The sequence below is a fragment of the Rousettus aegyptiacus genome, unplaced genomic scaffold, assembly GCF_014176215.1.
Source record: "Rousettus aegyptiacus isolate mRouAeg1 unplaced genomic scaffold, mRouAeg1.p scaffold_m13_p_17, whole genome shotgun sequence".
Lineage (NCBI taxonomy): Eukaryota > Metazoa > Chordata > Mammalia > Chiroptera > Pteropodidae > Rousettus > Rousettus aegyptiacus.
This window is the reverse complement of record NW_023416292.1, coordinates 20,046,645-20,190,823: the sequence shown is the minus strand read 5'-3', so window position 1 is coordinate 20,190,823 and position 144,179 is coordinate 20,046,645. Positions and strand designations below refer to the sequence as shown.

General features: G+C 42.5%; 3 protein-coding genes across 4 annotated transcripts; all 3 read left to right on the top strand.

The window, feature by feature from the left end:
* Positions 1–67,283: 67,283 nt before the first annotated feature.
* On the top strand, positions 67,284–96,725 carry MROH9 (maestro heat like repeat family member 9). The gene is made up of 20 exons (XM_036235282.1): positions 67,284–67,295; positions 67,659–67,738; positions 70,503–70,635; positions 71,219–71,305; positions 73,165–73,269; positions 74,633–74,768; positions 76,624–76,748; positions 77,894–78,043; positions 80,395–80,549; positions 82,661–82,826; positions 83,915–84,057; positions 85,067–85,204; positions 86,715–86,835; positions 87,546–87,683; positions 88,300–88,476; positions 90,896–91,048; positions 91,151–91,267; positions 91,846–91,948; positions 95,696–95,758; positions 96,151–96,725. Exons 1-20 carry the CDS (start codon positions 67,284–67,286, stop codon positions 96,495–96,497), a joined length of 2,649 nt encoding a protein of 882 aa, XP_036091175.1. The 3' UTR covers positions 96,498–96,725.
* A 10,128-nt stretch (positions 96,726–106,853) lies between these two features.
* Positions 106,854–120,571, top strand: FMO3 (flavin containing dimethylaniline monoxygenase 3). Of its 2 annotated transcripts, none has more exons than XM_016147141.2 (9): positions 106,854–106,963; positions 107,275–107,494; positions 112,008–112,196; positions 113,325–113,487; positions 114,788–114,930; positions 116,330–116,529; positions 118,515–118,870; positions 119,217–119,289; positions 120,044–120,571. In XM_016147141.2, exons 2-9 carry the CDS (start codon positions 107,363–107,365, stop codon positions 120,384–120,386), a joined length of 1,599 nt encoding a protein of 532 aa, XP_016002627.1. In that variant the 5' UTR covers positions 106,854–106,963; positions 107,275–107,362; the 3' UTR covers positions 120,387–120,571. The 2 variants fall into 2 exon arrangements, with proteins under 2 accessions (XP_016002627.1, XP_016002628.1); XM_016147142.2 differs by having other exon boundaries at positions 106,897–106,973.
* Positions 120,572–124,593: 4,022 nt separating this feature from the next.
* On the top strand, positions 124,594–139,998 carry FMO2 (flavin containing dimethylaniline monoxygenase 2). The gene is made up of 9 exons (XM_016147143.2): positions 124,594–124,715; positions 124,973–125,205; positions 129,359–129,547; positions 131,636–131,798; positions 132,352–132,494; positions 134,528–134,727; positions 135,983–136,338; positions 138,316–138,388; positions 139,389–139,998. The coding sequence occupies exons 2-9, from the start codon at positions 125,074–125,076 to the stop codon at positions 139,738–139,740; spliced, it is 1,608 nt and encodes a 535-aa protein (XP_016002629.2). The 5' UTR covers positions 124,594–124,715; positions 124,973–125,073; the 3' UTR covers positions 139,741–139,998.
* Positions 139,999–144,179: the final 4,181 nt, after the last annotated feature.

Sequence of the window (144,179 nt, the reverse complement as noted above, 5' to 3'; positions counted from 1 at the left end):
GACTAGAACGTAGGCTGTGAGACAGCAAGTAGTAAAATAACACGCTGGATTGGGGGTTGGGGGCGTGGCTAATCTATTGACTTTGTAAGTCACGTTGAGGAGTTTAGACCTTTTCCTGAGGACACGTTGAGTCATTAAAATTTTTAGCAGTTGAGGGACATGACTGAGTCACAGTTTAGGAAATGTACTCTGACTGCAGTGCGAGTAATGGATTGGGAGGTGGAAATCGTCGTGGGCAGGGAGATAAAAGGCTGTGATATAATCCAGGTGAGAGATGATGAAGACATGAACTAAGGTAACTAATCATAGTTTAAGTAAGCAGTGGACACAGTCAACAGATAGCAGAAGTAGAATGATCAGGACATTGAGGAAGAGAAACGGGGAAGAGGCAGGAAGGATCACCATGTTGGGGCCTGGATAACTATGGCTGGTGATAAATCATTGATAGCAGTGCTTAAGAGGATGACAGGACTTGGAAGGGTGACAGCTTAGATGGTAATAAATTTATTTTGGGACGTGATGCTTTTGAGGTATCTTTAGACTATAAAATAGAAATGTTCAATCAGCAGTTAAATATATAACTTAAGATATGGGTAAAAGATCTTGGTTTAGAAAACGATTTGAGAATCATCAGCATAGATGTGGAAAGTCAAACTATGAAAGGAAGAAGAACATATTTAGAGTGAGGAGAGATTAAAACTCCTAGCAGAAAACATAGGAAGCAATGTCCTCACCATTCATCTTGGCAATGATTTTTTTCAGATTTGACACCAACATCAAAGGCGACAAAAGCAAAACAGACAAGTGGGACTACTTTGGACTTACACATTTCTGCACGGCAAAATAAACTATCAACAAAATGAAAAGGCAAGCTAGAGAATGGAAGAAATTATTTGCAAACCACACATCCAATAAGGGGTTGATATTTAATATATACATGGAACTCATATAACTCAATAGAATAAACCTAATAATTCAATTTAAAAGTGGGCAAAGAACCTATCTTTCTAAAGAAGACATTCAATATGGCCAATGAGTGCATGTCAATGTGCTTAACGTCATTAATCATCAGAGAAATACAAAGCGAAACCACAGTGAGATATGACTTCACACCTATTAGAATGTCTATCTCCAGAGGGCAAGAGATAACAAATGCTGGAGAGGATGTGGAGAAAAGGCAGCCCTCGGGCACTGCTGGTTGGCATGTAAATTGTTACAGACACTATAGAAACCAGTATGGCAGTTCCTCAAGAAATTAAAAATAGAACTACCATGTGACTCAGTAATGTCACTTCAGGGTATAAATCCAAAGGAAAAAAAATCACTACGTGGGAGAGGTACCTGTGCTCCCAGCTTATTGCAGCATTATTCATAAAAGCCAAGGTACAGAAACAATCTAAGTGTCTGTGGACAGATGAATGAATAAAGAAAATGCGGTGTAAATAAATGCAATGGACTATTGTTCGGCCTTAAAAAAGGAAAGAAAATCTGAGGTTCGTGACAGGATAGATGAACCCGAAGGGCATTATGCTAAGTAAAATGAGCCAGAGAGAGAGAAAAAAAGTCTAACCCAGAGAAACAGTGAATAGAATGGTTATTGCTAGGGGCTGGATGGTGGGAGAAATAAGGAAAGGATATAAATCTTTAGTTATAAAATGAATAAGGAGTGAAAATGTAATATATACCATGGTGACTATAATTGATAATAGTGTCTTGTTTAATTGAAATTTGCTAAGAGAGTAGAACTTGTGTTTTCATTAAATAAAAAGTAAACATGTAAGTGACTTGACAGTGAGAATCCTTTCACAGTATATATGTGTATCAAATCATCACATTGTACCCTTTAAAAATCTTACAATTTTTTTTTTGTCAATTATACATCAATAAAGCTGAAAAAGAAATGCTCTATTCATGTGGGGACAAACTATCTCCCACGTTTAGCTTTTTAATTGTAATTATTAAAAAAATTAACTTTACAGTAGAAAGATCTATCATCCTAATCAAGTTCGGCATCATCAGCAGTAAGCCGATCCGACTTTCTGTGCTACCCGATGTAAGATAATATGAAGTGCACAGCATCCCCTGTAAAATGCTCTTATTGAGCATGTTTAACCTGAAGATAATTACTTCTTCGAATACAACTTCCAGTTTCTAGGAATACAGGAGATAAAAGAAGTAAGAGAATTATCATCCAGATGGAAGAAATCAGTCGGACAAATTCATATGGTAGGAGGTTTACAAGACAACGGGCCCAGTCACTTCAAAATTCAATGTTATTAAAAAGAAAACAAGTATTGGGACTGTTCTCAATTAATGGAGACTAAAAATATATACAACCAAAAGATGGGTAAACTTCAGTTGGATTTCTGTTCATGAAAAACCTTCAGCAAATTAAAATATTTTGTAGACAACTAGGAAATGTTTAAACATGGACTGGTTTTAAGTTATATTAGGAATTTATGATTAATTTATCTAGAGCAATAATAGTGTTATGCTATAAAGGAAATTTTTCTTATTTTTAAGAGCCATATGTATATCTTAATTTTTAGGAGTGTCACAATGTCTGCATCTTACTTTGAAATGGCAAAATGTTAACAGTTGTTCTGTCTAGTTGTATGATGCATGAAATGTATTTTATTATTCTTTTGACCTATTTTACACACTTAAATTTTTTCATAACACAATGTGGGGTGTGGGAGAGAACATTTTTCCATTTAACGGTTTGTTGTCTAGAAAACTGTCCTAAGAAATTAGTGATGAATAGTGATGAAAATTTTATCAAAATGTTCCAGATGAAATAACTTAAGTGTATAACAGTTACAAGTAGAGACAAATAAGTTCTGTATTCTCAAAGGAAAAAATCAATCTCGACAAGATTTTTTGGCAGGTTGGTTCTAAAATTTATGTAAAACAGCAAAGGGCGATGAATGGCCAATTTGTTTTCGAAAAGAAAGGAAAGGCAGAAAATACTTGTAAGTCTAAATATAAAGATCAAAAAGTTAAAGTTAAAAAAGTTTGAACAGACTAATTGATAGAACAAATTAGACAACTCACAAAATAGGATATGTTTATATGGACTTTGAATACATGACAGAGGGGACATGATAAATAACATGGGAAAGGAGAAACTATTGAATAAATGGAGCTGGGACAGTTATAATTCATATTAGAGAAGAATAAAATTGTAGTCCTACCTCAAGCCATACACAAGATCAATTCCAAATAGAGTTAAGAACCCAAACATTGAAAAATGTGAAAGGGAAGAATGAGAAGGGTTCCTAGCCAGAGGAGGATATTAGGTTGAGGGATCTGCTTTTGGTTTTAAAAATAGGAGAAACTTGAACTTTAGAAAAGCATCCAGTAGAGAGGGAGATAGAGGAAAGAGAAGGAGTATTTCTAAGAAATGGCATGTGAGGCACGAGCTAGCGGAAGCCAGAGGCCAGAGCTGACGTCTGGCTGTCTGGTTACAAGCTGGGTAAGCCTCGTACATGTTAATGTAGCTTCTGACACTTCAGCTTCCGCTTCTGCCAAGTGAGGATTCTATCCGTTCAGGTTCTTTGTTGCAGGGTGTAGACACTGACCCTGGCTGACTCGAACGCGTCGGGAGCATGTGGGGACACTCGTGAATCAGAGGGGATGCTGCAGAACAGGACTCAGGAAGAGCAGAAACCCGGGCAGTCAGAACAGATGGACGGTTCCAGCATCCTGGCCTCTCCAAGCGTAATAGTCAGTTTACGGCCTTTGCTAATGTGCTCAAGATGTAAATTCTAGAGAGTTTAGATCCAAATGATCTAATTTAGATTCCTTGCTTATCTTCCAGCTAGAGATGGAGAGAGCATCTTTATTCACGGTTCCATCAAACTATGGAAGAGTGTTATTAGGGAAAGGATGGATGGAGGGCAGATACAGATACCACATGAAAACAACCCCTGACAAACATGCATATACGCCATGCCTTTGGCGATCTAAGGATCTACACTTTTTATTCTCATACACGCACTTTCAATAATACTTTGGTCTAACGCCATGTAAATATTCCACAAGGAAAACACATTCGCCTTCCCTTCAAAGATGCACGACCCCAACTGCATGTCCCCCCAGCTCCAGGATCTCTGAGTAGTCTGTGCTTATTCTCTACCTCTGCTGTCATCCCAGCTCAGGAGTCTGCAGCCTATGGGTCAAGCAAACTCATGCAACAGAAAATAAGCATGGCCTCCAGTCACAGAGACGTGTGTTCACATAGTGCTACTACGCTCCTTAGGTCTCAGAGATCCCTGACAGAGCTGTGGTAAGTGAGGTCCCGGGTGGCTGTGTGACTTGCCAGAGCCACCGGATGATGAAGTAAACAAGCCAGGGTCTGAATCGGGTTTGTCCAACTCCAAAGCCACTTCTTTCCTTCCCATCATAGATGGGTTAAAACCACGTGAAGTAAAGCGCCTCCTTGAAGAATTTTAACAGGAAACTAAGCTTTGGAGAATGAAAGTGGAGGTCTGGGGAGGGTTTCAGGCTGTGGACAGTTCACAGTTGTAGATATATGAGTAATGGGTGAGAAGTATTTATTTAATGGAGAGAGGAGGGTCAATAGGGATTTCTTATTTTTAAAACAATTTCACAATAATATAACACTATATACACTTTATAAGGAGCTTTAGTGACTACTTCTTCAATCATCCTTGTGCCAACAGGTATTTGTGTAGATTATTTTATTAGTAAAGGCTTTGATTGGCATAAGTTAGTAGGTCACTTAGATACCTGATTACCCAACTATTGATTTTTTTTTTAAATCTCTATATCTAAAGTAAAAATACTATTTAATTAGAGATAGGATGGTGTTGAAATTGACTATTGAGGGAAAAATTAGATTCTCACCTTATATCATCCAGCAAAACAAAAGCTAGATACATTGAAAAGTTATTTTTAAAAAACATAAGGAAAAAACCTTAGGAGAAAATATAGAAAATATCTAGAAATGGAAAAGACTTTTAAAGCAAGAAGGCAATGAAATGTTCCAACTGGGGTACGGGGGTGCTCGGGCGTTGCTCAAACTACAGATTTGCAGCTCGCGATGATGGCGGCAGGTATTCAGGGGGTGGTGGGGCGGTCAGCGCCCAAAACTCTGAATTCCCTTCAAAACCTTCTAAGAGCACATGCCCCACCCTCACTTCCTTATGCCTAGCGAAGAACAGCACTAGGCATTTCATCCTGCTAAGAGTTTCTCCCAACTTAAATCTTGAAAACTGCACACAGACGTAATTATTTTGGTCAATCAGGAGAAAGCTTATTGTGTTTCAAAACAAGTCATGCAAGGAAAGATTTAAGGAATTTCATTTTAGCCCGAAGATGTGAAATTTAAACTTCCACTAAAGGATGCTTGGAGGGAATGTTTAGAGAAAGTCATGGTGTTGGCTAGACTCTGAGTGACTTATTCTGATGTCAGGTATGTGGTAAGGGTTAGTAAGAATCTCGCATTTGGCACAATCTTGGTTCTCACCGTCTCAAATAACAAGCTGGTAACACTTGGCTTTTATCTTCCTTGAGTGTTTAGATTGCATTCCACTGTTGGCTTGGTTGCTATTTTTCAACTTACACTTTTAAAATGAACATTTATCTGTTGGTAAGCAAAGAATACCACAGAGAATATTTTGCTCTTTGTTTTTAAGTTTCGGGTCAGAATATTTAGAACTAGACGAATTCCAAGAGAAACAAAGATCTAAGCTAATGACTGCAGTTGCTGCTGCAGGATTCAAATCCTCATGTGTTATCTCTGACTGTAATTTTTAAATTAGTGATTATATGGTGTCAAGTACTGTGAGAGCTTCTGCCAAGCAAAGCAAACCTAAGGGATAATGTCACAGTAGGGAGTACTGCCAATCAAACAAAGGAGCTCTGAGCAATCAGGGATATGGTTTAAGTGGGAGAAGTCGCAGCTGGTAGAATTCCAGGAGTACTGCTCACTGATGAACTGTCAAGTGTCGGTCCCAGTCAGTAAGGCTTCATCTTCAAGATGAAGTTCAGCTTGGCTGTGTCGACTGATACAGACTGAAGTTGGATTAAAGAACCAAACCAGTGCAGCAACTGCATTGCTCAGGGAAGAGTCTTAGGAAAATCTCAACACTACAGAGAAAAGACGTGAACCTCACTGAACAAATGAACAAAGCAGGACTGGGAAGGAGCTAGAGAGGTGCAGCAGAAGCTCCTCCTCTCAAGCAGTATGGTAGAGCAAACCGCCCTCCAGCCCGTTATCCAGCAAGAAATGTAAGCCACGGGAACCAGCCAGGGCTTAAATTAGACAGAAACTTAAGTCAACATTTGAACATCATTAAGGCATTGCCGAGTTTTAGGAAAGAAGTAGGGGCCTTGCAATGAGGCCCTGCGATGAGGGGTTTAAGCGCCGGGGCCCTCAATGCGACAGAGATGCTGGTGATTGGTGGAGAATGTAGGCACACAGGAATGATTTGAAGGATTGGGTGTGGGTTGAGGAAATTCTGAGAGCTCCAACTCCGCCTGGTCAAGCCATGATCCAAGAGGTTGTGGGTACCGATGTGTGAACGTCTTGACGTTCCCACTGCCCGTGAAGGAGAAAGGTCTAGGGCTTTCAGAGTAATAAATTCAAGCTTATTATTAGGATAAACTCTCTGACAGTGTTATTTGTTTTCTTTGAGAGATAAACTACTCCTGGAGTGGAGAAATGGGAAAGGCTAAGCCAAATATCGGCTGGGAGAAACCTGTTTTAAAATGGGATAGGAGCGTGGTGTCCAATACTCCATGTAATGGCGGGCACGTGATGCTGAAACCCGCAGTGACCGTTGGCCTGATTTTGACTCAAACCCCCGGGCCTTCTCGGGTTTAGGAGGAAGTGGGTAACTGTTCAGCGTCCTCTCTCTCGGAGGCCACGTCTGCAAGAGGGAGGAGGAGGTTCTTCTCTGACTCATCATGGGAAGGTTCCCCAGGGAGGCATCAGCTAGGACTAAATGTGGCTGAATGTAGAAGGAATCCAAGAGGCAAGAACAGCTTCTTTGGAGGCCTATGGATTTGGGTTGCTTGTGCTTAGGGGTGACATTTTGGGGACCAGTTCCATTGGCACCCAAATCTCTGAATTTCATGGCAGGTATTGAATGTCTCTTGCAAATACCTTAATTTTAGATCTTCTTATCAGGTGGTACCTCTAATAGCCATGGACAGACTTCTGAACATGTCTTGGATTTATGTGTTCCTGGTAGCAGTCGCAAGCACAAGTCACAAGCCCGAGTCTTTAGAGTCACTCAGATTTTGCATCCACTGTTATGTTTGCAGCATCTTTGACTTTTTCTTGACTCTATGCGTAAGAATCTTGAGTTACCAGTATTGCCTGGTTTAGTGTGAGTTTCCTGACTTTCTCCTGGGTCTTTCTTTAGGAAACCAGGTCTTTAATTCCTCTTCTGTATTGTCCGGGCCTACGTGTGCTCAGGATCCCCATCACAATCACATATTGCCCTCACAAGGTTCCCTTTAGCCATGTAAGTCAGGTCACAAAATAGCCTAGGTTTGCAGCCCAGAGGGAGAACTATCCACACAAAGAGTGGCTGGTGTTTTGGGGGAGTACGGACGTAGGAGGCCTCTGGTCTTATACTGTAACAAGGAGAAAGATGGGTGCTAGCCATGTAAAGACAAGTAAACACGTTGGAAACGGTCTGTGTCCGTTTAAGTCAACACATATTTTTGTTTGCTAATACATGCGAGTCTCTAGGTGAGAAAATTCAGAGTATGTAAAGATGAATGAAAAATACATCTAGACATTAAAGAATTCGACATCTCATGGAAGTGGACTGGACACCTGACATCTTTGATGTAAACTGGGGGGTGATGTGATTGATGTATTGTCTCCTAGACTGGGGTAGAGGCGACAAACAACAGGTAACCTTTCCGAGGTTAGCTCAGCCTCCTCGGCTTACATAGGTGCAGCCCTCACCTGCTAGAGAAACGAGACTGTAGATTTAACTGAAATACAACATTCTTTATTAAATGGTCCAAAAATATCCTTAAGGAGATCTCATTGTCTCCTCTTGTCTCTTAATACTTTTTCACTCTTCCGATTTTACCATCATTAGAGTGATTTATAAACAACCAGTTCCGTTTTTTCTTAGTTTTTCTTAGTTTCAGTCTCGTATCACCCACAGACTCCTGGGAATGTATATTTCATCACCATTTCTGCCTTAATATATCCCAAACACGACTGAATTCCCACCCTGATAAAACCCATTCTTCCACCTTTTGTTCCTCCAGCCTTCACAGAACCTTTCCAGCGCCTGCCACCCAGGTTCCGCATCTTTTCATTAGCTTTGATTCTTTTTGTATCTGGGTACCAATACGTGTTAACTGCTCATTCATCCAACACTCCGCCATCCTGGTCCAAGTTACTCTAAGCTTCCCCTTTGAACACGGCTTCGCTTGTGTCCATCTCTAATTCATTCTCCACATGTCCGCCAGAGTAATCGTTTAAAAATGTCAATTACATCAGGGCATCGCCCAATGCCCAAGGCCTTATCGTACTTAAAATGATTTATTTCACCTGACAAAGGCTTAGGTGACACACAGTTCCTGCTCTGCCTTCGGCTGCTCTGTCTTCAGCTCCTCGCTCTCTGTGTTAAGCCCACACCGGCTTGCTTTCGGTTCCACCACCACCCCAGGCTCATGAGCCGGTCACCCTGCTGTAGTACTTGTCCAGATCCTTGCTGGGCTGGCTTCTTCCATCATTCGGTTCTCAGCAGAAACATCTGCCACCTGCTCAAAGAAGGCACCCTGATCATCTTCCTCCCCTCAATTTTTTTTTTTTTTGTAAATAACATGGCCCTTCATAGCTCTCATCACTTTCTGATGCACTCTTTATATAAGCTGCATGAGAGTTTGGGACCCATCTCTCCTGCTCAGCCTTGTATCCTTACTGCCTTCTAAAGTTCCTGGAAGGGACATCTACACAGACCAAGCACAGCACTGTGCACCGGGGACGCTGAAATGAATGCAATAAGATGTCGTTGGTGGAGACGTATCTGTCATCCACTTGGCATTGTCACCTGATCCCTACGTGATGCAACCATGTCCCTTTGGGTTACATCTTCCCCCTTGGGAAACACAGCATCATGAGTGTGTTTCGTTGCACTTGGTCAGGGAATGGTTCTGTCGCTTCAAGGAGATCTGACGTCGTCATTTCATTTACTTGGATGTTTCACCTTTAGTACTTAATTGGGAAACTGCTTTTCTTATGGACTTGTGTGTTTCGGTCCTGTCTTAACTAGACAATTAATGCTTCACATTATATCTATCTAAATTCACCATATTGCTCAATGTAGAAAAAGTGTGCCTGATAAATTCTTTTCAGGTTGATTTTCAACATTATCATTCTATAATGACTATAGTCACTGAGTATGAATATTGAGAAAAGGCATATTTTGTTTCTTAATCTGTTGTTTCCTTCCCCCAAAAAATAGAAGAAGAAAAAAAAGAAAGAAAGAAAATGTGCCTTGGGGGAAATCTTCACTTAGAGCATTTACCGAAAGAGAACAAGCAGCTGATTCTGAGGGGCAAGGCTGATGGTTTTATTTTACTTCCCAGCAGCAGAGTGAGAACACTAATAATGAAATTTTTTAAATAACCCCTTGAAATGAAAATGTATCTCAAATTAACTTTTGCTTCATATATTTCTTTGCAGTAAAGATGGCTGAAATTTAATTCTCTATCATTTTCAATCTACTCTGAATAGCATGAATCCTAACCAGATTTTAATTCATTTCTTTGTGGAAACTTTCTTCTTTATGTCTCATTTCCTGAACCATGCCCTGCAGTCCAGTTTGGAGCTATCCTGAGTGCTGTTTGCAAAACTGATTTAATTGCAAATGTTGGAGACCACTTCGACTGCGGAAACGCATTATCCAAGATAATGTGTTCTTGCTCATAAAAGAAAAAATATATGGAATACAATTTGCCAAATATGCTCAAAAATATACTTAATATGTTCAAAATAGAATAATAACTATTTAATAAATCAACAGTAATTGCCACTTATTGAGGAAGAGTTACGTTTTAGAGATAAAATTAAAAACTGTATGCTCTTAACAATTCGAAGGGAGTAGTTATGACCCCAATTTTGTACATAGGAAAGTGATGCTTAAGAGTTTAAGAAATCTACCTAAGGAAGTTAACAAGGTAGAATTCAGATAGGGTTCTCTGTGGCTGTAATGTCTCTGGCCTTGATTTCTTAGCTATAAAAAATGCATTGATTCAAGCCGGCTTGTACTCAGAAGCTGCTCTGCCTTTGCCACAAGTCACATGCAAGGGGGGCTCCGACGATTGGAATGCACTTGCGTTGGTAGACAGGCTGGCAGATGAGCACTGAGGATGACTTCTAAGCCTTCGTTTACAGTTTGATGGGAGCAGTAATAGTATTTGGAGTCACATGAGCTGCATTTAAATCTTAAATCCAGGAATCCCTCGGGCAAATTACTTAATGAGTTACAGCCTCAGCCCTCTTGCCTATAGAGTTGATGGTACTAATATTTTTCTCCCAGAGATGCCTTAGGCATTATGTCACATGAAATCGCTTTGAGAGGTGGGGATATCTCAGCTCAGGTCTATGTAGAAGTCCAAAATAATTTGCAAGCTGATGGGAGGGATTTGCCAGAAGCCTGCTTGCATGGGTACTTTGGACTCTTCTGGTACATGTCTGGGGAAATGGAAGGATGACGTAGACATATGCTGGTTTGCAGGGAAATGAGGAGACTTCGGGAAGAAAACCCATCTTCGGGGAGGAAGGATCCAAGTTTTTATTGTTGACCAAATAATAAAAACTCAATTATTGTAAAGGGAGAAAGATTCTACATAGAGTTTGGCATCCATCAGTAAAAACTGTCTCCCAGCCCAGTCCCCCATGACTTCAGCCCAAAAACTAAGTAGAGCATGAAAACTGGAAAAGCTGTTCACTAAACTCTTTACAGAACTCTGCGGCACAAGAAGAAGCTGCTTCTGGGTCTGTCTGACAGAGGAAAACAAGGAAAGCATCTGCCTCACTTTGGTGACCATCTCAGAACTTGGAAAACTTTGAGCTTTTAAGAAATTGTGTCAAAAGCCTAGGAAGCACTGGTGGCACCGGAAGAAAATGCAGAGTGATGGCCAATTTTATGTGTCGACTTGATGGGGCTAAGGAACGCCCAGATAGCTGGTGAAGACATTCGTGGATGTTTCTGGGAGACGTTCCCAGAAGAGATTAGAATTCGAATTGAGGAACAGAGCAGGTGACACTCTCCGGGTGGGCAGCAGCACCCAATCTTTTGAGGGCCCGAACAAAACAAAAAGGCAGAGGAAGGGTGCAGTTGCATTCTCTGCTTGAGCTGAGCTGTCCAACCTCTCATGCCCTCAGGCGCTGGCATTCCTGGCTCTTGGGCTTTTGGACTCAAGTCCAATGGCAAGTCAATGAAGAAATGGATAGCCTTTTAGATAATTAAACATCCACATGGGAGAAGTAATAAACTTCAACTTTAGCCTCACGCCTTTTACAAAAATCAACTCAAATTGGTTTATAGATTGAAAGGTAGAAGGTAACTTAATGAAATGTAGAAGCAAATCTTTGTGACCTGGGATTAGGCAATGAATTCTTAGATATTATCTTAAATTCATGATCCATTAAAAAACCTGATAAAATGACTTCATCAAAATTTGAACCGCTTACCCTACAAAAGGCTCGTTAAGAGAATATAAAGACTGGAAGGAACTATCTGCACATCACATATTTGACAACGGACGTGTATCCAGAATATATAAAGAACTCTCAAAACTCAACAGTCAAAACACAAACAACCCAATTTAAAAGTGGACAAATGGCTTGGACAGACACTTCACCGAAGAGGATAAGTTGATGTCCAATGGGCACATGAAGAAAGCGTTTTACACCGTTTGCCGCTGGGTCAATATGAGTTAGAACCGTGATGAGATGACACCAGATGCGCAGCAAGGATGCAGAAGAACCGGAGGCGGATCACTGCCGCCAGCGGTGCAGAGTGGCGCGGCCGCTCTGGGAAACGGGCTCACGGCTATTACGGAGTTAAACAGACACTTCACGTCTGACCCAATAATTCTACTCCCAGGGCTTTCCTTTGCATGAATGTTCATAGTGACTCCATTCATAACCACCCCAAACTGGGAACAGCTCAATTGTCCTTTAACCGCTGAGTGGATCAACAAATGGAGGCCTAGCCCGACGATGGGATACTACTCGGCGATGAAAAAAGGAATAAATTATTGATACATTAGTTGGCTGAATCTCAAAGACATTAGGCTGATTGGAAAAGGCCAGTCTCGAAACGTTGCATGCTATGTGATTCTACTATTATATTCTTGAAAAGACAAAGCCATAGTGACGAACGGGCCGGTGGTTGCCAGGACAGGCGTACCTTGCAAGGAGTTCTTTGGGGTGAAGGAGTGGTTCTGTGTCCTGACTGTGGTGGAGGTTACACGAACTGTGTTAAAATTCATAAAACTATACATGAAATGGGGCAATTTTTTGTTAATAATAAAAATGCACGTTAATAATTTTTAAAAACATGTTAGGACCGGCACCCTCCCAGGCTCTCCGTGTCACCAAATGGCATCCTTGTCCTTGCATTCTACCGCCACCTTGTCATCCGTTGCAAACGTGACGCACACCCACCTTTGTTTGCCTACTCCGGAACACTCAGCGGCATGCCGTTCTGAGTCTCACTGGTGCCGCTGCCCAAAGTCTCCCACCCAGGGGGACTTCCCCAATAACTCCGGCTCGTCCTGCCCTGCCATGTCTTGACTCCTGTAACTTTTTCCTATATCCTTCTTCCTGGCACATATTCTAACACTTAGATTATTCAAAAAACATTTCAGGTGCGTATATTGGTCTGTCATGACCAAAAAGCTTTTTCCTCAAAAAGCATGCAGATAGACGACAAACCCCAGACTTGCTGGAGCCAGAGTAATCAAAACGTTATGTCAAAAAAAGAGCCAATATTATTTCTATGAGCGTGAGACTTTCGGGAGAATAGCTTAGGACAAAATACCAGTGCGTATGGAATTTCAATTGTCTACAAAATGATTAATCACAAAAGTTCATTGAAGAATATACAGACATAATCACTCGTATACATGCACGTGCGCGCGCACGCACGCACGCGCGCGCACACACACACACACATCTGCACCGAGCTTATAATTCCCACTATCCATTTGAAATGACTGATTGTGACCACAGTGAGCTGAGGTGGTAGGTTCCTTTTTTGAGATTAAACATACTTATAACATTTTATTTTCATATCTCTTTTATACACCCCACACCAAGTTTGCTTTGGCCTGTTTTCTAATTTAAATATCTTGATCATCTATATTTTTGTAATCAAATTCTGGAAGGGCCTGGGATATTTTGACATTAGTGAAGTTGCAAAATATTTTTACTCTGAACATTCCATCTCCAGCCAGATTTGTCTCCATGTGGTTTTCTCTGCTGGGGATGTTCATTCCACACTCAGTCAATAAACACTGATTGACAATTTACCACGTGCCAGGTACTATGGGAGATGTTGTGAGCAGAGAGATGAATTAAGATGGCCACGGTCCACAGACTAGTGACTGAGCAGACAAATGGGCCAAAATTACAGGACACGTGTGTAGGGATATATAAGTTATGGAAAAACCTAGAAGAGATGCCTGACCCAGTCAGTGAAAAGTCCGACGTTTTCTGGAGGGAGTGATACTTGGCTGAGTTCTCAGAGTAAATAAGAGTTAGATGGTCCAAGGAAGATGGGAAGGGACTGGCAGAATAAGAAACGTGGTCGGATGTTACTTTTCCTTTCAGACATGAAAGCTGAGGCTCCAATGTGTTAACTTCATTGTCCAAGGTTGTCACCAAGTAATGGGAGAAGTTGATCTCGTGTTCCTCTGCCATTTCCATGACATAGTGAAATAGGAGGGGTAAAATGTGTCATTCTGTGCCTTTCAGTTGCAAACAAAAGAAACAGGGATCAGTTAACTCAACCCAAAAGGACCTGACTGGAAGGGTCCCTGGAAGTTCTCAGATTGAGGGGATGACCAGAGGGCAGGGTCTGAGAAGGGAGGCTGCGAGTCCAGAAGACGCTGCCATGGCCCCCAGGCTGGGCCACCGCCTTCTGCCAGTAAGGCCCCCAAAGCAGATTCTAAACAGTCCCTGCTTCCTCACGGCAATGCCACAGTTTTATGCTGTGAGGATGGCTGTCCCTCTAATAGGCAGCAACCAGGAAAACCAGGTATCTGGCCTTTGAGGGTCTTGCCACACCAAACCTCTGCAATGCCAGATTCCCCAACACAGGGATAACTAAATTCAATAAGTAAATAAATGACAGATGTCCACAAGCCACCCTATAAAGTTCTTCTGGAAACCATGCTGACTTTCCTTGTGATCCAAAGCAACAAATATACTTTAAACCTAGGACGTGGCGAGGCCGGCTTTATCCGTCCTGCCTGGCTGCGCCCAGCTGCTGAGCCACACTGGCAGTGGGCAGAAGTGCCCACAGGAAAGGCTCAGGCTCCAGGTTGGGGGGCGGGCCCGTGTGGACTTGTGGGAAACCGAGATGATGGAGAATATGCACAAAGGGGAGGAGGGAGGTGGGATTCCGGTTCTGAGAGAGTCGAGGGAACGTTCCGCCAAAGTGAGGAAGACACTAAAGGCTAAGAAAGGATCCTAATGAGGGTTAAGGAAACAAGGTTAGTTTTATGTAATGTTTGGGAGTAAGAAAAAAGCAGAGTCAACATCCAATAACGTGGGAGATCCTGATCTCATGTTAATAACTGGAACGATGGGGCTAATTACAGGGAGAGCTCAGAGGAAGGGAGTTTGGGGGCACATGGTCAGAAGGAGCTATTCTAAAAGGAAATGAAGCATTCCAGTTTCCCCGGACCACCGCCCCCCCCCCCATATTAAAAAGCCACTGGGCCCCCGAGTTTTCCAGTGAGACCACAGAGTCCTAACCGGGTCGCGTGGACACTCGGCCCTTTCATTCTCCCTTTGATGCGTGAGTGTGTATAACGAGATATTCGACCTCTGTCTGGGCCCGTGGCTTCAGGGACAGATGCACGGAGGATGGGAGGGACGGGCAGAGCGGCCGTCTAGCTGCCCAGAGGAGCCAGAGCTCACATTAGAGATCAGAGCTGGTTTCGTCTGAACCCTCTGCCGGGGCCTCGGCTGCCTCGGGAGGCGAGTCGGGGTTCTCCCTCTGCGCGGAGGAGCCAGGGAACCTGTTGAGTCGTTGCCACTCTCATTGACCGGGGACTTCATATCAAGCATTTGTCTATGTGCGCTTACTGAATCCTCCGATCAATCCAGGAGGCAGGTAGAATCACTGTCCCCACGACACAGAAAAGGAAACTGAGGCTTGCGGGTTTGGAGGACTTGTCCAGGCTCACACACAGAGGAAGCCGGCGCTTTCCCTCGGTTTTGTAGAAGGCTTTAGCAACGGGCTGATTTCTGCCATGAATACAGGATGGTGGCCCAAAGTCCCACGAATCCTGAGGCCCATGTTGGTCGACGGAGCGGGGCACCTGGAGGGGTCTGTGCAGGGCACAGTGACGCCATCTGTGACTGGGGTGTCCACCTTTCTACTCCGCCCTAGGGTCGGTGATAGGTCATGTTCAAGAGCAGAGTGGGAAAGAACCGCCCCACCCCCCTCAACCCAATGTCCCCGCGGTTTTCTCCGCATGTACGATTGACTGGTCCTGAGCCACAGGCTTACGCCTAAATCCAGTCACCTTCCAAGTTTATGGGTTCACTAGGACTGGTCACTGCTGTCATGATCCGCTGCCCGAGGCCGTCAGAGGGGCCACCTCCTTATCAAGCAAAAGAAGAGGGTTGGCAGGGAGACGGGTGGTGGCGGGGGCAGCTGGGAAGGCAAGCAAATGTGTCCGCTACAGAAACTACAACACTTACTGCTCTAGAAACGAATTGAGTTCGAACACGACTGATGGAAATGGGGAAGGGAAGAGGACGGGAAAGCAAAGGGCAGGCGCAGGGGAGGGAGGGCTATTGGGCGTTCACCGTGTCGGTCACGTCGGCCCCTTTCACGCGCTGCGCCGCATGCTCCCCGTGTGGCGCCTGCTTACTGGTGCCCACTTTCTAGAAGCTCTGGAAAGGCCTTCAAGTATCACAGCCCCAACGTGGTAGAGTGAGGATCTGAATTCAGATCGATTAATGAGAAAGTCCATGCTCTTCTGCTCTTAAGGGAGAATGATCGGAGTCGATTCATTTCAGATATAAGTATAAAAGAGACCGATATCAAAGAAAAACTACCGTCTTCTAGAAAACTAGTCCAATGCCCCTTCTCACTTCCAAGCCTCTCAGTACCCCAAATTAAGCTAAGTCATTAATCCATTAATTGTATGCATAGCCTACCGAGCGCTTGTCTATGCTTTATATTTCTTGGTATTGGATAATAGAGTAGGAGGCCGCCTTTCTGACCCTGGAAATTTCCGAAGGCTTACTTCCATATATCAGAGGCGACAGCGATCGGAGCGAGCACTGGTGGGAACCGGGTGGGGGGCGGGCGGCGGGGGGAGGGGGGCGCGGAAGAAACACAGGCAGGAATGGAGCGAGGAGCTCCAGGAGGGGTTTCTAATATTTCATTGTTATTGAAAATTACACTTCATAAAAAGTCTTGTTCATTTAAAGTTCCAAGAGTGACAGAAAAATGGCTTTCATACTTAGGCCTGCTAAATGTATGATAAATCAAAAAAGATGGAACAAGGAGAAACCTTAAGCAAAACAAAACAGAAAATCAGTGTGTAGTATAAATAACACTTCATTAGTGCTGCAGTGCCTTACAGAGCAGCCTAGAAAATTCCACAGAGTAATCGTAGTATACGGCACAGGAGAGAATAATTTACTGTCATTAGGGGTTTGTAATCCCTATGCTGGAAACGAGAATGTATGCACATAACTCTTTAACGACAGTGGACCTGCAGGCACAAACCCCTACACGTAACCCCTACACGTCGAGATGTGAAGACGTTTTATAAATTCGAGTTTCTGCCGGCTTCCACGGGCTTGCTGACCTGAGTTGTTTGCTGACTGACGCGCGGAGGAGTGACCTTGGGAATGTAGTGCAAGGGGCCACGCTTGGGACAGAGCAGCCGCGGCCTGCCGCTCATCGGTCACAAGCCAACACCGTAAACATACAACTTTTGTTAGGGGCAGTCAATGCCAAAGGCAGCGCGCCACGCCGCCGCAAACACTCTCTGCAGTAACCCCAGTGTTTTCTGTCCAGAGAGCTCTTTCCATACTAAACTTCACATGTCCGCTTCATGTGTGTGGATCCAGAGCACAAATGAGAAATGGGAAAAATTAATAATTTTACACTCCGCCCTCCGAAGTCGCCTTTTCTCTCTTAGCAGAGTTTCTTCTCTCAATGCTATTTAATTCTCAAGCTCTTTTCAACAAAGTCTTCTCTGAAGCGAAGATCTGAAACTTATTAACGTGGAAATGCAAATGAAAGACAAGAGTTTACATGCTATTTCTTGCACAGGCATTTATATATATATATACACACACACATACATATATATGTTGGATCCAATCTTTTAACTAAGCAAGATTTAGAAGAATCTTCAGAGGGATGGTCTCTGGTCAAAGATGACTAGACGTTGGGCGGGAAGTACAGGGTTCCCAGAGGCTGGGATTGGACATCAGGAGGTGGATTACTAGCATATGACCAGGGAAGCCAGAGAATTAGAGCCACAGAGGGGAAAAAGCAGTTGACCGACTCTAAAAGGGAGACAACAGAAACATACGTGACCTTCCTGGTCAGGCACCAGGAAGAGGGGTCCAGGCTGGGAAGCGGGAGCTGAGACGATTGCTCCAGGAGCCGTGGGTCAGGGGAGGCTGCGACCACACCCAAGAGCATCGCAAGGCTGCTGTTACAGGGTGTGGGCTACAGGAAGCGAGCCCCGTTAAATCCGGGGTTCTTCCCCCGGTGGGACTGGCAGCAGAGGGCAAATGGTGGCCCACACACAGCCTTTGAGTTGTGCGAGACTGGAAGCTTTGATTAAATTCCCAAAGCAGCATGCCACCCTAAACCGGCTAAATACAGCAAGCCAACGAAAGGGGTGCTGGGTCCCCCAGGGCCCCCTCTGCTCTCGGTTGTGTGGCTCGGACTGGTTCCCACCATCCGATTCCATCTTCCCTCGGAACCTCTGGAAGATGGACAATAGTCCATCGCCTTGTGCCCACCCCCTTTGCTGGCGGCGCGGTGGTCAGCTGCAGGCTCACAGCATCGAGATTTCTCAGGCGTGGCCCAGATGCCTCCCTGCACCCTGGGCACCCGGGGCACGCACCCTCCTGCCCCGACACCCCTCTCCCGAGGAGTGCAGTCGGGGGTGGGTGAGAATGGAATACACAGGACACTGACAGCTCTTCTCAAATATCCTTGGGTTTTACACTCCCTAGGCACTTTAACCTCAAACACGCTACGCTCTCAAGCGGGTGCCAGGCTGAGGTATCGAAGCCTGTAGTTAGGCGCCTTCTTCAAAGCCTGTCTGGGCGGTCTTACTTTGGGACGTGGGCTGAGTTGGAGGCTACTTTCTTGGGGTCAGGGGTAAAACGAAGACTGATGTCATTTCATTTTGACGGCCTGATACTTATGGTGGTCTCGAGGGTGGGAGGGGTCTCATGACTCCCAGCGGTGTCCACTGGAGACAAGCCCAGCCCGCGGACACACGAAGGGGCCCGAGGCAATCCGGCCTGGGGGAGCCGGAGCTTCCGCTGGTTCTTTGAGAGTAGGCAGACATTTCGTTTACACCTCAAGGGGAGGCTTTCCTCGTCTGAGTTTCCTGCTTCGTGCTGGTAATCTGGCTGTTTTGGGGCATAGCTGCTTCCTCTGTAGGGTGCTTAAAGGGACACATGCCTATTGATGAGGGGGACAGGGCAGCAAGGAGAGGGTGAAGCATCGGAGGGTGAAGGACCGTTCTCTAACCCTCTTGGAAACCACAGTTGTCCCCCGCTCACACGAGAGCTGCTGCCAGTCGCCTGCCTGCCTGGTCACTGAAGACCACGGTAATACCTGCCTGTTCCAGCCGTGACGAACCACCTCCCCTAGCCCTGACACTGGCATGCCACCATCTGTCCACCACCAGCCTCGGGCCCTTCTTTCGGCTCTTGTCTGACTCGGTTACTTATGGATCTTGACGGGAAATAGCCTTTATGGGTTATTAAAATCCTCCCTCGAGTATCTTCTTAAAAACGTATAAAGACTTTCGGGAAGACATGAAATCGTGTTACTTTAATATTAATTGGCATATCGGGTTATGTTCCAGTGGAAAAATACAGGCAGCGTTGAAGTGTAGTAAGAAACTCTGGTCTTTGGGGTTTGGATCAGGGGTGGAAGGAAATCTGAAAAGATGAAAAATCGCAAGTACAGAACACTAACTTTTCTCAATTTTGTCAACACTGGCATGAGGCAGTTAAATTTCTGCCTAGTAAATGTATGGAACCATAAAAATATTTTTCTTGTCAATTCTGGAAATTCTAAAGGGAGACTTTCAAATAAAGCATAATTACTCACTACAAATTTAGCCATTCTGAAACGCTTTTTTAAAAGTGCTTTTGGAATAATGGAATGGTCACGTAATAGCTTTTATGCAAGCTTTTTGCTTTTTATATACATTTCTGTACCCAAGATTGTGAACTACTTTAGAAGAGAGACAATTACATGAACTTTTGCATTTCGAGAACTCAGGAGCTGACTAAAATAATTTCTATGTTGAGGAATGGGAGCTGTTCGGTTTGACGTTCCGTTCTACCCTTCATATTTCAGTTTTTCCCTTCTCTTCCTTCTATCCACTTCTAAACTCTATGCTCATTTTTTACTCCTCATATAGCACCTAGTTCTCTGATTTGAACATGGTAGGTGCTGATTAGTGTTTGTTAAATAGAATTTAAGTCCACACGACAACACATGGGCCCATTTTACCTATAATTCTAGGGCAAGAGGGACTTTTTGTTTTTCTGTTGAGCGATGAAAGCAAGTTGGCAGGGAGCTAGCAACTTTTCATTCCCTGGAATCACTTTTATTATTTATTTACTATTTGTAGTACAAATATGTTTCCAAGAACTTAAGCAACTAGAATGTAGTTTTCTACTTAAATTCAATCCCTCTGTTTGGGAACCTTCTATCTATCAGGGGGAGTTTGGCACAATCCAGAAACTAGTAAAAAAAAAAAAAAAATGACTGCAACTATTTTGGGGATGGAAGAGAAAAGAGAGGAGAAATATTTATTATATCTATTTATGCTCAACAGACCCATAAATGTTTCCAGAATCGGTTCGAGCTAATTCTGTGTCTTGCACTATTTCATTTCAGGTTTTAACGAACTTTAGAACCACAGAAGTGGGAACTGGTTTGGCAAAGCCTTCCAGACTATTCTTTTCCCTTCTCTCTCATCCCTTCTTTTCTTAAACAGTTTGGGACTTGGCAAAACCAAAAAGTGTTTTCTCTACTACTTTTTATTTTTTGTCTTTAATTTTTTAACTAAAAGAAACATTTCAAAGAAAATGTAGCCCAGCTGTTTCTTATTCTTTTGCAGTCAACAAAATGGTACTTTGTAAAAGCCATTCCATATCCAAGAAGCCTTGAGCCTCTTACAAAAAGAAAAAAGAAAAAAAAAAAAGTAAACCTTTCTTTTCTGTGAACCAAGAATGCAAGTTTCGCCAAAAGGGAAGACTTGGAACCGAGAGAGACTGTGATTTGGTTGAATTTAAGCTTAGAATGTATAAGTGGGAGAATGATGGCGGCCTTACGGGATGGAGGTATTTCTAGGTACCTGAACCAAAACTCTTTTATTTGTGAGTCCCGCCCCCATCCAGTGGTGGAACCTCTACATTCTGCTCCTCAGGCACTTCTTAAAATGGAAAATAATGCCTGTGTGCGTGTGTGGATTTGGGGTGGGGCGGGAGGAAGGTGACAGGCAGGAGGGTGTAGCAGAAAGGACAGCAATCCTACACATGCGGCTGCATCGAAAAAAAAAAGGAGAATGAACTCTGGTTATTCAGGACTTGAGCGTTTGAGACAATGATCATTTTCACAGAAGTGAAGACAAAATTTACTTCGGAGTCATTTATAAGCAGTTTACGAAATGAATGTAACTCTCGATAAAAATACAAAAAGAGATGTTTAATTTACTTATGAGAGAGGAATTTTCCCAATTTCGGAACGACCTATTTGCAATACCACAGGAACTTGTATTTTCGTTACAAACTTTTTATATATTCACGAAAATAGATTGCTACGGTTCTTCCACTTGGCTATACTTTTGTTTCATCTTAATTAGAATTTCCTGAGTAACTGAAAGTAAAAAAAAAAGTATTTCTCTAAAGATGTTTCAAAATTCCAACTTTCCCCATTTTCCCATTACTCTGAATTAAATTATATTGGCAGATAAAAAAAGACGTACAACAAGTATTATTACAGATTTTGCTAGGGAAAAATCATGTGATAAAGCTGAATTTAGTAAGAATTATGTTGATGCTGCTGCAAACTTTGCCAAGACACCCAATTTCCTGCTGGCGCATCACAGGGGCACTTGATGATCACACCGCTCCCCACTGTGAGACAACCTGGAGTTTGTTGTCTCCGATATTCTTGTGGCATTGTCCAGTAACGTGTTAGATTTGTAAACGTTACTTGTGACTCAGTTCAGTTCACATGGACTGAGAGAGCAGAGAAGCAGAAGGGCCTCTAACTCATCAGAGCTTTCGCGGGAAAAGCTTCCCGTTCAGGTAAGAAGTAGCCGTGGGGCATGGTTAACAAAGGAACTGGTGCCCCTGTGCCCTTCCCTCAGGTGGGTCCAGCCCATGTCTGGGCTCTGGGCTTGGTGAGGGCAGCCCGGGCTGGATTCAGATGGCCGCACTGACACCACCTGCTGACGGCTCACACCTAAGAGCTCCGAGGACTGTCTGGGGAGACGAAAGGAATCTAGAGAAAATGTGGTGAAGAACTTCAAGATCTGCTGTGGGCTTTAAGGTTTAAACTGCATCTCGATCTCTCCTGAAAACACTTCAGGGCCATCTCCGTTGCTCAATAAGCTGTGGGTGCGGGGGATCCCTACTCTCCGGGGAGTAGCACTGAAATCTGTATCAAAGTGAATCTAAAGTGTCAACTGAGGACAGAAGACATCTGAATCGCTAGTCTAACCGAGCCGCCTTGCTGTCTTGGAAGTAGCCCACTGTCTAGTAGAGGGAGGTGGTCAACCAAAATGAGTCATCAGAATCCACCCGGGGAAATCTGAGACTCCGTGAGCCGGGGGTGTGCCTTCCCAGAGTGTGGAACCCCGATCGAAGCCGTGTCCTGGACGATGAGCTGCGTTCCGGGGCGTAGCGACCCCCTGGGGAACTGCACGGACGAGACAGTGCTGCTCTCGACCTCCGTGCTAATCCATTTTTTTCCTCGCTTTTGAAAATCTTACTTAAAATAAATAAATTTTAGTTACTCTCTCTCGAATATTGGAAAGGACGTATTTTCCAAAAAAATTGGTTGGGCAACTCTGAGGCATTTTTGAAAACCGGGTGCAATTTTACTTCCTATTTCCTTATTATTTAGGAAACAAATCACATTTAAGTTCAATAAGTTGTGTAGATTCCTCTTAACTTAGAAATAGAAAGCAGTATGGAAGCTTTGCTCATGAGAGATATGGGTTAAGTTGGGCATCTATTTTCACGGTAATAAGTGTGTGGCAGAGAGAAAAGATAAAAAGCTATGTCAACACGGACTTGTCACCTCTCCAGTGCAGTTCGTGAGTTTCCAGGATAGATGAATGACAAATGTACCAAGGGGACCGGTGCTTGTGGGGCCACATGAGGACAGAGCAGGTTGGTGACAGCTGCCTTGAGCAAAAATCAGAAAATCTGGAAAACTCAGAGCCCTCAGGCTCTCTGGCTAGATTATATTGTAGGCACTGAATCCAGAAAGTCTTTCCAAAATGTCACCATTATGATTACGGTGCCCGTGAGTCTTTAAGGTTTTCCTTTTCTCCTTTGGGTTTCGTGTGAAAATTCCAGGACCCCTGGTTTTCATAACCTTTCAGCCATTATTAGCCGACGACTTAACTAAGTACTGCTTTCGACCTGCGGCGATGCAGGAAGGCCGCTCTGCGCGGCGACTGAAGCAGGCCTGCCTGCCTGGAGAGAGGCCGCCAGGAGCGGGAGGACGCCGAGCCTGCGTCGCACGCTGTGCGGACAGCCGCGCCCTGCAAAGCTGACACGAGCCGTACGCCTTACACACTTTGATAATCGAGACCTGAACGCACCTACTTTTTTCTGTTTGCTTGCAAAAAAGGAAGAAAATGCACGTATCTGTCAAGCATTAGGTGTTTTTATAGACGGTTTCTTATGTATTTCTCATAACGGCCACGTGGCGTGCCTACGGTCATGTTCCTTAGTTAGCAAAAGCCGGTACTTCTCTCTGTCCAATTCTTTTTGCTATTTCAAGGTGTTTCAGTGCTCAAAATTAAGCTCGTTCACTTCTGTCTCTGCTTTTGATGACCTCGCTACTGGCGTTTTAGATTTTTTTAAAGTCAGATTTTCTCAGGACGCTCCCCGGAGTCAGGTGTTATCGTCTTAGTTTACAGGTGAGGCACAAACAGGTGAAGCACACGGGCCGGAGCCCACAGACCTGGCCAACGGCGCAGCCGGGCCGCGGCCTCAGGCACGCCCAGCTCTGGTCGCTGGAGACGTTCTCCTCGCACTGGTGTCTCCAGGGGCCACCCACCGTCGTCTGTGACCTCTGCAGCCTGGGGATGCACTAGCTGATGGGTCGTGGGTATCGACGCAGCCTGAGAAAAGCCATGCACGGCCTTCGCCCTGTGGCGACCTGCACCTACAGGCACACAGCCAGCCATGGCCCAGTTGGCTCTGGGAAGACGGGGTGGGGGGGAGGGGGAGGTTCCTGCTTGGTGTGCAGTGGCTGTGTCTAAGACCTGGCTGGCGCTGAACGGGAGCCAGAGTGATCGGAAACATTTTGCAGAGAAAAAGGGAACTAGTTCAGACTTCTGGCTTTTTTTCTAATGAAAAAACTGTCCAGGAAAAATGTCAGGGAGTGAACGCTGCCATTTCCCCCCGCCCCCCGTGGGACGCGGTCCAGCAGCCGGACACAAGGTGTCTTAGCAGAGTCTCCCACAACCCTGCCCCTCGCTTGGGCGTAAGTCATTCTCCAGTTGCGGGTCAGGCATAAATCGTTCTGAACCCACGGCGCTCACTAAATGTTATTGTGTTATTGAGACATAAATCCTACGTCAGCTCGATGACACGTCTGTGGCCATCGGGTTAAACAAGTCAAGGCAGCTACTTAACGATTTCCAAACGTTCGATTGTTAAAGCTCAGACAGAGGTTTGGGCGGTGCGCCACGTTCCAATGGACTTTCAAAAGCCGTTTCTCACCCCGGTCGTAAGCGATAGTCACGATGGCTCTCCCGGCTCTGAGCCCCACCGGGGAGAAGGCCTGGCATGCGCCGTGCAGCCCCCGATGCAGAGGAGGCCCCGAACTGTGGCAGCCTCCTTTGACCTTCAGAAACTGTCCTTAGATGAAGCACAGGCTTGCCACCACTCCGACACTGCTCTTTGAACCTGGCCGTGGGAATCTCCAGGATGCGGAGGAGGACTCATTGGATCCCAGTCAGCTGATCACAGCCGCACCGCATGTTCCGGAACAGTACCTTGTATGTGGACAGCTCCTCACAGCTTTGGAGAACTTCCCCCAGGTCTTTTACCTACATCTTCTTCCTGTCTCTCTCTGTCACTTCATAGAGACATCGAATGACCAAAAAGGGACTTCCCTAACATCTCGCCTCACGCTACAGACATACCTGCATCTCCTGTCCCAGCCCTGACGTCGGGACGGGAGTCTTTGTATGTGGTGTCCTGCTATTTGTCACAGCATGGCCAAGAACCATGGTAAGTTTTTAACAAAAATCACTCAGCCAAGAAAAAGGAGTGTGATGATCTCGACCTAAGCGGGACGAGGCACAGGAAAAGGCAGCAATAGCACACAATCATCACGGCAACTTGGCCCAGTCTCACCCTTGGCTAGAGGAGCTAGCACGGTCTCCTCCCGTGCTTCCTACCCCGGCCCCAAGCAGCAGCACTAGGGGGAGACAGAAATCGGGCCTGGCCCCAGCTCTGCAGCTTTTGACGAAGACTTGAAATTTGAATAAATTGCCCCGACATGAAAGAAAAGGGTCACTGTCTCTGAACAGTGAAGTCTAGAACTAGCTCAGGCTTCAGAGCTATGGCAGGGAGCTCTCCCCAGCAATGACCTGTCAGAGGAGAGGAAACAGGAACCTTATCACTCAAGGCGCTTAAACTTGAGCAAAGGAAAAAAACACAAGGAGCATTTTTGTTGCTCAAAGGCGTGTAGTTGACATGCCCAAAGGAGCATGAAGAGGTCAAGTGGCTCGTCAGAGGTCATGAACTAATCAGATGCAGAACTGGCCCTCCAGCCTCTAGGTCCAGGCTCCATCCGCTGTTCAGCTCGGTGGCTTAGAATCCCACTTATAAATTGTGGGTCGAAGTGTATTTTTTATTCTTGCTTCCTCCCTCAAATCACACTAAAAACAATGAAAAAGTCTCTTTTATCTTATGTCAAGGAAGAGCCACGGACCCAAGTCACAATCCTAAACCTCCAATTCGATATGATTTAAAGCAAAATGAGACAGCATCTTAGCCTTTTGGGGGTGGGAGAAAGAGATTCTTCTAAAAGAGTGGTTCTCAAACTTTAGTGTGCATCGGAACCCAATTAGTGAGTTTCCTAGGGCACAGGGTAGAGTTCCACCCCCACAGTTTCTCATTTAACGGGTGAGAGGCTTGACAATCTGCTCTTCTAATGAGCTCACTGGTCATGCCTGTGTTACTGGTTTGAGACCACCATTTGGAAACCTGAAAGCCCTATATAGTATTTTAATCAGAGCAAGGAACTCTAGATAGTTGGCATTGGCCCTTGGAAAAGCAAGGGTTGTCTCTTTAGATGACTGTTTAAATATCGGAATGACACAAGGGAAGTAGATACTGTCTGCATTCTGATCTTCTGGCCAAGATTGGCTGCCAGAGGTAAAAAAAAAAAAAAAGAGGCGAAAAAGGAGGGGAAATAGAAACCATGAGAGCACAACGCAGATGATGATATAAATGGCTTTGCTGTGAGCTGCATAATCCACTTGAATGTTGAAACTGAGCTAAGACGGTCCCCCAAGGAAAAAGAAAGAACAGATCTCCTAGAATACAGACCGCATCCCACACGCACACCGCCCTCCTCCCCACTCTTGTCCAGCAAATTATGGGCCCATTAAAAATTGTATCTATGAAAAAGAAACTAGCAGGACAGCTATGTGTGGAGAAAACAATGTTTTTTGTTTTTTTAAGAAACAAAGGAACATAGGCAAAAAGCATGTGAAGTACATATATCATGAAATGAATTACCCTTCTATACATTGTGACCCTTGAAAGTTAAAAAATATACATACAAAAAGGAGAAACAAGAATTCAAAGAAGAAAAGACAAGCTACCCAAAGTGATATGGGCCATCATTTATTTATAAAATGTACTTCCAGAACTTCAAAATTTTTTTTTTTTTAAGTATACACAGTTAAGTCTTTTTCCTTTCTTTCTTTGGGAAAAGGCCATCTCCCTCAAATCCAGATAATTGCCCTGTGACTCAGGTCCTCTGGCTATTGAGGAGGATCAACGGTCCATTGTAAGCAGAAATGGCTTTAGGCCAGGCAAGGCCCTTAGAGCCCAGGGGACTTTTAACTCAAAAGCTTTTTTTTTCTCTTAAGAAATGTATTAACCAAGCCTGTTTTCCTTTACTCGCTTAATAGGCAAATCAATAATGGAAACATAACTAGATATATGATTTAAATAACAAATTTGCATCTTCATTTTTTCCTTATCTAGGGACAGGGGCGGCATTTTGGTGGGATACCCAAGACCCCGTCCTGACTAAGCAGAGAGGGAAGGAGCTCCATGAAACCCCAATAAGGCAGGAACGACGACCCTCCTCAGCGGGAAGCAGATAGAGAAGAGACCTCCCGTCCCTGTACACCCATACTAATGAAGTGGTTCACAGCTCTTAGAAAAGGGTTAGGCAGGAAAGTTAGATAAGGGGTTTCAGGTCCACCTGCAAAATGATGAGGTCATCCTATTCTAGAAAGGTCCATCCCAGTCCTCCCACAATTAAGAAAGCCAAAGGCATTTTTGGGCTACAAGTACTCATACAAGGAAACAAGGAAGCAGAAAACTGGATACTAGTTTAAGCCAGTAACTGGCACCTCCGCAATGAATGCTGCACCCAACGACCTTCAATTCACCTGAGCCTCATTATATTATCATTATAATATGATGCATATTCCAGGAAGTTCATTAATATCATTACGACAGACTGAATTCTGGGAACGAACATGCACAGAAAGCCAATGTTGAGTCACTGAGTCCTGTCCACCTTAGCTATCCCTCCAGGAAGCCCACAGCAAACAGGGATATAAACCCCAAAGGCTTTGTTCCTGAGCCCTGGAGCCCTTGGGCCCTTGAGAACTTGAGCCTTTGAGCCGCCCTTCTCTTGCTCCAGCCCACTTCCACATCCGGAAGTGTCCCAGTGGCTCAACTTTCCCTTCCAATAAAGCTATTCTTTTCTGCTGCACTCCGGCGGCGTCTTATTTGATTCTTTGTTCGAGACATCAAGAGCCTGGACAATGTGTCGAGAGAAGAACCCCGCTCTCCAGTACCAAAAGGAGTGGAGCTCCAGAAAGAAAGAAAAAAGAGGAAAATTAAATTATTGCAAAAAAACAAAAAAAAAACAAAAAAAAAAGTTTATTTTGGACTGAGAAAATCTATTTGAAAATATTTACAAGGAAGAAAAACTGAAAAAAAGACATGAATAAACAAAAAGTTGCAACCTATAATTAGCTTCACCTAACAGCTTGAGGCTGCACCGAAGCTTCATGTGAACACTTACTCACCACCTAGCTCTATGGTTATCTAATAGAGACCGTCCTTTGCCTTTCACCAGTCTTACCAACCCTTTTTTCATTTGAAATGTTATTTAATTTCTGACAGTGTCTGAGTTTGAATTTATAGCATTGAACTGAGTACTTTAATAAAAGTCTCTTTTTTTGTTCTCTTGGATGATTTAGAGGCTTAGTACCCTGTGTGGACATTCTGAATAATTGCAGTGGTTATAAAAACATAAAATCTTCAAAAATGAAAATTAAAAGTCCTTTAGCTTAATGGGTGTTGAGCTTGACACATTCTTGCTTTGCTACTTAAGTTGAAGGCTAATTTGAGAAATGGCCTAACTTTGAGACACACATGTACAGCGAAGTATAAGGAGCTTCAGAGCCTAAGGTCTGGGAGGTGAGGGGGCTGCGTAGTCAGAGCAGGCGGGGAACACTCTCCAATCTCGGCTCGATGAATCCCCTGTGCCCAAGAAAACAGCTGACAGTCCCAAAAACCTGAGCTATATATGCGGCCACCTGGCCTCAGCCCGTGGAAAGGCAAGGTGGTGGAGTACAGTGAAAAAGGGACTAGGCCCCCAGAGGCCAAAATTCTGGCCCTAGGAGGTACAACCAGCTGCGGGACCTTTGACAAGTCACGTGATCTCTCTGTGCCTCACTTTAATTGTACAATAAGGAATTTCGGCTGGACAACTTCAAGGGTTCCTTGTAGCCCTGAAGCTCTGCGATATTATTTTGTGACTTTTAATGGGATATCTTTCATTTCCTGTATAAACCGAATTCCATGAGGATTAAAAATAGAATTTGCTACCAATTAAGTTAAAGTGAAAATGTTTACAGAGAAGAGAAAATGAACTTTTTCCATGGGAAATTCTCATACTCTTGTTCAAAACATAGGCCAAAAAAATGAAAGAAAGTAGAAATTGGCCATAGAACATTGATTTTCTTAGATCCTTTACATGTTTTTAAGAGAAATGGATTATGGACAGTGACAATTTTGAGTGATACTCCCGTGTCCTAAACAGGTCCAACCTCCGGGTGCCCTGCAGTTACACCTTCCTGCAAGTATCTTTCTTCTGACTCTTGGGACAGGTGACCCAAAACCCTCATTGCATGTTATCAATCTATTTGTGCACCACTGACTTCCAAAGACCTGGGGCAAATGTACACAAGTTCCTTTCTCATATGAATCATAATTTGTAAAAATTTTTAAATGTCATCTCAGGTCCTCCATTAACAAGAGCATTAACAAACAGAGTTGTGGTTTATCTACACAATGAAATATTACTCAGCAAGAAAAAGGAACAAACTCTTTCAACATGTACAACTGGATGCCTCTCTATAGCACGTTGAGCAAAAGAGGACAGATGCAGGAGGGTATATCGTGTCATTGTAAGAAACTCAGAAGACAAAGCCAATCTTTGTAGGATGAAATCCGCAGAGTGGTTGCCTGACATGGGGTGGGCAGAGATCAGCTGGTGAGGAGCAGAGCGAATTCTCTGGGGTGATGCGGAGCTCTGTATCTCGTTAGGGGCGCTGGTTACATTCATACAAACTCACTGAGCTGTGCATTTCACTGGACATAAATTAGAACTCATTAAAGTTTTTCATAATTTAAAAAAAAATGCGATCTTGGCAGTCGCAGATATTCTACTACTGGTGAGTGTATGATTTGGAATAAATGTTTGGAGAAGTATTTTCATATAAGTATTAAAAACCTTGAATTATAGGTATTTTGGACTCAGGAATTCCAATTTAAAAAGAATTCATCCAAAAAAAGGAAGGGTTAGGGGCAAATATTTTTCTATAATTACAGTCACAACAATAATGTCTTCTCTAATATTTTGTTATAAAATTTATTAACATATAGAAAAGTTGAAAGAATTTTACAGTGAATAAATTCATCCCTTTGATTCTACCACTAACATTTAACTTTTTTTTTTTTTTTTTGCTTTGTCATATATCTATCTATCCCACTACTTTTTAAATTTACAAATAAACTTGTGGAAATTTGATGTATTTTACAATATTGAGTCCAACTATCCAGGACTAGGAAAAACAAAAACTCAAAACACTAAGATTTTTTTTTCTTTTGTGTTTATAAATCCTATCACAGGTGACCAAAATATTGTAAGCGTATTCTTGAAAGTAGAGTTAAATTTACCCAGAGACAGATCAAGTGACTAAGGGGATGAGAAAGATACCTTCCGCCCTCAGGCACCCTTTCTAATCTTCCCTGGTTCCTCAGAGTTCCACTAGTAGTCATTGTTTTAAGTTAATGCATTGATTCCAGAGTTACAAATACGACTACTTCTAGGAGAAAGAACCCTTACAGCCACTCTTGCTGTCTACACATCCAATGAACAGAGCTGGCAAGCATAAGGTACCAGAGGGTTTGAATTGGGAGGACACAGGGAAGAAGGCTGAGGCTAGTGCTGGTGGTTCAGAGAGAGAACTGAGCAGTGGCATCGAACCTGGCATTGGGGGCATCAGGAAACAGGGCATCAATATGCACTCGAGAGCTGGGGACATTGCAGAGTGGAGCCGGCCCCGTGCTGTGGAAGGGCCATCTGCAAGGATGAAAGCATGACACTTAAACCTGTAGCAAAGGGTTCGTGGACAGTCAAACAAAGCTTTTGTTTCCTGTAATTATTTAAAATGCTGGGCTCCCCCCAAATGTTAAATTATGGTTTGTGTTAGACATGCGGGGTGCCCAGGGGTTGCAGTCCATTTGGCTGAGTATTTCCTGGCCTGTTATGTTGTTGTGTCATTTTGATTTTCTGTCGAAGGGCTGTGGGGACCTGGAAAGGGTGTCCTCGGGGGGTTCCAAGGGACTTTCTGCCAATCCGATCAACTACAGCTCTGGCTTAGCTAGGTTGTTTTCAAACTCTTAGGCACAGTTGTTCCAAAATTAATATTTTTGAATACTTAACACACCCTCGAGGGAGAGCTGAGGGCCTCTCCACCTTTGTTCCCTCTGCAAAACAAGTCAAGATGAAGTCTTTGCTGATGAAACCCTTGGCTTCCTCTTGTTCAGCTGTGCCTCATCGCAGTGGCTTAGCCTCTCGAAAAGCCCAAAATAGTCACAGAGGTTGGCCTCTAAGGCTAGACCGACCTGGCCTGTCTGGCTTCCAAAAGAGATTTTTATGAAAATATTACTTTTTTTCTTCTCAACAGAAATCTCTACTTTTATTGTAAGAATCCATGAAACGCTATGTCCTTCCTCCCTTATGAAACAGTAACCTATCTCACTGGCTTATATCGCATAGCTAGTAAGTAGTAAGGATGAGACTTGAATACAGGATAAAGCCAAGGCACAGGTTCGTAACCATGAGTAAAACCATCCAATGTCAGGCAAATATTGATGATGAATGTGGAGTGGAGGTATAGAGAGTAATAGTATTATGTTAAAAAAATACAAACCTTTTTTCTATGCTATAGCTATAGCTACGTGAAATTATGTACGCATATGGGGAAAGACTAGAAGAAAATACAAAATTAAGTCTTCATAAGAGACTATTGGGATATCCAGTTAGGAGTTTATTAGTGGTTTTGCCAGATGAATTTCCTTTGACAGGTAAAGGCAAAATCCAGTTAGGAGAAGATCGATGAGTGCGTGGAACTGAAAAGGAAGCAGGAAGAAACGCACGTGTAAGGGTACACTGACCTTGCAGGGGTCGGGGGTGTGCAGAAGAGAGTTTCGTTTGAAGAGAGGCAGAATCAAGGGATTTGAAATGAGCTAAGGGGAAGAAACCAGAGGAGAAGAAGGAAGGGAAGATGGATATATAAAGGGGATGAGAGAAAAGGAAAGAGAGGAGAGGGAGGGGAAGAGAGGAGAAGGAGGCAGAATGGTGAAGCCGGAATTAGGTGTTTGGGTCTTGTACATACCAGTTACTCAAAAATGTGAATTAAATTAAGAATTAATGCTATTAGTTTGACAGTTAGGTAAGCAGGGCGTGGCTATTATCTCCAGGAGCTCGGTTTGTTTCATTTTGTTTTGCTGTGTGTATGTATAAAATGAAAATAGCCTTATTTTACCATTCTGAGTATATTTAAACACACACACATATACATTTACTTATGTATATTCTGTAAGCACAATAACAAAATAATAATAATCTATAATCCTATTTAAACTATCAAATTTTAGTAGGTAGCCTTCTTGATAATTTATTTAGACATGCACACACACGAAATTCATATTTCGTTCTAACAAAGGCTTCAACGTTTGTGATCTTTCTGTCACTTAATATGCCACGAACATTCACCATGTTAATAAATATCTTCCTTTTTAACCGTTATACAGTATACTGTTTTATGGACGAATACGACTTATTGAATTGATCCCCTATTGATGGACACTGGGTTATTCGGAATTGCTAGTTGCCATTGGCAGCTTTGTGTTGAACATCCTCGTACAAGAGTCCGTGACAGTATGAGAACACCCGCCTGCAGCCCCCACACCTTGCCACCTTGGGGGTTCAGCCATCTTTCTACTTTTTCAGAAGGCCACTGTTGACGTGCGCACTCAAAATCTCCCCTTTCTCCTGATGCATTGCCTCATAAATACATAAATTTTATCTTAGGAAATATCTAGAAACTCTCCTGGAGGATACTCCTAGTGGTAGGAAATAACACTTGATTTGGTTTTAGAGTTTTCCAGACAACAGAGAAAGTTGAACACCAGCAAGGCACTGTTTGTATGTTTCATGCCCTGATAACTAGTCCCCTCTGATTGGAAAATAAAATAATTAAGCTTATGAAGATTCTTAACGAATGTGCAAAAATAGATCTTAAACAACCTAGGCAGCTACAAAATTTCCCCCGTGTGAGTCTAAAATTATATCCAAGCTTTTTCTTTTTTACTTTTTTTAAAAAGAATAAGTATAAAAGCACTGTCGCTCAACCCTTGAAAATAACCATGGAATCACAAGGAAAGTTTCACTCTTTGAACTTTGATTTGAAATTTGGGCAAACATTTAGGTATTAATTTAATTTCAGAATAATAAACTACAGAATTCTAGCAATTTATTATTGGTCTAATTTCCAAGAAGGGATACCAATGATATTTCTACCAGTATTTTAGTAGGAATTTAAAGTGTATATTTATAACACTTAGTCACTTCCCTTTAAAAATAATATCTTTTCAGCCTGCATGTAAAGGGGCCAGATGCCTAATTAGTAACCCTGAAACTCAGCTGCAGTGAGTTAATAAGCATCCGTGGCAGGTATTAACCAGAATAGTAGGTTAACTAGAATATCCCATTTCCTCAACAATGAGAAAAAAAATACAAGTTCAGAAAACGAGCTAAGTGGTTTGGTAAATTTCTAAATGAGATCATTATATTTACTCATTCTTGCTAACTAACCTACCCGTGATTAGACATCAAACCATGTGCAAAGTTATTTTCTTTTGGACTGAAAGAAAGGTTATTGATTACTGAAGTTTATGTGGGTTTTTGTTGTTGTTTCCTGAAGGATAGGAAAACATTAGCTATTTTTGAGATATATATCTAAAGGTTTTGTAGTATATCAGCGAGTGAAAATGGACAAAATTTCGCTAATTCTCATTAGTCATTTGGCCACTCTTCCTACAGCTAAAAGCAGTTTTGTTTTATTTTGTTTTGTTTTTCTGAAGAAAGAAGCAATGAAGACTTACAAATATATATATATATTTTCATTCCTACTACAATGCTGAATAAAATGTAACTGATGTACCTTATGAGAAGAGATGCAAACTGTCATGGTATTTAGTAAATTACTAGCATTCTGGAGCTCAGTCACGTTTGCAGTTAAATTAGTAAATCCACGTTTGTAGAAATCTCTGTGCTTATTTTCAAGGAGTTAAGAGGTAAATGCATTTATATTTTGTTAAGAAAGGCAATGGAAATTAAACCCCCGTAGGAAATAAAAGTGACATAAGATAATGGTTAATACTGAGCTCAAACTGTTAGCGCGACTCTGCGAAGGGCACACACACTGCGGGCACATGGCACGTGCTCGGCGTCGGCTGTTCTTGGAGGGGAGTCGGGCGACTGCCATGCCCTGGCTACTTAAGTCCTCCCCGTCTCAGTTTCCTTAGCAGTAAAATGGGGGGTAATGATAGTCCCTATTCCCTACGATTGCTGTGAGGACCAAATAAATGCCTACGACAATGTCTAGCATGCGGTAAATTCTAGCCAAATATTAGTTTTCCATTTTAACCGTTAGTACCTAATATAAATCATCTTGCCTGGATTATTACCAGTGGTATTTGTATCTTTTCTATTCTACTAATTAGATTGCAAAAATCTTGGACACTAAACACAGGGTCTCATTTTGCTATTTTGCAGCCTCCTTTTCTAGCTTTGTATAATGAGTGCGAAACCCACACTCCGTAAATGCCACAGTTTCAGTGCGTGTTTTAGAGAATTAATGTGTAAATTGGAGTGGTAGAGGTGACAGTTCGATTGGTCACTAACAGAAATAGAGAGGGAAAACAAAGAACTCCTTCTCAGCCCATCCAGAGAAAGCAAAGGGAAAAAGTTCGGTATTTCTTATCTTTCAGTGATTTCTGTAACTGACAAGACTCCTCAGCCGTCTGTCTTCTCAAACGCAAAGTGCTTCTGGAAAGGACCACTGGTGCCTCTCAGGCCTGACTGCCCTGTTCTCTGAACAGTGGGATTAAAACAAAAAGCAAAACAGCCCCAGCAGATGGTGGTGGTTGTTTGGCCCCTGGGCCGCTTGTCGCGCCATTTGTAAGACAACAGTGCCACCTGTTGGCTAAAAGAAGCAAGCCAGAGTTAATTTTTGCTTCATTGAACGAGTGTTCATTTCTGCCTCCTCCCAGGCAAGGAACACTGTGTGCGCAAGGAAGAAAAATGAAAAACAACAGACCATGGACGAACCTCTAGTTTAAAACCTGACGTTTTCCCTCCCACATCCTCCTAAGGATTGCGTGCTACTGCTCTTCACTCACACCTTGCGTGGTCACGCTCCTTTTATGGGACCGCCGCAAGAAAAAACAGCACTCCCTGACACCTGTCACTTGACCGAGGGGAGGCACCACTTTTTGTAAACCAGAGCGTTGTTTAACCAGGCAACGAAGATGGTTCCGTTTGTGGGGCTTCAGTCACAAACTTCTGAGATGTCAAGAAAGGAGAGTCAGAGTTTGACTCTCAGTGAGATGACAATGGAGCTTAGTCCCTGACCTGGAAAATCAAAACAGTTTCTTTGCTGGGGACAATTTTAGGCTCTTCAGAGTTGGCAGTCTGTCACTATTGCTGGTACGGTGCTGTGCCCCTCACTGATGCATTAGCCTAACGATGACACACATGGCACTACTGCGTTTCCATTGCGAGTGGGCACGTGATGAAGATCACTTTTGTTTGGGCTTCAGGCAGCACGGAAAGTCTGGGATGGCTTGCCGCCGTTGCCACATCTTTTGAAAACCCGAGTGGGCACAGCAGGTGGGAAATAGGTCATATTATCAAAACCCAGACGGAGCCTAAAGGAAACGAGCATCTCTGTTTTCTATCTCCGGGTGAGATATTTTCCCTGGCATCTCTCTGCATCGGTTTCCTGCCTACAAAGACCAAACCAGTAGGGTCAAGAAAGAGATCGGTGTACATACACACAGCTGATATCTGCTGTGTGTATGTACAGGAATAAACTATAATAAAAGACAATGTGCAATGTCATCTGAGTGACTTGGGAGTTCGTAGATCATAAATATTCCAATTAAGATAAACGGGGAAGATCCACAAGAGAACGTTTAAATTAGAGAGGTGAAAGCAAGAAAAATCCGGGATTCAATCAGAATTAGAGAGCCAGGCTGTGGGAATCATTAGAATTACTCATCTCTTTTCCCAGATCGTATTCTTCCTGGTATATGGTGTGACTACATTTTCCTGCCTCTCTGGAGTTAGGCAGGGCTCTGTAACTCACACCTGTGAAATGTGAGGGAAGACAGCATTTGTTACTCGTGGGCTTTAAAAGCCAGTACAGAATATTCCATGCATCCTTTTCCTGCCTCAGTCATTGTGGATCCAAATATTGAGATGAAGTCCCTGTCTGGCTGGTCCCTGGAAAACCAAGAGCATCAGGGTCTGCCTGAAAATCCACGTTGACTCTATATTTTCATGGTATTTAATCATCAAGATTTAGAGGTTGGCTTGTTACTGCAGAATGACCTAGTCTACCTTGACAAATACACGGGGTTCCAACAGAATACATGAACTAATTAGCCAACAAAAGTGAAAATAAGAAGAAAAGTCTTAAAGAACCTAAAATTGGAAAGCATTTGTTTGGGGGGAACTAAAGTACTACTGAGAAATGTTTCAAATGTAATACAGAAAGTAAGTCAACATATATTATATATTATATAATCTGTATAATACATATCACGTCCTATAGATGGATAATTTGGAAACACATATCTAAACCATATGTGCTGGTTTAGATATACATTTCCAAATCTTAGCCTTCCTCCCACTGAATGACACGTCGTCTCCTTATTTCTTCATTCCCCAAAAAGCCACAGCAGCAACAAAAACAACATGGGGGACTTCTTCTGTTATCTCCTTTCTCCATCACAAACTTTCATTTTCATTCCCCAGACTGGAAATTACAGCATTGACTGAATTCTCTGCTTCTACCTTTGTCCACATAGAGTCTCTTTGTCCACAGTAGCAGAGCAGTTTTATTAGAACATGGGCAGACTAAGTCGCTCCTTTGCACAATGCCCTCTAAGAGTTCACCATGCACCCAAGGAAAAGTCAGTCCTTGCTTGCCAGGGGGTGTGTGTTCCGGTTCTCCACCACCTCCGACTTCCTCTTCCTCCCTCTCCCTGCTTCTGTGGACACCTGTTCCTCACCTAGACCAAGCACGCTCGTAGCTGCTATTCCATGGAGCCAAAATGTTCTTTTTTTAGGTGTCTACCTGGCTCACCCCCCCTTTCCTTCTAGATTGCCCAGGGAGTCCCCCGATCACTGTTCACATCGGGGTGACTCTCCCTCCTCTACTGGCCATGCTTCATTTTTCTCGATAATATTTAAGACCATGTGATCTACTCAGTATTTGCGGGTCTTTGTCAGTCACCTGGCTACCTGGTACAACATCATCTCCAGGGAGGCAGCACTTCCGTCTGCTTTGTTCCCTGTGGAATTGCATCACCCAGGAGAGTACTGGGCATGGAGGAGTTGCTCAGTAATGATTATTTTCTTAGCCTTGAACGCCTCTGCTCTACAGTGTGGCTTCTACTTCCCCTTTGGAATGTGAATTTGACATGTGGTGTCTGTCATGTTGCCTGGGGTCGTCGGGCTCAGGGTCACAGCATGCCGGCGTCAGCACCAGGAAGAGATGGAAGAGGGCTTGCTGCCGAGGGTCCCGAACGCGGTCCTCGGCAAAATTGCCACTTGCCCACGGAGGAGAGAGACAAACAAGGGCGAATTTTAAGAGTTTTTACATCGCGCTAACGATTTAAAAGTGAGATTGCCTCCTCACACTTCCGGTAGTGGCACAACCTTTCCTCTGCAAAATGATGATGGAGTTTTGTGACAGTTTCTTGTTTTGCTGTTTGCTTGCTTGCTTTTTCCTTTCCGTTGTCCTCACCCGGCAAGGTTAAAAAGTTGGCAATCCTCAATAATTCTCCATTTTTAAATAGTCTAGAATTCGCTATTTTATAAGATAGGAAACCGAAGCCAAGAGACACGCCGCGATGCCCGCAGGCAAGGTCAAGGGTTTGGTGTTAGAGGAAGTGGAACCGAAGCCCCTGCCTCCTGACCCCTGGCCAGGTCTGCCTTCTCCGCACAAAACCCCTTCCCGCAATGCGTCCTTGGACTGGGAGTGTCCTTTATTCCCACTCCCGCCCCCATATTTGCTCTTTAGATCATTAAGCACCTCGGGCTCTAGTAGAAACTTAAGGCCCCTCTTAATGGTCTTTCTTTCCTTAGTCCTCCCTGGGGAAGAAAGGTTAGGCTCAAGATGGAATACTTTCATTTCTTGCCATGCCCCCGGGGAAGAAAACGACCGCTGTGAGTCAGACAGAAAGAGCAAGTACTTTTTACTGGAAACCACACAGGGAGCAGAGACTTTATTTTCTTCTTTTAGAAATTTTACTAATTTACCTAAATACTTCTTTGTTGTTTTAAATGACAACAGACAACAAGGGAGAAGTACACAGAATAAAAGTTCCAATGCCCTTCTCCAGAGAAAACCACAGTTAACGATTTTGCATATATATCCTCCCAGCTCTTTGTCTGCATATTTACATACATAAGTAAGTAGTGTTCTAGGAAGAGCATATGAAAACCCTGTAGATTTGCGAAAGGAAACAACACAAATAGAAAAAAGAGAGAGTGAGAACATACACCATCATGCTAACAGTGGTTATATCTGAGTGGTAGGATTAAGAATGATAGGTAAATTTTATACTGATAAAAATGGCGTTAAAAATATGACTTAGACAGCAAGCCAAGGTCACAATCCAATATTTAGGAGAGTCCAAGGATTTAAGAAAGTCAGTCCTGGGGCGGAGAGAGCATAAGTGCCGGAGCTCAGGCGGAAGGGTGTGCGTGTGGAGCAGGCGACTCCAGGATGGGCGGCTGTCTGGTCCCCTCCCAACCCCTGGCTGTCTCAGATGTTGTTTTGTACATTTTTCAAGTAGAGTGTGTGTGTGTTTTGCAAACATCCAGCTAAACTCAACTCTACCGTGGGCCAGAAACCGTCCCCCGCAGCCCGAGGGCCTGCACTGCCCCCTGCAGCAGGCGACGCGGGGTGCCCGAGGGCCCGCACTGCCCCCTGCAGCAGGCGACGTGGGGCGCCCGCCATGGCGCCTGCTGCTGTTGTTTTCTCTCTCTCAAAAATCATTCGAGCTACAGCTCACTCGAGTTTTTAAGAAAACCCCGTCCATCCCGGGTATGAGACGGGTTCATGAGTTCGCTTCGGTCATGTTTCTTGCTGTCTCGGCATCTGGCCACACGCAGGCAGAGAATATCGAGTCTGCCGACTGCAACCATCACGGCCTGGTCCGCGCAGCTGGCGTGGAGAACGACTGTGCTCCCTTTACGGAGATCACAGACGGCCCTGGGAGGAAGGTTCCAGCGTTCACAAGCCGAACAGTTGACTCTAGCTCCTTGCCACCACCTGGAACGTCCTGACTTCTATACGGAAGCCATTTGGGCCACCAGCATGGAGCATACACTGTGACCGCCAACAGTAAACTCAGAAAATCACTGAACTCCAGGATCGAAGGGACCTTAAAGGTATCGTCATCTCATATGTTCTTTATAGTTAACTTACTGATGACTGCCACTTATGTAGCACATTTATTGTTAGAAAGCTTTCTTGTCACACATTTGAGGATTTCAAATCTCCCTCCCTAAAACTCCTATCCACTGTTCACTCATTAACTAACATTTGAAAATCGAGCTCCTTGTTACATGCCAGGTTCTGTGCTATCTTTTGAGGCTGGAAAGATGGGCGAGGCACAGCTAGCTCCTGCTTTCAACAGCCTCACGGTTGGGTTGGAAGATGATTCTACAAACAATTAATAGGCTGTATGTGTGTGAAATGAGGCACATTTTTGTATAAAAGCAGGGTGGAGGAGCACCTACCCCAGTCTGGGCTGGCCAGGTAAATGGAGGGAAGATTTGGGGACCATGTGATATGCCACCTCCCTCTCTAGTTTGTTAACCACGCAACTATTTAAGCAGCTCTAATCAACCCAGCTACGTCCTCTAGACCACATTTGTACATAATAATCTTTGCCGGAGACACGGTAACTGAATCCCCGTCACGCTTCCCCCGCTCACTCCCACCCCCACGCAGAAGCGATGAGGCTCGAGGAGCTGTGACCCGAACTCCAGTCACGAGACCACAGCTCTCGCCAGGACCCCTCAGCTCAGGCTATCAGTGCGCCGCATTCCATCGCTGACGACGACTATTTAAGGAGTGGAAACATTATAAAGAAAAGATCATGCTCGGTGCTTGGGAATGGCATGCTTTTTTCATTTTTCCTCTTCCTACAAGTTAAGAGGATCATGCCGTGTGTTTTCTACTAGTGGACAACTGACATCCATGATGAGGCCAATACTGTCATCGGAACACAATGACAGAAAGAACCGGGGCCCTTGATCACCTTATTGAACTGCTGGATTGACGAATTCTGAAACGCACTTTTAGGCGTGAAAGCCAACACTACATGTCCTTATTCTTAAAGTCAATTCGATTTGGGTTTTCTGTTACTTGCATCTTAAGCGTTGAACTTGCCTAAAGCCTTATTAAAATGAAGAGATATGATGTCTCTGGGTGTTTTTTTTGTTTGTTTGTTTGTTTTTTTTCCCAAAACGACCAGTCTAATAATATTAAGAAAGGAGAGAGAATTTCTTTGGTGTTCCTTGTTTGGGGGAATTAATTATGGTTCTTTGTGTCCAAAGACACATTTTCCCAGAGAACCGTTCTTGATTCGTTTAGAGTACAGTTAACAGTTGGCAGCGATCCGGCTCCACACGTACTGATTGCACACACTCTCTGCCCCACGTAGGCCAGGCACCAACGTACATGCAAACCAGTTCTCAGTAAGCCATGGCTCCTTTCTTCAAGGAGCTTAAAATCCTTTGGAAATCAAACGTAATATAAGGAGTCTGAGCTTCGGCGTCATATACTCAGTTTCGAATCTTACCCTGCCTATTATATGTCTGGCACTCTATATATGCTGTCTCATTTAATCTTCACATCAACTATGAAGGTCATTATTTATGAATGAGGAAATTAAGTTCAAAGAGGTAACTAACTTCCCTAAAGTGACTTGTCAGACATGATGGCGCTGGGAAATGGATACAGGACCGAATCCAAAACCAGAGGTGTAACCGCTGTTGAGGTGAGGTTGGAATGCGCCCTCAGTCGCAAGCTCCCGACAGCCAGTTTATGTCCAGTGTAGTTTCTCTGTCTTCGCGATGTGCTCTGAAGTCAAAGGTGGCGCTTGGTTGGTTTTTTAGGAGGGGAAAATCCTCTCAAATCAGGCAAAATCTCCATCTGATGGCAATTAGTGCAAAAGGCAAGAGCACTGAACAAGCTCTTTTGGTTATCCATCCATTCGATGAAGATTTATTACACCTAGTATGGGGCAAGCATTGTGTGAAATACAATGAAGAATACAGAGATGAGCCTCGGATTCTGCTCTGAAGGAGCTGTGGCCTTTTAAGTGACAATAGCTGTCGCATGACATGTGTCTACTAACTGTTAGGCCTTTGTTCATACATCGTCTATAACCCTTAAATGCCATTGCATGCAAGTATTTTTGTTCCCATTCTATGGAAGGGGAACCTGAGGCTTAGATTCAAGCAAAGTCAAGATTGGAAAGGAAGTCTGACCCCAAAGCTCGTATTCTGTTCATGGTGTCACTCAGCTACATACGTCCGATTCCCAAACTTGATCGAGAAAAGTATTGTCCGATAGGCGTCCTTTTGAATTCTCTGCTCCTCCCACTTCATTCCCGTTCCCCTGGGCAAGAAGTGCCTGCCAGCGTTCTATGTTTACTTAGGCACTCAGTGAATCTGCTTCACGTGTTTTTGGCTCTGTGACAGACCTCTTTCTTCTTTTCCTGACGCTTGCCAAGTGATGGATCTTGAAGAATCAAAGCCCCGAGCATCATGTTTCGAGTTCTCTTAGCCATGATAGATGCTCTTGCCTCTAGCGAAGAACTGGTTATGTGATGTAGATTCGGCACATGCATTTTCAACACTCACTCTGTATGCTAGGCCCTTCCACGTGTGCTGCTTTGTGACTTTCATTTTGCAAAATAATGGATTTGAAGCTGTAGTAAATTGCTCAAGTCATCACATTTAGTGTCAGCCCAAGATTCAAATTCCAGTTCTCTTTGTCTTGCATAGTCATAAGTCTATGTCCTAGTTCTCAGTGTATTTTCAAGGGTAGGTCCAAGTCTGGTGTATTTTCTGCTACAGCAGATATAATGCTGTTGAGTTTTGTATGGTGGGAACTACTTTTATCTGAAGCATTTGCCTGCTTTCTTCCTCTCGTTCCACTTCTGCGATGGCTTTTGGAATATTTTACGTCTATGCAACCTCTGCTTTTTTCCTTGGTGTCTCATAATTACTGGTCCTGGCTCCAAGCTCTCTCCCATGACTATTCCCAGAGGCCATCTCTCACCATGTGACGGCCTCTCAGTTAAGTTTTCATGAGAAACGTCTCCTTTGTGGCATTTACCAAAGGAGGAAAAATAAAAAACTCCCAAACTTCTCTAAATAGAATAAAATAATGCTTTTCTCATAGTCTTAAAAAGGTTTTTTTTCTTTTTCTTTTTCTTTTCTTTTTTTAACTTGCATGATTCTTCCCATTAGTAGGACTTAGTTTGCCACATGAAAACTATTCGGGTAACTTTTCTTCAAACCTTTGGTATGACTAAGACTGATTTACCCTCCTTAGCCCTGGGTAATCTCTTGAGAATACATTATTATTTTCAGAAAGAAGAAAATACAAAGTTAGACATGTGAGATGTATTTTTAAAATGAATGTTTCTGGTAAAACTCAGTAGCGGTAAAGACCTCATTTGGGTAAGGACACAATAGTTATGCCTGTCACCTGATGAAGTGCTCAGCAACAAATAAGATTTTTGGGGGGCGGATTTCTTGCGTTAGCCCATGCTGCTTGAAGCCTTCGGTATGGTGACCCTCGAACTGAAAAAAGAGCGTGTAAGTAGGCAGAGAGCAGGGGCCACCCACTGCTACAATCAGAAGCTGTTAGGCGGTTTTGGAGTTCTATCAACGGGAAGTTGGAATAAAGTAAGACTAAGAGTACCTCTACTTGTGAAAAAAGACAGATAAATAGAAAAGATGCCCTCACCTTTAGAGAGCATATCCACAACAACGCTTTCAACCAACACTTCTGTGCAAAGCAGTGAAACACCAGGAGCGAGGCGGCTGGAAGAACAGAGTTCAAATCCCACGTCAGCTACTTAACGGCAAGTGTCTTAACCTCTCTGGGTTAATAACTGTTACTGCCTCATGGGATTGTGTGCTTTCCATGAGCTCAGGCCCGCAAAGCACTCAGCGTGGTGCCTGCAGATGCTAAGTTCCACAAATATTCTACCGTTGTTATTATTAATTATTATTACTTGATTTGCTAGATGTAAATCTCCAGTGAAGTCCAAGTTGTGTAGCAGGACATTCCCACGTGGGTACCACATGGGTCATGACCTCGAGCTTAGAATCCTATAGAACAGAAGTGGGTTTTTCTGAGGTCAAGGTGAGAGGACAGATGGGTCAGATGATATTGACCTAGGTAAGAGATTTAAACGGCTCACTGACACCGATCAATCAAATATTTTCAATGCATGCATGCTGACGCAATTAGCCTCCAGTCCCTATGATAGGTCGCTAGATTTCCCAAGTGAGGTACCAACGCAGAGACTACATCAGCCAAAATCCCAGCATTCACTCCCTCGGCATCTATCTTTAGAAAGCATGTGACATAAATCCAATATTTTGAGAGGAAGAACATTTGGTGACAAGAAATTTAGGGGCTACTAGGTGATACTGGGATTGCTTGCTACAAAATGTACATTTGGCTAATTATCTAGATTCAGAAACCACGTCCTTGCAGCCCAGGGACCGTTAACATTTAGTCCCTGAGTAGAACCTATTAAAGTCCTGTATTTGCCTAGCACTAAACTAGGCAAAAGGATAATTGAAATTGCCCTTCGCAATCCAGCAGCTTGGCTGATATTTTAGAATATAAGAAGCACAGACAACCCTAAATTAATCTATGACCCCAGACCATCATTAGCTTAGTTAGTATCAGGTTTTAAAGACTTATGAACCAAAAATAAAACTGTGTGAACTTGCTCTGAATTTTGAAAAGCAGAGCTTCTGGTCGAGCGAGCAGGAAATGAGTTTCACCAAGTCAAGGGAGCCAGCCAGCCGCTGGGCAGAGCCACCATTTGCCTGACAGCTGCCACCACAGAGCTGACAGGGGACAGGGAAGGACAGCCGGAAGGAAGGCTGTCTCCAGCGCCACTCTTCCACTCTCAAGACACTGCCGTTTTGTTCACAATGTATTAATTAGTTTTGACACCATATTTCTGAAGAACGAGTGGCCCCAAAACTCAGGGGCTTAAAGGCACAATCGTGACTTTCAAGGGCCCGTGGGTTGGCTGAGCTGGGACTGGGGCTGGGCTCAACCGGGTAGACCCGCCGCAGGACGACCGGGCCCGGTCCCCGCAGGCTTCACTCCACGTGTCGCTCACCGCGCTGGGACAGAGAGCTGGCCACGACGTGCACCGCGCACCTCTCACGGAGCAGAGGCAAAGGGAGCATGGGGAGTCTGTGAGACCCTCTTCAAACGCAGGCATGGAACCGGCTCCGGCCACTCCTGCCCACTTAGTCAAAGCAAGTCACACAGCCAAGCCCAAAGTCTAAGAAGCAGAGACATTCTCGCCACCAAGCATGAGGCTGTGGCAAAGGAGTGGATGCAGAGAGGGGTCATGCTGTCTGCCGGTCCGAATCGCCCCGACCCTAAAAGTCCCCCACTTGAAGAGTTTGAAATTTCTCTATTAAAAGGATTTTTCCTCCTTCACTTTTTGTATCATCAGCTAAGGTTCTAAACCCTTTCCCTTCTCCCTTAGCCAGATTCCAGAATTCTCTCGTTTGTCCAATCTCTGCCTCAAATCAGAAAAGTTCTCCTCACCCTTTTGCCTCTGCCCTCTCTGTGGGTCACTTTTGGGGCCATATATAATTTTTTGATCTTTGAGAATCAATCTGTGAAGTGTTCACTTGACCAAATGGTGTTGACGTTTGCGGCACCATCTAACTTCACTCCCCATAAATAACAAAGGATCCAGGCGCACACACACACACACGCATGAGAATATCCGAAATGAGGGAGAGGTCATTATTAGGTAGGCTTAATCTGAACATCTTCGCAGAGAAATTTGAATATTGAGGATAAACTTGAAGAAAATTATTAAGTTTTTTAAAGGCTTAATTACTCCAAAATTAAAAAACAAAAAAACAAAAATCAAAACAAACAAACAAAACATAGTCCAGAAGTCCAGTTGCAACATCCCACTCACTACGCATAAATGAGGCAACGGGCGTGTGGACTGATGAGTGTTTCGCTGTTTTCCCTGTTATTCGCCACAGCCCTCTGCCTGGTCGTCTTAGGGGTGCAGAGCGTTAGTGTGCAGGCAGGTGAGTGGGCACAGGCATAGCTCACGACTAACCCCACACCGCAACTGGACACAGCTCACAGTGCACGCAACTGCTGTGGTTCTGAAGTAGGATGGCTCAGGTGTGTTTCCTGACTCTCTCCCCCCATGTGCACACACATGTGTGTGCATATAGACAAAATTTATGCTGTGCTTAATGACCATCAGTGATCAATAAATCGTACTATAGCATTGATTGCGACTGCCATCATCAGGAGCTATTAGCCCATCAAAAAGCAATATGTGTGTTTGAGCTACTAAGGTGGCATACCGTGCAGTCACTTTACTCTTGTTTCTAAACCAAGCCGAAGGGAATAAGGGAGAAGCCACTTCCTGGGCCACGTACCCCTATTCAGTGTTCTCCACCACCTGACTACCACTCACCATAGCATTTGCCGTCCTATGCGTAATTGTTTACTTGTCTCTCTCGACCATTCCGCCATGAACTCTAGGGGGCAAGTTAGCAGCTGTATTTGTTCGTCATTTCACCTCTTGGCACAGTGTCTGCCATGTGTTAGATGCTCAATAAATAAACCAGCACTCACGGAGAGAAATAAACAGCACTGCAACACATTGCATAAGACAACACAAGTGAAGCATTTTGTAACTTGTCAGTGTTAAGCAACTACCTTTAATCATTAAAATCTCCATTAAAATTATCTAATGAGAAAAAGTACAACAAGCCAACCGCCGATGACAGACGCGCCAGCCCAGGCCATCTGCCGACTGTGCACGCTTTCTGACTTGGGGGGTTTACGTGCGGATCCCCGCCTGAGTGCGGATGGTGTGTGGCTGGCATCGCGGGCTGCGGGGCATCCGGGCATGCCTCACAGTGGGGGGCGGGCGGAGCCCACCGCCTACGCACACGCAGATGGCCTCGCTGGCTGACGACCTTGGACTTAACACTGAAATGGTTTCGCTGTGAAAGCTCCTCAAGGTTGTGAAATCTAACTGAAATTTAAGTGTGAAATAAAAGTCTTACTAGAAGGAAAATGCATTTTTTTCTCTCTGCATTAAAAATTATATATATGGGACGACTGCCCCTCCACCCCCCGACCAACAGGACCGTAATGATCTGATTTCTCTTGCACCAGTCGGCACTGGCCTGTGAGATCCAGACATGGCACATGGAAATTTCAGCCTTAAGTCAAATATTATTTCAAAGTTAATGACAAAATCTATTTTTGCAGTGGTCTTGTTTAAAATATTTCCCCTTAATACTCTTGAAATGCTGTAATTGAAAGCAGTTATTTGAGATGCCAGTGCATACTTCTTTAATTATGTCTGTACATCTGTTTCCAATGAAAGGGCAGTATCTGTTTGCAGTTACCAATCTTATGAAAAACAGGCTTGTCCCGAAATAGATTGGAACGAAAACCAGAAAGCATTTCTTTCAGAGGCATCCTTTCAAGCCAATTAACTTTAATCATTATAGAAATGTTTATTTCCCATCTTAGTCTCTCTTCACATGTAAATTCCTTCAGGGGAAAAGATCTCTTTTTGTGACTGTTTGAATAGTTCCAATTTGGATTAATCAGAACCTGCTGGCCTGTTTGTGTTCCAATTGCGAATGCTGGCAGCTTTCTGGATGGAGGAGGCACACGGTCCCCCGGGAGGGCAGATCTAGAAACTCAGCACATACACACCTACCAGTCGGAGCAAGTCGGCTTAACCTCCGGGATCCCACGCCCGCTCCCGTGCTGCCTTCTGGGGTGGGGACTGGTGGGAGGAGACCGGGGACCCTAAGCGGCGTCACTATGAAACCCCTCTCCTCCAAGGGGCCAGACATTCTCTTGGACCACGTGCTTACATGTCACTCTTAGAAAAGCTGTACGAAGGCTTGGTGGCCTAGCAAAATGCAGCATCTGTGCTGGTGGCTTATGAGTGACGTCACACTACCTAGGGGAGAGCTGTTTCTGAATTCCCTCTGTTCTTCAGTGAAATTTTCTATTACACGGGTCAAAAAAAAAAAAAGCTTGTGGCAAAATTTTAGCTATTGTTATTAAGTAGCTTCATTCCTCCAAAATATACCTTTTTTAAGGACAGAGAAAGTTCTGGGTGATTTGTACAGTGACATATGCCAAGTTCCTGGAACAGTGTGTGGCGCAAATAGGCCCTCAGTGAATATTCGTAGACTTTACTCACTCTTAGACCAGAAAACGTACAAAGTCTCTGCTCTTATGGTATCTTCGAGATGAGAGTAAAATGATCAAAAGACAAGACATGCTAACCATAAGCATCTTGGGGACAGAAAAACAAGTTTATCTCTGTGCCTAGATGGTATCTTAAGCACAGCATCTGGGGCAGAGTTGGTGTTTCATAAATATTTGATGAATTTAGCTCAGCAAGCACATGTGTCTTGGCCAGCACCTAAGAAAGCTACCATTTACTGAGTCTTTAATAAGTTCCATTTGTTGTGATCGACGTTTTTCACACGCAAGCTCCTCTAATCCTCAAAACAAACAAACAAACAAACAAACAGACAGACAGACATCCTGTGAAGTGGATATTGGACACCTCTAATGTTTAAATGAGGAGCTGGAACTTGCGGATGGAAAAATAACGCACTGGGGAGAATCAGGTAGTAAAGGCCAGTGGGGATGCGGGGTTCAGGTCCCTCTTAGCTGGAAATCGGTATTCACGTGCCCTGTCTCCCATCTCTTGCATGCTGCTCCTTCAGGAAGCCTTGCCTCTAATACATGGAAGCCCGGGGTTTCATGGTCACGTATGTTAAAAATCTGAAGCCACATGATCGTCATTCAGGAAATAACAGCTTTATTTCCAAAACTCCCTTGAAGTTCCTGGGTTTTACACTGACTGGGGCTCCTAAGAACGACACCACCATCCACGGTAGCTTCTGGAAGCTGGAGCATCTGTGGCTTTGGGACCGTCCAAGCAGATAGTCTCCTCGCGTCCCTAGAATCATGAGGGTAAGTGATATATTTGTTCCTTTTGGAGCTGAAATGTGATCTTGTCCGGTTGGATGGACTTGTAGGCTTGAATTCAAGGAAACGACCCATCACTCCCATGCTCTCTTCTCTGATGTTTTACATGGAAGTGTAACAAAATCCCTTGAACCTTCATAATTTTGTCCCATCCCCAACTTTCCAGAAATCAGTCAGGAATTCTGCGGGAACGTCAAGCGAGAGGCAGCCCGGGCGACACAGCGATGGGACGCGGGGAGGGGAGCGATGGAAAGTTGGGAAAGAGGACCGAGACACACGGATTACCCAGTGGCCGAGCACCCTAACACACGCGCACTGATGAGCGGCTTCTGAAATTATGTGGTCCAGGGGGAAGCTGATCTCCACATCCTGGAGCCTGGCACTCAGGGCGCGTGACTCATATGCTGGGTCTAGAGCAAACAAATGAGTTATGAAGAAACTACAAGCACTAATTCCGCATTAGGGTGGCTATGATCTGTGTGTCAACTGTTCATTTATCACTTCATAATATCAATCACCACTTCTCAGTCTGGTCCCGAAATAGACCAGGCCAGTCTTCACGCACACTGTACTAAGTGCTACCCTAGTAGCAAGTGAGATGGATCTCCACTCAGGGAAAGTTCCTAAATTCTTAAGTACACACATATGTGAATCTGAGATAAAGATAAGAGCTCCCTCAAAGAAAACAGGAAAGTCAGGGTAGGTAAAAGTCAGCGTGTTAAAGAAAAAACGCCAGTTAACAGTAACGACAGCAAAAAATTATAATAGCATTTATTTAGTTTCTACTATGGGCCAGACACAGTGCTAGGAGCTTCACAGTGACTTTATAAGGGCCCTTTGAAATGAATGTTCTTATCCCTATGTTACAGATGAGAAAATTGAAGCTGGGAGAGAGAAGCATGTTTATGTTCCAGAGCTAGTAAATGAGGGAAGCAGAATTCAAACCCAGCTCTTTCTGACCCCAAAACCTCTGCTCTTTCTATCTTAATGCTGTGTGTCTTAAGGACCATATTAGTAGAAAATGCAGTACAGAGAATTATGTTCTTTCAAGGAAGCACATTAAAAAAACAGAGAAGTTAAAAACTTTAAATAGAGGATCTTGGGAATATTCCTCAATATTCCTACATCATGAATAAATCTAGAAATTAGATTTATATTCTATCTTCTGCTACTTCACTAATTCACTTTATAACTTGAGGAAGTCGCTTTACCTCTCTGGGCTTTAGCCATGTCATCTGTTCTATTAAATTAAGAAGATTGATTTAACGCTGTTCAGGGTTGCAGTGGGAGGATTTGGTGCCCAAACTCCACCCTACGCTTACACCTCAGGGTCCTACGTTGAAGGAGATACTTAAGTAAAGATATATAGCCCAGTGGGAAATGACATGCCAGCCTCTGAGATATAGGGCTCCTTGGGTAGGGCACATTAGAGCACCTTGGACTCCGAGGCTGGACTGGACCTTCCTTTCCCTGCTCCATCTAGCATGATTGTCTCTGTTTGGCATCTGCCAAATGTACTTACATATCTAGCCTCCTGGACCAGAACAGTCTACCTGCCTCGGCCACCCAAGTGCAAAGAAACACAGGGTCAAAAGTATAGGTGAACTTTTCCGTCTGCACAGACAAGATGGAAATAGGGGGTGGAGAACAAGCGGGGGCAAAGAGTCATTTCTCTCCTCCACAAAGGACTTCTAAGGTCATTCCTGGTGGTAAGACTTCATGATGAAGCCCCTGCCCATAAACAACCAGGGCTAACATTTAATGACTATCGTTCAAACAGAGATGTGTAGTGAATTGTGAGCTACCTATAACGAAATGACAATGAGATTAAAAGTAGACTTTGAATCAGAATAGAAAGCAGAAGCAATGACATCATGTATTCCAAGTGCTCAGGGAAAACCATCATCAACCTAGAATTTTTTACACTACACTAAACTACCATATAAGAGGAAGGGAAAAACACACAATGTGTATGTTCCTAAAAACCCGTAATAAGTATGACCTTCATCAAACCAGATCAAAAATTGGCAAGGATACAGAAGATTTGAACCAAACATTACCAAGCTCGATCTACTGTGCATATTTCTTTCTTTATACCTATAGAGATCATCCTTCTCCTTTTAGTTAGCAAATGTACCTTGTTTTCAAGAATATAAATGTATTTAATCACATAGTAGCATAAAATTAAATAAAAAATCAATAACAAAAATATGCCATAGATATGACATTTTTAAAAGTTTGAGAAAACTCATGGCTAATAGGAGAAATCATAAGGAAAATAGAACTATATTCACAACTAAATAATGATAAAAATACTAAATTTTGTAATTTGTTGGGATACAGCTACTGTGACACTTATGGGAAAGCAAGTAAAAGAAAAATTAACCCTAGAAAAAGAATAGAAATTAATAACAATTTTAATATGACAAGACAATAGAGAATATTAGATAGGAGGATAGGTAAAATTAATTTTATAAGAATGGGATGAGAATCTCAATGCAATTTTAAGTAAAATATTAAACATTTAACTTTACTTTAAGAAGAAACAGAAATACATTGTTAAATGAGAAAATAAAATTTTTTGTTTCAGAGTTGCATTTTTTAAATCTCTCTAACTTTAAAAGAAATATATGAAGAAAATTATTGGTGCCATTGTCATTTAAAGAAAACACATTTCCAATGAAGCAACTGGCATTGCTATACTTCCTTCAGTCCTCCCACCTTCCTCGTTTTGTTCCTTATGTTATTTTTACTTCTTTTAGGGTTACAACACTTATATTTTACAACTATAATTCCTGCAATTGTTAAATTTTGTTTTATTTTTAAATGGATTCGATTCCCACCAGTGTTCGTTTTTGTTTTGTTTTAGCACAATTTTCCAATCTGATGGTTCCTAATTTCTTTTGAAATCACTTAATTGGCTAATTTTTTATTATTGCTTTGGTCTAGAAATCTTTATTAAGTCCTCTACTTTTTTATTTATTTATTTTTTCATATGTGCTACCTAACTTTTCCCTTATTTTTTCTGAATGGTAATTTGGCTACATTAAATATTCTTGGGTTGACATTTATTACTGCAGGACTTTGTAGATATTGCTTCATTACCTTCTGGAATGTTCCCCTCCTTTGGTGACTCATTTTTATTGTCTAAATATCTACAGCAATTCCTTTAGAAAAAAAACGTTTTTTTAGTCCAGCAATTTAACCAGGCTACTAGATAGCACTAATTGTGTACCATTAGTTCTCATGTATGCAAAGTGGTCTCTCAAGCTGCAAATTCAATTACACCCTGTGAAGATGGGAGAGAGAAGCAGAGATTCAGGTTTCCCTCCTATGACACCTAAAAATGAACGAAAATTATTTTTAAAAGGTGAAAACTCTGCCTAACGCATAGGTCGTGTGTGTGTTTAATGAAGATGAATCGCTACATCGTTGAGATGGTTTAACTGTGGTAAAAACTTTTAATGTCCCTCCCAAGCCTATGTACTTAAAAATGAATTTAGACAAAGCACTGTATTATCAGAATTTTATAGTTGCATGCATGTATGTCTATATATAAAATCATCTGTTTCTAAAGGGCAATTCTGCAATCCAAAACAATGTCTTTTAATCCAGTTGAATCAGTTCATATAGATTCAGTTCAGGCTACATCGGTTCAGCGCCAACCTTGGCCCTCTGTCATATGAGTATGCGACAGTAAAAATCCAGCCCCAGGTGATGGCTCTCTGTTGCCAGTGTTTGCTCCCACTTCCCCACTTCCTCACTTGACAGGATTTTTTCCTAGCACTCTCTCCTGGACCTCTGATCTTTTGGCTTTGTGGCCCACCTCCTACTATGTGCTTCAGATCTCTCTCTGTTTGGGCAACTTATTTGGACCAGTTTCTATGCCCTACCAATTTTAGTTGATTTTACAAATCTGTTGACTTCTTACAATCTATTCAATTTTGATGACTCTGAAACTCAAAATAAAAGACACTTCAGCTAAAGACTAGTTCTAAAAAAAATTCATGAGACGATGAGACTATACTTGACCTCCCTACCAGTGTATGTGATGCACTAAGTTGCAGCAACGCACAAAATGGCAAAAAAAGACCATGTACACTGTGGACTAAAATGACAGTGAGACCTCAATGTATTTACCGCTGTGCTTCTTTGTCCTTGATTATTTAGGCCCATAACTTCCCCTAACTGGATAGAGCTTGATAGGCTAGCCCAATGTAGAATTCCTTTTATGTGTGCCAATGTAATTCCTGAAGAATGCATTGCAAAAGGCAAGCATATAACTGAGCATCAGTCCCAAGTTCTCAAAATAAATTACTTTCCAAATAGTTCAAAGAGATAAAGGAGGCAGACAGACTCTATGTGGCTGGTAAAGAGTTGGCATCAAAGGCAGATGATGGATTTAAACTGCACTTTGCTGTATTTTTATGCTTTGAGTGACAGCATAAGTGTCTTCCTATTATTCTTGGCAAGGCAAGCAACTCAAATTTTCCCTTTGGTGTTTTTTTCTTCGTTTTTTTTTTTTTTTTTTTTTAAATTGTGGTAATGCAGAATTCTCCAAAACTGAGAAAAAGCATTAAGTCGCCTTCTCTATGGTGCTGGCCAAGGAATTATTCTCTATGATGTGTATTCTAAGACTTCTATGAATGAAGTTAACCTTGAATTACGGTAATGTTCTCACTGCTCTCCCTGGGACATAGCTCTCACATCTAGTGATTGTTATTAGGTATTTATTTCTATTCTGGCTTTCCTTTCTTAATTTACAAAATCTCCACTCCTATTTCTCTGTGCTGTATCAGTCTACATCATGTTATAATCCTGATGTGGGGTTATGACCTTCATATTTCTCTCGGTTACAGTACTCAGGTATGTATAAGGATGTGGGATGTTATAGAATCTGAGTGAAGACTTCCCAACCCCCAAGATGCGACATCTGTTTAATCATTAGATGGCATCTTGAAAGGAAAATAAAACATCAAAAGGCAGCGGAGTAGATGAATATATTAGGATAGTTCCAACTCTTCATTATGGTGGGGAGAGTAGGTTACCATCTAATTAGCTCAGCATTTATTGGAATCTCAGGCTGTTCTGGAAGGTCTTCCCATGCATTCTGTCAACCTTTGAATGTTTTGCACCCCTGTGTAAGCTCTGATAATTATTTAGCTCACAACTTCTTCGTAATTGCTCTGCCCCCCAAAGCTGTTCATTGCCTGACCTTGTGGAATCTTGCCCTGAGCATGTGCAGCTTATGAACTGGCCAAAATTTCAATACAGATTTCTGGTGCTGACAAAGAAAGATATCCACTCCACCACTCCTATTCAACATTTTACTGAAGATCCCAGCCAATTGAATAAAGCAAGGAAAATAAATGAAAGATACACACATTAGAAAGGAAGATATAAAACAGTCATGTTCAGAGATTAAAAGATTAAACACTGGTATGGTGTCAATCCTCTTGAAATGAATCTATGAATTCAAACCAATATCAACCAAAATCACTAGGCTTCTTAAACAAAATGGGCAAGCTATTTATAAAATCATTTCGGAACCTCGAATTGGCAGCTTTCACTCGGACAGCCAGTGAACTTACACAGTTCAATGTGTAAGACCAGTGTTGTTCAATTGCTTCTCATTTCCTTCCATAAAATGCTGAAAAGACCTATCAATCCCTGTGATTTCATTATCTTTGCATTTTTCACTGTTACCTATAATATTTCAATCAAAATCAAGTGACACTTCAGTGAAGGAACCTACTGAAAGGCAACCTAATGAATGGGAGAAGCTATTCATCATTGATACATTTGATACGGGGTGAACATCCAAAATATATAAGGAACTCATATAACTTAATAGCAAAAAAATACCCCAGACAATCCATTTAAAAAACGGGCAGAGGACCTGAGTAGACATTTCCCTAAAGAAGACATACAAATAGCCAACAGATATATGAAAAGATGCTCAACATCACTAATTATCACAGAAATGCAAATTAAAACCACAATGAGATCTCACCTCACACCTGTCAGAATGGCCATCATCAATAAATCAACAAACGAGTGTTGGTAAGGATGTGGAGAAAAGAGAACGAACACTCATGGGCTCTTGGTGGGATTGTACAACTGGAGCGGCCACTATGGAAAACAGCATGGAGCTTCCTCAAAAAACCTAAAAATAGAACTATCATATAACTCAGCAATTCCACTTCTGGATAGTTATACAAAAATGTCCAGTGAACGCCTACGTTCATTGCAGCATTGTTTACAATGACCAAGATATGGAAGCAACCCAAATGTCCATCAATAGATGAACAGATAAAGAAGAAAGGATATATATATATATATATATATGTATGTATATATATATATATATATGTATATATCCCTGGATATATATATCCCTGGAATATTACTCGACCATAAAAAAGAGTGAAGTCTTGTCATTTGTAACAACATGGGTAGATCTAGAGGGTATTAGGCTAAGTGAAATAAATCAGAGAGAGGAAGACAAATACCTTATGATTTCATTTATATGTAGAATCTAAAAACAAAACAAAACAAAATAAATGTACAAATAAAGAAAAAAGAAAAACAGAAACAAACTCACAGAAAAAATTGATGATTGCCAGAGAGGAGGGGGTTTGGGAGATGAGTAAAAAAATTAAAGGCATTAAAAAGTGTAAATTGCCAGTAATAAAAACAGTCATAGAAATGTAAAGTACAGTGAAGGGAATATAGTCAATAATCTTGTGAATAACTTATTATCTATTATCACCAAATGTGAGCACAGCAAAAGATAACTGGGCTTAGGTCTGCAAAGGTAGGAAAGCAGGTATATGTGGAGATAATTATAAACTTTCTTCTGTAGAGCCCAAGAACCAAAGATAGGGCAGTTTTTGTAAAATGACAGAACTTTGGAACTGAAATCATCTACTTTACTGCTTTCCTTTACTGAGAAAACTGGGCCAAGTAATTTGCTAAGAATCACACAGCAATTGAACAGTCCCTAGAATACAGAACTCAGGATTTCCGTAATATGATGTACGTGTGTCTTATATCTCAGCATTATATCTGTGGGGAAAGACCATTCACCCATCAAACCAATTCTGACCAGAGCTGTAAGGCATCTTGAGATTTCCCTGAAAATGAGGAAATGGAGCAAGGACTTGGTGCAGCGGGGCTGAGAAAGGCTGAGCGGACAGCTAAAGCATCACTCACTCCTTGCTTAGCCGGAAACTCAATCATTCCCCAGCGTTCATCTCTTTGTTCTGCAGGGTCACATTTCCAAAAGATTTTGTAGGTGAAACTCTGGGTGGTAGTGCCTGTAAACTTTCAGTTCTTTGGTTTCCTTCCTTATTTGAAACCTCATGGCTAACGATCCTCTGAATAGTCACTCCAAGAACTCAATAACAGTGGCATGGGGTCTGTTTGGGACCATCTGAAAATATCATTTATTTGCTTTTAAGTAAAGAAAACGTTTTATTTGAGAGCGTCCTAACTGTTCACAGGGAACATCCAAAGTAAGCATTTTCTTTCCCCAAAACAGTTTTCAAAAAGGGTTTATGGGCACTGCCAAGAACAAAGCTTTAACCTGTGAGGCACTTGAGAGCTGAAATGGATTTCAAAGGCATATTAAATGTATCTTTTAATAGGTCAGCTGTTCTTGGGAAACTTTGTGGCTGAGTGAGAAAAATGTCCATAAGGAAATTAAGGATTAAAGCATTATTCAAAACATTTTTTAAAAAACATACTGTTAATCAAAACGGGCCTTTACAAAAGCGAATCGGCCCTTTTATGTGTCCTCAGCACGTAAATCGTTGATTGGAAAGAAAACGAGGAAGCGGTTACTACTCAGAGAGAAGCACGTAAAACAAGCGGTAATTTCCACAGAGTCGTTTAGTGTCTTAAAAACATTTCTCAATAACAAACACGCCTGCAGAAGAATCGTTGTTCTGGTAGTTGCTGAACTACTTGTAGACCCCTTGTCATCGTGCCTTTCCACAGGCCTTTTCACATTCTGGTGGCTCTTTGCTACCACGCTAAAATCTGATAAGCGGCAATGTTTTAAAGGTTGGTCGCAGTGTGGAATCTGAACCCACATCAGCAAACTTTTCAGACTCCACGGCATTGAAATCCGCTTGTCGGTCTTGCCCAGAGAGGAGCTCTTTCATCGTGCCTGATTTTGTGACATCATACATTGGTAATTTGGAATACATCAATTTACTGACTTGAGTGGGTCTTCCAAATGTTGACACAAAAGCACATTGATTAGTATCACCACCACATTTCATCGGAAAAGTCTTTTAAGTATTGGGAAGCTGTCTAAGTCGTGGTGTTTAAAACTTTCCAAGATTCTTATTTTCTCTTTAAAACTGATTTTATCATTAGCAACAGAGAAGTGACAAACTTACTTCATTCATTTTTGAGAAAATGTCCACCAGTAACCCAAGTCTGAATAACCATAGTGTGTCATTCCCTCTTGCAAGTAAAAAAATATGTTTCATGAATAAAGTGCTGAGTTTCTAACTAATGGAAATGCACAACTAAACGAATGGGTAAAGAGGATGTTATATCTATATGTATGTAATACCACACCACATATATTACATGCAACGGAATATTATGCAGCAATAAAAATGAAAGAAATCTTGCCATTTGCAAAAACATGGATGGACCTAGAGACTATTAAGTTAAGTGAAATCAGTCAGACAGAGAATGACAAATACCATGCGTCATTTCCTCTGTGTGTGTGTGTGTTCTCTGGGATAGGCAAGATTCAGACAAAACTCATTCTCCCAGTAAATGAAATCATGTTTTAAAGGCCCACTGGGAATTGTTCTTGAAAAATAATGTGATGAGTTAAGTATAAATGAATCAGAAGTGGAAGGATTGGGTTTCGCTGGAAATATACATGGGCTAAATAATGAAAGGGGGAAATTTTTCCACCCAATGTCCTTAAGAAAGAATTGGAATGCGTTGCCAAGAAATGACAACCTGTTTTTCCACCACTCAGTTGAATTCCCTGCTTTTCCTTTTCAGGCACCTGACAAAAAGTATTTGATACTCAGATGCTTTCCTCCACCCTGAAGTATGACTTCATTAGTTCAGCTAAGCAAGGTCCAGGCTTTCATCCCGTCACACTAACTGAAGGGGCATCTACGCTCTGGTAGGAACGGCTCATGAAGCAGTGGGAGGCAGGCAGCACTCAGGAGGCCCTGAGGCTCTAGTGAGCGTTGACGACCGGCTTCTCACAGGGGCCCTGTGAGGTTACACTACCACTCAGAATTAACAGGAAGAACTTTCCACCCACGACGAAGTCTGCCCTTCTGGAGATCAACGTGTGGGTGACAAGGGGTGGGAGTAGGGACACCGGATGTGCCCTCTGCCCGCTGGTTCACTTGCACCATTTCTCCTATTGAAAGTCTGACTCTTCCTTCCCAAAATATTATAAGAATGGAGAGAAGAGTTGCTCCCTGGGTTTCAGTAACTGTTATCAATTAGCTTCTGTGATGCAACAAATCACAACAACATTTAGTAGCTTAAAACATGGTCGCTTATTATTTCTCAGTATCTTTGGGTTCTTTGGGTCTCGGCTGACTCCGCTGGGGCTTGATGGTCCAGGGTGGCCTCATGTCTCTGAGGTTGTGGCTTATATCTGTTGTCTTACGGTTCCATTCCTGTATGTTCCAAAATGTATATTAAGTAACCATTAATATTTTTGTGTATATTCCTGTATATATTTTTGTCTCATATATTTTTTCTTTAATCTAATGTGACGAGATTCATGATGTACGTAGTTTCGCACTCTGATTTTATCTAGTAAAAATTACGCTGTTCAAGTTTCTCCATCTTTGAAGATTCTCTATCATAGTTTTAATAGCTGTGTAATATTCTTTAATTTGGGGTATGCCTCACGAATGAGGTAAATATTTTTCTTTTGCTGATCCTTGCATTATTTCTGTGATTCACAGTGTAAGTAATTCTGTGCCGAATGTCTTCGTAAACAGAATTTTGAATGAACCTCTCTTTTCCAGGCCTCTTGCAGTGTGTTGCTGTGTTGCAGGACATGAACTCTTGCAAAGCCCTGGCCGGGCCGGAATCAGGTGGCAGACAGGCCAGGCCCGCGCACACGTTCCCAGCGGTGCCGAGGACCCAGAGAGGACAGCCCACGTGTGTGCTCCTGCAGCACACATTCTGATAAGCAAAGAGGACAGAAGGGGTGCCGCCTCGGAGGACAGAGAGGCGCAGCATGCAATGTCGCAATGTCGATGTCGAGAAGAAATCAGCCCCGGGCACAGGAAGGAGGGGAAGGGGACCAGAGCGCTCTCTTGTGTGCATCGCCTCCCTTCTGTCGCCTTGTACCCTCCGCTCCCTCCCAAACCTCACACAGTGTCACAGACGCAAGGTGATAAAAATCACTTTGCAAGAATGAAGGCTCTTTTTCCAATCTTGGCTTTGTTTATCGGCAAAAGCTTTCCTAAAATTAAAGCACATTTAGTTCTGAATTTTTATCCTGCTAGGATTTGGTTTGTCTGCAAATTATAAAACCTTAAAACAGTATGTTACAAATTCATTGATCATCATTTCTGAATAAAGCCTGGAAGTACCTGCACAAGGCTGTCCAGTCAGTGCCGCCGTCATCGACGCCCTTGGACCGGCCTTCTGCCTCATTGTCTGCTCTGCAATGATCATGTTCTTGTTGCAGCCAATAGAAGAGAGAAAAGGGAAAACAAAGCAAACCTCTCTCTCTCCATTTAAGGATGCTTCCAAGGATCTACACATGGATCATGATAAGGAATTCTGGGAAATGTAGTCCTTTTTCCAAGCAGCTATGTAAATTGGGAGTTCTATTCTTATAGAAGAAAACCCCACGTTATTTAATAAATTAAAGCATATGAAAAAAATTATAAGCTACATTAAAGAAAATAAAAGTATATAAAAATTTTGAGGGAGCGTGGGCAGCCAGAGGAAAATGTTTAGCTTCCATCTTGGGAAGTACAATCAAAGGCTTCTAGTAGAGACTCCTGGATATCTCAAAGGCACTATTCAAAGAAACCAACCTGACTTTCCACCTCATCTCGTCTTCTTTTCTACCTTCCCTAACCCACGTTAGAGAGTAAGGGATGAGTTGAGTAAGAAAAAGGAAAGAAACATACTTGACCCCCTTCTGGAGGCTGCCAAATCGCCAACAGCCCTAGCTTAGGGGGAAGAAGAAACTGTGATTTTGAGTGAAAGAGGTTGTGTTATTGCATGAAATTTAGTAACTTTTAATTACTTAATTGTGATAGTTCTACTTAAAGTGATAATAGGACTATTTAGTCACCACAAGAGCTCAGAAATGTTATAGGTGTGTTTGAGGGATTGACCCAGGAGCAGATTTCCTACTGAACAAAGTTAAAAGAGATAATAAGAAATGAAAGCAAAGATCACTTGTGATTATATCCCATGAGTACTGCTTGTACCAAACAATGGGGACAATAACTACTTTGCAGGGTTTTTTGCTGAAGATTATGTTTTAAAAAAAGAATGCGAGAAAGCGGTGGAGAACAAGACGTAAAGGTAAATTTTGGCGTCCTCTTCTTGAGCCACACAATTCATCCAACAAATATGTATTGAATTCACACTATTTTCCAGGTATGGTTTTCAGAATGGAGATACAGAAGGGAAAAGAAATCAAAGCAAACAGTGGAAATGGATTGGAAAACAAAAATCTCATTGATTCTCCTTGTCTAAAGAGAATTCAGTTTATCTGACTCACTCCCACCTGGAGACAGCTGTTGAAATTTGAGACACAATTCCTGGGACTTTAGTGCTTGAGGCTTAGAATCTTAACCCCATTTTACAAATGGAACTATCCTGTAACATATGTCTTGAGTTTTGTGAGCTCGTTTAATTATTTTTCTGCTAAAAGATGATGCCAACCCAATGGGTCCACACACGGATATGACTGACAGGGTCTGAAACCACTTCCTGGAGAGGAGCCACTTTCCATCACATCACCGAGAGCTGGAAATTTCTGTTTTCTCCATTAATATGGTGAATTTCACTTGCCTTTTCTGCTTTCCTAGTTATAACCTCTAATGGCTACAAGTTTTATCTTCAGTGACACCTAGCGGCTCCATGTTGTAATGAGAACACAGTGTGGCTTTGAAGCTTTCTTGGGCTGAGTACCCGGCCAAGAGGGGCTCGGCGTGGGTTTCTTTTTCATTTCTATCCTTGTCGCTTTGTATCGTGGCAATTCAGAGTCTCCTGCTTCTTCCTTGTGGAACAGAACTGATATTTGTGCTCCCTCGTCACTGATGGGATGCCAGAAATCTCTGGAAAAGAGACGCTATGTCCTTTCAAGTGGTTATAATTGTAAAGCAGCCCCTTCCCCGCCTTTGAAAGCTATGGAGGTGTTACCAACCAACACTGTGGGGACGAGAAGAGAAACGATGTCCAAGGCTTCCTTTCTTTAGCTGGAGCAGAGACATACGATGCAGATTTTTAGATTGGAAGAAACCAATGGTTCACATTTTTCTGTCTGGTTTGAACTTGTGATTGTTTAAAAGCAAAATTAAAGCCAGAATTTGACATTCCAGATTTGAAAGCCATTTCAAGATCATGTTATAACAGACCCATTGTGGTTCAGCAGTTATTTATCATATTCTTGTCTTTCGTTTTCTCTCCAGCCATAGATTATAAAAAATTGGATAGAGTTAAGTAGATTCCCAGAGAATAGAAGAATTCAATCCAGTATGACCTCTTTCTCTCTCTTAGGTTTTAAGGAGAGAAAAGCACAAAAATAATATAGCACTCATGTACCTATATTTTCTTTAATAAAATAAAAAGGTATTATAGAAAAAGTCGGTCATTTTTCCTCTTTGTTCCAATTCTATTCTTCTATCACTATGATGCATGTGATATTTATCCACTCAGGCCATGTTTTATAAAAATAACTAGCTATATATATGCACTAATCAAAAATATCATTCGGTGTGTGTTTTAATTATATAAATATTATTGTACTATCGGTATCATTCTATAATTTGTTTTATTGCTATTCATGTGAAGATATATAATCTTAGTCATTTATTTTAACTCCTGAGTTCCATTATATGAAAAGATCATAATTTATTTGTCCACTTTCTTAATGTCAGAATTGTTTTCTAACATTTTTCTTATTAAAACAATGCTGTGCAAGTACTTTTGTAATGGTGGGGTAAGAACCTCTGAAAACGTATTCCTCCATAAAAGCAATTAGAACATAGGCAAAATTGTCAAGATCAGCTTTTTCAGAACTTTGGGAATTAATCAAAGACTTGTAATCATCCATGGAGTGTTTGTTTTTAAAAATAAATAAATAAATAAATAAATAAATAAATAAATAAATAAATAAATAAATAAATAACTAGCTGAAAACCAATGGTAGCTGTGAAAATCAGCAGCCTAGCCACTACTAGAGAGAGCCGAACAGATTTCGAGCTCCCCTCAAATTCTCCAGGAAACTCACTTATTTGACTTATTATCTCCCTGAAAAAAGTGCCATTCGCAGGACTCGTTTTTATTTCACCTGACTCAAATCTCTTCCAGTGCAATCAGCCCTATTCACAGAGCATCTGTCAAAACCAACCAGTGGCAACTGTTTAACGCTGCAGCTGCCTGAGGTGGCAATACCAGTTGGGGCAAACAAGCCACCAACCAAAAAACTTAAAACGAAAAGTTGGGGAATGAGATACCCATAGCAGGCTTTGAAAACTCTGACAAATTTCTAGACATCTAGAAGTCATGTCCATGTGCAGGGATCTCCACATGCCAAGACCTGAGAAGGTTGGAATCTCTCACCTCTAGGCAAGCTGAGATACTTTGCAATTATGAAGGAAAGGCCCGAGGCAGTGTTGTAAATTGCTGGATGAGTGGGAAGCATTCCACAACACACGCACAGATCCCCTTAGTGAAGGCTTGAAGGTTTCCTGGTTCAAAGCCTTTAAGGAAATCCTTGCCTTATCAATAGCTAACTGAACAAAGAATTCAGTGGCCACATGTGACAAAGAATACAGACTTTACAGAATTAGTCCAGTAAAATCACTATGTTCACAAAAGAAAACCATCAACAACAATAACAAGCATAGCAATGAATTCTGAAGAGGGGGACAATATGATTTCAGAAGTGTCATGTTATATTATTTTACATAACTAGATTTTAATGACTATTATGACATATGCAAAGAAAAACTAGAGTATAGTCCATATACAAGAAGAAAAAGCAATCAATAGAAACTGTCCATGAGGAAACCAGATGTTCTCCTTACGAGAAAAGACTTTTAGTAAACTATTATAAATATGGGAAAAGAAATTAAGGAAATCATGTCTCCAAAAAACTAAAGTATAAGAACAATGTCTCTCTTACCAAATAGAGAATATCGAAAAGATATAGGAATTCTAGAACACAACCAAATGGAAATCCTGGAATGAAAAGTACAACAGAAATAAAAAAAATCACTGGAAGGGCTCACAGAAGATTTAAGTAGCAGAAGGAAAAATCAACAAACTTGACAATAGGTCAGTTGATGTCATCCAATCTAAAGAATAGGAGTAAAAAAGAATAAGGAAAAATAAACACAGCCTCAGGGATTCATGGGATATCATCAAGTATACCAAAACATGCCTAGTTAATCACAGAAGGAGAGAAGAGAAAAAAGTAGAAAGACTATTTGTAAAAATAATGGCCGAAATCTTTTTGATCTAAAAAAATATATACAATAATATACAAAAATAAATTCAAAGTGGATTAAACACTTAAATTTAAGACCTGAAACCATAAAACTCCTAGAATAAAACACAGGTTGCAAACGCTTTAGTCTTTGTAACTCCTTTCTGGATATTTCTCTATGGGCAAAGGCAACAAAAGAAACCAAAGAAACAAATGGGACTCCATCAAACTAAAAAGCTCTACACAGTGAAGAAACCATCAACAAAATGAAAGACAACCTGTCACTTGGGAGAAGATAGTCACAAATGACACATCTAATAAGGGGTTAATACCCAAAATATATAAAGAACACATACCATTTAACAGCAGAGAAACAAACAAGTTTAAAAAGGGGCGGAGGACCTAACAGACATTTCTCCAAAGAGGATATACAGATGGCCAACAGACATATGAAAAGATGTTCCACGTCACCAATGAGACAAATGCAAATTAAAACCACAATGAGATATCATCTCACACCTGTCAGAATGGCTATCATCTATAAATTTTCACTTATTTTTAGTTATTACACTGTTTTTACTTATTTGTTGTAAAATGGTACTTCACTGGTCTGCATTTCCATGACTCCAAGGGAAATTAAGCAACTTTTAATGTTTATTGACCATTCGGTTTCCCTCTTCGGTGAATTTTCTATTCACATCCCATGCCCACTTTCTATCTGGCTGTTGGTTTGCAGAACTTCCTTTCAGTGCTGATAAAATACAAACCAGAAGCTTCTCCCCTCAGTAGTAACAGGTGAGTATGAGCAGCCTCCTGGGCATGTCAGTATAATCTAGGCAGGAACCACACCCATTCTAGAATGGAATCTTTGAAATGTATAGTTGCCATGACAACTGACAACATCTCAAAGGATTCCTTTGGTTGACAGAATATTTTACCTTTGACTAAGAGGTAAAACTACTTGAGATCCTCCTCACTACCCAGCACCAACAATTACAGAATAGCTAGTCAAGTAAGTGACTTTTCTCCTATTAACTCTTCAGTCCGTCAAAAGCCTGTCTTCTTTTTAGCCTTGACTACTTTTCTTAGTTTTTTTTTTCTGTTCTATTAAACGAGAAGTATAGATATATAGAATTTACCTCACCATGGCCCTCTTCTACAGTTCTTACCAAATTTGCTAACTGGAAGAGTTTAATTTTGTTAATTAATCTCCTAAGTGCATGGCTATTTTTCTTTTCCACCACTTTACTACATCCCTCCTGCCTCGCAGGCATCTTGAGCTCTCGTGTTAACTTCTGGCAGTCTAAACCGCTCATAAGTCGATACGCACGTGCGTTGGGTCTCACACCAAGCACTCAAGCTCTAAAACGGAACTCCCCACCTGAAAACATTTCATTTTCCTCAGTGAAGCTGGATTTCAAGGAGTCAGGGAAAAGAAAAATTCATCGGGGGTGAAATGTTCACGAGACTAAAGAGTTTAAACATCAACTGAAATGTTGGTCATGATTTATTTATTAAAATAAATCATATGTATGTAAGGACACAGAATAGCAAAAACTGTATCAAGGGGAAAATTCTAGATGTGTCCTAAAATGTCTTCATTTATGTATTTACTCCTGTGAGATTTTTAACTGAAATCTGCCAACAATCTAAATGACCTAAATGAAAGACGATGCTGAGCCTTGAGTAAGAGAGCATTTCCTGCCAACAAGTTGATTCCAGCCAAGTGAACGAATACTGAATCTTATTTATTTAAAATCCTAAACAGAGCCTGACCTTCTGACTTACAGAAACTGTCAAATAATAAATGGTTTTCTGATCATTAAGTTTGTAGTAATCTGTCACAGCAATGGAAAATTAATACAACCTACATGCCATGTAACATAATAGCATCAAAACTGATAAAGCAAAGCAAAAATATAGGAAAGCTACTGGTTTATGTACCAATACAAAAAAACTCTTTTGTAGCATTAGTAGTAGAAGACTTTAACTCACCTCTGTCAGTATAAAATCAGGGAGTCAAAAAAGGGAGATTTCAGGAAACAGAAGTAAGTATATGTGTGTGCGTGTGTGCGTTGGGGTGGGGAGACCCATATATCGATCTCTATCCATGGAAACAAAGAACATATCTTTTTTTCTAATGCCCACAAAAAGGTATATTCATAAAGGATAACCATATGTTAGGCTAGAAATTTCTGTATAAATCTCAAAATGTAGAAATAGAGGTATTCTTTGATCGCAATGCAAAAGAAAATTAGAAAGTAATAATGAGCATATGAAACAAACACACAAAAACGCCCTACTATTTTCCATCTAAACTGTTCTATTTTAAAGAATTCTTGGGTCAAAGAGGAAATTAATATAGAAATAACACAATATTGACAACATTACACATTAGAACCTATAGTATACAGCCAAAACAGGGCACAGAGAAAAATGCATAACCTTAAATACTCAGAATAATAAACCAGAAAGAATGACAATAATTGAATCAAATATCCCAAATAAGAAGTGAAGAAAAAGAACAAAATAAATCCAAGGAAGGCTGAAAGAAAGAATGCATACCCTAAAGACAAAACTGAATTCTTGAATTCGATAAGAGAAAAATAGTAGGACTAACAAATAAATTCAAAATCTGGTACTTTCTCATGATGAAATGGACACTTTGTTTCTGTGATGTTCTTTTTAAAAGCAGGATAACGATACCAGATAAATATAAACTGAGAGCTTCTCTAGAAAATCCCTGGCCAGTAACTCTTCGAAAATAAGGAGAGATTGTAAAACAGCTCCAGATCAGAGGAAATTGAGGAGATGTGATGAGCACATGCAACGTGGGATTCTGGATTGGTTCCCAGAACAGGAAAAGGATATCAGTGGAAAAATGAATGAAATCCAAATAAAGCCTAGAGTTAAGTTAATGAAATTGCACCAACAGTCATTTCCTAGCCTTGACAACTGCACCATGGTTTTATAAGATGCGAACACCAGGAGAAACTGGGGTGGGGTGTATGAGAACTCCATTCTCTCTGCGACTTTTCTGTAAATCGAAAATTATTCCCAAAAATTATTTTTGAATAAAGGATTAGACAGAAGACCTAGAAAATCTAAACAGAGTAATTAAAACAGAAGAAATAAAAATAATCATCAAAGGGCTAGTCAAACAAACGAACAAACAAAAACATAGCAGATCCTAAAGATTTTTAAAGGGAATTTCACTAAACATATCATCAATAACTGATGACTCCAATTCTAATGAAATCACTTTGATAACAGAGAAATTTAAAAGATGTTCATATTCTTTTTGAAGTAAATGATTTGAATTATTGAAGTAAACAATTCACAATTAATGTAGCCTTTTCCTTTCTGATCTTAATATATTTTATTTCTTTCCATTTTCTAATGATGGTGGATGCGCTGCCCAGAAACGGTAAATGACAGCAGCAGCAGTGGCCACCTTGGTCTGGTTCTTTCATGAGAATGTTTCTACGTCTTTCTTTACTACATCTGGTCCTGGCTTTTGTGTTTCTACATCACATTAAGAAATTAACCACGTATCTATTCTATTAAGAAGAATTATTAAGAAAATAGATTCAAAACTATCAGATCTTTTTGCCTCAATAAAAATTATATGAATTTTCTTTTAGCAATTGATGCTAAGAATTTTATTATTATAAGTTTCCTTTCATTGAACTACCCTTGTGTGTTTGGAGTAAATACCTTTTGGTTATAGTTCATTACTCTTTTAGGGTGGTTCTGTATCCTGTTTACTAATCTTTTTGTTAAGTGCTGTTCAGTAATATTCACGACGAATTTGTTTGAAGTTTTAGTGTGTGTGTGTGTGTGTGTGTGTGGCTTTGCCATGAAGGTCATATTCGCTTCAGATTTCAGCATATGTCCCATTTGGTGATAAGACAGATTAAGTGTCTTCTCTTTTAACTAGTTTCCTCCTTCTCCCTGACTAGCTAAGAGTCTCCACAACCTGCAGTCCAGTGTCCAATAAATGATACCACATGGTAAGTCATATTCTTCAAGGACATTAATGTAACTGGGGGCGGGAGCGGGAGACCCAATTTGTTCATTCTCTCCATTAAGAGGCTATCATAAGTAATGTTTAAATACATATGTGTGGGTGAAAGTAAAAAAAAAAAAAAATGGCAGTTTGGTTGAAAACTGCTTTTAGCTTTCCCCCTGTCTCACCCTCACGTGCCCCGGAAACTGAACTGCAGCGCGACCTGAAAAGCGTGAAGGTTTTGATACATCCGGCTGTTGGCCCTCCCAGCCCCTGACTGGCTGCTACGCAGCCGCATACCCTTCCCACCGAACTGTGTCAGGCGTGACAGCCTGCGGGAAGACGACACGTCATGCTGTGGGCAGACCAAAAACTACGTGTGTGTGTGTGTGTATATATATATTCCCAGTTCACAGCCATAACCCCAGAGAAATAAAGATGGGGGGCACTGTGAGAGGGGAAACTCCTTTCCCGTTCCGATAATACTACAAGTAGCTCTCGCTTGTTGAGCATTAATAACGTGTTAGGCGTGCTCCGAGCAATTCTGATGGATAACTCATTTAATCCTCACAGCAGCCCTATAGGGTAAGGACTACTATTATCCCCACTTGACAAAAGAGGAAACTGAGACAGGAGGAGACCTTCCCCAGGTCACACAGAACTTCCAAGTGGCAGAGACGGGATACAAACGTCTAAAGTCTGGTTCCAGAGTCACCAATATATGCACTCTTGGGCTTATGTTCCAGCCCAGTACGGAGTATGATGTGATGAGTCTGTTATTACTGATTTTCCTCTTTTTCTTGGTGCTTACAGGAGCCTGTGGCCACCAGCCTTTGGGATGCATACTCGAGCCTCTTAAGTAATCAAGCCATGATCCTGGCCATGAACTCCAGGTATAGTAAACTGCAATTCTCTCTTATTTCACTGATTGAACATCTTTAAAATGTAACAGAGGAAAATCGCAACTGTGAAAAATAAAAAATTACTCCAACTTCCACCATCCTAACTCAGCAACTGTTAATTCTTTCTTTCTCATGTTCTTTCCCAATCTTTCTGTGTTGAATGGATGGACAGATAATTATTGCAGAATCATAAGCAGACTGCGCACTCAATTTTCTGTAATACTTTTCATTTTGGCATTTTGTTGTAGGTTTTTAATTCTTCTGTATAGTCATATTTCCATTTCAATGGTAGTATAATATTCCCACATTAAAATTTTTCTGCATTATATGTGCCAACATTATGATAATAATCTTTGTACGTAAAAGACTGTATCTTCTCTACAATACGTCTTTGAAATATCTGAGAGTGAGGCTACCGACTTAGATAATGGGCGACCGTGATGGGCCTGCTCCTGTGAATTCTGATTGGTAGACAGTATGCGTCCACCAGGACTGTCGCTGAGGCCCTGCTTTGCCAGGCTGCCCCCACCGATGACCCAGCATGGCGGGAGGGACGAGCAGCTCCAGTGGGCAACTGGGCTTAAGGAGCCCCCATCAGCCTGGCGAAACCCTTCCTGGGACTTCCGGCCATCCCAGGCCCTCCCTCCACTCCTTCTCTTGCTTCTCTGCATCCTGTTCTGATAGCTGCTCCCCCTGAATGGAATTAATAAAAATGGGATGAACCTTCTTAGAGCTTTTAACATATACTGTCAGTTTGTTGTCCAGAAGACCTGCACCGATAAGTGATAAGTTTAGTTCATTATTTTTGTCATTTTAAGTGAGAAAAACTCTTGACAGCATTCAAGTATTTTTGAGACCTTTGAATCTTATAAATTTAAAAATAGATTTCTCATTGTGATGATAGAATGAAACGTACATCCTTTCATATTTAGAACTTTCTATGGTGAAGTATATGATAAATATGTGTCAGCATTCCACGATTATCTGAAAATATAAGCCTTGTTATCTTGTTTAATATAATTTCTTATATGTAAGTATACTTCCTCATTAGTTATATTAAATAATTTTTATTTTTACCTACCATATGCTGAAAATCAAATGCTTAATCTTTCTGTTGTTTCTATTCCCTGTATCTTTAATAATTTCCATTTTCCTCATATCTTTAATAATTTAATAACATATATTTTAAAAATTATATCTAACAATTTATAAATTTTATTTCTATGTGATTCTGGATATTTCACATTATAAATTATATCTTTTATTATTTTATAAGAATTGTATACATCTCTCTTAATACTCTTTGATTTGAATTAAACATAGTATCATATTAATATGGCCCCCTGATTTGTTTCTGATCATATTTAATATAGTTTCCCATGCTTTCATTAGGAGGCATCTACTTTATTTTATTCAATTGTGATTCTTGAAATTATGCTTGTAAAAATATATATTGCCTTTTTTTTATTGATCTTATCTAAAACTAGCTGCTTCATAAAAAATAAAAATTCCCAAGTAATATTTTTAGTATATCTATTCTACTTCTCACTTCAATCTTTGAAGCAAACATTTAACTCGAAAATTTAACAAAAGCAAAATCGAACAGTAATTTAATGAGGAATGTTTTTCTTCTCAAACTCCTTTCTATACCACCTGGTTGCACATTCTAGAATAAAAGAAAATGCTTACACTAAAGTATCACTTGTGGTAACACACGTTAGTAACTTAACAACTTCTCTTTTGAAAACAAATTACATGTAGACCAAAAAAAATGTGTACTTGCCGACAGCTGCCCATGCTGACACACAGATGTGCGTGTGGCTTTCTTCCTTAGTGTTCTCGACATCTGACTCTCAGCCTTCTTCCCATTTAAATTTTGAGACACTATTTTCTATTTCATCAAAATCTAAATTTTGCATTTTCCTAAACCAGATCATATACCCCTAGAAGTTAAACACCTTCCTCTAAAAAACTCTACTAGAAACTTTTGATAGATAGCTGTTCAGAGTCTGATAATCTATAAGAGCCCATGAATAAGTCTGATAATCTATAAGAGCCCATGAATAAGTCAAACTCATCTTTCCAAGAGAATCTCTTGGATCACATTACCTAATGTGATCCAAGAGGTTCTCTTTTAAACAGTGGATCCTCAGACATTTAGAGTGTCTCATTCAGGAAAGAAAAGAGATTCTGAGTCCAGCAGGGGATTTCCTACCTTACCATCTATATTACCATCTTTTCAAAAAGTAAAGAATTATTTTCACCTCAAAAACAAAGAAAAAACAACCATGTCACAACTTACTTTTCTAGCTGTTCACTGATGGGCACATTTTTCTTGCCATCAGTTAGAAGATGCATTCCAATTCCGATATATTAAAATGTGAGAAGCATCATATCATGGATTAGAGAAAACTGTGGCAGTAATATATTTCAACCACCTGAAGCTCAGCATAGCTTCATGGGCTTGGCTGAGAACATAACCACTCTACATTATTATGTCTATGGAAGAAAAAAAGTCCAATTTCCAAATAACTAATTACAAAGGATTTTTTTTTTTTTGCCAATAAAAAAAATCATTCCTTTATATTGAAAGCTTCATTGTCAGTTTTATGAGATCATTTAAAACATGTTATATAAAGTCAAAAGCTGGGCCTCATTTTCTAGTACAATCTGTCTTAGCACTCAGAAAAAGCCACTAAAGTTAGGTTAGGTTTGTTCTCTCCTCAATTTAATAATTGCACATTTTTCTTGCCAGCTTTGTGGATCCCTTGCTGCAGTTTGAAACTCAGTTGACAATGATAGAGTCGTCCTTTAAAAAGACATTTTCTATACCAAGTTTTGACAAAGTGAGAGAAATATGCAGCCGCAACAACGACAAGGACCTGGAGGTGAGATCTTGCTTCCCGCCGTCACGGTGGGACATCAGGGTGCACCACAGTCGTCCTCAGAAATGTCTCTCCAGGCAGGCGATCTTTGTGGTGGTCTCTCTCTCGGGAGTTAGGGTAGACGCACAGTACTTCCCAGCGCTAATCTCTACCCTTGGGCTCCGTGTGAACGCAACGGCCCATGGGATTTAATGGACTGAACTGGTTTTATAGGAACAAATAAAGGGGCGAATGGATTTTTGCTTAATTGGTTTCATGAGGATGGGGAGTTTCCTGGCAGGGGCTGCAAGGAGGGAATGTGAGCAGGGAGAGGTGGAGGGAGGGAGAGTCCCAGGGTGACACTGGCAGCACGTGTGGTCCCTGACTCCTCTGCACAGCTCCGCAGAGCACAGGCCCCGTATGGGGCAGGAGTGAGGCATGGCCGGTGGCACCAGGCGAGGTCTCACCACCACTGCTCCAGCGCGTCCTTCCTGCCTTCGGTTTACGGGTGAGAACTTAAGACACCGGGATGCAAAACTATAGACGTTGGATAAAATTTTATGTGAGGCTGGCTGGCTGATTGGTTATGTGGCTTCTTGTTTTTCAGAATTTACACCAAAATATTTTAAACGTGTATGAGGACACTCTTCTGATATTAGTGTCTAAAGACCTGTACAAACTGCAAATCTTAAAGGTAAAGGAAAAATGAGAAATGTTGTTTTCTTGTCATAACTCTAAAAAGTAGACTGTGTCTCACTTATTATTTCCTCTTTGCCATGCTTATATCTCCTTCAAACATTTCAGGGCTAAAGAAAATGTTTTCTTTCCAAGGAGTGTAATTATCCCTCAAATGAAATCACTTCCCTTTATTTGAATTACAGAGATAGCCTTTTAAGAATTTAATTTTGGGAGGATGACATCAATGGACATTTGAGAAGCCAAGTATTAGGAGGCAATGGAACCCAGCATGGGCAGCAGAGAAGAGGGGGAGTGGGCTAGACAGCCTTCGGGCCCACATAAAATGAACCACACTGCAATGGTGTCTATATGCATGTCCTTCCCTGACAACTCCGGGGCTAGGAAACCCTATGAGCATCCCATCTCCATGGATATCCCGGGTTCAGAGGAAGACCAAACAGCCATCTCAAACCTCAGTTTCTCATCCAAGCCCTCAGTGTGTTTTCAATGGCCCAGCCAGGGACAGAAGACTGCTCTGGACGTCTTGAGATCTTTAATTTTGCATTCATAGTGTGATGGCATCAAGGGGCAGCTGTCTGGAAATTCTGGAAAACCAGACTGACTTACTCTACCAGGAGCATCCATGTGGGTTGTCCAAATCATAAAATACATCCAAGCAAAGAAGCCAAATCGAGGAGAAGGAGGAAAGTGAAGGAAAATGAAACATCGTGAGCTAATCTGTGCCTAATTCGAGCCAAGTGTTTTCTGTGCACTTAAAATATTTTAATTTCACAACCTTTTAAAGTAGTTAACGTCGCCCCACGGATGCAAGCCGCTCCCCACGCATGCTCTGTCAACCGCCCCACGGTTATTGAGCGGTTGTCTACATCAGGCACTTAATACCTGGGTTATCTCACTTAACCCGTAAGATAATCCTATGAGGATGCAACTATCATCGCTCCCATTTTGCAGATGAGGAAACAGAGGCAGAGAGAGCGACAGTCTTGTGTTTCATGCTAGTGAGTGAAGAAGCTGCTACGATTCGGGGTCTGTTGCTTAACCGTCTTGACAGTCAAGAGTGATTCTCAAAATGAGCTGAACCTCCCTCCTGGATAAGGAAGAGGCTGACCACCCTGAGATTTACGGACTCCTCAGCTCAAGGATATGGGCTTCAGAACAGTTTCACACAATGGGTAGAAAAAGGGGTTTGGCCGACCACTGGCCTAAGTACTGTGCCTGAAGAAGTCAGTTAACAGTGGTTGGCACATGAGAATCACACAGTTTTCTTCCCTTCTCAAGGTCATAACTAGGGGCCTGTATCTGAGAATCTAGGACAGACAGACATTAAAGCAAGGCAGACCGGAACCAAAAGCAGCAAGCATTTTCTAACCAACTCGCCTACAGGAATGCACTCTGCAACCACAAGCCAGAACACATCTGTGAGGTGAATCTGGAAAGAAAATTCTGGGATAAGATGACATTTCAGGATCAGATAACATTTTAACTTTTTTTTGTTTTTAGCTGAAAATCAGATCCTGTGATTTTTAAAAGGAGAAAGAATATGTATTTTGAAAGACAAAATGGAGAAGCAGCAGCAGCCTGTGACGCCCTCCTAGCCACGTGTTAAACTCTCGTACACTGCCTGGCAACATGACTGTCACAATGGATACTAGTAAATGCCTGTTGGATAAATGAAAGAAAACCCAGCAAAAGGAGTATACTAGTAGACAGGAGTATACTAGCTGGTTATTGTGTGTTTTTAAAATAAATATAAGTTGGGTGTGAAATAATTGGAAGACGGTCGTGGCCCTTGACTTGGGGACATTTCCACTGTCTGTGGAAATGAAAACACTATGACTCTTGTGTTTCCAACAGGAAATGGCTGTGTGGATGAGTGAAGATACTTTCTATCTGCAGGAGAGAGCCCTGGTGATCATCGCCAGGGTACTGAGCTTTGCATCCAGGAGAGCCAAAGGATTCGTAAGTCACAGGGGGCTTTGTGGCCACTCGCTTCCAAAAACTGCATTTCTGTATTTCTTTACGAAAGCTACATCCTATTGACATATGGTCCTGCAAGTCACTTTTTTCACTGAACGGTATGTCCTAAAGATATTTTCCTAGATTTATTTCATTCTTTTAACCACAGTAAATACTCCATAATTTTAATATAATCTACTTAACTGTTCTTCAGCTGATGGACATTTCAACTGAATATTTTGGCATGTTTTTTTTTCTACTTCCAGCAATACAAAAATGATCACGTTTGTACAAGTATGTGAATATGTACTTAGAAATGTTCAGAAAGATAATAGATGGAAACGTATGAATGATGAAAGTTTAGTAATGTCTTCCAGTTTGCCTTCCTGCAATTATTAGCATGGCCATTTCCTTAAACCTTCACAAACACTGAGATATTATTAGATCTTTTCATTATTGCCCTTCAGATAGAGGAGAAACAGGTATTTAATAATTGCCTATATTTACGGAGGTTTTCTATATTTTGAATAACATCGTTGCTCGCCTTTTAGATAGGTATCTATGCGCACGCCTCACTCTATGAACCCAGTTACAAGGTTCATTGACCCCTGCACACAGCGCACACCTCGACTGTGAAAAAATTAATGTGTAAATTCACATGTACAGCAGAAGGCTCTCAATCTTTGTTGAGGGTTCCTGGCCATCACTTAGGTGTTTTTTTTTTTTTTTTTTTTTTTTTTTTTGACAACCCGTGCTGAGTATGATCCATCACTCTGTTCTGCAATGTTCGCTAATGGCCAGCAGGGGGAAGCAACCAGCATTTTCCAGACTAGGGAAACCAAGAGCTTATCAGTCATGGAAGAATAAAATGATGCTAAGTTAACTTTCTCTTTCAATTTTGTCTTCTAAAGATGGTCAAGTCAGTGAAATCAATGGGGGTGGGGAGATGTATACATTTTAAAAACCAAAAGTATTATTAATAAATTAAAAGCTAAGCTTCCCACAGGCCAGGTCTTTAAATCTCTACGACCCATAATTAATGAAGATGTGTCCTGCCCTTCTCTAACTAAACGTGACTCCATTCTCACTGGATAAAGGCTTTTCTTCATTAATCTCCCTCGCCTAGGTCTTTCAGTCTCTGGGGCTCTGTCCTGTTGAACAATCTTGACTATCATTCATATCACATCGGAAAAAAATTTTTTGAAGTGCTATTTCTCTCACATGACCCACACGCCCATCAGGCAGAAGAAACTGCTTCACTCGAGGACTGTCTGTCCCTTCCGTTAAACGATTTTAGAGGTTCTGAAGCAGACGTTTAATGTCGACTCCGCGCAGCGACACACTTCTCTCTTTTGTTTTCCATTAGACCAGAGTGGACACTCCGTGTCTGGGGGCCCTGGCCGCAGAACTGTCTCTTCTGTGTTCCCACACTGACCCGTCAATCACACAACAAGCATCCTTTGGAATGTATCACCTCCTCTGCATTGCAAAGTGTCAGCATGGTAAGAGTCTCCTTTTCTAAAATGTTACTAAGGGTCTCTAACGAAGACCAGAACAAACCCTAGTAAAAACGGAAAGCAGAAAAACAATAAGAGAATAGCAAGGAAGCCAAAAGCAGGTTCTTAGAGAAAATTACTGTGGGTGGGATTAGAGAGAAGATACCAATTATCAATATCAGGAATGCGAGAGATGATATCACTAGGAATGTTATGGGTTCTAGAAGAATAATAAGGTATATATGCAGATGATGTGTTACAGAACGGTACACTTGAAACTTATAGAATGTTATTAATCAATATCACCTCAATAATTTAAAAATTAAAAATTAATTTTAATTAATAATTTAAAAACATTGATTATCTATATGCAAAAAAGAACTTTGATCTGTATCTCATACATTAGGAAAAGAGTTCTCAAATACAACACCAAAAGCATGACTAGTAAATGAAAAAAAATGATACATTAAGTATTTCTACTCTTTGAAAGACACTGTTAAAAGAATAAACAACTGACAGACTGGGAGGAAATATTTGTAAGCTACATATCTGGTAAAGAGACTTGTACCCAGAATTTAAAAAGAACACTCAAAACCCAACAAGAAAATAGACATCCATGTTAAAACATGATAGTAGTTTTGAATAGTCACTTCACCAAAGAGGCACAGACGGCAAAGAAGCACATCAAAAGATGATCAACAGAGAGTCGTAAAAGAAATGTAAATTACAACTGCAATGAGATATCACCACTTACCCATCGTAATGTCTAAAATGGAAAAGACTGACCATCCACATGCTACAAGAGATCTGAAGGAACTAGAAGTCCCACATATTGCTAGAGGAACAGAGAAATGGTTTGAAGACTTTGGAAAATCATCTGGCAGTACCCTAAAAACTTCAACTCACATCTACCATGTGACCCAGTCATTCCACAATTTAGTATTTGCCTAAGAGAAATGAAGACAAATATTGATCAAAAGACTTGCATGTGCATGTTGAGAGCACCTTAATTTATAACAACCCCGAACCAGAAGCAACCCGAATGTCCCTCAGCAGGAGAAGGGATAGACAGATGATGGTATATGCATACAACGGAATAGCACCCATCCGTAAAGAGGAGAGGACTACTGACACATGCAACGGCATGGATGAGTCACAGATAATTTCGCAGAGCGAAATATGCCAAACGACAAAAGAGTACATACTACAAACTTCACTTATATAAAATCAGAAAATACAAGTTTAACAGAAAGCAGGTCAGCAGCTGCCTGAGATCAGGGAGAGGGGACACGGAGCAGGTGTGAGGGGTTACAAAGGGACATGAGGACACTTTTGGAGAAGATGAAGACGTTTTGTTTTACTGTGGTGATGTTTTCACGAATGTGTGCATTTATGAAAACTTAGCAAATTTAGACTTTCAATATGTCATTTGTCATTTACACCTCTCTAAGGCTGTCAACAAACAAACAACTCGTTTAAAACCCACCTTCTCTGGAGCTAAAGATACCTGCCCCTGAAGCAGGGGTACCTGGCCCACCTGTCACACTGCAACCCCGGCCCTCGGCAACACGGTCCCACTCAGCAGCAGCTTTTCTAGTGCCCTGACCAATGCATTTGATGCCTGAATGTGTTTGACATCTGGTCAACCTGTTAAAATACTTCAAGGAGGCCTCTTAGCCACTTACTGAACTCAGGGTCAGTGCAGTCATAATAGTTTACGTCACTGAACTACCACAGAGCGTTAAATATTTAGAAAACTTCAGCTCTCCAGAATTGTGCAGGAAGAGGAAATTAGAAATAGTAATGTCATAGAAGGAACTGGTGATCACATAAAAAATTTTAACTCTTTTCTTTAATACAGTGGAATTTATAAAAAATAAAACTGCAAAGTATGATGAGTCTGGTGATTCCTACCTCCTGCATTCTTTCTGCAAAATCGAATTCCTACCCAACCTCTTGAAACAAGACAAAGTTAACATTGCTCAGGTAACTTAGCCTCTGCTTTACCGTGTGGCTTTTGTTTCATGTGTATTATTACTCTGAGTGACAACTTCTTTCAACAAAATTTATATTTTAATAATTTTTCCATTTTTTTAAATTCAATGAACAAAGAGCAAATGATACATAGAGCATTGGCTTTCTGCTTTTTATCTCTAATAATAAGAATTGTGCCTATTCTTCCTGAATATAGCGATTTATATTATTTTATTTAATTCTTACAGAATACAAACAAGGGGGGTGTTTATTAGTTAAGCTTTTTGTTTGGCTACTGAGTCATTAAAGATGAGGAACTACTGGGTTTTTTAGCAAAACTCATGGAGTCACCAATTAACGAGCTTTCAGTACTAACGTGATTTAAGTTTTGTTTTTATAAAAAAAAAAAAAACTATTTTTTAAGTTTTAGTGATAAACCTTGGTTGGTATTGAGTAGTTTTTACTTTGACCCAACTCACTCTCTCTATAGCTCTTCTCTCTCATCTTCTTCAAAGCACACGGGCTTATCCAGATGCTTGAGAGGTCACCAAGCACGGAAACCCAGGTCGGGGTGTCCCACAGACGGCCTTCTAGCTACACCCACTGAAAAGACTGCTCAGCAAACACCTTCAGGCCAGCTCATTTCTCGAGCGAAGAGGGTCTTATGGTTCCTCCTAAAACTACAACTGTAAAGCAGGGCCCTTCTCTCCAATGGCTGAGGTAGACAGAACTGTGGGAGGCAAAATCATTTTCAAAGCTGAAGACGCTTATGATACTCTCTAATATTTGAAGGGCAGAGTTGGGGTAAAGCCCATATTTGACAGTTCTTCTTACTTTTAGTAGCATGGTTTTCCACTTTGCCCCCAGAGCTGACTTACTCAGGTGGAAAAGTTTTAATTGCTTCAAAAATCAAATGAAAAACACACACAGGATTTAGTTGGAATTACAGTCATCTTAATACCAACGCATTTGTAAATTATAATGTTCAACGTTTTTTAACAGAGGAGGAGGCCCATAACAGCAAAAGTGCCTAGAGCCCATGACGATCACATGGTCCTGCCTGGCCCTGGAGTGTCCTCGAGATGTCTCAAATTAGCGGTCTTTCCTAGGCTGATGTGGGTGAGGCCCAAGGTCATGGCTCTCTCTTCTGATTTCAGAGTGTAGGACAAATCTTTCTGCCGTTCTTGCTGACTGACTTTGTGTGGAGTCTCCTGATGAAACTCTCTGCACCCGACAGTGCGATCGCATTAGAGGCGGCCATCCTACTGAAACTGACTCTGGAATACCACGCCCACAAGGTCACCATGGTAAGAGGCGTGACAATGAGTGGGGGTGCTCGGAGCTGCTTTTCTCAAGTGCTCTTTTTGCCTTTGCTCTATGCCTACTTCTTTTCATATGTATTCCTTGACATTGCATCATTAGGTCGCTTTAATCAAATGAGGGGTTTTTTTGGTGAAATATTTCAAGTGTACAGAAAAGTTCAGAAAATGATATAGTGAACATTACCCACCAATCATGCCAAATCCTATTTTGCCATATTTCCTTCAAATTTGTAAAAGAAATACAGCAACAAGAGAACAGTTCAGCAATAATTGAAATCACCTGCGTGGTAGGTAAGACAGTTTGCCAGGCCTCTCAGCTGGCTGCCTAATTCATGGGGTTCATGCTAAATGAAGTGGAGGGCTTCTTCTTCAAAACATAAGGGAAAAGTTCCATTAAAGGTACAAAAAAATTTTTTTTTTATTTTAGTTCCTCTCTCTCTCTCTCTCTCTCTCTCTCTCTCTCTCTCTCTCTCATGATGTTTTTATTTCTTATTCAATGCCTAAGTAAAAAAAAAAAATTAAAATTTTAAATTAGCATGAATTTTACCGTCCATCTTTATATTGTGTAATATCAGTTATAGATATAAATATAGAAGCATTTAACTTAATAAAATAATGCAATTCACAGCTCGTCCATGGACATGCTTTTCATTCCTATCTGGAGAGCAGAAACACTACAGAAAACTGACTCCACGGTTCTTATTTCACTTCTCGTCATTCACACATTCTATTGACACACTCTACCTTTAGCTTATTAATGAGTAAACAAAGACTGAAAGGAAAAGGGTTATGGGTTCTCCACCTTTCTCTGTGTTAGCCTTTTCAGCTTAGGTGGTTATCCTATACTTGCTGTGATTTCCCACTAAATCCCTTCCTACACATCACGGTCCTCTAGAATTCTGTGGCCTAAGGGTGTCGCACGCATGCTCCCCTGTGCCACAGGACTTTGCAGTAGAGGGTGTGCACGGATACCTGGACACTATATGACTCAATAATAATGGAATATAAATATACATCAACCAACTTTTCAGCGAATGGTTTCCGAGGAGTATTTTCAACATAAGAAGTTAGGTAATCTGGGTAGATTAAATCTGATGTTTGAATTCCTCAAAAAAATTAAACATGGATATACCTTTTGACCCAGCAATTGCACTTTTGGGTATTTTTCCAAAGAAAACCAAAACAATAATTCATAAAGATCTATGCACTCCGATATTCATGGCAGCACAATTTACAATTTACAATAACCAAGATAGGGAAGCAACCTAAATGCCCATCAATGGATGATTGGATAAAAAAAATTACGGTTCATTATACAATGGAATATTACTCAGTCATTAAAAAAAAATGGAATCCTACCATTTGCAATGACATGGATGGACCTAAAGGTTATCATGCTGAATGAAATAAGACAGAGAAAGATAAACACCATATGATTTCACTTATATGTGGTATCTAAGAAACAAAAAGAATAAACTAATCAAAAACAGACTCACAAATATAGTGAACAATTTGGTGATGGACAGAGGAGAGGGAAGTTGGGAGGCTGAGAGAATGGGGTGAAGGGTTAAAGAAGTACAAATTAGTAGTTGATAACTAGGGACAGGGAGCATGGCAGAGGGAATACAGTTAGCATTAATATGATGGCCAAGTGGAGGGCCAGGGGAGGAAGGGAGCAACTGGGGGGATCGTTTTGAACATTAAGATGTCTAACCAATGTACTGTATACAAGAAACTAATTTAAATAAATAAATTTATTTTTTTTAAATCTGATGTTGAATATACAACCATCTAAAAGTCTCTTTGTTCAAAAATGAACAAACAAAAAGGGGGGGAATAAAACTAACATGGGGCCTATAAATATGAATTTATAAGATCACGATTCAGTGTTCACCATCCTGGGCCATTCCTCACCTCACCATGCAGAGCCGAGTCTTCTTTAACTGTCCAATTGTTCACATATATAGCTCCATTGTTATTTTGCTCCATTATTTTGACTTTCTTCTAAAAGCATTTGAATTATACATATGATTTCTATACTGAGCTTGTATATCTTATCTTATAAAGTCTATCTGCCCAAAATAAAAGTTTTTTTAAAAAGGGGCCATTTCCCACTATCAACAAATGTACAGGTATATTCCTCATCCAAATAAATATTCTGCATTGTGCAGATTATTCACACACATAAATAATCTTTCTGTTAGCACTTATTTGTGTGTTAACCACTGCCTTGGTCATTTCAATAAGAACTGAATTCTTAAGTCCAAGAAAGGCTTTGGTGTAGAGGTGACCATGGAACAAGAGACTCTCGTGAACCTGTGAATTTACTTTTCCAGGTGTCTAAGATTGTGGATGCCATTTATAAGCAGTTGTGCCAAAATTCTTCTCACATCATGAAGCATGCCATGTTGCATGTCATCACCCTGTTGACACACGCATCACCGAAGAAGGTCATCTTTCAGCTAATGGACTACCCAGTCCCAGCCGACGAGTAAGACCCAGTCCCCACCCCTTCTGCAAGGGTTTGCTCACAGAGTCCAGAGTCAGGCAGGCCTGGATATGTCAGGTCTGATTTCTTTTTTTCTGAAAAATATCTATTTCTGGATGTAGGATGACGGCAAGGCTTAAATAAGATAGTATGTGTTGCTCGCATCCTGGTACAGTACCTGGCACACAGTAGACCGTCAAGAAATGTCACTATCATTTATCTGAGACTTTAAATTGTGTTCTGCATATATATCCCATAGAAACAAACCTCAAAATGAAAATGGGTTTTTTTCCCCCACAAGTGATACATTCATAGTGGTTTCTTTTTCTCGTTTATGAAAGATAGATGTAAGATAGTCCCACCTGCCAATAAAATAATGAAACATTAAAAATTCCCAGATATAATTAGGAGTCTTCTATCCCTTGACTGTTCAGGCAAAATTCATGACCCAGGATTACCAGAAGTATTTAAGAAGAAAAGAACGCCAACGTGAGCCTATGAGACAGCATGACTCTGACAGACAGGCATGTTAGAAGAGATAAGTAAATGACATCCACCCCTCACTATAGTTTGTACATTGGAAAAGAAGGTGTGACTTCTCTACCATTACTAGAGTAGAAGGCAGGAAGTGACATGGAATGGATCCAGGCTTTGGAAACAAATGACCATGAACTCTATCCCAGTTAGGCTAGTTTCATAAACTCCTTGGTCTTCAGTCTCCTCTTCTGTGAAATTAGAGACATTCTTTTTGGCTGTAAAGCTGTTACATGGATCGAATGAGTGAACGTCTATGAAAGGGCATCAAAGTCAACAAAATGCTAAGCCAAACTCTGGTGGACTGCCTTTTTCCAACTGAAAGATCATATTTATTTAGGAGGCTTAAATTCATGATGTGTTTTATGACTCAGAAAGTCCCTGGAAACTAAAAAATTTTCATAAGACTCAGTGTTTTCTCATTCAGAAACTAAATGAGAAAACCATGTGTAAAATATTAACAGACTTCAAACATTCTGTTGAGGAGAGTATACCCACGTGGACATAAGATGATAGTTGCCAACAAATCTAGTACAAACGATATATACCCAGGAGGTACACAAAGCAAGATAATTAGAGTTGGGTGAATGTAATTAAAATAGTCCCTGGCAGGTCTTGTGCAATAGTAGTAGATAAAGAATGAAGTAGAAAAGAGGACTTGGAGTTAAGCTAAATCAGAAAAACAGAAAAGAGGATGTGATCGGCTGGAGGTAATAAGGGAAGGAGGTGGGCACGTGACGTTGGATGTGCGTGTGGTCTTAAGCCTGGTGCTAAGGGGCAGGAGCAGCTGAGTAATGAGTTCTAGAGAGCTGGGTATGTCCACATTTGGGGGGACCAGGCCCCCATATCAGGAATGTAAATGCAGAGAGACTGAGTGATAGGGTTTAGAACCCAGCATGGATCAACAAGGTATCAGGGATACACCTGCACAGAGGTGCATAGCAGTTGATAAGATGAGCAACGGCAAGAATAATCTCGAAGAGTGGCCAGGTGTGCACGGAAAGGGGCTGGAGGCTTGGACATCCTATCACATCTGGGTCACTCATTAAACGTGTGCCATTTGGCAAATGGCTCACTCCTCTGAGCCACGAATTTTTAATTTTTTAACTTTAAATTTAATTTTCTAGTTTTTAAATTTGTGTAATTTGTTTTTTATCTACCCTTTTTTTTTCAGTCTGTGTATTTATTTCCATATTAATTTGTATTTCCATCCCGGTTTTTAAATATTCTGCTACATCTGGGCAGACAAGGTCACAAAGAGGGAGAAACAGAGTATGGGGTGCAGAAAGCCAATCAGTTCTTGATATTGAACTGAACGGTTATTTAAACAGCAGTTGGAAATGGACCGGTGGACCTGCAGGCTGTATTTTTATTACTGAAATGCTTCCTCCATTTTCAAGAATAAGAGACGCGATGGGATCATTTGGGAACGGGAATCTTACCTTGTTCTGGACTTGTCTGCAGGGTCTTTTTTGCTCTAGAGAGCTGTAAGACCAAGGCAGGGTTCCCGATTCGAGTCACAATATTAAGTTGGAGATGAAACACTTATGATTCTGACTTGGGGGGTGCGGGGTTTGCAGCACCTTGATAATGATGTGGCACGCAGCCGGTTCTGAGGCAAAAGTGGCCCCTCAAGTGCTGAAGACAATCCTGCTGATACTGAAAGGCAAGCCTGGGGAAATGGAGGAGTGCGTCATGGAGAAAAGACGCTTCTCCATCGACACCACCAACATGATGCCCGTGGCGGTAAGTGATGCGGAGTCTTCCTGACCAGGAAACCGCCACCTACCCTCACACCCAGTCCTGCTCTGGTTCATTCATTCACCCAGCACGTACTTATGGAATCTTACTCTGTGCTACTCCCTGTTCGTGACACTCCCTGTACGTGCTGGTGAGAGGCATAGACACCGAACCGAAAAATACGCCATGTGTCAGATGACAGGAAGCCTCAAGGACATGCAAAGTGTCGTGGGGGACAGAAAGTGCTACAGAGGGGGCTCCAGTGAGCTGCTCAGGGTGGGCCTGTCTGCTGAGCTAATGTCTAATCGGAGACCTGAGTGAGGTGAGGAAGTGGCCCTTGTGGATATCCGACCAGCGGATCTAGACAGAGAGAAAGGACAATGCTGTGGTGATGCGAGCTCAGCCCGTATGCCACTGGGGGACAAAGGTAGGACAGAAAATCTAGGGAGAATTGAGCAAGGGAGGCAGTAAAGGAGGCGGCATCGGAGATGCAGCCGCCTGCTAGGTTGTACATTTATGGACCTGCGAAGGCCTGATCTCACTTGTGTCCATCGTTATACATCTCCCGAGGACCAAAAACCACCACTCCTGGTAGTAAATACGAGAGTTACAGAGATGTCATAGAAAAAAGCAGACACTGCCCTGCCACTGTGAGGTGGAGACGTGCTCCTCTGGGGTGGGCATTCCGGCGGTCAGCGGGCTGCGTGATGCATTAGTGGCCTGACCCATGTCCCCTTGACATCTCACTGCCCTGGGTTGTCCGAGCACAGGGAGCGCCTGGTTATCGCTAGGCCTAGTCTTCGCAGCCACAGATGAAGGGGACCTTGGGATGCGGCTCGCTCCCCGCTGATTTGGCAGAAGGGGCACTGGCCCTGGGGCTTGGGGAGCCCAGGACCACAGAATGCTTGGCACGTTCCTGGGACAAAGCAGACCGGGTGGCTGTTACTGAAGGAATACGTGTTCATACCACTGGCTCCTTCACGGAGGTTGGGGCGGGGGAGGGTTGCAGAGTCCCGCCCCTGCCCCCTCACAGAGGCTGACTGCGTTCAGAAGGAGAGCCTTCTGCCCCTGACGCCTCCTCCTCTCCCTTGCAGGCATCGCAAGCCCTGTGCACCTTGCTGCCCCTCGCTTCTTACAAGAAGGCTGTGGCCGAGTTCTTCCCTCAGCTCTTGATGGCGCTCATGCTTCAGCTCTTTTACAGCAGCCGCATGAGTGTGGTGGCAGACAACGGTCTTTTGTGAGCTAGTAGTGGTTTTTTCAGATTGAGTAAGAGATAAGCTCCTGGCTGTCAACTATTTCTACCCCTTGGGGTCTCCTGGAAGCCTTTACAATCCCTTGTGCAGGGCATTCGTTTATTAGCTTCGCTCTCCTCTGTAGGGTAAAATGCTCTCGGCAGAGCGACCATCCTGAGTGCTCAGAAGTTAGCCAAGACCGTCCTCGAGTGCATTTGTAGGACGCAAGGAGCCATGCCCGCAGAAAGTGGTTGGCTCCCGCGGTGGTGGCAGGCCAGTGAGTGGGGGGTGCAGGGAGCAGGGACCCAGAGCGGCCACGTCCTGGCTCCGCCATGTGCTTGCCTGCAGCATCCACTGCGGGCAGGTGCACGAGCGAGATAAAGTAACGCACACGATATGCTTTGCGATGAGCGGGCTCACGATGCTCGCAGTCACTCTGTCCACGTCAGGTGAGCCTCGGCTCTCCCGGGTGGCCGGAGACAGTGCGGTTAGCTCGCTGTTCTCCAGGAAAACCTGGACCCAGCCGTCTGCTATGTGCCTTCGTCCTGCGTAGACTCCTAAGGCAGGCAGAACTCAGGAACGGTCAGTCCTGTTGATAGTTAATCCACCTCTGGCTTTCAAGAGGGCATATGTTAAGTCATCCGAGTAAATGAGAACAAATCCTATCTATTTAAAGTATCCAAGGAAATCAACAGACACCTTGAGCCAGTTATCATGACGTTTAACAGCTTTTGCTAATAAGCTGTTAAGCTAATAAACGAATGCTCCACTCCGGGATGCATCCTGATGGTATATGCCACGATCTCACTTGAGGCCCACAGACGTCCCATGGGCTGGCCATCGGGGGAGGGGAGGGGCATTTAGCAAGCTGTCGGCTGCCTGCCAGACATCCCCTTTCCCTAGACCGCCATCCTGCCCAAGGTTTCCCAAAGGAAGAGGCGGGTCCCCTACACGTAGCTATGCGAGGGCCACCGTCCAGCCCTGCGATGACTCTGCTCTTCTCCGGGGCCTTAGCTATGCTCGGGACGCCATGCGGGTGCTGCTCAATTGTTCTGGGCTGCAAGAGGTGGACGTCGCCCTGAAGAAAAAGAATTGCTGGAACCAGTTTTCCCACGAGATATTTTACCACCACGGGGTCTACCTTGTGGCCAAGTAAGAGCGGGGGCCGCATGGGGCCCTGGCGATATCCCGCCCTCCCCACCGAGCGGCTGAGCCACGTCGGAGCCCAATCAATGTCCTCCAGCTTCCGAATCTCCCCTCGTGGCCCCAGTTGCCATCTGATTTCGACTTCCCTCATTTGGAGGAGCTTACACGTTGGGGTAGTGCTCTCTTCCCTTGCCCCCTCACCTGATGATCCAGACCCACAGCTAGCCTCCCTCCACAGGATGGGTTTCTCTCTCAGACACGACAGCTAGAGGCCACCTGCTTTCCCCTTCCTGCGCTGTCCGTGGGCGCCTGCTCTGCGGGCGTCAGACGGTTGCGGATGTCCTCCCTCCCGCCCCCACCACTTGAAGAAAGGCTCGATAAAACCTATGCTCAATGAGACAAATATATTTAGGAAAGTAGAAAGAAAGAGGACTTTTTTCTTGTACTAGAAAGCTTTTTTCCCCTCTAGATAGCCTGTTAATAAATAGCAAGCTTCCTATTGCGGGGATCAGAGTTTCTGGTCAAGAATCAAGATACGTGGCCTTGACAACATAACGGACCATCTGACAATGCGAATGACTCAGAAAGGGCGTTCCAAGTGGTCTCCGGGCACCTGGTGCTTTTCAAGTGTATTCTTATTCACACACAGAGTTCGGGAACGCTGCGGGTTTTGTAAGAGTAGTTTGCCTACAGAAGGTCACTGCTTAGACTCCCTCTATCCTCGGTCACTCTGGGTCTTCATACTCAAAGTGAGGGCCACAGACCAGCAGCAACAGCAACGCCTGGGAGTGAAAACTACGGCACCTCACAGCCCACTCCAGGCCTTCCGAATCGGAATCTGCACTTTAGCTGGATGGCTGGCTAATTCATCCGTCCGTTAGAGTTGGAGTGGCATTCATTTAGAATGCCAACCTAGAGTCTTCTAATGGAATCCCTGTCCCATCATTCTTCCCAACCCCACCACTACTGATCAGACCCAGGCCAGCACGTCAGCACAACTGTGAGCCTGGCCACCGCCCACATGGATTCCGGAAAACAGCTTAGTGAATTGGGGCTCACTGCCTCTTCTCCAGGGCAGCCCCAAACTCTCTTCTTTATATCATTCAAAGAAAGGACTGGGTTCGAAACGACAAAGGTGACCCGCGTGGCCATCCTGAACTGCCGAGATGCTGGTTTTACATGCTTTACTTTCTCTGCCTTTGGCCTGGCATTGGTGGCAGCTCGTGGCGACCCAGGGCGCTCCCGTCTGCAGTGCAGGGTGGGAGATGGGAAGGAGCACTGACGCCACTGCTGTCGGCAACCCAGGGGCCCGGGTATCTCTGCTTCCCCAGGGTCTGTGCAGAATTTGCCCTGCACTGCAGTTTGCCTGGATCAGGGAACGTTAGGGACAATCTTTCTTGTTGTCGGAGTAGTGCAGAGAATATAAGGACAAGAACTGTCTCTTCCCTACCATGAGCCTTTGCTGATGCAGGAAGTGGCTTTATTCTCTTTGTTAATCTCTTCTCCTCCTCTACAGAACCCTTGGTGACTATAACTTTCCACAGTTCCCGGAGACCTTGCATTATCTCTACAAGCTCTCGGTGGAAGGTCCTAAAAGGTCAGAGGACAGTATCATCACGGTGATTTTCCTCACTGAAGTGAGTTTTATTGGAAGACTGTGAACAACTAAGTTCTCACTCCCTTTCTTCACCCAAACGTAAATCAACACTGCGACCTCTGTCTCCCTCTCTGAATACTGATTTTTCCACAAGTTCAGACCACAACAGATATCTGCATTTGAAGGGGCGGAGATAGGTCTGGATTTGGGGATGGTATCCCTTCAGCCTACTCCAGGAGTTGGCTTTTATCATTTCCTTGGGGGTGTGGATTTGCACAAACATTAATTATTTTTGTAGTACCCATTCATGTATCTCTATATGCTTGTTAAAGTATATCGAGAGAGAGAGAGAGAGAGAGAGAGAGATGCCAGCCAGTCAGTAAATGTAGAAAGAATGCTAGAAGCAGAAAATCACCATTTTGCAAGTCCTGATATAATAACTGCATGAAGAAAAAACTCATCAATGAATTTTAAAATCATTATGTGAAAGGTTTTGGGAGCCAACAGAATATTCATGGGGCACCAAATCATCAACCCACATGTCAGTTACTAATTATAGAATGAAAATATGCCTGTCCCGTTTGCTGTGTGGTGATGTGAGTACAGAAATCTACGTACGAATGGAGTATTTCAAGTCTTAGTGGGACTCATGTCCCAGTTTTACTGAAATGTCTCGATTTTTACAACCGAAGCAGAAATGGTGTGTTGGCCTTTACTCTGTTTACACATTCATCAGCTGTTTTCTTTCAGCTTCTGAATAACTTCTTTAGGGACCCATTCCCAGAAGAATTTTTGGTTCTCTTCAGAAACTGGGTGAATGACTCCAATCCTGCCGTTAGCAAACTGAGCCTTCAGAAAATTGCCAGCATGGCACCAGTGGTCAACCAGGTACGGGTGTGAGTGGTTTGCATCTGCCCGCACCATCAAGGGTCACCACCTGAGCTTGAGCACTGCTCAATGCCCTTGCTGGTGTTTTGTTGATAGGGAAGCGAGGTCGAATGGGAGGAATGTGTTAAGTCAATTTAGTGGCTTTATCACCTCGTGTACATTTTTCCCAGAAAATCACTCATTGTACCCAGGATTTATCAGTACCGGCCCACACGGAAGCCCCTTACAGCCTAACCCCCCACTCGCAGGTTAATTTCCCCTCCACCATACGCACGTGCGTGCACACGAATTATGACCTCAGAGCACTCGCTCGAACTTTTCCTTCCACTTACAACACACTAATAACTGCAGTCATAGAAAAGAACGAAACAAATAGGAAATGATAAGATTTGAGTATGTATTACTATTGTTTTCTTGTTTCTAAATTTATAAAAATTAATGTCTAATAGTGAGTTTTATTGAATAATCAACTTACAAAATCTTGGACAATTGACTCTTGCGAGCAAGTTCTAGCACCCGCTGCATGCTGCCCAAACTCACGGGGCTGCACACCAAATGCTAGTTCAGGTTTCCTTCCAGTTCCAAAATCCCACCCTTTTCCTCTTTTTACGTGTAGATAGAAAATGTCTCCAGCTTATTGCTATCCATCCTGGACTCTTTGTTTTCCAAAGACAAGACTGTCATAATCCGAGCTTTGCTCACCCTTCGAAGACTTCTGGGAAATCTGGACAGGGTGACCTACTCCTCTTTGTGCATCAGAATTGCTTCCAGCTACTGCCCCTTGATGGACCACGTGAGTTGCACAGCTAGAAGGGTCAGAACACTAGGTTTTATAGTCCAGCGGAAGCCCCAGCTGAGGCAATGACCTCACGTCCCAGAATAAGTCAAGAGAAGAGTAATTTTGTACAGAGCCACCATTTACTCTCCAGCGCTAACAAGATTATTCTAGTAATTGTCCTTTTTTTTACTTCTTAACTACACTATGAGAACTTGGAAAAGTCTACCCATAAGAAAGAGAATGGAAGAATAGCCTCTGTCCTTGGATGAAAAAGGAATTGTAGCTTAACGGCTGTGTACTGGTTAGCCCTGGATCCGGGTTTCCTGGTTCTGAAACCCTGTTCTGCCTCTTATGAGCTGTGAAATGTTGCGCAGGTGACTCAGGCTCTCAGTGCTACAGTCTCCATCCTGCAAAACAGAGAGTGTAGCTGTTGTCTTCTGGGGATTAGAGATGGCACGTGTAATGTCCCAAAGGTGTTTATTGTCACACAAAACTTGAATATCTCATCTGAAAGTTGTACATTCTAAAAATTCTCATCTTGTATGGTAAATGTATTTTGGATGCTAGTAATATGTTTTAATGAGCAAGAACACTTTGGTGTGCCACGGGGAATCTATTTTTAAAGACTTCTATAATGAGTTGTTTGTGAACCAGAGAATTATTTCATAGTAAATTATCTTACCAAAATCTATGTTATTAATTATTCAGATTTCACTGAAGAAGAGAGCAATATTTTAAATGACAGAAAGAAGGAATTTAGTGGCAAAAATTATTTTTATAAGGACAAATGATAATAATAGTAGTAATAATAATGGCTATATTTTTTGAGCATTTACTATATACCAGGCACTATCCTAGGAGATTTACATGCACTACCTTATATAATTCTCTTAACGACTCAATCATTATTATCCAGGTTACATATAAGGAAACTGAAGCAAAGAGAAGTGAATTTTTGGCCCATTTCACACAGCTAATAAGTATTTGGAATGCCTATGTGAAAAATTATTTTCAAAATGAAATCATTGGGGGAAAAAAACTAAATAAATTATTAAAACAAACCAAATGTAAAGAAACAAAATTAAAGAGAACAGAAAGTTATCAAGTATAAATTTACCCTACGTCTTTCCTCAAAAGTAGAGTATTTGAAAAATATTTGAATATCAATGAACCTGTTAACTACGTTTCTCCATATTAAAAAGGAAAGAAAATAATGTGCCCAAACTTACTCAACCTATGGAGAACTAAACTGGGATTTCGACAGGTAGGGGGGGCACCACGAAGTGCTTCCCACAGGTCTGCGCAGCCTTTTGCTGGTTAGCGTGTCATGTCTACCCGTAGCCTAAGGATACGAACAGGCTGCCCGCAGACAAATGCAGTTTGCAAGTGTGCTAAGTTTAGCCCTCAAACAATAAAGTTTGATATTTTCAAACTGGGAGATTGTTCACAGAAATCTGAATTGGGAATGAAACATCAGCAGATCTGGGAATACAGGAGCCCACGAATGCCCTTGGTCATGGTCTGTGGGGGCTGGATGTCCTCGAGAGAGGCCAGGGCTGTCCTCTGTCCCGCCTTCCATCCCCTCCCCACTCTCCTCAGATGCCACCTGCTTTGTTCATTTACATCGAGGTTCGGCCCCTGCGACATGTAATTTAATTATCACTGCTTGAGGTTTGGGTTTCGATTTTTGTATTTACCTCTGGGAAGGAACATACGAAGCCATGTTAGCCATTTGTATTTTGTTGGGAATGTATCTGATATATTCCTGAGAAAAGAAAGGAAGAGGTTTAAAACAAACTAAATCATAAACATTTCTTAAAAAGTGGAAGGTAATATTATCTTTTCAAAAATTAACCTCTTCCTCTGATTTGCAATTTTTCTCTTCTAGAACTTTTATAATCCAAGCACCTTCCCATTGGGCATAAGCAAGCCCTGGGGTATCAGGTCCGGTGCCAGCGGGCCAATAGCTCCCACTGGTCTCACCGGCATCTCTGCAAAGACCTCCAGCATTTGAATACAATGCCGTCACTCTGAGTATCTTGCTAGAAATCATCTCTGAGTTAAACGGATGATTGCAGTTTTTATTTTTAAGACATTATTAAATACTGTCTTCCTAAATTTAAGAAACTTACTCTTCACGTTTTTTAATGTAATGTGAATTTTGGTAACTAAAACTTATTTTAAAATCAAAAAAAAAAACTGACTACTTAGACCCAAGATGAATATAAATCATTCTGAAAATAAATCATAATAATTTCATGTAGATATATGTATAGTATATATATTTATATGGCATATGTACACAGATATGTATAAACATATATATACACATATATATATGTATATATATATGTGTATATATATATATAGTGTTGTTTAAAGGAAGAAGCCCTAGTAATGTCCTCAAATGAGGCTTTTCTGTGCACATTCCCAGGGTAACGCAGGCATTCGGAGTATGGCCATCCGACACTTTGGAGAATTACTCAAGGAAATGAGTCACTACACGTGGATGCTGAATCACGTGGTTCTCGGAGGCCTGGTGCCTCTGATCCTGTTTCTGGAGGATACGGAGATAAGAGTCGTTAAAGTAAGTCCCGTGACCTCGTTTTTCTTACTTTTGCAGAGAAATGCTGTGTTTTCTGTTAACAGCAGAAGGAGAGGTCATCACGGACCGTTCTCTCTTTCACAGGCATGTAAATATACATTAGCCATCTGTGCCTCAGAATTAAAATGGCCGACGTCGTGTTTGTTTGACGACCAAAATTACAGCTTTGAGCTGGTGGTGCTCAACATCTGTAACAATCTTGTAAGTGGCCCTTCGGAGTTTACTGCCGTGAGTTATAGACAGAGCATTAAAGGACATCCAGAGTGATGAAGAGTGGGGTGAGGACAAGGGTGGATCTTGGAGAAGGAAAATGAAGAAAAAATAATAGATGGGCGAGGACAGCTAGGGCTTGAGACAAGAGAAAATGAACATCTCCCACTTCCTCTCCCTCAACACTGATTATCTACAACCTTCGTCCTCCGCTCCACCTGCGCTGAGCTGTGATGAGTATGTGGGTGGGCAAAAGAGAAACTGGAATCATTTGCTCACTGCCTAATGAGCTGGTCCCCTGAAAACCAGAACAAACTACAGCACTAGATGAGCAGGGACGGAAAAACACTAACCGAAGGTTGGAAACGTGAGGTCAGGTTTGGGAACCCTATAAAAAACTAAACAACATCTGCGAGCAGAAGCGTAAAGCTCATACGCGAACATCCCAAGGTTTAAACTGGCCCTTATGTGCTATCAGCCACTGAGTTATTTTCTCTGCAAGCCTCTCTGAGGGGAGCCAATGTGCTTCTTCACCAGTTGCAAGTGTTTTCTTCCTGTTTTTATCTCAGCTTATTTCCCACATGAGCTGCGTCACGGAGATGATAGCTGACACCTTGGGGTTCCTGAGCAGCTCCAGGGCGTATCTGAGGAGAGCATCAGTTATTTTAATAGGTAAATAAAACCCAATTCTCATTGTCTACTTTGTCTTGAAAGGTAGAGCTGGAAGTCTTCCTTGAAAGGAAAATACAAATCTTGTTTGTTTAGGATAGACAGCTATGTTTATGGTGATGTCTGTGATGAACAGAGGTTACTATGTGTGATGAGTACAGAGTTCTATTTTATAGCACGCAGTGAGTATAGCCATGGGGTTAAATTATTATACAAAGTGTATTCGACATGGATGATTTCAAAATTTAAATCAGCATAGCACTCACTGCTCATTATTCTCCTTCACTGCTTAAAAATCACCGCCCGAGGAGTTAGTAGAATATCTGAAAATACAAACTGTCTCCAATGAAACTTGGATATCTATAACCAATCATAAACCAACAACAGATGAGGAAGATCAAATCCAGTAAAGTTTTAAAAAAAAAAAAAGGTAGGGTTGAGGGGACTGCTGGAACATTCCAAGAGATAGAGTTTTTGATTTTGGACAAACCCGACTAAACAGTATTTTTCCACTAGAGTCTCACCATGAAGATCAAAAATGACAATCTTGTATTTATAACGGTGGGGAGCTCCCAACTCAGTAACAGGCTCTTCCCTTGACCCTATTTTGTACTCAGGAGAAGCAGGGACAATAAGGAATCAGAAAGTGCCAGTCACATCATTCTCGGAGAGAAGAGTCTGTCAGTTATACAGGGTAGAAGACAAAGCAAACTCTGATCAACACTACATCTGCGTCGATCGAGGAAAAGTAAATGAGCGCACGTGCACACGCACGCACGCGCGCGCGCGCGCACACACACACACACACACACACCGCACACAAGAATTTTATTTCAAACCAGAAATAATCACTGCTACCCTGAATTCTACCCTCCTACTTTCCACCAATTGCCCTCTGTATATAACTATTCCAAGATCCCAAAGTAAGTAATTGTAAAATGCAAAAAGCATTATCTTTCTACAGAGGCATTTCGAAGGGGGAAAGAGAAGAAGAAAAACAAATTTTAGAAAATGTTTCTATAGAGCAGATGATCTAAAGTATGGTTCTGAACACACAGTCTGTGCGATGGGGACAGCAGGAGCACATGAAAATAAGCTTACAAAGTATGGGGGCGAGTGCAAGAAAAAATGTACCACCACCTTCGAAATGAGCAGAAGAGAAAAAAAAAAAAAAAATATATATATATATATATATATATATATATATATATAATTTGATAACCCAGTAAAGAAACAGCTTGAAAAATTAAGGAGCAATGGTAGATACAAAGGTTAATGAAAGAAATGTAAATATGCATCTATGAAGAAAAGAAATAAACAAGGAGAACAGAAAGAGTATTCAAAGATATAATTTAATAAAAAAGACTTGATTAAAGATACTGAGATGGTAAATAATTTTTCAAGAAATATTTTATACAGAAGGAAACATTATGATAGTTCCCAATAAAGTTATGGAACTTCAGAGTTAAAGAGTTTGCTGAGCATTTAGGCAAAAAAAAAAAAGGAAAAAAAAGTTAAAAAATAAATAAATCTGGCATTAGATTTCTAAACTCCAGTATTCAACTCTAAAATATAGTATAATAAAGCCTACAAAATCCTAAGTGGAATAAAAATTGTGGCTAAAGAATTTCACAGTCAGGCAAAATCATAACCAACTATGAAGGTAACAGGAAGAAATTTTCGAAAACACGAGAACTCAGGTCATTCAAATATGGGATTCAGCTAACTAAAGGATGAATGGACATGCAGTATTCACTTAACTGTAGGGTTTCCATTTGCCCATCTGCTCTCCCCAATTTTTTGCTTTCCTCCAGGCCTCAAAGCCCGACCTCTATGGTCTGCACCTCCCGTGCTCCCTGGCCAGTTTGCGTCCAGGCTGTACAGCAGCCATTGCTCATTAATGTCTTCAATGGGTATGCTTAATATTCAGTAATAATTGTGACAGCGTAACTCACAAATCATCCCATCAAGAGTCCCCACTGAACACCTGTTGCGAAAGACAGATCAACAAGCTTTATAAAACTGAAAATAAAAATACCGACAGCTAATTTCATAGATCTTGATAAGTTGATTCTAAATGTATATGGAAGAGGGGGGGGGGGGGAAGCCAAAATAACTCCTGAAGAAAAAATGTGGGCTACTAGTCTCATCAGATATAAAGATTTATTATAAAGTTACAGAATTTTAGATAGTCTGTTACTCGAGCAAAGCCAAACAGACCTGTGAAACAGAATAAAAAGCCTGGAAACAGATCCACACATATACAGTGAGGCCTGCAAAGCAGTAGGGAAAGACAGTTTTCTCTCTTAATGGTGCTGGCTTGATTACATGGGCATAGAAAAATATCTTGACCTATACTGCATGCCATATAATTCCAGTTGGATCTATAATCCAACAGTGTGAAAGGTAAAACAATAAAACTTCCAGAAGTAAATATAGGAGAATATCTTTATGATATTTTTGAGGCAGGCAAAGATTTCCTATAAGGATGCCCCAAATTCCCTAACCATAAATAAAAAAGATGATAAATTGGACTACATTAAAATTAAAGACTTCTGTTCATCAAAAAAATATATACAAATGAAAAAGTTTAGCCATGGGGTAGAAGTTATTTGTAAGGGGTGTAAACATTGGAAAAAGATTAGTATCCAGAGTGAAAAATGCATACGAACAAATAAGAAAAATATAACTCAATTATAAAAAAGGTACAGAGACTTTACTGAATAGGCTTTCCTCAAAAGAAATATCCAAATGATCAATAAATATACAAAACTCTTACGAATCATCACACAAAAAAAATCAAATTAAAATCACAATATGATGCTACCGCCAAACCCAAATGGACTAAACATGAAGGGTGGAGAGGATGCAGAGCGGCGGGCGTGTCCCGTCACTGCTAGGGGCTAAAAACTGGCACAGCCACTTCATACTGTTAACTGAAGGTAGACGTGAGCACGTCCATCAGCCAGTAAATCCACTGCTAGCTACCCACCCGACATCGGTCCCCACAAACGCACACTGAAATCCACACATGAGAATGCCCATATGACACCACTGAGTCCCAAATCAGAAACGACACCTGGTCCACCCTCAGCGGAACGGATGAATGACGCTGCATCACTCGGAGGGACTGTCACATAGCAGAGGTCGGCAAACTCCTTCTGGAAAAGGCTCCACAGTACATTTTTGACACTTTGAGTACCATATGGTCTGTGTCACAACTACTCAGCTCTGCTGCTGTGGGCAAAAGCGTCCGGACGTGCTACATATACAATGGAGCCTGCGCATGGGGCTGCATTTCAGGAACACTTCGCTGGCCGACACCTGCCATGCAGCAGTGGAGATGAATGGACTATCGCTCCATTGAAGAACACAGATGAATCTCAGATAATGTTGGGCAGAAGAAGGCATACGCCAAAGAATGCGTTCTGAAGGACGGAAGAGCAGGTTGAGAGGGGCTTCTGGGATGCCGGTACTGTTCTGTTTAGTGACCTGGGTGGCAGCCAGACATGTTTTCCTTGTGGCCATTCATCCAGCTGTGCATTTACGACGTGGCACATTCATTTATACACCCACATACATTTCAAAAAAAAAAAAGAGGTTTATTAATAAGTATTTGAGAGCTCTAAAAGAGGACTTGGAGATAATCTAGAGATGTTTTGCTTTGAAGAAAGCAATGAAGGTAGAAACTACATGCCAGAGAAATGTCTTTTTTTCATAATGTATTTTGGGGTTTTACTTTGTGCACAGGCTACTTGACAGCATTGGGTGGCCATTTACTGCTCAAAGATGAAATTGACGTCATGCTTGAAGGTAAGTGTTGAAGTTAAAATGAAATCTTTATGCAGAGGTCTAAATACATTCACTATTTGTAATTTTATTTACATGAGTTCTATAATGGGGCCAGGGTGGGAACAGGGTGGTAGTTAGTGGGAAATCAATGGAAAATTGGGTTAAGGGGCATCATTTTTTTCCTCTCTATTCTCTCTCCCTCCCTTCCTTCATCCTTCCCTTCTTCCCTCTCCCTCTCTCTTCCCCCTCCTCTCTCTCTCTCTCTCTCTCTCAGACTATTCATCCGAGAGTCCATTAGGAACTATAGGGGTGGTGGAGGAGGGGACACAGCAGGGCTCTGAGGGGTGGTGGGGCTGTCCGTTACAGCTTCTACAGATTGATGCCTCGAACTAAGCACCCTTCTGCCATTACAGCTATTGAACGAGTGGTCCGGGATACAGACCCTGTGATCAAGGAGTTGGCAGAAATAACCCAAACACTCTTTAAGAAAGTAGCCCAAAATCTGACCCCCTCCAATATGAAACAAAGTTTCCAAAAACTGTTTCGCTTCATCTATATCAAAAAAGTGAAGCGTCTTTATAATTATAACTGGTCCAGCAACCTGACAGACAGTCCTACGGGGACTAAAGAAATCAAGAATGACAAGGAAGGCTTTGTGTATGAGAATTACGAAGACTTTCTGCAAGAGTGCGACATTTACCGGTGCCTTGGAGCACAACTCGGAAGAGGGTCTACTCGTAGATGCCCTCCTGAAGGATGACAGAAGCCCCTTTCCTGTCCCTTCTTCATTGCCTCCAAATGTAGAAATCTGTTGCCTCTCTAGGTGTGACAGTGATCAGAAGCCTTCCTTCATCATACCCATTCTTTCAAATAAAATTGAAAAATCATACAAACAGAGTAATGAGAAGCTCTTGGAACTTGACTCGATCAGTAATCGTCTACGGAGCGCCTTCTAAGTGCGAGACACTGTGCTAGGTGGTGAGGACATTTGGGGAACATAGACAAGGTTCCCATCCTCAGGAAGGTCACAGGAGGGACACACAGTTCGGTTACTTCCATCTTCCGGGGATGAATGGAGCCTGCAGGGGAAGAGGGATGGGGCAGGGACATGTATTCCAGGTAGAGACACTGGGGCAAGAAGTGGGAGGGGGAGCAGTGACTGCAGACCCAAGGGGAAGAGCGCGCTGTGAAATGACAACTGGACAGCCACTCGTAGGTACTGGTCCCCCACTGCCGTCAGGATCCAGTCTAATGCTTTGTCCTGGTGAATGAAAAAGCTGACACATAAACGCTGACGTCCAGTGACCTTGCTTGACTTCAAGCTCCAGGCTCGCTTTACCCTCCTCCCACCCCTGCGGACAGCCCACTCCGGCCTCGGAACGCCACGAGAGGTCAGGCAGGAGCCGCCGGTGCTCTGTGCACTCGGGCGTTGTGGGTTCGTAACGCGTCAGCTGGGAGTGCACACACGTGACTTCGTTCCTCTGCGGGCTCCCTCACTGCTGTGTGACAGCAGCCGTGCCACCTTCCCTCGGCTCCTCCATTAGCTTCTCCGACTTCTGAGACAGGTGGAACTAGTTCCCTTGACGAAGGACGCCAGCTTCTCCCGTTTCGGCCCCATGTCTTCAATGCTGTCCGTACCGGAGGCAGTAGGAGCCTGACACGGCCCCGGGCTAGCGGGTTCCACCTTGTCCTCGCTCTCCCACTTGAATCCCACCCTCCTACCCCGTCCCAATGACCTGCCCTGTGGACTTCAAGCTCCAGCATGAGATGTGAAGACAGCAGCCTTGTAGGTACCACTTAGCCTGCTCCCACAGTTGCTGATGGTCAATCCCCTGGTCCCTCTGCTCCGGCGGAGCCCCGATGAGCGTCTCTGAGATGGACTTTCCAGGTCCCTTCTGGCAAGTAGGTGGGTGTGGCTCCTGTGATTTTCCTTAACACTCTGTATACCGTTCATTGCATTTATCAGACTGTAATGAAATTACCCATTTCCTTTTCTTTCTGCCCCACAAAATTGAACTTTCTGGAAAACGAATGTAACTTACACTTGGTTTTGTACTCTGGAACTCACAGTGCCTGGCACCTAATATGGGCCCAATGAACCCTTGCCAAATAGATGAAATTCTAACAAGATATATTGCCTTCATGCTTTAATAAAAATTTTTAGGTACTTATAAGTATTACTATTAAAAATGATGAAAGAATGGATGATTTTTCATTTATCCCTTAATCCAAGGGTCCCCAACCCCTTGGCCGCAGACCAGTACCAGTCTGTAACCTGTTAGGAACCAGGCCACACAGCAGGAGGCGAGCGGCAGGCAAGCGAAGCTTCACCTGTATTCACAGCCACTCCCCAGCGCCAGCATCACTGCCTCAGCTCCGCCTCAGGTCATCAGATATCAGATTCTCATAGGAGCACTGGTACCTGGTGCCAGAAAGATTGAGAACTGCTCCCCTAAACCATATTATTTCATATTACCCTGAGGTCCCAGGTTTCACTTCTCCAGATCAGGGCAAATTTCCTTTCCCAGCTTATAAACCAGGAGGGTGCCTAGTGGGGTAGACTGAATAATAAGCCCCCTCCCCCCAAAGATACCCTATTCCTAACTCCGAGATCCTTGAATATGTCACCTTATGTGGCAAAAGGCACTTTGCAAATATGATGAAATTAAGAACCTTGAGCTGGGGAGATTATCCTGGATTATCTAGGTGGGACCAATGTAATCACAAAGGCCTTTCTAAGAGGAAAGCGGCAAGTCGGAGAAGAAAAAGATTTTTGAAGATGTTACGATGCTGGCTTTGAAGATGGAGGGAGGGGCCAAGAGCCAAGGAATGCAACTCCAGAAGCTGAACTAGGCAAACACGTGCATCTCCTGCAGAGCCTCAGCATGGTCCTGCCAACACCTGACCTTAGCCCGGGGAAACCCATTTGGGACGTCTGACCTCCAGAATCATACAATAATGTCCCCGCATTATTTAAGCCCCTAAATACATGGTAATTTGTTAAAGCAGCAACAGGAAACTATTGTACCTAGATTTCTACCAAACAAAGTAAAAGCCAAAACAAACCATAAGACCTCCCTTAAAAAATTAAAAACAGAAATAGCAACAAGTATACTGGACTTTATGTACATTTTCAGGTTTCTGAAAAGGTCTGATATTCTGAAGGAATTTGACTATCGGGTAGATAGTCAAACAATTTAAGGAGAGGAAGGTAGTGCATTTGAGTTCAAAAACTCCAGGGTACTCGATCACTACCTGGATAGACATTTTCCCAAAGAGGACATACAGATGGCCAACAGACGTGTAAAAAGATGCTCAACATCACTAATCATCAGGGAAACGCAAATCAAAACCACAGTGACATACCACCTCATATTTGTCAAACTGGCTGTTATCGAAAAGGCAAAAAATAACAAGTGTTGGTGAGGACGTGGAGAAATGGGCACCCTCGTGCATTGTACATGGATTGCAAACTGGTGCAGCCATTATAGGAAACGGTACAGAGGTTCCTCAAAAGTTGAAAATAGAACTACCATATGGCCCAGCAATTTCATTTAGGTATCTATCCAAAGAAAACAAAACCAGTAATTTTAAAAGATATCTGCCCCACTATGCTCACTGCAGCATTGTTCAGAATAGCCAAGATATGGAAGCAACCTAAATGTCCATCAATAGATGAATGGATAAAGAAGATATGGTATACATACGCGATGAAATAGCATTCAGCCATAAGAAAGGATGAGATCTTGCCCTTCGTGACAATGTGGATGGATCTAGAAGGTATTATCTTAAATGAGAGAGAAGAGGACAAATACCATAGAATAACAGTAAGGAACAAAGAGATTTCATGTTTTTCACCAACAGTGATTGAGTTCTTATTATTTCCTAGGTCTCCTCTAAGCCCTGGGGATTCAATAGTGAATTAGATAGAAATTGCCCCTACTCTCTAGAAGATTACATCCTATTGAGGGAAAACAGTTCATACACAAATTAATAAAAAATAAAATAAAATTTCATATCATCGAATATTAGGAAATAAAGACCTAAAACGTTATCTGCTCCAGTCCTCTAGCATTAGACCCAAGTGAGAGAGGAGATATGCAATGCCGACAGTTACCGACCCTAACCCACTCGATCCCAGCTGTGCCTTTTCATTAAGCTACTATAACTATATTCCTCAAGCATGTCACCCCCACACCTGGTGTGTTTACAGTCATTTTCAGTAAGAAACTGCCAAACTGTCTTCCAAAGTGGCCGCACCGTTTCACAGCCCTCTCCCCACCTCTTAATTCCCACTGAACAAGCCAGATCCAGAGGTCATTACTTCCTACTGAAACAGGCCTCCGACTGGCCAGCTAGACCTCAGTTTCCCTGTCGCAGTCCCTCCTGTATGCCACTGCCAGACCGCCCTGCCAAAGCGAGCCTCTAAACCCATCGCTCCTGCTCAGGATCTCTCGCTGCTGCTTCTTTCCCCACTTAAACCACATGCAAAGGCGCCTCCCGATACAGTCAACCAATCTCTCCGCTCTTACTTGCAACTGCATCCCAGGCTAACCACAGGGTTTACAGTTTGTTCCCTGAACAAGGCTGTCTTCAGCTCTATATTTATCATTATCTTCCTGCTCAGAATCTAAGAATCTTTCAAACCCTCCTTAAATCTTGACCCTCCTCCCGAGTCAGACTTTGTGCTTGTTCCCCCTCAGCAGGCAGAGGTCCGGCTCTGGTCATGAATCTAATGGCAACAAAAGGTAGGTTCAGAGAGATCCTGGGAATCTTTTTGCAAAGAGCCCCAGGCGAGTTCACTACAGAATCTTTAAATGCTCCCAGACATGGGAGGTAGGCTGCTTCCACTGCAAGAGAGCCTGAGAGGGGCTCAAAGGTTCAAGATTCACCCCTTCATTGAAACTCTCCATGAAGCTAGGGGTCCAGCTTACACTGTACTTCTAAAACTTGCAAAAGTAACAGGTGTTCTGACTTTCGGCAAGGTGAGCTCTGAAGCTATGAGAGATGAGATTCCTTTAGGTCCACTACAGAAGCTGTGGCTCTCTGGCCATGAGCTGGGCCGAGAGCGGAGAGATAGGGGCCATCCTGTTCTTTCTCAAGGGCTCAGCACACTCAGAAGCAGCCACGCCTCCCGCCAAGGTTTTGCTGTGGTCAATATTGTTGTCACACTGGGAAGTGTAGTGGCCACCTGCTTCAGCACCAGACCTAGGTGGCAATCTGGTTAACACACTGTGCATTGCCACGTCCCAGACACCATGGTGAAGGAGCCCAGCACCGCCTTCAGTCCAAGGTCATGACCAAACCGACCCCCAGTTCTCATTTCTGAGTGTCCACTCCTAGCACCAACTTTTCTAACAGTCGGTGTCCAGCCAGGAAATAGAGATGTCACGAGTTACTTTAATACAGAGAACATAATATTAAAAATTGTTGGCACAATATCACAGACAATAAAAGGCAAAATAAAAGAGAACACGGAACACCACCGAGGTATTAACAACTCACAGTGAGCTATGAGCTACCACATCCAGGCCTGAAGAGGAAGGAAAGAGGCCGGGATGACCAAAGCTGAAAAGCTTAGTGGGAAAGGGCAGAGCTGGGACCTCCCCTCAGGGGACCTTCCCTCAGCTGGCTGCTGCTGGTCCCTCCCCGGCAGCACTAAGAAACTGGTCCTCGGAGTGTCGGAACCACTGTGAACAGGAACTGGCTCTGGCGCCAGCATGGCTGCCAGGGGGAAGACATTTTGCTGCCTCAGTGCCCACAGGAACAGGAAGTAAACAGGAAGCAGCAAGCCCCTTCTTTTCCAGGCTGGTGGCCGGCAAAGGAGAATGAGGTTTGCAGAGCCCCAGGCCCAATGTCATAAAACAGACCGGAAAAGAAGGGGGTTGAGGTTGAGAGAAAACAATCACCAACCTGCATTCTCGAAAGCCATCTAAAGGCCACTTCCTTCTCAAGGGCGTTTTTAGTTTGCCCCTGTCGTAAATGTACACGCACTCAGCCCAGGAAGCCGGTTCCCTTCTGGTGTCACTTATTTTGCCCTGTACTAGAGTTACACTTGTATGTGTCCGGATCTCGCCCCTGTCCACCGTCACCCGCCTCCACACCCCCCTCATTTATCACCACTTCTCCTGCGACTTCTCTCCTGTAAATTTATTTGCAGCTGGATCCGCAGTGCCTACCACTGTACCTGGCACATGGCAGGTGTACATATTTTAATGAATGACTAAATGGGTCTGCAAATGAATTTAACTCAATTGAATATCAGTCCAGGGTTATCAGGCTTGGGTGACACTGGGGACTTTTGAATACAGGAATGCTTGGTTAATCAATATGTCATTTCAAAAAACAAAAGAAAATGTCTTCTTTGAGGAGTGACCGACCTAATTTCAAACTCAGGAACTTCCCACTGCCTTTCCCTCTCCTCCTCTTCCTTCCCCTGACCATGTCAGAAGCAGTATGTGTGCCAAAATTCTAAGAATTTAAGTGGATCCAAAGTGGAAGCTAGTTTTACATAACACCACGAATATAGAGAATATATTTTGCAACCTGTACTAATACAAAAAAGAAAGAAAGAAAGAAAGTATTTGGCATAGACTTGCCTGAAAAGATAAACATATTATATTCAAAACAAAGAATGGCCCCAAGCATTTCTGTGGAAAGAGATGACGTTAATCTCAAATTCCAGGATACTGAAGAGCCTGCAATCCCCTGGCAGATGGAGTTAATCATTGTTGTGGTATTTGCAAAAAAACTTTGTAAATACTTAGGAAGGGGACATGGAGTTAAGTCAACATTTACTCCCGCTGAACACTTAACTCTACTGGTGCTGAGGAAGATAAAATTAAAAGCGCAGACGATGGTCTCTGGTAGGAAATATGAAATCTGTCCAGAGATACGAATGAACATTCATGAGGCAATTAGCCAACAATCCCTGGAGAGCTACAGTGTCAGACAGTGTGGGACATGATCTGATCTATGGGAACTCAGCAACAATGTGTGCGGACGCAAGGAGGCCTTCCTGAGGAATGTGACGTTTGTCCAGGATCTCAAAGGAGGCAAAGGACTCGTACGGACAAAATAAGAGTGGACGGGTACCCCACCCTCGATTTCAGGGCCTTGTGCCAGGAGGGCGCGTGCTCACAGCAGAGCGACGAGAGGATCACGGCGTGTGGTGGGCATTCGGGTGCCAGGTGTCCTGCAGACAGGGCATGTGAGGGAAGCGGAGAGATCGGTCAGATGAAGCAGAGCGTGAATGCCAGTGCGAAGCGACCATCGGCCCCCGAGGAGGGACACGACATGACGGGTGGTTTAGGAAGAAGAATTCCTGAAGCTGTCTGAGGTCCCAGCTTCAGAATCATGGCCCCTGAGAAAGAGAAAAGAACCTTACAAGAGCTCCTCAAAAAGAATCGAGCTGCCCCTACATTCACTTGACAGGGCTGGGGGTACCAAGAAGAAGAGACAGTCACAGAGAAAGAAAACGGGGTCCGTTCTGACACTTTTGCCTTCCAATTGAGCAGCTTCCCTCCTCTTGGCTACGGCAGGGGCTACTACAAGGTGACGTGCCATGATATCTTGTTACTCCAGGAAAGGGAAGTGTAATCTCTGTGTCCCCCGCTTCCCGCCCTGGGATAAGACGGAACCAGCTAGGCAGAGGCCCGGGCCAGGCAGCCAGCAGAGGTGATGGAATGACACCTGAGGACCTAGGAATCACAATAAACCAAGGCCTCTGTCTACAGTCATGGGTCCCCTGAAATTCCCTTAGGTCCGGCAAAACATAAGAATGAGAATTACCAGATGGAGAGTCATCCGGAAAATCTCCCAGACCCTCACATGCTCTCCCAAGCACCAGCAATTCCCACATTATACTACAAGATTCACAGCAAATTCTCTCGTGTGCCCCCCGCATAGAATGCCAGTCTGCTGTCCAGGGAAGCCTGATAACAGGTGGCCTGCTCACGCCACCCCTGCTATGCTTGGCATTCAGACTGTGAACCGCCTGTGGAATTTGAAAAATGGAGAAATGAAGTCTCCATGTTTACACATGTTTAAAACTAATTCTTACTACAGAGATGCTTTGGTTTCAACTCCAAAGGCCCCAAAACAAGGGTGACCTTGCCCCAACAGTTCCCTTTACCCAGAAGAATGGGCCCTGTTCTGGCAGACGCTTCCTCAGCAACTGCTCCTCGCTCTGGGGAACCACCATACCCCTAAGCATCCCCAGTGGACAGGCCCTAATATGACCCCACAACTGGCCTTTGAAAACCTTAAACGTTCTTTGGCCAAACCCCATGCAGCAGCAACTCTCCTTCACAGCGGGCCAGTCCAGCCGTCATCATCCAGATGTCCCAGGCAGGAGCCAGGCAGACACGGGACTCCTGGACCCCCAACCTCTCTCTCAGTGGTGGAACTGAGCCCCTCCTGCTCCATTTTCAGCGAGAAGCAGGGCTTCTGACCCCACTTCTTTGGTGGGAAAGGGACACACAGCACAGCTTCAGCTCTTCCTAGAGGTGCACTTGAAAGATCATCTCTCAAGCTCCCCTTTCTCAGCTCTCTTACACTCTCAGCTGCATTAGCTGAAACGTGTTTTTAATGGGAAGCTCTCGATAGCCAAGTTAAATCGACTTTTTGGCGGCCAAGGCTCATGGGACGAGGAACGTCCTCGTAAGCAGCTTGCACACATTCGTGTTGTCTTTGGCTTATATTTCCTGCCTTTGAAAGGTTTACTGAGACATACTCTGTAAATTAAGAGATTCGTAGAATGTCAAAAAACTTTAGTAATTGTCAACTTCAGCTTTACAGAGGAGTGATCCGATGTCCGGCAAGGATTATCACAAAATATACAACAAAAGGAACTGATCTGAGTATTTTCTATATTACAAGTAGCGAAGAATACGAATGCATTTGGCAGGACTGACTCCCATGTGCCACCACGTAACCCATGGTGCCGGACACTGCCTGGCGACCCTCCTCCCATGACTCTCTCCTGCAAAGACTAGAAGGCTAAAAACGCCCTTTCTAAGCCTTCCTTGCAGTTGGGGCTTAGATGTGATTTAAGCTTCTCCAGAGAGACAGACATCTGGTCTTGGAAGGCAAAGGGAAGCAGAGGCCAAATTCGGCAACTCTCTTGACTAGCAAACATGTTTCTAACAGTTTCTTTCACCCATGTCCCTGGTGGCAGCGGCAGTGTTGTACTCCTTGAGTCATAGCTCCAGGGGTGTGACCTTACGAGGCCTGTGACAGCGCCCTCCATCTGCTCCCCAGCCCTGCCATCCACGTAGGCACATAATTCCCTGTACTATATCACAAATTTTGTGTGTGTGTGTGAAATACAATGTTTTTTTTTTTTTTTTTTGCTTCCTGTACTAAATCACGAGGAATGTGTATATCAATCAGAACATAAAATCTTAAGGACGGAAGGATGTTCACTGCGGCACAAGTCTATAATTGGTCAGCAAGACCCCCAGACTGCTACCCCGTATATATCTCTCGGTCCAGTCTCCATCCCCCATCCCCCTGCACTGACTGCTCCGACTCGGGCCTCGGCCTCTGGGTTTTAGTAGCCTTGGTTCTAGTCACTGTTCACTGTAGCTTCCATTCGAATCTGATCTTTTCTGATCTTGTCAATTACTTGTTCAAAATCCTTAAGTGGATCACGACAACCTACAGGATGGTACCCAGACTCTGGGGAGCAGTACTTCAATATCCGTGAGAATCCAGGCTCCGAGCGTTTTACTCATCTTCTGCTGATTCCATCCATGGAGGAGAGACTGCTCCATGATGTGATCACTGCCATATCCTTGAGCTGGACCCAGGACAGAACAGAGATTGCTTCCTGTCAACCCCCTTGGGGACATTCTGATCATGATCGATGCTTCTCACATAAGCCAGTTCCTTCCCCTCCGTGGCCCGTGGCGTGCTGGTTCCTGGAAAGGCCATCGTCCTGGCTGCGTCAAGCACAGACGGCATGTTCCCATACTTGGGACTAGCCACCTACCCACCTCCCGTCACCCCATCCATCCTGCCTTGTTTGACGTGATTCTTTGGTGCCTGCCGAACAGTGCAGAGAACGTCCATTTCCTCTTGCAGCTTCCCAAGACGTACCCCCTATGAAAGTTCTCTTCGTAAACTCCGCCAGACTAGCGTGCAGCCTCCTTCTTGGAACTTTCCTGCCCCCACTTTCGGAGGCAGGTTTTTGGTCTCAGGACTCTTCCCTGGGTCTGCGTGAACCCCTTACGTTCAGCAACATTGAACAGACTATCCTCTGACTCTTCTGCGCATTTGGCCGCATTTTGCTCTTGGCTGTCGTGCGTTCCTTGCCCGTTGCCTACCTGGCAAGCATCGAGTCTTCCTTCAAGACTCAGCTCTCTTCTCACTTCCGCTGAAGCCTCTCTTATTCTTCTCCCAGGTGGGCTCAGATGTTTCTTCCTGACCACCGGCTCAGGACTGACTCTTACGTCCACTGTGATATTGATCGCCTCTCTCTCCATGAGGCTGTACGTTTCTGTATGGAAAGCACTGCTCATGATTAAACCTCTAAGAGACTGCTAAAATGCGTGACATATGGCAGGCACCTGGGGAAGTGGAAGAAAGAGGGCTGGTGGGAGGTGTATTGAGGCAGGAGGGGCAGATATAGACATTGGAGGGAGGCCAAGATGAGTGACTTCAGAGTTCTGTCCTTTGACTTCACTAGTTTGACAGACTCATCAACTCCAAGCGTTAGTTCTGCTCCTCAAATCAGACCCTCTTCAGTTCCAGACAATTGAGCTTTTTTTTCTTAAACCATTGGTAAAAAAAAAAACCTTTCCTTATAGTCCAGGTGCATAGCCTTTGTCTACATATTCTATAATTCCACAGCAAAAATACCTAAAAGAACCATTGTTCTTTTAATCTCCCAGGGGTTCACCTTACAGCTCCAGTGACCATATCAGTCACTGTTTTATTTTTTGGAACCAGGACCAGGAACTTGATTCTTCCCCTGCCCCCATCCCTTCCCCCATTCTCCTCTTCCTACCACTCTCAGTCCTTCTCCCTAGATTTTACCAGGGCTCTCTACCATAAAAAAAATATGAAAAAAAAGCGGAATTTTTACTTTAAGAATAACTCCTCCCCCTTTCCCAACTTTCATTGCAAAAGACACTGTTAAAGGCCGTTCTCTCTACATTTGGAAAACTACTTGCTGGTTCTCTGTCCATTACGAGTGAGACCCTTTGGAGCCAAGTATCCAAAGTGCGTGGGGGTGAGGTGATCCTATGGATGGCATGCTGAAGGCTTGAGTTCTAGTTATGACTCCTTTTCTTCTTAGCCCTGAGACCTTGAAGAAGTACTTTCTAGTCTCCTCAGAGTGACAGTTGCTTTCTTGGTATCTGAGAGCACTGGATGGATGACCTCAAGGCCCTTGATATTTTAGGATCACTGATTTTGCTGTTCTTGGCATCTCAAATAATCAGAACCCAGATTTAGAATCTCAAGACAGCAACAGTAGTTAAAAAATAACAAGCATAAACTGTTAATGTATATTTCTGTTTTCTTCTGTTAAGGTGAGAATCTTTAAACCTCTGCTGCTTATTTCTACTGAGAAATTTTAAGCATTCAAGAACCCCTCTCCAGGCCCTCCTGCAGGAGACCATGAGGAAGAGAGTGGCCATCATTGGAGCTGGAGTCAGCGGCTTGGCCTCCATACGGTGCTGTCTGGAGGAGGGGCTAGAGCCCACCTGCTTTGAAAGGAGCAATGATGTTGGAGGCCTGTGGAAATTCTCGGTGAGTGGCAGGTCACCGGGACACCAGTAGAAGGGAAATGGCTTCTTTGCCAAATCAGATCTGATCGATTCTAATTCAGGCTTGGAGGTGGGTCACAAAAGTTGCAGATCTGGAAAGCAAAACCTCATCCCTCCCATCCCACTAACGTCCAACCGTTCAAAACTTTTCACACCAGCAGGGCTTCTCCTGAAAAGAATATCTCCAGCTTATTAAATGCCGTCACCTTACAGCCTGGAGATCCGGGACAGCCCAGATCTCCAGGCTGTAATGTACTGTCAGTAATTAGTCAAAAACTACACCACTGCCTCCCCAAGCAACCGATAGGATTCTGTCCCTATTGATCTTAAATCCTAGGACCATAGGGGAGAAAGAAAAAGGAAAACCTAGACTAGAGTCAGGAGTTCTGAGTTCCAGTCTTACCTCTCAGGTTTTCTGGGGAGATTTGAGGCAAGCCATTTTTTTTCCTGGATTTCAAATGCTCGTGCGTCAAATGTGCCTTCTGATTTCTAACGGGTCGTGATTCCAGAATCACCGCGTGTCTCTTGGGGAGATGTTGTAAGTTATTATATGTAAGGATTGTGTGTATCGCATGCGTGGTTACTGAACACTCTGTGAGCTCCAAATCCAAGTAGGGGGGGTGGGGGTGGGGGAGATAGTCTCTGCCATTCAGGTTCATTATTGTAGAAATAACATATTCAGGAAATATTCATTACAAACATGATTTTTAAATTTTATACGTTAAGTTTGGGGAAACGTCTAGCCTTTCTGCCATGAATTTCCCAGCGATTATTATTGGATGTAGCTGACATGTGTTTGGCTTGGAGACACATCCACATCGTTCATCTCGCCATGATATCCTGTCCTGGTCTCCGTTACAGCCCATCCTGCGACCATAGGTTGCTCTAATGGAGGGTCTCAGCGCTGAGAACTCACATGTACTCACCTCAAGAGCTTTTATTTTTTTTAAAAAATTGAGTTCCTACATCCCTGAAAGTATTACATAAGATATAAGATCATTAATTTTTATTTTTCATTAGGGAATAATCGAGAGGGTTTTTAAAAAAAAAAAAAAAAGAATTCGGTTTTCTTTTTATTTATATCTACTCAGAGAAATACGGCCAGCTTAGCCTAAACCATGAAATGCTTCTCTGTTATCTCATTAGCTCAAGCATCTATTTTGGCAGAGTTGTGTACTAGGTACTAGGAAGGCTCCTGCGTGACATGATCACTCGACGTCAATGGCTTCTACTCCATCTAGTGAAGCAAACCAGCGTGTAGGTCCACGATCCTTAGACAGGAAACAGGCTAAAGCTCACTTAACAGCAAAACCTGTCCTGAAGTCACATGGTCAGAAAACATGAGCCGAAGCCACAGGACTATTCAGTCTTTATCTGTCCCGCTCTGTGTCTCAATACAGAGATTCCCTCGCATTTGATCACAGGCAGCGTGCTGCCCAAAATCTCGCTGGGAGTGTTGTGGAAAAATAACCCCCAATCAACAATTTCCAAAACATATCTGGCCCTAAGAATTTCAAATAAGAGGGGATAGAGCTTTACGATAACAAGGTAGCCCTTGGTGACTGTCAACTTAATGAACAGCGGTTTGAGCTTTAAAAGAAAGCGGACTACTGAAATTGCAGGTCAGGGGAAACTTCCGGCAGCAATGACACTTAGCTGAGACCCAAAGCATGTCCTCGGACAAGGAAAGTAGGGGTCGCTATGGGACACACCTGCAGAGCTGCGTTCCCGCCCCCCTCCCTCCACCCCACCATGTGCTGTGTGAATGAAATCCCGCAGACACACAGTCACCAGCTGGGTGCCGGTGCCAGCTTGGAGGGGTGTCCAGGTGGGGGTAACCAGCAACCCATGAAGGGCACAGAGAAGGCAACGAACTTGGTCTCTCTGGGAGTCTGTAGGAGAGCCGGTGCGGCCAGATCGGACAGTTTATTTAAAGAAGCAACGGATAACAGGGCGATAAGACGCAAAGTCGGACCGCAGGTTATTCCAGAGAGGGGGTGTCTCTTTTCCACAATGTTGCTGTGTCAGAGGAGAATTATGCCCACGGCCCTGCGGGGATGCAAACACATACAAATATTCTAACCTCTAGTCCCCTTCACACGCCCCTTCCTTCTTTTCAAAGAAAAGCTGCATGGCTCAATGTATAATCAGAGAAGGGTTTTTGAGACACAGGTTACATAAGCTTCTATTTTGCAAATCCTGTTAGGCAGAACCTATTCTGGAAGAGAGACACGTGATGGTTCTGAACTTTTGACCGTGTGCTTTTCCTGTAAAAGAAAAACCAAACACTAATGGGCCAAATATAAGTTTTACGTTTCATACATTCTAATAGGACCTCGTGGCCTCCAAAGGTTTTAATCCATGATAAGAGGCTGCTTAACAAGCTGCATACAATAGGTTGGGATCATTTTGACTGTGAATAAGGGTAAACAGAACTATCTGGACTTTTGTTCTACTGATTTATTCTTCTCGTGCATTCTTTTATTCATTCAGCAAATACGTATTTGGGTCATTATGTATGGGGTGCTGTGCGAGGTATAGCTGCAGATAAGAGGCAAAGCAGGCAGCCCCCATTTTAGAAGCAGAGAGAAAACAAGTACCAGAATAACTTTACTCCAAGTGAAGACGAGACTAGGGCGGTGGAGACAATCAGAGCGTGGTGGGGAGGGGAGGACTTCCAGCTGACGAGGGCAGGATGAGGAGAAGCAAGAGGGAGGAGGCAACCTCTGAGCTGGACCTGGAGGGTCTATGGAGACCAGCAGAAATGAGACTGACAAGCAGAGAGGGAATACGAAAGGAGATCAAGGCAAGCCCTGCTCTCAAGACGCTTACGTTCCAGCAGCGAAGATGAGACACAGACACAGTCGTGACCATAGACGGATGGTGACAGTGCACCCTCGGCCGCTGGAGCTCTGTGTCTAGGGCAAGCTCTCCGGGCCAAGGCAGAGTCTGAGCTTAACTTCCCCCTTACTGGCTCAAACCACCCCGAGACTGAAATAATGGAAATGCAAGGTCTCCGGAGATGTCTGTTGCCACACATCTATTTTTTGTTTGTTCGTTTGGAGAACAGCCTTTAAGCAGAAGGGACAAATCAAAAACAAAGAGCTGTAGGGTACATAGTCTTCTCTCCTCATGTTGAGTGGCTGGTGTCCAGGGTACAGAAGGCAGAGTTCATCAGCGACAGAAATAATCCAAGGGCAGGGCTCAGCCCTCCCTCTCTTCCGCCCTCTCCTCCCCTCAATCACCAGAAAAAGTTCCTGGCTCTGGGTAAACAGGGAAGACTCCGACCTGACAACCTGCCAGGCATGAAGGCTTCGCCCTCTGTCTGACCTTGGCAGAAATTTCCAAGTCAGGTTTAAAAAGTTAAAATCTCTGGACTTAGCTATTCTAAGAAGTACAGCAATCATGAGTAAAGGAAGTTTATTTTCAGCTTCAGGTTTAAAACACTGAGGCCTCAGGCAGCTCCCCACAGAGACACGATCCTCCCATTGTTCTCCAGTACTTTTTGCCTTCATCTTCCAGAGGTCAGCTGGGGCTGGAGAGAGACAGACATCGTGAATCCAGCAGGAACATGACATCTTCCTCTTCCTCTCCCTCCGTCTCACGGGCGTTCCTTCAGGATGGGGAGAAGCAGAGGCCGCCAGCTTTCGAATGTGCTTTAAGGCTGCACATGGCGTGCACTTTGTCCTGTCCTTGCGACAGAGAGGACATGCTGATTTTCAATCAAGCCTCCCACTGCTTTTCGAAAGAAGCTATTTTTCAATTATACAGTGGCTTTAACATAAAGAGCAGAATCTCCAGCCCCTCTCTGGTGAGGGGTGCGCACCTCTAACCGGTGACATAAGGAGCCCCTCAGGCACAGAATTCAGTTACGATAGAGCAGTGGCTCCCCAAGTGTGCTCCCTAGACTGGCAGCATTAGCGGCCCCTAGCACTTGTAAACGCAAATTCTCAGACCTTACCCCAGAGACGCTGAATCAGAATTTCTGGGGTCAGGCCAAGGAAGCTATGGCCTGAGGAGCCCTTTGGGTGAGTCTGAGGATGCCAAAGTTGGGAAGTCATGCCAAGAGAAGGCTCTGCGGCTGCGGAGGGGGACAGTGAACTCCATAGAGCCAACCACAGGGGCTGGAGGCTGCAGCTTCTCCTGCTGACCATTTACTTCTCCTTCGTTTTTTCAACATGAGTGTGAGGTCAGAGCTCTGATTGGAAAAAGAAAGAAAAATCTGTGGGACTAAAAACACAGAGGTAATACTGAGGGTGATCAGAATAAGAGGCCCGAGGCGGACGGCAGCCAGCTCTGTGCCGGGCACTGTGCTAAAGGCTTTTCTTTCCGTATCTTCCAGAGAGACCTGTTCATTTTCTTCATGGGTCTTTGGGTTTTGTTCTTTTTGTTTTGTTTTGTTCTGTTTTTTAAAGCTTCTAGTCCACCAAGCATTGAATAGTGACTGGGGGGAACACCATCCTTGGCTTCCTTCTTAAGCCTGTTATTCTCCCCAGGACCATGCGGAAGAGGGTAGAGCCAGCATTTACCCGTCTGTGTTCACCAACTCTTCCAAAGAGATGATGTGCTTCCCAGACTTCCCGTACCCCGACGATTACCCCAACTTCATGCACCACCGCAAGCTCCAGGAATACCTAGAGGCGTTTGCCCAAAAGAAGAATCTCGTAAGATATATTCAGTTTGAGGTAAGGGTCTCCAAATCTGTGCCGTTGGTACCCAGAGGTATACGGGTTAGAGGGACAGCAAGGACAGAGCGCTTCACGACAGAAACCCAGAGCCAGGCGGCAGGACGCCTCCCCCATCGGAGGTGAGGCGTTGCTTTGGATCATAGAGCACTCATGCACTGGGGGTTTTGTCCCTAAATAAATTCCCCACAAGTCTCTGAGGGCTGAGGCAGCCATACTGTCACAGTGTGCTTTCCACCCTGATGCTCTCACGTTTTCAGAGCGATCCCAGAGTCTCTAGTCCATATTTAGACTCGGCATCAATGAGTTGTGGGTCACAAAAATATGGTATTCATTACAAGTTCTTCCATGATGAAGAGTAGCAACTTAAATAAATGGTTAATACAGTATTTCATCTTCCACCCACTTAGCTCCTTAGACTAGGAGCTTTAGAAGTTATGGCATAGTGGCATCATCTCCATAAATAACAATAATGCTTTACCATTGTTTAGAACTCTTAACATCGGTTCATTACTGTTAAATACAGAGCGCATATACTTACAAAGATAATCAGCAAAATTGTGAATTGGGATTATATGAAATTCTATTTATTACGTTAAAATAATAAATAATGAAATCAAAATTATATTATAAATTATAAGTTATATAATTTGTAAATTATATTATATAACTTATAATAGTTAAATGTGATTATAATTTAGTTTTATGTATAATTTCCCTAAAGTCATACTATGGAGAGCAAAGGTGAGATTAGGAAAGACTGGCCCCTAGGACATTCCTATATTTATGGAATAGTTGGAAGATGAAGTCAGAGAGGAAAAGAAATCGTAAACATCCATGGAGGGTGTCAGTACTTAAATGACATGACGTCCTCCACCAGAGCACTCAGGATCGTATACCCCAAATCTACTCACAAGATTTCAAAAGAGTAAATACACCCCAGTAAGTAATTTTCCTTGTGAGGTCTGAAGATTCACTGTGACTCCTATTTTGTTATCTTCCCATACATTTCCCAATGACCAGGAGAGCTCATAACAATTATTTCATCCACAGAAACACTGCTAATAAATAAACAAATAAACAAACAGACTTGTACGTAGAAGGAATTTCTTTCTAATTTTCTTTAAGACACGGGTTTCCAGTGTAAAGAAATGTCCCAGCTTTGTAGTTACCGGCCAATGGGAAGTTGTCTTGGAAAAGAATGGGAAGCAGGAATCCACTACTTTTGACGCTGTAATGATTTGTTCGGGCCATCACGTATACCCCAATCTGCCAACTGACTCCTTTCCTGGTAAGTCTGGAAAATATATAATAATCTGGGGACTTATACATAAACATCAAGGTTGGAATAGATCTTTCCATAGACTGTACATATGATTATTAAGGTTCCAAAGATTTCAAAACAAAACTTTTGAGTTTGATGATACGTGAGACCTAGTAATAATTGGCCTCCTGAACCCCTATACTAAGAGAATCAAGGACCTGCAAGTTTGAGATAAGATGAAGACTCAGGTCCTTATCTTAGACACACCAACTCATACGTTAAGTCCTGACTACATGTGAGATCTCTGAATGAAGGTACATTCAGAAAAATAGAGTCCAACTGCCAAATTGTTTAAAGAAAGTCAATTTTTCTTATGTTGTTTTTAATATAAACATCTTTGTTATTTATAGAGAAAAGCTGGGTTTTCTAATTTCATATATATCCACATTTTTCAAATTAACTTTAGAAATGTGCGTGTGTGTGTGTGTGTGTGTGTGTGTGTAGTGGCACACTTCATTACTAAACTTAAGTGGCAAACATCAAACAAATATAATACACAAGCAAACTCCTTTCCTTTCTTCTTTGTTTGTTTCTTTCTTTCTTTCTTTCTTTCTGTCTTTCTTTCTTTCTTTCTTTCTTACTTTCCTCTCCTTCTTCTTTCCTTCTTTCCTTCTTTCCTTTTTTCCTTCCTTCCTTCCCTCCCTCCCTCCAATAGAAACACCTGTCCACTCAAAAATATTGGAGTTCCCATCTCAAAGCATGATTTTCATTGGCCAAGATAATTAAAAGAGTAGAGATTCGGGGAGAACAGGAGGCCAAAACCAGCAATGTTAAGAGGCAGTGTATTTCCTGTAGACTAATAATAATTACCATCAGCTTGGAACGCTTGGGCTCAACTCCTTATCCCACTGGCTCCTCACCATACAACCTCAGACAAGTCACTTATTTGTCTCAATTTCCTTGTCTTTTAAAATAAGATAATACTAGTACCAACCATTCAAAGATATTATCAAGAGTAAATGGTTAGAACATGCAAAGCCTTTAGTAGAGGGCCCAGGCCATGGTCATAAATATTAGCTATTAGTAGTATAAAAATAGAAGCTTTCATAGTTAAGGGTTTTTCTTAAAAGACAGTAAAAGTAATTATTTGGGAGAGGGGCTTCATGTCAAAAACCCACCAAAAGAATAAATAAATTTCAGCTAGAGAATTTTTTTTAAAAAATTAAGATTGATTAATAGGAAGTTTAGAAATAAAAATATCCAAAAAAGGGAGTTTTCATTATTTCTTCTGAAAATCAACTCAGACTACTCCCCATGTTCCACTTAGGCCTAGACAAGTTTCAAGGTCATTACCTCCACAGTCGGGACTACAAGGGCCCAGAAGCCTTCAAGGGGAAGAGGGTCCTCGTGATTGGCCTGGGGAACTCAGCGTGTGACATTGCTATTGAGCTCAGTCGCCTGGCTACACAGGTAAGTGATCTAAAGGATCTGAGGACACCAACCTCAAGTATGGCTATACTACTGAATCAGCAGCCTAGCACTGAGGATGGTCTCTGTCACGTCCTCCCACAAGGGAGCCACCTGCTGTGCAGGTCCCTTAAGTCAGGGAGGACTGCAGACATCCTCCTTGTGAAGCAAGGTAACATGGCTCACGCTAGGAAGAAGGTACATTCTGCTGTACCCAGAGGTGTGTGTGTGTGGTTGTGTGTGTGTGTGTGGGTGGGTGGGTGGGTGTGTGTATAAATGTGCATTTCTGTTTTAATTTTATGTTCTGATAGCTTCCAAGCACACCGGTGACTAATCAGACTCTACCTTTCTTTATTTATCTGATGGTATTTCTTATCATGTACCCTGTGAAAGGTACTCAGCCGACCGCTCTGAAGGTCTGGGAGATACACAAGATTTAGTTCTTCCTACTGTTTATCCACTCAACAGCCAGTGCTCAAAAAATATCAGGTGCTTTCTATGTGTCAAAATTATGTCAGACTACAAACACACACAGAAATAAGTCAGATTTCTTCCCAACTTCAAGGAGCAGGCAATGGGTAGAGGTGGATGACAGGTAAGCGGACCATCACAGAAGGAGGTAATGTGACTTCCGTGCCATTTGGTGTGGCAGGGGCAGCGCCGTGGATAGAGAACCTGACTTAGCCAGGCTGCAGGCAAAGATCGTCTCCTAGAGACTCTGAGCTGTGCCATGCGCGATCAGTAGACCCCGAAGAAACAACGTACTTTAAAGGGAATAGGTGCTCAATGAATTACTTCTTGAATGTATGTAGATAAAAGCTAAGAATTTTTTAAAAGTCAGATTCCCTTGGGTTATTACACGAGTGGTACAATGGCCAGGCAGTAGGTTTGTCTCGGGGCCAAGGGAGCCGTCATGGTTCGGGATGCCCAGCAAAGGTGCTGCTGGGTGGATGTGTAGGGAGAACTGGAATAGGAGACCAGAGACAGAGAACAGAGTTAAATCTCTGGCATCTCCTCAGCCTGATTTCGGCTGAGGAGATGCCAGAGATGCCACCACCCACCGCCACTGAGGTTTGCTGGATTGGCTAGTGTCCACCAGACCTACTGTGTTAGTCTACGAGTGTGTGAAGACGAAACCTGTCACAGTCGAATACAGAACCCTCTTGTTTCAAGATGGCAGGTCCTCATTCTTACCACAACAATGCACTAGCTCTCTGGGGTGGGGAGAGGGAAGAGTTCTACCTCTACCTGGTCTTAATCATGGACAAGTCATCGTGACCTACCTCTTTAAAGTTTCTCCTTCTGAATACTGAGGCAACTGTATAGAGACGTCCACAGAATTGTATCTTATCTACTCATTTCTTAAGAGTGATACTGACATCTATGTGGCCTTCCCCACCAGGTCATTATCAGCACCAGAAGTGGTTCCTGGGTCATGAGCCGGGTTTGGGATGATGGCTGTCCTTGGGACATGGTGTATGTCACCCGCTTTGCAACCTTCCTCCGGAATGCTCTTCCTTCATTTGTCTCTGACTGGTTATATGTCAAGAAGATGAACACGTGGTTTAAGCATGAGAACTATGGCCTGATGCCTTTAAACGGGTACTATGAATAATAGCGTCTGTCATTCAAAAGAGTGGGGCACTGGTTTAAGTTGAATTCTTTCTCTCTAGGTCTGACTTCAGCTGTCTCGTTGAGGCTACTGGAATTAAATTGAGGACTGCATAGGTGACGCTGTATGTCCAGAGGCCACGTATGGGATGAAAATCTTATTGAAATCAGTCTAGTGGGGAAAGGAGTATGAGAAAATTCAGACTGGGGGTGCAGTAGGCAGCTAGTTCACCCTGACGTGCAGGATCCAGCTGTGGAAGCTACAAGCTACAGAATGGAATTTTGAGAGCTGAGCCAACTCGTGAATTGTGTTGGGTTTTTTTGAGGAATATCTCGTTTGTGCTTATGGGTGAAGGGAGATAGGAATAATAATAACAACACCTACTCCTCAAGACTGTTCTGGGGTTCACTAAGATAAAAGACATGAGACTTACTTTGTAAACTATAAAGCGCCACAAAGTAGGCCAACGAAATTAACAAGATTCACTGTGTCCTCTATGGAGACAGAGCCCAACTTCCACTAATGAGAAAGGCATTCAAGTTGGAAGGATCACTATGTCAAGAGAAAAAATATTTAAGTGGGTAAGCAAAGAAAGGACTCACTGAGAAATTTCATCTTTGGCCCATGCCAGCAAATGCTTCGCTGTGTGTAGAGAAACAGGTTAAGGAAAAGTAAGAGGCAAATGGACATTGAAACAGCAAACATAAGGCCCGGGAGCCCAGCTCTCACTCCACCACACACGTCCTACCTGGTCGGGCAGACTGCTAGATGACCGGAGAGAAAGAAAAGTTGATTTCACATATTTGAAATTATGTTTAATGGAACAGGAGTTCCAAGGCTTGATCTGGTTAAGATATTTTTGTCTTGTAAGAGTAACTGAAAACCGTATTTTGGCTTTGTCCTTTAGACATTAATTAATGCATTGTTTTAGAAATCCGCTCCTAAGAACTAAGCTCCCTTCCAGAAAGGGTTCCAAGCACCCTGAGGTGCTAATGACACATCCTCACTCCCGCTCAGGAGAACAGAGGTGGAAGAGGGGAGAGGAAAACAGATTTTCCTGCGACCTACTTTTTGTCACCTTATAAGATAGAAGGAGGCGTTGCAGGATTATAGAGGTGGAGAAGTATAGAGACAAATTCTAAGATTTATAAAGTTTCTCAGTGTTTGAGATAGTCGGAGGATGTTCCCAAACCCCTGAAGGAAACAACTCAAAATGAAGGATGTCGTCAAAAAAACATCATTCCTTGAATTTTGGCAAATGAAGTGCAGGATCAAAGTTGTTATACTTTCTTTTGTGACCATAGTTGATGAAAGGAAACCAAAGGTGGCAATAAAACATCATGGGGATTGTTTTATAAACTATATAAATGTCTAACCAATATACTGTATACTTGAAACTAATAATAAAATTAAAAAAAAAAATCCCACCACAACAAATCTGATTGTCTCATCTATGATGAGGCCTCAGTTACAATAACAGCTCACTTATAATAACGATGCTTACAGGTGCCAGGCACTCTTTTAAATGCTTTACAGATTACTCATGAAATTCTCACGACAACCCCATGAGGTAGATTCTGTATTGTCCCCATTTGATGAAAAGGAAACAAGTACTGGGGTGTGGCAGCTAGTACGAGATAAAGTCAGGCTATAAATTTGGGTTATCTCTCTCCAGAGTTAGCACTCTTAATCATTTTATTACATCTAGGAATTAGTTTTATTCTAATCTATTTGGTGAGTCTCCAAATAGTCTAAGTACCCATAAGAGAATCTTCAAGTTTCAAGGGGCCAAGAGAGGCAGCTCAGACAGACAATTCCAGACAACAGAAAAAGAACTGCCCCAGAGAAGAGCTCGCTTGTCCCCAAGCTGATGTTTAACTGCTCAAATGTAGTTGCAATGCTATGGGCTATTGCGGAGATTTCCTGGAGATGAGATAGTTTATGGCAACAGCCTTCGTCTCTTGCTTCTGCACAGCACCCTGAGGAAAGAACCTGTTTTCAACGATGAGCTCCCATCACGCATCATGTGTGGCACTGTGTCCATCAAGCCCGGGGTGAAGGAGTTCACAGAGACCTCGGCCGTGTTCGAGGATGGCACCATCTTTGAGGCCATCGACTTTGTCATTTTTGCAACAGGCTATAATTATGTCTACCCCTTCCTCGATGACTCCATCATCCAGAACAGAAATAATGAGCTCTCCTTGTTTAAAGGCATCTTCCCCCCACTGATGGAGAAGCCGACCTTGGCCATTATTGGCCTTGTCCAGTCCCTGGGGCCTGCCATCCCCACAGCTGACCAGCAAGCCCGCTGGGCTGTTAAAGTGTTTACAAGTAAGTGGGCCATCTTGGCTTCCATTCCTTTAGTCAGTGAACATTTATTGAGCACCTACTGTATGCCGAGCACTGCACCAGGGTCTGGATGATATAACAAAAGTAAGACAGATGTGCTCCATGACCTCAGAGAAGTTTGCCACTCCCCAAGCAAGTGCACTGGCTCCTCAGATTTCTGTTTCTGTGAACTTTTATTCTACTAAAGATACCAAAGGTAGCTCCTCTTGATATAAAATCTTTTAGGGACAGAGTTCATAAATATTGAATGCAATTCATCATATGTCATTATACATTTCTGATTGCTTTGTTTTTTTTTCAATATTTCTCTCTTTGTTTCTATTTTTAGACTCATGTACCCTGCCAACTTCAAAGGAAATGATGGATGATGTTGATAAGAAAGCAAGGAAAAAACTCGAGTGGTAAGAGATTGTATTTGCTAATGAAATGGAACACTAGCTATAATCAAATAGTATTAGTTGGCAAATAATGGTTACTGTATTTCTCCTGTATAACACTAGAACACAGGTTCTCAAACAGGCATGATTTTGGTCCCCAGCATTTGACAAAGTCTGGAGACATTTTTGGTCATCATAAGTGATGGAGGCATGCTACCAGTGTCTAATGAGGAGAAACTGGGGGTGCTGCTAAACCTCCTACAGTTGCAGCACTGTTCATAATAGCCAAGCTATGGAAGCAACCTGTGTTCATCGATGGGCAATGGACAAAGAGGAGGCGGCACATTTATAGATGGAATGAAACAGCCATTAAGAAAGAATAAAATCTTCCCATTCGCAACGACATGGATGGACCTGGACAGAATGATATTAGGTGTGAACTGTCGCTAAAAAAAAAATAAAATTAAAAACAAAAAGAATAATCACGTATTAAAAAGAAAAGTAAGTTAATCAGTCACCTTAAGACCGTAGGGTCAGTTCACTCAGGCCACGTGGCCAGAGGCAAAAGTTCAAAATGATGTCAAACTTGTATAAGCTGTTGGAAAGAAGAGAAAAATAAAAGCTCATTCATAGCGAAAGAACAAATGATAAATTCAGTACTGGGGAAAAAGAGAGGCATGGGGTACTACTGGAGGTACTGACTAAAATGTTACTTTACTGAGACGGAAAATAAGAAACTAGTTACAACTCATCACAATGTGTTCTTCTCTTCCCTCAGGTTTGGCCTGAGCCAGACTTTGCAGACCGATTACGTCACATACATGGATGAGCTGGGCTCCCTCATAGGGGCCAAGCCCAACATACCATGGCTGCTCCTGACTGATCCCAAGCTTGCCCTCGAGGTGTACTTCGGTCCTTGCAGCCCATACCAGTTTCGACTTATGGGCCCAGGGAAGTGGGATGGAGCCAGAAAGGCCATCATGACCCAATGGGACCGGACAATAAAGCCAATGAGGACAAGAGCTGTCAGTGAAGCTCACAGACCCCAACCCTTTTATGACTTGCTTAAAATGCTTTTATTCCCACTGCTGCTTCTTTCTGTTTTGCTTACATTTTATTAATGAGAAAGTTCTTTGGGTCTCAGAGTTCAGTCTGGAACTTGAACTGTAGATATGCCTATACATACAGATATATAAAATCTCGTAGCTGCTTTTTCCCCTCCTGCATATGTAAAAACAAATTCTGGCCCATTTGACTCAAAGTCTAAATAAAATGGAAATACTCAGCCTCTCTTTTCTGATGAGAATCTGTATTCTAAAAGGTTTTTTACATGCTAAAGTGGCAAATGTGTAGATGCTTGGGATAAAAACGATGGGAGGGTAAATGGGAGTGAGCACAGATTTTCAGGTTGAATAAAGTTTAATAAACTTTTTAAAGGGTCTTTTGCCATAGAAAGAATCGTCGTCATTGCCATGTTGAATCTCCCAGCTTATGACACAGTATATCTTTTCATTTATTTAGATCTTTAATTTCTCTCAGCAGTGTTTTGTAATTTTCAGTGCATAGGTCTTATCCAGCCTATGTCAGAATTATCCTAAGTATTTCAGATTTTTGGATGTCATTATAAACAGTGGCTTCTCTTTTTTCAATTTACTGGTGTTTACTGCTAACATATAGAAATGTAATCATTTGTTCTATGAATTTTTATGTAGATTTCATAATACTCTTTACATAATCATGTTATCTGAAAATAAAGATAGTTTCACTTCTCCCGTTCCAATTTAGATGTCTTTTATTTCTTTTTGTTGCCTTATTGCCCTAGCTAGAAACTCCAGTAGAATGTTGACTAAAAGTAGTGAGATCAGACATCTTTGCCTTGTTCCTGATCTTAGGAATAAAGCATTCAGTGTTTCACGATTAAGTACGATGTTAGCTGTAGATTTTTTTATAAATGACCTTTAAGTTGAAGGAGTGTTCTTTTATTCCTAATTTGCCGACAGTTTTTGATAATATTTTTGTCTGCTTTTCACTTCAATGTAATGACAGTCTCACAGAATAAGTTAGAGAGTATTCTTTCCTCTTTAATTTTCCAGAAGAGCTGTGTATAATTGGCATCATTACTTTCTTAAATGTCTGGCAGGATTTACCAGTGAGGCCATCTTGGCCTGAAGATCTTTGTGGGAATATTTTTAAACTACGATTCCAAGTTCTTTAACAGAGTTAGGGTTACACACGATGTGCGTTTCTTCTTGAGAGAACTTTGGCTGTCCGTGTCTTTCCAGCAGTTCTTTTACATAAGGTAATTCAATATAGGCAGTACAGTCTTTTCAACAAATGGTACTGGGACAATTAGATATTCATATGAGATGAAAAAATAATGATCTACAAACATACAGAGACATGAGGAGAACAAGAAAAAATGATATTTTGAGTGGGCGTGTCTATGCTTCAGACCATTTTTCAGGGTGTGAGTCTCCTCCCTACCCCACATCCAATATTAGAGGGATGTTTTCCCCAGCCAAGACCCTGGTGGAAGTGTGGCTAAGTGCAGTATTGACCAGACCTGGAATATTTGCACCAACTGAACATTTGAACTTGTTGTAAATTGAACTTGTTGATACCTTACCCAATCAAATGGACAACATTAATTTTCATCAAACTGAATTTAATGGAATGCTATTTATAACCTCTGGGTACCTGGTCCTGTGTAACAAATAGACATAAGTATGCCCCTTCTCATCTTTAGCAATCATGCAAAATAAAACGAGAACAAAAGGACACTGAGGGCTAGGGACCTCGCTAACTCACAGGGCACTTCACTCTTGTGGTTGGGTGCTTGGCCAGATCATCCATGAAACCCTTGTATGTGTGTGTGTGAATGAGTAGAGTATGTAGGTAAGTGGATATGTCTGTGATTGAATCTAGTGTAAGGACTAAAGCAGGCAAACACATTAACAAATTGAATAAATAAAAGCTTTTTAAAAATCAGTTCATTATCAATAATAATCACTGATTTTTAAATCAAATTGGTAGAAAAGGAAACAGTTAAGAGATTGTTCTGTTTCATGTCTGATCCTTTTAAATTTGTTATTTGAGTTGGCATATAATACCATATTACTTCAAGTGTACAGCATAGTAATTCAACACTTACATACCTTACAATGTGATCAACACAGTAAGTCTAGTAACCATCTCTCACCGTGAAAAGATACTACAATAATATTGACCCCGCACTGTGCACTGCATCCCCACGGCTTATTTATTTTATAACTGGAAGTCTGTGCCTCTTATTTCCCTTCACCTTTTACACCCATCTCCCCCACTCCCTCCCCTCTGGCAACCATCAGTTTGTTCTTTGTATCTATGAGTTTCTATTTTGTTTTGTTCGTTCATGAGTTTTTGTTTTTGTTTTTGTTTTTGTTTTAGATCCCACATATAGAAGTGAGCTCATATGGTATTTGTCTCTCTCTCTCTCTCTCTCTCTCTCTCTCTCTCTCTCTCTCTGACTTATTTAGCATAATACTCTCTAGGTCCATCCATGTTGTCACAAATGACAAGATTTCATTGATGAGTAATGAATCTTTGGTTGCTGAATAATATTCCATTATATATACATAGATACATATGTATGTATACACACGCCACATTTTCTTTCTCCATCTATTGATAGACATTTAGGTTGCTTCTATATCTTGGCTATTGTGAATAATGCTGCAATAGACACAGGAATGCCTATACCTTTTTGAATTAAGTGTTTTTATTTTCTTCAAATAGATATCCAGAAGTGGAATTGCTGGGTCATATGGTAGTTCTAGTTTTAGTTTATTTATTTATTTTTTGAAACCTTTCTACTGTGCTCCGTAGTGGCCATGCCAATTTGCAATCCCACCAACAGGGTGAGAAGGGTCCCTTTCCTCGACATCCTTGCCAATGTTGGTTACTTTTTGCCTTTTTGATAATAGCCAAACTGACAGGTGTAAGGTGATATCTCATTATGGTTTTCATTTGCATTTCCCTGATGACTAGTGATGTGGAGTATCTTTTCATGTGTCTGTTGGCCACCTGTATCTCTTTAGAAAAATGTCTATTCGGTCCCTCTGCCCATTTTTAAATTAAACTTTTTTTTTATGTTTAATTCTATGAGTTCTCTATATTTTTAGATATTATCCCCTTATCATTTGCAAATATCTTCTCCAATTCAGTGAGCTGCCTTTTTGTTTTGTTGCTGGTTTCCTTCGATGTCAAAGCTTTTTAGTTTGATGTAATCATGTTTATTTTTGTTTTCGTTGTCCTCACTTGGAGAGACATGTCCAAAAACATATTTCCAAGACCTATGTCAAAGAGGTTACTGCCTATGTTTTCTTATAGGAGTTTTATAGTTTCTGGTCTTACATTTAAGTCTTTAATCCATTTGGAGGTGGGTTTTTTTTTTTATAGATGATATAAGAAAGGAGTCCAATTTCATTTTTTTCCATGTAGCCATCCAATTTTCCCAGCACCATTTATCAAAGAGACTGTCTTATCCCCATCTTGCTTCCTTTGTTATAAATGAACTGACCATATAAGGTTTATTTCAATAGCCTCTTGATTTAGTCTTCCTAATTAATGTTAGTGCTAATAACTTAGATCATAAACAAAGGTAAGTTATCCAATTCTATAAGAGAGCAATGAACAGGAAGATCTTAGCACCACTAGGTTCATCCAAATTAGTGTACACGCAACAGAAAAATCAAGATGAGCTGTGGGTCTGGTCAGAGTAAGTAATCCAGGAAGAGATGAGCATAGCATGCTGGGATCTAGAAACTGTCATGTGTAAGAAAGGCAGGCCAGGACAAGTCTGAGATCAGGGACACAATCTGCTTTATTCATCCAGGCACAGCGACATGCCAGAAATACTGCCTAACATATAAAAATCAAATGGGAATTCATGCAGCCATTAAAAAAAAAAAAAATGCCATATGGATCTAAAGGTATTGATACTCCAGAAAGTGAAAAATCCTGTTTGTGTGTATATATAAGTATCTGGAAAGATACACCAACATATCCACAGATGTGTGGTTCTATCTCTGTATGATGGCATGAAAAATGATTTCAAATTCTTTTCATTTATCCATCTTTGTTAATTTGCAAATGAACATCGGCTGCATCCACTACAAAAACAGGTTTTGAAGTAACTGTATGATCCGTGTCTAAGTGTATATACAATGGCGTTGCTGTGAAGACATTCCTCCATTACCCTGGACCTCAGAATGTGGGCCTCTTACTAAGCCTCAGAACTAACAAAGTCCCTTAAGTTTCAGAGGTAGAACACTGGGCTGGATGGACGGGTGAGAGGCTCCTCCCATTTCTCACAGCCTCCTCTGACTCGTAACAGCCTCCCAAGCGTCACCCAGAGCACAACCAGCAGGGAAAACTATTGTGTCGGAGAGACAGCGAGACAGCAGCAAAAGGTAAGAGAGCATCAGAGGTATGGATGATAGCTGGGGACAGGGGCTCAGCTGTGAGCGCGGAAGCTCAAAATCTCTCAGTTGTAAAGAAAGTTAACAGGAAGTTTGGCTCGTTTCCCTAGTACTAAGTTGCTGAATCATTTGGCTTTGTTAGGTGGGTTGCTCTTAACTGTCAAACTAGGACTTTGTAAACAAGGCTTGAAGCAAAGTCTACAAGACATTAAAATCTAACCAGTGAGTCATTTTCTTATTTCCTGCAGCTTAATAAATTACCACTGCTATAGCCCATTATCTGACCACCATCAGGGCTCTGACCTTTTGCCCCAGAGAAGCAGCACTGACTGATCCACGGCCAGAGACCATGGCAAAGAAGGTGGCAGTGATTGGAGCTGGGGTCAGTGGCCTGAGCTCTCTGAAGTGCTGTGTGGATGAGGGGCTCCAGCCCACTTGCTTTGAGAGGACCAAAGACATCGGGGGACTGTGGCGGTTCCAAGTACGTGAGACCTTGTTTCTCGACGGGGTGTGCTGCTCTTGCATCACATGCAATGACAGCTACCAATGTCCCTTCCCAAAGGGTTCCCTCTGATGAGATTTATCCCATGCAGCTCCACAGGAACCAAAGAGACAGGCTGGCAACAGCCTCAGGTCATCATTAGCCTTAACGAGGGACAAATCCAGGGATGTGAAGGTTCTGTCTTTATGGCTCCAGCAACTGTCTTGCAGCTGGCATTTCTGTTGTTCTCAAAGCAACATACTAATAGGAGGGCATATTTTACAAAGCAGAAGTGACAGGGATTCTTTTCAAGATACCACTTCTATCAGAATCGTCGAGCGAGTGCTTTTTTAGGGAGTGTGCTCTTATGCCACTGACTTTTATTTTTCTCTGATGAGTGAACTGTTTGCTAACTCAGCTTTGCTGGTGATACTCTAGTGTAACAGCTGGGAAACTCTTTATATTATTATTAAACGTATTTTGTTCATTAAATTCATGCTATTAGCCAAACTTGAATATTGGTAATGCTAGCTGTCCCTTAGAATTTGTATGAAAATTTTAAAAGATACACAGATAGACAGCTGTAAAGATTTTATAAGTATTCCTTCCCAAAGTCTCCTGAGTAAGTACTAGCTTGCCTCCTCCCAGGTGTTAGGTCTTACCTGTATCCCTGTGTCTTAGTTTCCTCAGCTATAAAATGGGAATAAGAACATAGCAGTGTAACTACCTCACAGCTATTCTGAAGATTAAGGGAGATACTTGGAATATTAAAAACTCATAATAAAGTAAAATAAATGACAGCTACAATAACCATGTTTATATTTTAGAGATAATCAAACAGAATCTGAGAGATTAAGTGATTTGGTTATGGTCACACAGCTGGAGAAACTGGCGTTCAAACTTCGGTCTCTCTGGTACCTAAGTCCCTAGTTATAGCCACACCCTAACTTGCATTCTTGACCAGCAAGTTTCAACAAAATTTCAGCTCAGAACTCAAGAGTGACAGCTTGAGGATTATGTATTAGCTACTTCTGAGTGAGGGATCCAAAGAGGTGGGAATGCCCTAGCCAGGAGCAAAAGGGCTGTGAGCATGAAAAGCAGACTCACGTCAGCAGAAACCATGCAAAGTGCTCTCCCTACAAGCTGATCGAATAGGGGGCTGGCGAGGACATGGGCATGTGTGCTTTGCCAGTTCAAACCGAATTTCATGCCAAAGTAGGTATTCTGACATTGGGTTTTTCAAGGGCACATGCCTATAAGATACACCTGGAGGGTTTCTTAAAATACTGAATTTTGAAGACCAGCCCAGACTTCCTGAATCAAAATCTGTTCTTAACGAGAGTCCCAAATGAATCCTATGAGGAGGCAAGTTTGGCAAAAAAAAAAAAAACGTGCGCAACGACCAAATTTTAAAAATCTATTCATTCAACGATTATGAACAGCCAGAGCTAACTAACAGTGGAGATGTTGATACATACACAGGACCCACGGATGTGTAGAGAAGGAACTGGAAAAACAGCTGACACATTCGCTTCTTACTAACAACTAGTCATTAGAATCATCATAGCCTTTCCGGAGAAGGTAACATAATAAAGTGGTCGTTCCTGTTTTAACTAAAGATGTGTCATCTTTGTCCACTCGCAGTGCACATATAGACTCCATTTGTGATTTTATATCCCAGGTAGATTTTTTAACCTCAGGAAGAAATGTGAAATTATAACAAATTTCTATTTAGTGATAAATTTGTCATTGTTTTACTTGGGATTTAATATCGAAGAGCCAAATGTCCTTTATTTGATTATCATTAATTTGACAGCAGAAGAGGTGAGAGTTATTTTGAGTGATCTGTCAAAACATATGCTTGATGAATTCCAGGAAGGTACTTTCTGCCCCTAAAATATTTCTCCTGCTACCCTATTGCTAGTGTCTAACAATTCAGAATGAGACAAACTTTCTACAGCTTTAAAAAATAAAAATTAGGTTAAGATTTGAATTAACTAGCCTTACTAAATACAAAATGGTTAAGTATAAAACTCCCTGAAACCTGTAACAAAATCACATTTCAAAGCTCTCTTAAAACTACAGCCAATAGAGAAATGTTACCACTTTTCTCTACCCAAAGACGACAAGGAAGCTCCCTGCAGAGAGAGACACGCAATAAATCAAAGTTTCAGAGGTTGCCAGTGGGGTCAAGTGAGCATCTCAGTGACCAGGAGACTGGGCTGCAGAAGGGAGCAGGTGCCCCAAGGGTGCTGGTAGCCGCCCCACCCAATCCCAGGGCAAGTCTGCCTCTGCACCAGTCCACCAGAATCAACTTCCAACATAGGTTACTCTTTCATTTCTCCATTTAAACACAGTCCTAAGACCACTAAGCGCATTTAGTGGTGACAAGCTGAAGACTTCTTGTCCCATGCCCGGATTCTCCAGCACCCCCTGGTGGATAATTAACGATATTTTTGCCTTTTTTTTTTTTTTTTTTTTAGCAATCGGGGGCACTTGTCATGCATCATCTTGTTTTCCTTCACGATACTCCTAGGGAGTAGGTATTGTGATTATTTTTACTTACATATTAAGAGGAAACTGAGGCTCAAGATTAACAACTTGCCCAGGAGAACATTGGTGGTGGGAAAACAACAAAAAGGAGAGTGTGTAAGATCCCCGAGCCCCCACACCGGATAACCTCACTGAGGTGCCGAGAGGGGAAAGCGTGACCTTCCCTCGGCCACTGACCCAGTCCGCCTCCTTTGCTTTTCCTAATACCTGGGTTCACAGGGAAGTTACCAACATCCATTGCTTTCATGCGGGTTTGTTGTGTTTTTTACATTTGGATATAAATGTCTTTTTTTCCCAGCTACAAATACAGTCCATCCTTTCTTGTGCTGCAGTGAACAGGGAGCTGTCACTGACAGCTTCGCTGAAGCTTACAGCTTCCTCAGTCACAGTCCATACCACTACCGAGAGTCCAGTGCATCCCTGTTCCCAGCCGAGGGCACTGATCCAGCCTGGGCTCACACAGTCTGATTTAAACTTGAGTCTAACTCCACAGACCAGGCTCCGTCTGCTAGCCTGGGCTGCTTCTTTCAGTGTCACTGAAAATCTATGGAGCCCTGATCTAAAAATTGGTAGGAAAGTAATGACTTTCTATGAATATGGATGAGAACGGAACAGGCAAAATTAATTTATTGTGGTCAAGGGATCATAGTTAAGATTTCCTTTATTTACTATTCTGTGGAAGAGACTATAGTGCTGTTTGTGTAAGACTAAGTCATTTATTTCAATTAATTAATGAGTTCCTATAAGCCTTCCCTTCTTTTAAACATGCCCTAATGCTGAATCATAATAGCAATTACTATTTGCCTGGATAACGCCTTAGTCTCTGTAGGTGTCCATTGAGAATTCTTGGATGGGATTATTTAAATTTTCTTATAAAAGCTTTTTCGATAATGTGCTGATATCAGGAAAATTGAGTTGCCTGTCCTTCTTTCTTGCCGTGATTTAACATGAGACATTATCATTAAGCAGAGCACTTCTTGCAGAGAAAACTATAAACCCAACCACAGCACGTGCTGCGTTCTGTTTTGCCAAAGCACTTGCTAACATTTAAAATCAACTGTAAGGTTTGATTATTATCAATGCCGTTCACCTTAATCACTTGAAGGTTGGTTTGCATAAAACATAAAGCGAAGGCAGGGGATTCAAATCAGGATGGGAAAACTCCTTCCCCTAAAAGTACTCATTCTAACTGAAATTCTCTATTATGTTCTTTAACCAATGTCCCAGGATTTATTGGTTTCTAAAGAGATAAAAGGTAGGTATAGCTTACCCAGGGGGAATTCCAGAAGGGGGTGGGTTGTCACCATGATTGACATTAAAAAGGTAGAGACCTAGGATGCTAAATCTACCCAAAGAAGGATCGCTCCCTCTCCCAAACCCACCAGTGGTAAGAACCCCTCTAGCGAGTGACACTGGAAGGCCCCACCTAGGTCCTATCCCACAGGATGCTGAAACACATACCGCACCTCATCACCCAGACATCATAATCACCTATAGCAACGAAAGAGGCTCATATCACCTGGGGGTGAGATTTAGAAAAGGAGTAGGAAACCAAGGGGTTTTTTTAATGCACAGTTATCACTTTTATTTGATCCTTTAGGAAAATGTTGAAGATGGCCGAGCGAGCATCTACCAATCTGTCATCACCAACACCAGCAAAGAAATGTCCTGTTTCAGTGACTTTCCAATGCCTGAAGATTTTCCAAACTTCCTGCCCAATTCTAAGCTCCTGGAATATTTCAGGATTTTTGCCAAAAAGTTTGATCTTCTAAAATATATTCAGTTCCAGGTATTGTATTTTACGGGGAATGGTTTTCTCTACACTAGTTCAGATCACATTTAAATAGAGAAGTTACTCTGATAACGAAAGAAATTGTGAATAAAACAAAGTATTCTAATCCAATTTTTTGCCGAAAGATAAGAGCATGATAGAAAACCCCCCAAAAAGAAGGTCATAACCCCTGTTATTAGAGACCGTATGCATTACCGGAAGAGAAAAATCATCAGTTAAAAGTGAAAGTTTGGATGATGATGATATTGATTGTAGAACTGCATGTAAACTAATATTGATAACACTAAAGTAGTTAAATTACATTTCCCTTAAAAGGACATAAGGAAAATATCAAAATGGTATTTCTTTTTACTATCTTTTCTATAGAAATAGCATTTCTTAGAAAAACATGTTAAATAAACTCACAGTTCTCCATTCATCTAAGAAGCCTTAGAGAAACTACTTTTACTAATTACTTTTTTCTGGATGCAATCTCTTAGCAAGGGAAGGGTGGCCAGATCATTTTGAAATACAATTAAAACCATCTTTCCTGTTCTTCCTCAAAAACAAATAATTAACAACAAAAAAACAATATTCTCACAAAACATACTGAATTTTTATCAATAACCTACATTCAGAACTAGTAACCATGCTTAGGAAATAAAATTTAAATTATACCTCTGAATAAATAACTCTTGGTGGAGCTTAGTTTTTTAACACATCTCATTTTTTCTGCAATTTTAGTTTTATCCCAGGTTTCTTTTATATTAATTTATAACAGCTGATTTTGGCTAAAATCTGTATTTGTAAATACCATTTAAATGTTCAGTTCTACCTAATGTAATTTTCCCCCAATTCCTGGTAGATCCATCCTTTAAATTACAGATTCTTTACACCAGAAGCTGTCTTTGTCCATTTAGTTATCAATCTATTTGACAGATACATTGCCCTCTTATGATACTTAATTTATATTATCTATTCTCTTAAAGATCATGTTAGAATTGCAAGGGAACTATTTCACTTGTTCATTGTGTTACTGCTGTAATTGCTTTTTGGAGATTGGAGAGGGGTTAGGAAAACGTGTTTTTATTCACTGGTCTGAGTTGGCATAAACCCTAAGACATTGGGGCTCAACTCAAAGTATAGAAGGCTCTTTGCATCCTAATAACCTTCTGAGTGAGATTGAGGGTGTAGGTCCTCGAACTGCATTTTCAGTAGCAAGAATCCACAGTACTTTAGCTAATTTACTACTCTGGACTACAAATCTGAACTATTTACTCTCGGCTGAAAATGCCCAGACATTTTATAATACTTTCATATGCCTTATGCTAATATTCTATATAGATTTTTAAATTTGAACAGCATCACTTAAAAAAATATCCAAAAATCTGTAAAGCACACAGAGGAGACACAAATACTTGCAAACAGAAGCAACATGACATTCATCTAAAAGTAAGAAACGCTTTGCTTTCATTTGCCATTTGTTGCTTAAATACGGCAGACATATGACCTTCATGTACACTTTCAGAAACTCACAGACCTCCAGACAGTGAGCTACATTTTTAAAAGATCAATGAGCCAATAAATGATTTCACCCAAATGAGATCACAATCAGTATTGCTAACACGACGTACCCTGTTTAAAAACACGAAACATGAACAACTACCCCTCACGGATTGCTGACAATGAACCAGGCACTATGCAAAGTGCTTTGCATAAAATATCTTCTCCAATACAGAGCCTGCACACAGATGGACACGTGAAAGGTTCTTGATGAAGGCCATCGTGTGACCACTCAAACAGGAAACATGTGTTTTGCATCTCGCCCAGACCTTACCTTGCCCTTCTGTGTCTCGCTGCAGTTCTCATTCAGTCCCGAACAGACCAGTTCCCAGAGCCAAGTCAGGCTCTCGCACCAAACACCATGTCCTTGGCGGCCCCCTGCCAAAGAAAAATGTGAAGGGCATGCTTAGTTGTCTTTGCCTTAACTGGCTCGAAATGGAACCTAGAGTCCCACATTCATTCTACCCATCCCCGCTCCCAGGGCACCGGGCAGGCCCCTGTTATGCCAGATTCATGCTCAACGATGCCTTCTCTGTGTTTAAGACAACTGTCCTCAGTGTGAACAAATGCCCAGACTTCTCCTCCTCTGGCCAGTGGGAGGTTGTCACCGAGAACAAAGGCCGGGAGCAAAGTTCTGTCTTTGATGCAGTTATGGTCTGCAGCGGCCATCACATCCTCCCGTACATCCCACTGGAGGCATTTCCAGGTAAGGCCTGGCAATCCGCAGCTTTTCGTAGCACGTGTCTAGGCGCTTCGTATGCAGTCTGGGTGGACAGGCGGACTTAGCTGCTCACTTGGGCACAACATTAAGACTGGGATGAAGCGAGAAGGACGAAAGACTCCAAACACTGTCTCTGTTACACAGGGAGCTCAGCTGACATGCTCCAAAGTCAGAATTCCAGAGGACTCTCACCCACATTACTTCTCTTTTAGCCATGTGCCTACTTTGACCTTTTTCTATCCTGCCAAACACTTGTGACCTTATTCCATTCTCGGATCCTCTTCCACAGAACCACACCCACGGACAGGGTCCTGTGAGGGGAGCTCCTGGGAAATTTTTTGCTTCTGGACCATGTACTTAACTTTTCTTATGTGCTTTATACTTTGAGTTTGCCAGTTGGCCTTGCTATTGTAACTCCCGTCAGAGGGGAAGCGGCCAAACAAATGATCAACCCCAGAAAGGAAAAGCAGTTTGGTTGAAAGTAACTTGACATAGTTAACAAGTGATAAAGAGATGCTTCTCTTTTTCTCTCCTGAAGGTATCGAGAGGTTCAAAGGCCAGTACTTCCACAGCCGCCAATACAAGGGCCCAGAGGGATTCGAAGGAAAGCACATCCTGGTGGTTGGGATTGGAAACTCGGCAGCAGATATTGCCGTAGAGCTGAGTAAGAAGGCTGCTCAGGTGCGGTGCTCTCTGCTCACCTTGAGCCATAGAGGAGAGGAAAGGGGAGGACATATTGAAAAATCTGAGCCATGTAATCGAGGCTCCATTCACAGTGATTGGTTAGTTGGCTGGTTGGCCAGTTGGTTGGTTGGTTGGTTGGATGGTTGGTTTGGTGGGCTGGTTGGTTGGTTGGTTGGACGGTTGTTTGGCTGGCTGGCTGGCTGGCTGGTTGTATAGTTGGTTGGATGGTTGTTTGGCTGGCTGGCTGGCTGGCTGGCTGGCTGGCTGGTTGGATAGTTGGTTGGATGGTTGGTTGGATGGTTGATTGGTTGGATGGTTGGTTGGATGAATGGATGGTTGGCTGGCTGCTTAGCTGGCTACTTGATGGGTTGGTTGGTCACTTGCTCAGTGTGATATCATAGAAAGTCTGGAAGTCGAGAAACCAGAGTTTCCCTTCCAGCTTTGCCATTATCAGTCATGTCGACTAGAATGAGTCACTTCATTCCTCCAGGCAATGGTTCTTTCACTTTTTAAATGGGAAGTTTGGACCAGATTACTTCTTTCAACCCAGGGAGTCTAGTAAGAAGTTGACCTATTCCGTGGCCCTGCATCTTCTGGCTGCACGTGACTCACCACACCCAAGTCCACACCCCGCAAAACTGTCCTGTCCTGAGTCTCACACTTTCAGGGCTTGAGAGGCCAAGAAGCAAACGTGATAAACAAACATGGTGCCTCTCCAGCTGCTTAATGAAGGGGATATACTGGGACCCGTCAAAGTCACCTATCAGTCAGTGCCAAGGAAGGAGAGACAGTAAGTAATGGAAAGAGACATTAGGGACTATTGTGAGGTCAACATGAGGGCAGTGGCTGACCACAGACTGACAATTCAACACTGTTTTAGGTAGACACCACTTCACAAGCTAAGGGGTTGAGATCCTCCCCAACGAAATCTGTCTCCAAACTTGGCTTACTCTGGATGTGTGACACGATGTGCAACTCCTCTCCTCCAGCCAAAATTAATAGAAGAATAATAGCTAGCAGGCAATATTTTCACTACTTTGCATATATCTCAATCTGCGCAATAATCCCAGGCACTGTTATTACCCCTATTTTGCAGAGGGAGAAACTGAGGCATGAAGCGGTTGAAATAACATATCAAAGGCAACACAGTTAGTAATAGTGAGGCTGGGATTCAAATCCATGCAGTCTAGATCTGAGGTCTTGGCTGTAGAGTCCATAATCCTAAACTCTTAAGTGAATCGGTTTCCTTACAAGTGAATCAATGTTTAAGTGTTTATTTAGGATGGCCTTCTAATACAGAACTCAGAAGGGACTGTAAAATTTTGAGAAGCAATTCAAATGTGAATTTGGACAAGGGGGGAGTAAGCAAGGTTAAATATGTATTTGAAAATATATACTATCTATATATTTCGAAATATATTTTGAAAACGAGAGAAACCAGAATATATCTGAAAGAGGATTCGGACGAGCATTTACAGAGAATGGGAATCAGTATAAGTTCAGAGTTTTTAAAATTTAAAATATGTAAAAAGTTCTTTTAAGTACGGGAGGAAGCTGATCTTCCTTCTTATTGCCACTCCATGTAAACGCATTTATGCCTATATAGTAACTAAGCTGTAATTGTACATTTCCTAAGATTACAATTATTCACCTTCACTATAAAAGAAAAACTTGAGTGGATGGAAAAGGTGAGAGGAGGTAAGGAGCATCGAACCACAGCAGTCAATGTGGCAAAGTCTTGTGGATTTCACAACTGGTATTAGCCCAAAGATTTTCTCGTGTTTCCATAAAAATTCCCAAGACTGCTGCTGTCTTCCTCTGTCCATGTAAATACCCCTGGATCCTCCTTTTATAAAAAGTTGCCACAGAGCAGTGATAACGAGAAAGTGCTTCGCTGGAGGTCAATCATCTTTGAAACAAAACATTTCAGTGAATTTTGGGGCCATGCATGGTATATATCACCTGCACAGAACATTCCTCCCAAAAAGGATGATGCCCCGATGTCACCTGGAACCCTTTTTGCTTACCAGGTATTCATCAGCACCAGACAAGGTTCCTGGGTCATGAGCCGTATCTCTGAAGGTGGCTATCCTTGGGACATGGTGTTCCACACCCGCTTTAGCTCCTGGCTCCGAGATGTCCTGCCACGAACAGTTCTAAAATGGATGATGAGCAAACAGATGGATCAGTGGTTCAGCCACGAAAACTATGCCCTCGAGCCTCAAAACAAGTAGAGTTGTTTTGCTTTTTTACAGTATACACGTTGGTAAGCGAGGTCGTGAGAGGTGCCTCTCCTTGCAGAGAGCCAAATTGCTAACACGGTAGTTTGGGGTACAGTCCAAGAGCATAGGGTATCTGTATGCCTTTTAAAAAGTAAATACTTAAGAAGGTCAAGTAGAAAGGGTTTGAGCTACTCCAGAAAAGGAGAGCTAGGCTACGGGAAGAACTCATTAATACCCAGAGCTGTCCAACATTAGAAAGGCTGCTTTAAGAGACCATGACATCCTGTTCAGAGGGTTGTGCTGAGAAATCATGTCAGATTCTTTGTCTGATAACTCTACATCATACGAGTTCTTCCCATGAGCAGATTTTAAGAGCATAGTCACTGTCTTTTTGCCAAAAAAAAAAAAAAATCTCTATTTATCTCACAATTATACATCACTGACCTTATAATCACAAGCAAACATCATAGATGTTTATTTTCCTTTAATTGGTAACAGGCTCCTTCCCTTAAAATAAATAAATAAATAAATAAATAAAACAGAGGGGCTCTAGACTCTTTTGATGAGTGCATCTGACTACTATATTCTGAGATCTGATGCATGTGGCATGTATTGTCTTATATACATACATACATATATATATATTTTTTTTTTTTTAAGAAATAGTTCTCAAATCTACAGAAAAGAAAATTTAAGAAATACTAACAGACTTTGCTTCATCACCCATGCTATCATATACAGAGACTTATGAATATTTGGGATTAACAAACATCTCTAAACTGAATTCTATATATTAATTTTTGCACTGATCCTTTCTAGCTTTCAAAACTAATGGGAATTTAACAAGTCTTCCCCTCCTTACTTATGATCAGACAGAGATTAAGAGGACAGCAAGGTGATTAAAGGCAGGTGACACAGATGAACGTTAGAGACATCAATTGTCTAATAACCACTGGACTATCCTGCAACTGACCACGGGCACTGGCATTTTGTCTAAGACCTGGGGGATGCTCCCTTTTTTGAAATATCTTTTACTCCCCCAACCCCCTCATCTACATGATTTCCCTTTGTTGAAGGGAGCAATTTATTGTATGAAAATAAAGTCAAGTAATAAGGCTTAGAGCAGGCCAACTATTCAAGTTGGAAAGTTCTATGGCTATCTGAGAAACCTCTTTATTTACAGAGCCAACCCCATAAATATCAAAAGGGATCAAGACTCCTCATTAAGTGTTCTTTCAGAGTGTTTTCTTCTGTATGTTTCAGATACCTGATGAAAGAACCCATACTAAATGATGATCTTCCAAGTCGCATACTCTGTGGAGTCATCAAGGTGAAATCAAAAGTGAGAGAGCTCACAGAAACTTCTGCCATCTTTGAGGATGGGACGGTGGAGGAGGACATTGATGTCATCATTTTTGCAACAGGATACACATTCTCTTTCCCTTTTTTTGAAGATTCACTTGTTAAAGTAGAGGATAATATGGTCTCACTGTATAAATACATGTTCCCTCCTCACCTGGAGAAGCCGACCCTTGCCTGCATTGGTTTCATCCAGCCACTCGGTTCTATTTTCCCAACTGTTGAACTCCAAGCTCGTTGGGCGACGAGAGTTTTCAAAGGTGAGTGAGTAGGCAAGTGAGGGGCTGAGGGTTTCCTCTCCAGTGGAGTTTGCTCAGTAATGAGTTTAGATAAGAAAGTTGCTAACAAGAAGGCTGCCTACCTTAGCTGCTATCTCAAGATTCTCATCCTAAAAAGTCAGTGGGAAATCACAAAATAACAAATACAGAGATATAATAATAATAAATATCTGCACTCGTTTCTTTAAAATGTTGGAAAATTTAGAGAATTTCAATTGGCATAAGGCTAAGTGCATGCTATCCTTTCTTTGAATCACGAAAGAACCACTAAGAAAATACGTGTGACTCCTGGCTTTACCTATGTGATGTTTATAAATTCCTCAGAATAAGTGCAAATCAAGAGACTTGGGGCCTACTCCCCACTTTGCTTCAATTAACTCTTAATACCCAAGCAGTTCAACCTCACAGATCTCTACAACGTTATAAAATTATTGAAAGGTTTCTCTCTCAGCATCTGAGTGGCACTCCCACTCCTGGGAAGGCTATTATCTCACTGAGCCCAGGGTCCATTCAGCTCAGCAAAAGCTGGTCAAATGCTTAGCCCTATGCTGGAACCTGGTGGGATGGAGAGAAATGTAAACAGATCATTTCAACATACTGAGACAGATGCTTTGATGGGGGAATGCGGGGATGCACTGGGAGAAGAGAAAGGACACTGAGCAATAGCAGGGTGGCACGTGGTCAAGGAAAACTTCCCAGGGGGTTGAACTTCTCAGCTGCAGAAAAGGGAGTCACTTAAGCATGAATAGAGAGCCACGACACAGATGGAGAGTTATGAGCTGTTTGGCATTCCTAGAACATGGCATGTAAGACAGAGAGGGGTGAAAGGCATGCTAAGGAGCTTAAATACAAAATGTAGATCGGCTCTTCCCAAAACTAGCTACACACAAAAATCATCTGGTGGCCTCTTAGGGTCGCTGATTAAGGCTGACCTGAGCGCCTAGAATCTCCATTTTAGAAAGCTGTCCAGCCAGAGGACCCAATGGACGGTTATAAACAAGGGACAGACATTATTGGTTTATACATTTGATACATTATTTCAGCATTTGTGTGGAAGACAGATTTGAAAGGAGAAAAGAACAGTGTCTCAGAGACCAGTGGGAAGCCTACTGTAATAGCCCATACTAAAATACGATGACGCAACCAGCTCCAGGCAGACAGACGATGGAGAGGAGAGGATATAAACATGGGAAACAGCCAAGGCCAACGTCAGCGGGGCATACACCTGGCTCAATGTGGGAAGACTAGAGAAGAAGAGGGAGGAGTCAAGGGTGATGACTGGCCATCTCCAGCCATGGAAACTGGGTGGGCAGCCACGAATACAGAGAGGGGGCAGGAAAAGGTTTAAGTCTGAGCAGGGGGGCTTTGAAGGTGAGCTCTGCTGTGAACTTGCTGCATCCGAGATGGCTAGCCATATCTGGGAGGATCTGACCATTTTTCAATATATCTGAAGCTCAGGGGACACCTGTGGATGGGAAATGGAGTCATGGCGCATGGTGAATACTCTTAAGTCCCCAACTGCCCTACCTTAATCTGTGACCCTCTTACTTAAGTAGCCTCTTAACTGGTGTCACTGCCTTTCAACTCACCTCCCTGGAACCCATTTTCTGAAATTCAGCAGCTAGAAGGACCTTTTCAAAGGCAAATCTGATCTTGTCACCGCCTGCAGAAAACTCTCCCACGGCTCCCCATCACCTTCAGCCTGGAGCTTAAGCCACCCGGCATGGCCTCACCTTCTTTCTCCAGCCTCTCGTCTTCCCCTCTCCACCTCAGAGTTCATGCTATAGCTACACGGGCAGCAACACCATGGGCATGGCATGACCCAGAGTTCAACAACACAGCAGCCCTGACGGGTAGAACGTGGGGAGATGGCCAGAGTCTAAGTGTAGGAATGAACAACTACATAAAGCAATGACATTGAACCCAACCTGTGACTCAAACCAGCCTTCTATTTTCCAGGCCTGTGTACCTTGCCTTCAGAGAAGACTATGATGGAAGACATTATCAAGAGGCACAAAAAAAAAATTGATCTGTAAGAAAGTTTTTTTAATTCTTTACATAGAGTAGTGTTTTTCAAAGCAAAGTGCTCCGAGCACCTATAGGAAGCATCTACCTAGCTGCTTGTTAAAGATGCCAATGCTAAGGCCATCGCCCAGACCAAGTGACCCAGACTCTCTGGAGGAGACTGAACATTTGCATGTTTATGTTCTTCCAAGGTGATTCTTACACAGACTGGTTTAAGAACTAACTACTTATAGATAGAGATTTTACCAAATCAGAACACTTTCCCTTAACTTGATTTCATTTCAGTTTCGTTAGATTTCACATCTTCTCAGGCCACCCATGCCCTGTGGTTAGAGAGAAAGGGGTGGGGACCACGGTGGTGACAGTAGCCTAAGTATCTCTGGGAAGTTAGCTGGGGTCTCACCTATCAGAGTAAATTAGAAAGGGGCTGGCATGACGTGAAGCTTCGAGGATTTCTGCTTTGTGACAAAGTAGAATGAGGTTCAGTTGAGATAGAGTGTCCTTGGAAAGTTGACTCGGAGCCTTAGGTCACGTGAGGGAGTTATCTTGTGTTCATATTCTAATTCACCGAACATTTACTGAGTATCACGTGCTGGCCAGGGTGTCAGGTACTTTAATAATTTGACAAGCAAATGGTAAGTCTCTCCTCTGCATAAGACCCTGAGCAAGGCTTGTATCAGTCATCTCGTGAGTCTTGGGAGCAATCCTGACTAGCTGGCCCTTTGTGTAGTAAATACCAAATACTAATCGTGGTTGTAAATCTTGTCGCATCCCTGGGACTTCCATGTACTCATGGTCATTTATTGGCTAATTATCTTACAGCCTATAGTCAATTAGACACATGGGCCTCCTGATGAGATAAGCCAATACTTTACACCGGAGACTCTCTAAGAACTCATTTATCCATTCACTCGTGCCTTCGTTCTTACACTAGCTGTTAAATGCCTAATGTTTTTCTATAACTTAGAACATCTTGTGAATCTGCCCTTCTTCCTTTCTTTGTTAAGCTTTGGGGAGAGCCAGAGCCAGATACTGCAGACCAATTACGTCAGCTACTTGGACGAGCTCGCCTTAGAGATAGGTGCGAAGCCAGAGTTCCTGTCTCTCTTGTTGAAAGACCCTCAACTGGCTGTGAAAGTCTACTTTGGACCCTGCAACTCCTATCATTACCGCCTGGTAGGGCCTGGGCAGTGGGAAGGAGCCAGGAGAGCCATCCTCACCCAGAAGCAGAGGATCCTGAAGCCTTTAAAGACACGGGCTCTCGAAACTTCATCTCATTCCTCACTGTCCTTCCTGCTGAAAATCCTGGGGCTTCTTGGTGTTGTTGTGGCCTTTTTTTCTGGATTTCTGTGGTTCTAACCTGTCGGCCAATAGCTTTTGGCTTTATTGTCAGTCAGTACCTCTTAAAGAAAAAAAAAAGGCTAAAAGAAAAGATTAAATCTATATTCTAAATTTAGAATTGACAGGAGCAAAGTAAGAGAGGTAACTGCAGAGGATTAGCAGAATTAGGTCTATGTACAAAACCAAGATTGTGTCATAAAATGTCTTTGTCACTTCACCCTTCCCTCAAGTTTGCCAGACTCTACAAAAAGGACAATAAGGAAAAAAAAAAAAAAAGGACAGCAAGATAACACAGGCTAAATAATTCTGCCAGCCCTGATGTATGCAAGCTGCGGGCAACGGGAGAATCCACCAGAATGAAAAGCAGGCCCCGGGGTTCGAACCACTGGAAAATCTAAGCCGCAGGTAAACAGCTGAACTCCTGCATGATGCTCTGAACCGTCTTCCTCTCCGGACTCTAGTGGGTGACAAAGGTGCCAGACACTGGATCGTACCCCACTCGCTTAGTGGGGAATTGCTCAAAAATACTGGAGGAGAAGACAAGGGCAGACTTTAAAACAACGGCAATGCCCAGGCCGACTTTCACGGCCTTATACTGAAAGCTGGGCATTTTTTAGATTCTTTAGATTTTCTTACATTTCTTATATTTTTTTCTTATGTTTTGACAGAAACATTGCTATACAAATAAAAATGAGCGTGCCATGACAGCTCTCTCCACGCATGTGTGGCAGTATCGTAGACCAGACGTGCTCTGGGTACGTTACACGCACCGTTTTGTTTAGTTCTCCCAGCAGCTCTGCAAGATGCATGTGGCGTGTCTTGCAGAAATGAAACGGAGACTCAAGGGCAGCCGAATCACATGCAGAAGGCCGTAAAGTGGGTCTGGTGACGGAGCTGGGACTGGAACTCAGATTGCTGGACACTAGAACTAAAGACTATAACCTTGCCCCATCACATACTTATTTACAAAAACCTCCAGTATCGATAAAGTACTTAACAGTTTATTTATAATCATATATATGTTATTTATGCAGGAACTTTACCAAAAAAAAAAAAAAAAGTACTCCTTGCAAAGACGATCTGATTAATTTTATTTATCATATTGATTTATACATCAGCTGGATCTAAAAAACACTTGAAGGCATTTATAGTGAAAGACACCTATTCAATAACATTTAAGATAATCAGTGACATTTTGGAAAAGCAAGCATGGAGGAGAAGAAGTATATTTCCCAAGTAGATGAAAAGGATTATAATGATTGGGCCTTATATTTAGTTCTAACCTTACAGATAACCAAGGTAAAAAGTGAAGCAATATGGAATCTTTGTCCTCTGATAGAAGAAAACACACTGTTTTGTTAGGAGACACAAATATTTTCTTGGAACTAAAGTCCAAAAAATACACAAGCAATTCACTGTCAACAGGCATTGAGCAACACAATAAACATCTGGTTACAAACATCCACTGCAGCCACTCTCTCCAGGGACAGTGCCTTGGGAGATAAACCCCGACCAATGGCTTCAAGGGGAGGGAAAGATCAGAGATTAAAAGATTAAGGCAAATTTCTGCCTAAATTTCTGCCCTTATTTCTGCAAAGCCTCTATAGACATTACCCTTCACTTTGACCTGGATTTCTCCCTCAAAAACTAAGGACAATGTGATGGCAATCTCTGTCACTGGAAACTTTTTCTTTAAAGTTCATTGAAATGACATCAGCATTTAGGTGCAAGATTTTTTTTCATTGCTCTTGTTAGCAGATGGTGTATATACTGAGTTCTTGATTAAAAGCTGATTACGCGTTAATTGTTAAAGATTATTTGCAAGCCATATAATAATATAATTATAATAATAACAACAATAATAATAGTAGAATTTATCAAACCTTTATAGCAAGAGGAGAAAATGACTGCCTGTGGGTTAAATCCAGCCCACTGCCTATTTCTGTAAATGGTTTTATTGGAGCACAGCCACACCTATTCGTTTGTTGCCTGTGGCTGTTCTCAAGTTACAACGACAGAGTTAAATAGCTGCAGCAGAAACAGGATGGCCCATAAAGCCTGAAATAGTTTCTATATGGCCCTTTACAGAAAAAAAGTTTGCCAATCCCTGCTTTGTGATGGGCAGGGGTTGTCCTGTTTTTCATCACCACTACCCAGCGAAATACCTGTGATTGTTAGATCCTACTTCTAGTGAAAGAGATCAAGAAACAATTGTCAGGTTAACACTGAATCAGTGCGGGGCGGGGGGGGGGGGGGGGGGGGTGGAGCGGGGGAAGAGGTCCATTGGGACAAAATTATTAAATTTATAGCCTTGAAATTGTTAGAAATAGGATGATCTCTTGAAATCTTTCCAAATATTCCTATACCTTTTTAAAAACAGAAATAGTTCATTTCCAAAGTCTGAGATTAACTAAAGAGGACTCATCCGAGTCTATTCTTCTGCCTTCATACATCCTGAAATGAAAACTATCTCAAACGAACCATCTAGGATCATTTGTCCCAAACTATAATCCATGGCCTGCCTGAATCAGAGTATCTCAGGGAGTTTATAAAAGCGCTTACATCCTGAATATAAATGTAGTAATGATTCAGACCTGCCTAATCCGAATCTCGCTAGAATCTCCTCAATAAGCTCCTTAGAAGATTCCTGGGTACCTGAAATTTAGGACCCATTCTTTTGAGGTCTCCCCACTGCGCCCCCCCCCCAAAAAAAAACTGCTTTCAGAGATCAGTCCATTACTCTGTCCGCACCTCAGGGCCAAATTCGTCCTCAGGTTCACCCTTGGTGCCTCTTGCTGCCATGCTGTCTGCAGTGCTCCTTTCTCCTGCGAGGGATGTTAGCGGGTTACCACGCTCCTCTAAAAGCTCTTGCTGCGCTGGCCCCCTTACTAATCTTTTATTTTAACTCTCCTCCTCGGTTTTCTTACCAAAAGCCAAATACGTCACATTTGCTCTTTACAGAAAAAAAATAAAGATGTTTTTAAAAGAAAACTCTTGGATCGTGATAATATAATAAAATTTCGGATAATGAAGAGTTTGAAAGCTTAACCTAGAAAGAATCCAGCATCTCTGTTACAGTGAGGATGGCACAGGAGGGTCCTCCCGGACAACTGGTCTCTCCTCCTGAAAGGTACTGCCACTGACCTGCGCCCCTCAAGGGCAGAGTTTCCGGCCGATTCTTGGAAGGGAGAGTGTTACACAGAACATAACTCACTGTCCTGTCCAGTCTGTCTTATGACCAGGTCATGGATCAATGAGGCATAAGAAAATAGGCTCCTGAGATGAGATTACACTTAGCCCAGGTCAGATGCCAAAATGAGATTAAATATGCCAGGGTTTTTTAAGGAAAATGCTTACATGAGGGAAAATAGGGAGAATGCAGAAAAAGGCTGGAGGAGCCATCAGCCAGCCACGCGACCCTGACCCTGAGTGAAGACGAGAAGACGTGCTGGGTATGGACACCCCGAACAGTGGCAGCAGCCTGAGGAAGGTGCTGCAGAGCCCTGGGGGGTCCTCACAACATCAGTCTCTGGCCCCCTGACAGATCAGTCACTACTGGGAACAGCTCCCGGGGGAGGGGGCGAAGAGCCAGCAGGGTACTTCAAGGACATCAGCTCAAGCCCTTGGTCAGTTATGCTCCCTGTGGTTAGAGAGCCATGAAGCACTCTCACAGGTCCCTAACCTCATTCTTGCATCGTTTAATTCACTGAAGTATAGTTTTTAAATTACTCCACCCAGATAGTCATCTGTGGTGGTTGTCGTTCACAGCCACCTCTAAGCATGTCCTCCTGCAAAACAAATAAAGTTAGGGAGTCGCAGTGGCATCTTCATAGTTCTTCAGTGTCACTCTTTGAAGGGGAGAGAGTAAGAGTCCAAAGTGCATGACACTGGACCCCTTAGCCCTTCATTGCTGCCATTCACCAGGTTAAAACATTAACTTCACCTTAGGTTCCAAGTTCTGCATAACATTCCTATCTCTTAGGCCGGGTTCATCAGGTACACAGCAGGCTCACACCATTCCATTTGCATTTCTGCTGGTCCAGAGTCTTGACCATTCCAGAGCCCTTAGCCCCAGGAATTACAACCACGCAGAGTAAGCAACCAGACCTAATCTCTGATTCCTTTGGATGAGGGAGGTGGGGCCTGGGTTTCTTCTGTTTTGGTTCCTCACCAACTCCCTTCATGTGTGACCTTGGAGAAGCTATAAAGCCACTCTCTAAAGTACAGAGAGAATGGTAAATGCTTGAGTACTTGTAGTAGAATGGTGAACTCAGACATTATCAGGTCTTCTGGGGACTGTGGTAAAGATGTTGCTAGGTGAATGATTAAGTGATTAATCAAAAGAAAACAATTTGGATTTCTAATGCAAAAGAAAATCAGTAATTTTTCTTAAGTGCTTCCATTCATAGCTTCTGACATGGCATCCGACAAGGGCTTGGGTCTTCTCTATCAAATGC

Bases quoted from the DNA above. Each gene is read 5' to 3' on its own strand.
- MROH9 (XM_036235282.1), top strand. The intron at 74,769-76,623 runs GTAAGAGTCTCC...TCTTTAATACAG, and splicing joins CATTGCAAAGTGTCAGCATG to TGGAATTTATAAAAAATAAA. The intron at 91,049-91,150 runs GTAAGTCCCGTG...TCTCTTTCACAG, and splicing joins CGGAGATAAGAGTCGTTAAA to GCATGTAAATATACATTAGC.
- FMO3 (XM_016147141.2), top strand. From the start codon at position 107,363: ATGAGGAAGAGAGTGGCCATCATTGGAGCTGGAGTCAGCGGCTTGGCC. The intron at 113,488-114,787 runs GTAAGTCTGGAA...TGTTCCACTTAG, and splicing joins GCCAACTGACTCCTTTCCTG to GCCTAGACAAGTTTCAAGGT. The intron at 114,931-116,329 runs GTAAGTGATCTA...CTTCCCCACCAG, and splicing joins TCAGTCGCCTGGCTACACAG to GTCATTATCAGCACCAGAAG.
- FMO2 (XM_016147143.2), top strand. From the start codon at position 125,074: ATGGCAAAGAAGGTGGCAGTGATTGGAGCTGGGGTCAGTGGCCTGAGC. The intron at 129,548-131,635 runs GTATTGTATTTT...TCTGTGTTTAAG, and splicing joins TAAAATATATTCAGTTCCAG to ACAACTGTCCTCAGTGTGAA. The intron at 134,728-135,982 runs GTAGAGTTGTTT...TGTATGTTTCAG, and splicing joins GCCCTCGAGCCTCAAAACAA to ATACCTGATGAAAGAACCCA.